The 124,116-nt window shown below is 44.2% G+C and overlaps 1 protein-coding gene across 3 annotated transcripts; it reads right to left on the bottom strand.

The window, feature by feature from the left end:
• Window positions 1–12,375: 12,375 nt before the first annotated feature.
• Window positions 12,376–80,614, bottom strand: LOC149445910 (solute carrier family 2, facilitated glucose transporter member 11-like). Of its 3 annotated transcripts, none has more exons than XM_089653199.1 (13): window positions 80,422–80,597; window positions 63,344–63,436; window positions 59,018–59,066; window positions 58,487–58,647; window positions 56,052–56,176; window positions 50,262–50,391; window positions 47,373–47,521; window positions 47,079–47,266; window positions 43,474–43,584; window positions 43,206–43,307; window positions 31,473–31,548; window positions 14,166–14,293; window positions 12,376–13,031 (listed from the first exon to the last, which is right to left on the bottom strand). In XM_089653199.1, exons 2-13 carry the CDS (start codon window positions 63,355–63,357, stop codon window positions 12,831–12,833), a joined length of 1,434 nt encoding a protein of 477 aa, XP_089509325.1. In that variant the 5' UTR covers window positions 63,358–63,436; window positions 80,422–80,597; the 3' UTR covers window positions 12,376–12,830. The 3 variants fall into 3 exon arrangements, 2 of the variants coding, with proteins under 2 accessions (XP_089509325.1, XP_089509324.1); XR_016306294.1 differs by lacking the exon at window positions 59,018–59,066 and adding an exon at window positions 29,685–29,740 and having other exon boundaries at window positions 12,893–13,031; window positions 80,422–80,614; XM_089653198.1 differs by lacking the exon at window positions 59,018–59,066 and having other exon boundaries at window positions 80,422–80,613.
• Between the last annotated feature and the right edge of the window lie 43,502 nt (window positions 80,615–124,116).

The following is a 124,116-nucleotide window of genomic DNA, read 5'->3' as shown; positions in this document are numbered from 1 at the left end:
TATCATCACCGAGCTCCGACACCCCACTGCCTAATCCGCTGCCATCCGGGTGGCAGCGGACACTACTGGGGCCCCGGAACACCTGCGGCCCCTGGTGAAGCATCCAGGAAGGGTGCAGATCAATTTTGGGCCCCCTCCGAAATCGCAGCCTACTGCGGCCCACGAAGCCGCGGCCTCGATTAATTCGCGGGCCGACTCGTGGCACCGCCGCCGTATCGCGACGCCGCCGCTCTGTCCCTCGGCCCCTGCCCTCTGACACGCAGCGGGGTGGTCCTCCCCAGGCGGCCCCTGGCCCTCTCCACTGTCTCCAGGGGCCACAGCAAGCAGACACAAGGCTCCAAGGACCTAACAAGGACCACCTCACAAAGATCAGCCTCGCAGGGACCAGCAAACAGACAGCAACCTAAGAAGGACTGCAGCCTAACCAGGACCACCTCAAGATACCCGTACGGCAACACAACTACCCGCACGGCCACCACCACCACAACGGGTACGCCGCCACCACCAGAACGGGCCGCGACGAACAGGGACGCCTCCGCTCCAGCCCGTGGGGACGCTACCCCCACCCGTGAGGAGAAGCCACCAGCACGGACATGGTAAGCCACCACCAGAACGGTACCCCTGCTCCTCACCGTGTGCTGCACAGCCGCCCCCCGTGCCCCAACACCACACAGCCCTGTGCCCCGCCACGTGAGCCTGCCACGCGGCCTACAACACCCTACAACACCTACAGGCGCCAGAGCCTGCAGCTCCCACAGACGCCGGGCCCTACAGCACCCACATGCGCTGGCCCACAGCGCCTACAAGCGCTGGTGAGAGAGGGCGAAGCAGCCATCACCCCAGGACGCCGCCGCACCGCCGCTCTTCTGCAGTGTGAGGGGCAAGCAGCCATCACCCCCACCAAAGCTGCCACCACCAACACAGGGGATGCCACCAGCACCTAGAGGGATCCACAGCAGAGCACAAGGCTCCAAGGACCATCACAGGCAGCCTGCATGCCAGCACCACCACCCTGGAACCTCCACCTGGATCCTGAACCCTGCCAAGCAAGCCGCCGCAAGAGCACACGCAAGTTACAGCCACACAACACTCCTGATTTGATCACCCAGACACCATACACGCCGACCCCAACCCAGCTCGACCCAAAGGACAAGTAACAGTCGCACAACGCTCCAGATCCGCCCACCTAGAGACCATTCACACCAACCCCTAGCTCAAATTGACCAAAAGGCTAGAACCCTTGACATAAAACACCACAACGAGAGACCCCACTGCACGCCAGTCTGTCTCCAATCAAGCGCCCCTAGAAACCATCCATCCACACCCGATCCCCTCTCCCTACTCCCCTAAGCTCCAGCTACCAGAAGATACAGCGACGAGATACGCCACTGCACACTGGACTATCAACAGCCAAGCCTCCCACCACTCCTATCCGCCACCCCGAGCACCTCCCTAAAAAGCCTCTCCCACTCCTCCTTCTCATTTTCCTCTCCTCCGTTCCCAAAATCTACTCTCTCTATCCCTCTGCTCCTCCCAAACAACTGTATATAGTGTCCTCACTGCTTCCTTCGCCCATCTACGGCACACACCACATCCTCCTAATACTCCACTCTCCCACTGACCCGAACACCTCCACTGATAGATTTGCACGCTCCTGCACATACCGCTCCCATGCCACCTTTCTCACCCTTCTTCTCCTCTTAACCGCGGGGGACATCTCCACCACCTCGCTCACTCACACAGCACCCTCCTGCTTCCACGTCCTGCCGCAACCCCCTCAACCTAGTATCTGTCCCCCTGCTCCCTAAAACCACCCCCCCGTTTTCGTGTGCACTCCTGAACACCCGATCGGTGTGCAACAAGCTCACTGCCATCCACGACCTGTTTGTTTTCCGCTCCCTCAACCTCCTGCCGATCACGGAAACCTGGATCCAGGCCACTGATTCTACCTCCCCTGCAGCACTCTCCTATGGAGGTCTCACCTGGACCCACTCACCCAGACCCAACGGTCGTAAAGGTGGTGGGGTTGGTCTGCTCCTGTCACCACAGAGCACCTTCCGAGTCCTCCCTAACCCCCCCTCCCTATCCTTCTCCTCCTTCGAAGCCCACTGCATCCAACTATTCTCCCCAACCCCCCTGAAGATTGCCGTAATCTACCAGCCTCCTGGACCCGTATCCCGCTTTCCTGATGACTTTTCCTCCTGGTTACCCTTCTTTCTCTCCTCCGAGCTACCCACCATCATCCTTGGGGACTTCAACATCCCTGTCAACATTGACAACCCGGCCACATCCCTACTCCTCCACTTAACCTCCTCCTTTGCACTTGCACAGTGCATACAATCCACCCCCCATTCCGACGGAAATATCCTGGACCTTATCTTCTCCAACCGCTGCGCTCCCCACAACCTCACAAACATCCCCTTCCCTCTCTCCGACCACAACCTTATTACCTTCTCTATCTCCTCGTCCTCTAACGCCTACCCCTCCAAATGTCATACTACCACCAGACGAAACCTCCGCAACCTGAACCCTGCCCCCCTCCACTCTGTAGCTAATCAACTCCACGACAACATCCTCCCCCTGTCCTGCCCCGACCTGGCTATGACTGCCTATAACAATGCGCTGTCAACAGCCCTTGACTCACTAGCGCCTCTAACCACACGAAACATCAGACCCCAGCCGCTCCAGCCCTGGCAGACTGATCTCAAACGACACAGTCGTGCCCTGGAGCGACTATGGCGCAAAACCAGATCCCAACCAGCCTTCACCCGCTATAAATCTGCCTTCCTCACCTACACCTCCTCCCTTCACGCTGCCAAACAAGCCTACTTCCTGACCCTCATCAAGACCCTCTTCTCCAATCCTCGCTGACTCTTCTCCACTTTTAACTCTCTACTCTCTCCGCCCCCACCTCCACCCAGCACCTCACTCACCGCACTAGAGATTGCCAATCACTTCAAAAACAAGATTGACACAATTCGCAAGGACATCACCGCAGCTCACTCTCCCTCCAGACCCGCCCCCTCTCACACAACTACCCCCTCATCACCTCTCTCCCTCGACACAATACGCAGAGACTTTCCTAAGCTCTCACCTCAACGACAACAACCTCCTCGATCCCCTACAGTCTGGCTTCCGTCCCCTACATTCCACCAAAACCACCTTACTCAAACTCTCCAACGACCTTCTAACCGCCAAAGCTAATGGCCACTACTCAGTGCTCCTACTATTTGACCTCTCCGCAGCCTTCGACACAGTCGACCACCCCCTCCTCCTCAAAAAACTACACTCCCTCGGCCTCCGAGACTCCGCTCTCTCCTGGCTCTCATCCTACCTGTCACAACGCTCTTTCAGCGTTACCTATAACGTTACCACCTCCCCCTCACTCCTCCTCTCTGTTAGGGTCCCTCAAGGCTCCATCCTCGGGCCCCTTCTCTTCTCCATGTACACCTCCTCCCTTAGCCAACTCATACACTCTCACGGCTTCAACTATCACCTCTATGCCGACGACACACAAATCTATCTCTCAACCCCTCGCCTCACCCCCTCAGTCTCCGCCCGAATCACAAACCTACTAAACGACATATCAGACTGGATGTCGCTCCACTTCCTTAAACTGAACCTCTCCAAAACCGAGCTCCTAGTCTTCCCCCCAGCCCGCACACCACCCCCCATTGACTTCTCCATCACGTCCAAAAATGCCACTATCAGGCCCGCCCCGCAGGCCAGAGTACTTGGTGTCATTCTGGACTCCAAACTATCCTTCCAGCCCCAAGTCCAATCATTAACAAACTCATGCAGAGTCCACCTCCGCAACATCGCCAAAATCTGCACGTTCCTAACCCCAGAAACCACTAAACAGCTCATCCACTCCCTCATCATATCACGATTCGATTACTGCAACTCCCTCCTCACTGGCCTGCCTCGCCACAGGCTTTCCCCGCTTCAGTCGATCCTGAATACGGCAGCCAGACTCATTCACCTTACCAACTGCTCCGTTTCCGCCACCCCCCTCTGACAATCCCTCCACTGGCTTCCGATTGCACAACGGATCAAATTCAAAATCCTAACACTGACGTACAAAGCTGTCCAACATACTGCCCCAAACTACATCACCGACCTAATATCCAAGTACCACCCTACACGCACTCTCCGCTCCTCACAAGACCTCCTTCTCTCTATTTCCCTGGTCTCCTCCTCCCATGCCCGCCTCCAGGATTTCTCCAGGGTGTCACCCATCCTCTGGAACTCCCTGTCCCAACCTTTCAGACTATCACCTACTCTCCTCTTCTTCAGGCACACCCTGAAAACCCACCTCTTCAGGGAAGCCTACCCCACCCTCTGCTAATTTCCGACCTCTTCCACTCTTCCTACCACTCCATCCCCCACAGCTATCTCCTCCTGTACCACTCTCCCCTCCCTCCTAGATTGTAAGCTCGAAAGAGCAGGACCCTCAAACCCCTCGTGTATCGCATTGTATTGTATTGTTATTGTACTGTCGCATGTTCTGTCTCCCTTTACAATGTACAGCGCTGAGCGAACTGTTGGCGCTTTATAAATACTGTATAATAATAATAATAATACACTGCAATATTAGCTAAAATAACAAACTCAATACTCAAAGAAGCAAGGTCTTATTTATTTACAAAGTAAGTAAAACCCTAACAGAGAAATCTAAACCAATATTACAGAGTATGTAGGAACAATAGTAAAGATGATACGTTATGTAAGTTCATCCTCAAAGCTGAGTTTCTTTTAGCTGGTCCCACGTCAGTGTGGAAAGAGACCAGAAACATGGCCAACACTATATTTAAAGAGCCCTCTCAAGCACTAACCACACACACACCCTTGACCCGCCTGGAGTAGTTCTCCATCCAATGAGCAAGCGTCCATAACTCATAAGGGACTGCCATCATTCATTAGGAAGTGTAGGATTACTTCCAGAAGTAGGTCATCTCCACAAGGGGCACTGCTGTATTGCCGACAATGCTCCACCAGGGGGCTCTGCTGTATTGCCAACAATACTGGGACCCAGGTCAGTCACTTCTGGCTAGAAGCCATATCCTGTTGTTGGTGAGTCTAGGCTGAGGCTCTCTTATCTCCATGCCCCACCGTTAGGGGGTATGTGTGAACTGCCAGGACAAGGATTTTGGTATGCAGCCTTGTGTTACACCCATCCTGTCATAAATACTTGCTTCTCTTGACACTCAAAGATAACATTCAATAGGCCAAATAGTTCTTTGGCAACCAGGCAGTAAGACTCCATAAATATAAAAACAGGGTAAGTGAGCGCTAAAATAAATATAAGAACTAGCAGCGGCTGTGCACCAAAAAGGCACCATATAAGACCTTCAAAGGAACAAGATAAGAGGGGGTGCAGCGCTATAAAAGAATCCACAGTATTAGTAAAAGATATTACAATAGCAAATATAGTGACAATGTGCAAGTACAAAGGCCACTGAATGGTGGCTATAGAAGTGAAGGAAGTGTAAAATCAATAAATAAGTCCAAAACAGGAGTGCTGGTGAGATCTCAGATGATCCTCAGATGTCCAATATATGGAACCGTAAAGGCGGTGACAAGATATGTAAAGATTGCGCACTTACCAGATACGCAATCTTAATGCGCATAGAAAATAGAAACCCACTTCACATCTGGTGTCATCCAACTGGTCTAGTCAGATCTGGTCAAGTAACTCTCACTGCCTGGTGCTGCCACACTTAGAAGTAGCCTTTTGATAGATGTGGCTGCTCTGTGGACGTATCTGGTTCCCATAGGAACTCAAAAAGACAGAGAGGGCCACATAGTGCAGTATCCTTAGGATGTTTATTCCATATGCAGGCACATATACAACAAAAAAACGTACTGACAGATCAATACTGACCAAACGAATATGTAAGATGGCCACCGGGGCCCCTCGTGGCGCCGGTGGCATAGTGTCACACCTGCTGTAGCTCTCACTGATGCGTTTCGAGCGAGTGCTCGTAGTCATAGGGGTGCAGCTTACAGTGGCGGACACAAATGACACATTTAAATACGGGAGATGGCGAATGCGCCGTTTAACGCGCGCCATCTTCCCAGTGCTGAATGTCTGCGTGATGGGCGCCATCTTAGTGTAGGCAGACAGCACATAACAAGGATCACCAGGGAAAAAATGTGTTTTCGCAGAGACAGTTCTGCAATGCGGGCACACTAAACATGCTGATCTTAATAAAACTACAATTATCACTGTAGCCAACATCAAGTATGGACTTTAATATTCAGGTCCAGAGGTGGTCACAGTTCATATAATTTCCAATGTGGAAATGTAAGATATATATAAATAAAAATAAATACACCTGGTGATCCTATGTATAATGAGGCTGTATGTCAATAAATACAAGGATCAACAATAGATTAACGAATAAAATGAAAATTGATACACATTATATAATCAATCCAAAAATGAATATATGTCCATGAATGGATATTAAAATTACATGAACCTAAAAAACAATCTAAATATTAAATACTAAAATATAATCAAATAAAATGAAAATAAAAAATGTATAATATTAAAATGTATAATACTAAAACATGAATAGCTCATCCATCCAATTTAAAACAACTATAAATATATACATATGTGTAAAAACTCCTTTATATATCTACACACATGTATATATACATATATCAAGACTTCGCCATGACAACCAATAAAAATGGATAATATTAAATAAAATTGAAAATGATGTGCAATTCCAGATAATTCCTTGCGCAAAGTACGCATTACGGCACTAAGTACATCGCACTTTCAACACAGAACTTTAACTAAGGCAAGTAGAAACATTAGTGCTCCACCTCAAGTAGATTGTATGTGCTCTTCCCTCTTACCGTCTGCCTTCCTTTGTTATTTCTCCTCTCTCCAGCATGCTCTTGCTAACTCTCTTTGTTGCTATAATGCCCTCTCTTCTCAAACTCTCTCGTTTTCCTCTCCTCCCCACCACACACTCCCCACCCTCACTTCTGCCCTCTCAATATCACTGCACTTATCTCCTGCTCTCTCTTGGTCCACATAATGTCACCGCTACAAAAGCACTGCGGCATTTGCCCTCATATAAATCTCACTCCCACCTCACCTCCCTCACCCTCCTATTACTACTAACTTCTGGAGACCCTGGCCCTCTACCACCACACTCCAACCCACAGAAGCAACAGACTCCCCTCTCTGGCCGCAGCCGCAACCCTCACTCTCTCATCTCAATTCCCCTGCTTCCACACACCAACCCCTCCCTCCTATGTGCCCTCTGGAATGCCCGCTCAGCCTCTAACAAACTCTCTACTATCAATTACCTCTTTTTCTCACACTCCCTCAACCTTCTTGCTATTACTGAAACCTGGCTCCAGGATTCCTACTCTGTCTCCTCAGCTGCACTCTCCCAAGGCGGCCTCCTCTGGACTCACTCGCCCAGACCCAGCGGACGAAAAGGGGGTGGAGTCAGACTTCTTCTTTCCCCACAAAGCATGTTCCAGGTTTTTCCTACCTCTCCGTCTCTGTCCCTCCGCTCTTTTGAAATGCACTGTATTCATCTCTTTTCTCCTGTTTGTCTGAGGATCGCCCAGTTTCACGCTTTCTTGATGACTTTTCAGCATGGCTACCATACTTTCTCTCCTCTGAGATGCCTGCCATCATCCTTGGTGACTTTAACATCCCAGTCAATGTTCACACCCCTGCCACCTCTCAACTACTCAACCTAACTTCCTCTTTTAACCTAACACAATGGTTACAATCCACCACCCACTCCAATGGCAACACCCTTGACCTTGTATTCACCCACCTATGCACTCCCTGTAACCTCTCTAACACCCCTTTTCCTCTCTCTGATCACAACTTTATCAGCTTCACACTCTCCCTGCCTCCTACCTCCCATGCCTCCAACCAGCAAACCGTTACCTGTAGAAACCTTCATCACCTCAGCCCTGACCTTCTCCACTCAGCTACTGAGCGCCTCTATGATGAATTTGCACCCCTGTCCTGCCCAGAGCTGGCCACATCTGCCTACAACAACTATCTATCATCCTCCCTGGACGCTCCCTCTCCTCTTTCTACACGCAGAACCAGGCCGCGCCTGTCACAACCCTGGCAAACAGATGACACCAGAAGTCTCAAGAGATGCAGCCGCACTCTTGAGCGAGCATGGCGTAAAAATAAATCCCTGAAAAACTTTACCCTCTAGAAATCCGCTCTTCTCAAATACAACTCCGGCCTCCACGCTGCTAAGCAAACCTACTATAACACTCTCATCAAGACCCTCTCATCCAATCCTTGTCAACTCTTCTCTACCCTTAATTCCTTAATCCACCCCCCACTGCCTCCACCCACCAACTTAATTACTGCACAGGAGATTGCCAATCACTTCAAGAAGATCGACAGAATTCGTAATGAGATCTACAGTGTCAAACTTCCTCCTCTAACCAACATACCAGGTCCAACACCAAACTCTACACTCTCCTCCTTCGACCCTGTTACCACCAAGGAAGTTACCGATCTCCTTTCTAAGGCCCACTTCACCACCTGTCCCCTGGATCCTGTCCCCTCACGACTGTTGCAGCCTCCTTCCTGCTCTATCCTAAACTCTCTAACCCACATCTTCAACTTCTCACTCTCCATGGGCCCCCTTCCCTCCCCACTCAAACATGCACTGGTTAGCCCCATCCTCAAAAAACCCTTGCTGGACCCCACCAGTTTGAATAATTTAAGACCCATCTCCCTGCTCCCGTTTGCCTCCAAGCTTCTCGAGTGCCTTGTTCACAACCGTATGAACTGCTACCTCACCGACAACAACCTTCTTGATCCCCTACAGTCTGGCTTCTACCCACAACATTCCACAGAAACTGCCCTCCTAAAACTCACTAATGACCTACTAACTGCTAAAACCAACGGCCATTACTCCATACTCATACTCCTTGACCTTTCCGCTGCCTTTGAGACAGTCGACCACCCACTCCTCCTCAGTAAACTCCACTCCATCGGCCTCCGTGACTCTGCTTTCTCCTGGTTCTCCTCTTACCTTTCTCAGCACATTTTCAGTGTCACATTTAACTCCTCCTCCTCCGCTCCGCTTCCTCTCTCTGTTGGGGTACCCCAAGGTTCTGTTCTTGGGCCCCTCCTTTTCTCTCTCTATACATCCTCCCTGGGCCAACTGATAACCTCCCATGGCTTCCAATACCACCTCTATGCTGATGACACCCAGATCTATCTCTCCACTCCCCAGCTCACCCACTCAATCTCCTCACGTATCACAAATCTACTAAGCGACATATCAGCATGAATGTCACATCACTACCTTAAACTCAATCTTTCAAAAACTGAGCTTGTAATATTTCCTCCCCCCCCGATCCCCCACTTATGACTTTACCATTAAGATCAACAGCACTACCATTGGTCCTTCCCCTCATGCCAAGGTGCTAGGCTTAATCCTAGACTCTGACCTCTCCTTTGGGCCCCACATCCACTTACTGGCTAAGTCCTGCCGCCTCAACCTCCGGAACATTTCCAAAATCCGACCCTTCCTGACCAATGACACCACAAAACAACTTATCCACGCCTTGGTTATATCCCGCCTCGATTACTGCAACTCCCTCCTCACTGGTCTACCGTTACACAGGCTATCCCCCCTTCAGTCTATTATGAATGGTGCTGCTAGACTCATACACCTTACCAACCGATCAGCGACTGCTGCCCCTCTCTGCCAATCCCTCCACTGGCTTCTACTAACCCAACGTATAAAATTCAAAATACTAACCACAGCTTACAAAGCCATCCACAACACTGCCCCTAGCTACATCACCAACCTCATCCACAGATACCGCCCAAATTGCCCACTTTGCTCCTCCCATGATATCCTCCTCTCTAGCTCCCTCATCACCTCCTCCAGGACTTCACCAGAGCCTCTCCCATCCTCTGGAACTCCCTACCACAGCATGTTCGGTCAGCCCCCACCCTGTCTGCCTTTAGGCGATCTTTGAAAACTCAATCATCACCTTTTGTTTCACCTCCCCCTTCCTTTAGATTGTAAGCTCCATGAGCAGGGCCCTCCTATTCCTTCTGTACTGAAATGTATTGTAATTGTACTGTCTCCCTTATATTGTAAAGCGCTGCGCAAACTGTTGGCGCTATATAAGTCCTGTATAATAATAACATTCCTTTAGTGGTTAATCTATAAATGTCTATATTTAAAGTGTATCTCTAGGCAAAACCTTTTTCTTAATTTTAGACAAAGCAGGGAAGGATTAGACCTTCTGTCATATTTTCTCATTGAGTCTCCCTTGTGGAGACTCCCCCTTTATTTGTACTGGTGATCACTGTCACATAAAAAAAAATCCCAAATTTTAGAGCTTGTACCCAGAGCAAGAGGTGAGAGGTTATCTTCAAATGGGGACACCTGTGCGAGGGGCAGGTAATATGGGAATTCCCCTCACTTTGGGAAATTTCCACTTGCGTTCTCTTGCGCCCTTAGGACAGAAAATGAAGAGAAATTGGTAGAAAGATAAAATAAAAATAAAACAAATTGGGCTATACTCCAATTTTAACATAAAAATATGGGAGAGCAAATATGGGAATTCCCCTCACTTTGGGAAATTTCCACTTGCGTTCTCTTGCGCCCTTAGGACAGAAAATGAAGAGAAATTGGTAGAAAGATAAAATAAAAATAAAACAAATTGGGCTATACTCCAATTTTAACATAAAAATATGGGAGAGCGAATGTGTAGAAATATGAAGTCATTTACAAATGACTTTATAGAAAAGGTGCACTATCCTTTATTTTTTCCTTTTGGTAATTTGGTATTTTTTCCTTTTTGCACTATCCTTTATTTTTACTGGTCCTGGCTCGAAAAAGTCAATTGTAAGGGGTATCTATTTTCTGATATAATGTAGGTTTTTGAATCTGAAGGAAATGTGTTTGTATTGGGATAATCCATCTCTTGTCTGCAGTAGGATGAGAAGATATGAACAGACTGCTTCCAGGATGGAGGGCCAGGTGTCCAAAATTCTTGTTTATCAGCAAAATAGGTACACTTTGTAAGTGACTTAACACAGGGCCAGGTAATAGGTTTTGTCAGATTTTCCCTCACTTCTTTCACAGGGACAGGAAGTATAACCCGAATAAGAAATTACTTTTATACAAACATTTAATTTTCTTTTTTCTCAGTTTTTCATATTCAACTTTCTTGGGTTATTAAGAGTCACTAACCCCTATTGTGATGCAATATATAGGTCATTGACATGTAAAATTGGTCTTGACTAACTAAACAATTACTTAAGAAACAATTCAAATAATCGCAAGATTTAAATATCTCAAGTACAGCATTTTATAACACACATTAAAATAAGAAGAACAATAAAAATAGCTGAGAGAATAAAATAATGATATTTACCAATGTTCCAATATTGTGAAATATGTTAAAATCCTCAGATGTCTTCTTTTCCTGTCAAAACTCTCTTAAGAAAAAAATATCTGGCTGCTCAGCTTTCACCTAACATTATATACTAGGTATACACTGCCCCGCCTTTTAGGTGCTTAACACTTTACTTAACTAGAAAAAAAAATCTGCTAAAAGAAATGTAAAAGATGCTATGATCTTTTTACATATTAAGAGGTTCACTTCTAAAGGTGGAGTAAACATAGCAGCTTCTATCATGCAAATGTCAGCAGTGCAAGGCCCCTCTCTGAATTTAAATGAGACCTGTAAATTAGATGCAGGGGATGGAAAGGATGGGGGGAGAGGCTTTTTTTTACAATATAACACCTGTATCTGACTGTCTTATGAATTGCAAATTCCTTAAAACCCTAGACATGCCTGGTGTCACATACTGAGGGCTTTGTTCTGCCCCTACCCCTGCACATTAGTATGTCCAGTTTATTTATCTGCAGTAGAATCATCTATGCATTGGGATAGCCAAATCTAACAAAATTGTTTTGGATAGATAATGGCAGTCTATAGCATTAGTGAAAATAGAAATGGCTGTTCAAAAGCCCATATCAGGCAAAACAGGAAGTAAAGGAACATCTCATCACATCCTGCTATTTGAAGGGTTACTGCACTTTGCTTCTACCGAATAATGATCTGTAAATGAAATTGTCTTTATGCTTCTGTTACATGCTACACCTTACTATTCATTACCACTTCTTCATGAGATGTTATCAGCAACTATGGACCAAATCCAAGGATTTTACTAGCAAAACATTTTTGTGGGTTTGGTGCCACTGCAAAGGCATTTAAATGCAACAACTATCTCTATGTGCCATGGGTGAACTCCTTGCTTATTTTGTTTTCTTTGCAATGGTACATGCTGCACAGGCAGTATATTTTCCAGGAAAAAAACTGAGAAAATCGAAGGGAAATCTTTTATTCATTATAAAGTGGTAAGGAAACATACTTTGCTTATCTCTTACTCTATGATTTTGGAAATATGATACATCATAACTGTAAGGAAGGAAGTGCAAGTATACTATATGTTCACATTTTAATTTGTTCTGGTTTTGATAGAGAGACAACAAGCAGAAACATTAGGAATTTGAAGATGGAGTATAGACCCGAGTGATGTCCTGTTATACTGTCACAAGTCAGGTTCCAAAAAAAAAAAAAACCCAGCGCAGGAAGACTTAAGCCAGCAGAGGACTTTCACCTTCCACTTAAATTCAAGTTCAAGTTTCAGTTTAAATGTAGTCAAAGTTCAAGCTTAATATATCTGCAGAACAAACATAGGTAAATATTCCACATAACTACTCTGTAATTTAAAAATTACATTAGCCTTTGATGCTACCGTGGGAAACACTTTATCTTCATCATAACATGGTGGTTTTGATCTCTGTAGGTGCAATCCAGCCATTTTGCCCTTCATGTAATTTTGACCTGTGCTTTGTAAACTCCTCTGTGATTTCTAGAAGACTTTTTCCTTTGGTCTCTGGGAGGAAGAATCCAACGTACAAAGCTGTGCTGACACAAACAACCATAAACGGGATATAACAGAAGTGACCGAGGCCTTGCTGAAATGGAAAGGTAGCAATCAGTCAGCAGTAAAGTGCCAAATGTACTGAGCGCGATGTGTGAGGGAGGGAGTGTGATGTGTACCAAGAAACTACAAGGATTAGTGCATGAGTACTACATGGATACAAATAAGGTATAAGAGGGAAACTAGCTAGAAAATATACAAAGATGCATAGTAGAAGAGTGAGAGGAAGACTAAGGCAGCCCATAGGTGATCTGATTTTCTTTCCTTTCACTAGGTGTGGAAGGAAAGAAAAATGCTTGATTTCCCCATCAACATAGTCTATGTTGATGGGGGAATCCCTCCCGCAGTGCTATTGTGTTCTGCTAGCGGGGGGGGGGATTGGGGGGGGGGGCGTGAGGAGCCTTCCTGGCCAGCATAATACAACGGTTACTGCTACTGCTGAATCAGCCTAAGTCAATCCATGGATTAATCAGCCTACCCATACATGGATCAAAATGTGGGTATTCTCTACCGAATCAGCTGAATTTTGATCCATGTATGGCTGACTTAAGGATCTCTGCAGAGAAGATACAAAAGATAACCTAGCTGAATATAAAGAAGTATGACCAGACAATACAGAAACAGTGGTAGAGATATGCAACCATAAGATGAACTGTCATAAGTATGCTCAAAGAAAGTCAAAGACAAAAGAAAAATGTTTTTCATTGCTATTCACATGGGGATTTGAGAAAAGATGACTAGTCCTGTTCAGTACAAACAATACAAATAGTAAAATGTGAACCTGCTGGACCCAGTGCTCAGCTAGCACTATACCATGTAACATAATATCATGGTAATGCCAAAATGTAAGCTCACAAATGTATAGTGGTTACCATAATGATCCCTGCCACTCTAGAAAATGTGAAGTTTATATTTTTGAAAATCAACCTTAGTCCTATCAGTAATATAAATCATGATGTTCATATTTCATAAAATGGCAGGGAACACTCTGTGCACCAAAGACTCCCATCATCAACATTGTAAACATCTGGCCTCTGACATACTCTATTAAGTAAAATTATTAAACAAAATGTCTTGATACTGTGTTGTCATTTTATACTGTAAACTGCAAAAGCAGAAAGCAAACTGTAAAAAAAGAAAAGAAAAAAAAAGAATAAATATTGCTCACCACAATGAAGGGAAATGCTAGTCCAACAATAAACAGCATCATCCAGATGAGGGAACCGCAGATCATGTATGCAGCTGGCCGTGCCATTTGATCAAACATCTCTGCTGGCATGATTCCTGTGACCCCAGCTATTGTTCAAATAGAAGTAAGAAAATAGTGATTATTTGCTTCCAAATGATATATTTGTTATATACAACAATACAAGGAAAACAAAGCTATTAAGCTCCATTGACACAGCAAAAAAAAAGTTTACCTCATCATTAGAGATGAGCGAAGTATTCAAAAATTCGATTCGACAGATTCGGCGAATTCGTGGAAAATATTCGATTCGAGTCGAATATATTCGCTGTGAATTTAACTTAAAAAAGGGTGTTTCTAGGCTTCAGAGAGACTTAATATTAGTGCAGAACACTGTACCTTTAATTTAAATGCCCTTGGAGTCTGCTGGGGAAGAGAAATAATACTGTCAGTCAGTATGACATGCAGATGAGTGCCGTCGATCTTAGAATCACCGCACACTTCACTCATTTGGCCAGTCACGGGGCCAAAACCAGTGTTTGGAGCCACAGTGTGGCGGTGGAGGCAGCAGCAATGGGAGGCCATACAGCAACCTATGACAAAATGGAAACCAGCAGGAGTGTGAGGAGACCTGAAAGTGGCACATGGCAGAGTGGGAGCAATGGGAGGCGGTACAGGGACCCAGGTCACACTGTGGGCCCAGCAGCAGCGTGACCAGGCGGTACGGGGGCCCATGGCAGATTTGGGGCCTGGCAGCACCTATGGGAGGCCTGTAATCTGCCAGCAACCTATGACAAAATGGAAAACCGCAGGAGTGTGAGGAGACCTCAAAGTGGCACATGGCAGAGTGGGAGCAATGGGAGGCGGTACAGGGACCCAGGTCACACTGTGGGCCCAGCAGCAGCGTGACCAGGCGGTACGGGGGCCCATGGCAGATTTGGGGCCTGGCAGCACCTATGGGAGGCCTGTAATCTGCCAGCAACCTATGACAAAATGGAAAACCGCAGGAGTGTGAGGAGACCTCAAAGTGGCACATGGCAGAGTGGGAGCAATGGGAGGCGGTACAGGGACCCAGGTCACACTGTGGGCCCAGCAGCAGCGTGACCAGGCGGTACGGGGGCCCATGGCAGATTTGGGGCCTGGCAGCACCTATGGGAGGCCTGTAATCTGCCAGCAACCTATGACAAAATGGAAAACCGCAGGAGTGTGAGGAGACCTCAAAGTGGCACATGGCAGAGTGGGAGCAATGGGAGGCGGTACAGGGACCCAGGTCACACTGTGGGCCCAGCAGCAGCGTGACCAGGCGGTACGGGGGCCCATGGCAGATTTGGGGCCTGGCAGCACCTATGGGAGGCCTGTAATCTGCCAGCAACCTATGACAAAATGGAAAACCGCAGGAGTGTGAGGAGACCTCAAAGTGGCACATGGCAGAGTGGGAGCAATGGGAGGCGGTACAGGGACCCAGGTCACACTGTGGGCTCAGCAGCAGCGTGACCAGGCGGTACGGGGGCCCATGGCAGATTTGGGGCCTGGCAGCACCTATGGGAGGCCTGTAATCTGCCAGCAACCTATGACAAAATGGAAAACCGCAGGAGTGTGAGGAGACCTCAAAGTGGCACATGGCAGAGTGGGAGCAATGGGAGGCGGTACAGGGACCCAGGTCACACTGTGGGCTCAGCAGCAGCGTGACCAGGCGGTACGGGGGCCCATGGCAGATTTGGGGCCTGGCAGCACCTATGGGAGGCCTGTAATCTGCCAGCAAACTATGACAAAATGGAAAACCGCAGGAGTGTGAGGAGACCTCAAAGTGGCACATGGCAGAGTGGGAGCAATGGGAGGCGGTACAGGGACCCAGGTCACACTGTGGGCCCAGCAGCAGCGTGACCAGGCGGTACGGGGGCCCATGGCAGATTTGGGGCCTGGCAGCACCTATGGGAGGCCTGTAATCTGCCAGCAACCTATGACAAAATGGAAAACCGCAGGAGTGTGAGGAGACCTCAAAGTGGCACATGGCAGAGTGGGAGCAATGGGAGGCGGTACAGGGATCCAGGTCACACTGTGGGCCCAGCAGCAGCGTGACCAGGCGGTACGGGGGCCCATGGCAGATTTGGGGACTGGCAGCACCTATGGGAGGCCTGTAATCTGCCAGCAACCTATGACAAAATGGAAAACCGCAGGAGTGTGAGGAGACCTCAAAGTGGCACATGGCAGAGTGGGAGCAATGGGAGGCGGTACAGGGACCCAGGTCACACTGTGGGCTCAGCAGCAGCGTGACCAGGCGGTACGGGGGCCCATGGCAGATTTGGGGCCTGGCAGCACCTATGGGAGGCCTGTAATCTGCCAGCAACCTATGACAAAATGGAAAACCGCAGGAGTGTGAGGAGACCTCAAAGTGGCACATGGCAGAGTGGGAGCAATGGGAGACGGTACAGGGACCCAGGTCACACTGTGGGCTCAGCAGCAGCGTGACCAGGCGGTACGGGGGCCCATGGCAGATTTGGGGCCTGGCAGCACCTATGGGAGGCCTGTAATCTGCCAGCACCCTATGACAAAATGGAACACACCAGCAGTGTGAGGAGACCTGAAAGTGGCACATGTTTGGGGCATGATTCATGGCGGATTTAGTCAGTTGTGTCAGGAACTGGTGGTTTGAAATCCAGACTAATCCACGCCTGATTCATTTTCACAAACGTGAGTCTCTCCACACTTTGGGTGGACAGTCGTGTCCTCCGCGGAGTTACAATACCTCCTGCCGCACTAAACACGTGCTCCGATGCCACGCTACTGGCCGGGCATGACAGCCTTTCAAGGGCAAATTCAGCTAGTTGGGGCCAAAGGTCAAGTTTCGTTGCCCAGTAGTCAAGGGGATTGTCTACCTCGGTTGGCAGGGTGCTGTCCAAGTAGGCCTAAGCCTGTTGTTTGAGGTCCTGCTCCAGGTCCACCTGATGCTGCTGCTGCTGCTGCTGCGGCTGGTTAGTAGTTTCCTCACTGCGCTGGTGAAGAAAGCTACTCATCATCGACTGCAGACTGAGGCAGCCGCTGCTGGTGGAGCTGCCACTGCTCCTACCACCCCACCCCTCCCCTGCTGCCATGCCAGCGGAACGCGAGCGCACAGGGCCCACAGTGTCTGAGGATGGACGTTGGCGCAGAAAGGCAGAGACCAGCTGACTACATAGGTGGTTTTTATAGTACGTTATTTTGGCCTCCCTCTCAGCAGGTGTGAAAAAGGCCACCATTTTTGAACGGTAGCGAGGGTCCAACAAGGTGGACAGCCAAAAGTCATCCCTCTGTCTGATGGTTATTATTCGGCTGTCGCTACGCAAGCAACCGAGCATGCTATGGGCCATTTGTGCCAAGGAATGCGAGGGACTCCCTGCCTCCATCTCCACAGCATACTGCCACGGTGCGTCTGGGTCCTCTGTCTCCTCCTCCTCCTCCTCTCCCAGATGCTCCTGCTCCTCCACTCCTGTCCGCTGAGTGGAAAAACCACCCATTTCACTCAATAATTCCTGAGCACAAATGTCCTCCTCTACCTCCTCCTCTTCTTCCTGTCCTGCCCCCACAGGGGTCATGTGGCGTTGAGATCTGTGCGCCACGTCTACCGCACCCTGACCAGCCATTGTTAACAGCATTTGTTCCAGGACGTGCAACAGAGGAATGACGTCGTTCATCCCATAGTCCTGCCGACTCACGAATAGCGTGGCCTCCTCAAAGGGCCTGAGCAAGCGGCAGGTGTCACGCATGAGCTGCCAATGGCTGACATCTAAGTTACACAGGGGAGTACCTTTATCCGCTTGTAACATCAGGAAATCGGTGATGGCCTTTCGCTGCTCGTAAAGGCGGTCTAACATGTGTAGGGTTGAATTTCACCTTGTTGCAACGTCGCAGATCAGGCGATGCTGTGGAATTCCGTTCTGCCGCTGCAGCTCAAGGAGGGTGTGCTTTGCGGTGTAGGAATGGCTGAAATGCATGCAAAGTTTACGTGACATTTTAAGGATGTCTTGCAGTGGGATGGTGGATTTTAGGAACCGCTTGACAACCAGATTGAACACGTGAGCCATGCATGGCGCATGGCACAACCTTCCTTGACGCAGAGCAGACACCATGTTCTTTCCGTTGTCGGTCAACATGGTTCCGATTTTCAGTTTGCGCGGAGACAGCCATCTGTCGATTTCTCTGTTCATTACACTCAGAAGTTCCTCCCCTGTGTGACTACGTTCGCCAAGGCATACCAGGTGCAGCACAGCGTGACACCGTTGCGCCCTGCACATGTGATATGCCGGTCGGGTAATGGGACTTGGCACGGGGGTGGCGGCTGAGGACACGGCGGAAGAAGAGGTGGTAGAGGCGGACATGTTTGCTGGACCAAGGACGTGCAAACGTGGAGGCAAAAGCGTCGTGACCTGTCCAAGTTGCTGGTGCGGCTGTGCGGGCACCACGTTCACCCAGTGGGCCGTAAATGACATGTACTGTCCCTGACCGTAGTTACAGCTCCACACGTCGGCGCTGCCGTGCACTTTGGCAGAGACCGACATGCTCAAAGACTATCTCTATAACTACCACTTCCTTAAGTGTAATAAGTGACAAATTAGAAAAACCAATATACAACAAAACTTAATTCCCCATAGCACAAAGATAAAACCTTCACCCTTGAAGATTTAAATAACAGTGTAAAAATGTGCCAAAATTACATAAATGAATAAATAATTCACCTCATACAGTAACTATCAGTATTCAAAAAGAGCTTAAAAAATTCTAAAAATTGTTCAAAAAAATATGGAATAATTCAAAAAAGTGAGAAAAAGTCCCAAAAAAATTGTCCAAACAAAATTAATATAAGTTCAAACAAATTCCAAAAAATGTAAATATAAAATTGAAACTGAGAAATCCTTTTCAATCCTTCCTTTCTCACGATAAACCTCAAACAAAAGAAAATATCACATAGTGCATTATCTTTTTAATATAATAAATATTCGTGACAACACTCTGGTGATTATCCAATATAAAATATATTTTAAATTAATTAGTGTAAAAAGTGAACCAAGTGCATCAATTTAATTAAAAAATAAAAATATAAAATTAATTGGTGCAAAACACTGTGTACTGTGAATCACTCTTCCAGTGCTCCAAAAAACAAATCCACACTGTGCCACTTCTATTTATAGTAAGGAATATATACCCTTACCAACACTCCTCCAAAAACCTGCTTTCAATGATTATCCTATGGATAAGATCCTCCTAAAGTGCTCCCCCAGATTCCACTGTATTCAGGGCACTTATTCCAGCAGGATCTTCTATACCTCCATATTGATGGCACCATATAGATAAAGAGGATATGAGGGGCAAATAGTGTAATAACGCCAAAGTAAAGTGCAGAGAAACTTTATTAAAAACTGCTCACATTTCCAAAAGTTTAAAACCGCTTTAAATACCGTAGAAACCGCCAAGCTACCATCCAGGGAACATCCAGGGATCAACACACAGTCTTTATCCTCTTTTCCCTTTTGTAAAATGGCCGCCGGTCGACTTCCGGTTCCGGTATGCATACTTTACTTTGGCGTTATTACACTATTTGCCCCTCATATCCTCTTTATCTATATGGTGCCATCAATATGGAGGTATAGAAGATCCTGCTGGAATAAGTGCCCTGAATACAGTGGAATCTGGGGGAGCACTTTAGGAGGATCTTATCCATAGGATAATCATTGAAAGCAGGTTTTTGGAGGAGTGTTGGTAAGGGTATATATTCCTTACTATAAATAGAAGTGGCACAGTGTGGATTTGTTTTTTGGAGCACTGGAAGAGTGATTCACAGTACACAGTGTTTTGCACCAATTAATTTTATATTTTTATTTTTTAATTAAATTGATGCACTTGGTTCACTTTTTACACTAATTAATTTAAAATATATTTTATATTGGATAATCACCAGAGTGTTGTCACGAATATTTATTATATTAAAAAGATAATGCACTATGTGATATTTTCTTTTGTTTGAGGTTTATCGTGAGAAAGGAAGGATTGAAAAGGATTTCTCAGTTTCAATTTTATATTTACATTTTTTGGAATTTGTTTGAACTTATATTAATTTTGTTTGGACAATTTTTTTGGGACTTTTTCTCACTTTTTTGAATTATTCCATATTTTTTTGAACAATTTTTAGAATTTTTTAAGCTCTTTTTGAATACTGATAGTTACTGTATGAGGTGAATTATTTATTCATTTATGCTCAAAGACTGGCCCACCATCTCTTCTACATGTGAATGCAGGGCTGGCACTGCCTTTTGGGCGAAGAAATGACGGCTTGGCACTCTCCACCGCGGCACGGCACAAGCCATCATTTCTCGGAAAGGTGCTGAGTCCACCAGTTGGAAAGGGAGGGACTGCAGCACCAGCAACTTGGACAGGAGGACGTTCAGCTTTTGCACCGTCGGGTGCGTGCTCGCAAACTGTTGTCTCTTGGAAATGGATTCCAAGAAAGACTGCTGACGGAATCCGAGAAGAGGAGTAGCAGGAGAAGGAGCATCTGAACGAGCGGAAGATGCCAACGAGCGACAACTCCCCTCAGCAGAGGTGTTGGAGCCTTGACTGGCTGATAGAGGGCGATTGACGTCGGGTGACGGAGCAAGTAACGGAGCGGGTGATGGAGCGGGGGCTGGGGCAGGCAGAACCGCCGTATCTTTATCACGGTTTTCCCAGGCCACCGAATGGCGACGCTGCATATGCTGACGCAACGCTGTAGTCCCAACATGGGCCCCCTGGCCACGCTTGACTTTCTGGCCACATAGTCGACATACGGCTACGTTTACTTCCTCGGGCGGCTTGACGAAAAATTGCCACACCACCGAGTAGGAAACTTTGCCCCCGCTACTCCTCACTGGCTGACTGCTACTTCCTCCGTGCGCACCGGCACCACTACTGGCCGTGGTGGTAGGCTGCAGTGGAGCTGGTGCTCTACTCCGTGGCCGTTTGGCTCCACTGACACTGCTGCGACCCTGCTGCCTCCTGGGCAACCCACCGACTGTTTCGCTCGCTGCCAAGCTGGCACCCTCTTCTCCTGATGATGCGGAAGAAATTACCTGATGACGACGAGGCTGCCAAGTGCGATCAACCTCCTCATCATCAAGTAGGGTCTCCGCCTCACTACTAGCCCCCTCGGCTGCGTCTGGGTCAGGAGACAGACCTGTCTCTAGACCGGCTACCGAGCCACTCTCCTCGCCAGTACTTCTTCGCCTGGCTGCTGAAAAGGCGGATGTCTCCCCCCGTTCCTGACCGCCCTCTGTTAGCTCTTCCTCACTGTACAGTGGGGCTGAGCCCACAGCATGCGATACTTCGCTTGGTGAGGGAACAGCAAAGGACAGGGGCAGGTAGAGGACACGTGATTTCAGTGGGCTTGCTCCCGGGCCATGCCAACTAACGGTTGTGTCTGACGTACCCACCGACCGTTGGCTGTAGGTGTCAGAGGTGACCTGGGAAGAGGAAGACGATCGAGCCAACCAATCAATGACGGCAGGGTTGTCGGTGGAGACACGACCGCTGGATGACACCGGGGGCACTGGCCTCTGGCTGCGAATAGTGCTGCCTCGACCCCTTCCTCTGCTGCCACGTCTGCTCGTTCCTAAAACATTGCCTCCTCTGCCACTCCTCTGCATGTTGTCTGACATACTCTTTAATTCAACGATTCTGTGTCCCTGAGTAACAATTCTGTGTCCCTGAGTAACAATTCTGTGTCTGTCCCTGAGTAACAATTCTGTGGCCCTAAGTAACGGTTCTGTGGCCCTCAGTAACAATTCTGTGTCCCTGAGTAACGTTTCTGTGGCCCTAAGTAACGGTTCTGTGGCCCTCAGTAACAATTCTGTGTCCCTGAGTAACAATTCTGTGTCTGTCCCTGAGTAACAATTCTGTGGCCCTAAGTAACGGTTCTGTGGCCCTCAGTAACAATTCTGTGTCCCTGAGTAACAATTCTGTGGCCCTAAGTAACGGTTCTGTGGCCCTCAGTAACAATTCTGTGTCCCTCAGTAACAATTCTGTGTCTGTCCCTGAGTAACAATTCTGTGGCCCTAAGTAACGGTTCTGTGGCCCTCAGTAACAATTCTGTGTCCCTGAGTAACGTTTCTGTGGCCCTAAGTAACGGTTTTGTGGCCCTCAGTAACAATTCTGTGTCCCTGAGTAACAATTCTGTGTCTGTCCCTGAGTAACAATTCTGTGGCCCTAAGTAACGGTTCTGTGGCCCTCAGTAACAATTTGGTGTCCCTGAGTAACAATTCTGTGGCCCTAAGTAACGGTTCTGTGGCCCTCAGTAACAATTCTGTGTCCCTCAGTAACAATTCTGTGTCTGTCCCTGAGTAACAATTCTGTGGCCCTAAGTAACGGTTCTGTGGCCCTCAGTAACAATTCTGTGTCCCTGAGTAACGTTTCTGTGGCCCTAAGTAACGGTTCTGTGGCCCTCAGTAACAATTCTGTGTCCCTGAGTAACGTTTCTGTGGCCCTAAGTAACGGTTCTGTGGCCCTCAGTAACAATTCTGTGTCCCTGAGTAACAATTCTGTGTCCCTGAGTAACAATTCTGTGGCCCTAAGTAACGGTTCTGTGGCCCTCAGTAACAATTCTGTGTCCCTGAGTAACAATTCTGTGGCCCTAAGTAACGGTTCTGTGGCCCTCAGTAACAATTCTGTGTCCCTCAGTAACAATTCTGTGTCTGTCCCTGAGTAACAATTCTGTGGCCCTAAGTAACGGTTCTGTGGCCCTCAGTAACAATTCTGTGTCCCTGAGTAACGTTTCTGTGGCCCTAAGTAATGGTTCTGTGGCCCTCAGTAACAATTCTGTGTCCCTGAGTAACGTTTCTGTGGCCCTAAGTAACGTTTCTGTGGCCCTCAGTAACAATTCTGTGTCCCTGAGTAACAATTCTGTGTCTGTCCCTGAGTAACAATTCTGTGGCCCTAAGTAACGGTTCTGTGGCCCTCAGTAACAATTCTGTGTCCCTGAGTAACGTTTCTGTGGCCCTAAGTAACGGTTCTGTGGCCCTCAGTAACAATTCTGTGGCCCTCAGTAACAATTCTGTGTCCGAGTAACAATTCTGTGTCTGTCCCTGAGTAACAATTCTGTGGCCCTAAGTAACGTTTCTGTGGCCCTCAGTAACAATTCTGTGTCCCTGAGTAACAATTCTGTGGCCCTCAGTAACGGTTCTGTGTCCCTCAGTAACAATTCTGTGTCCCTGAGTAACAATTCTGTGTCTGTCCCTGAGTAACAATTCTGTGGCCCTAAGTAACGGTTCTGTGGCCCTCAGTAACAATTATGTGTCCCTCAGTAACAATTCTGTGGCCCTAAGTAACGGTTCTGTGGCCCTCAGTAACAATTCTGTGTCCCTCAGTAACAATTCTGTGTCTGTCCCTGAGTAACAATTCTGTGGCCCTAACTAACGTTTCTGTGGCCCTAAGTAACAGTTCTGTGGCCCTCAGTAACAATTCTGTGTCCCTGAGTAACGTTTCTGTGGCCCTAAGTAACAATTCTGTGGCCCTCAGTAACAATTCTGTGTCTGTCCCTGAGTAACAATTCTGTGGCCCTAACTAACGTTTCTGTGGCCCTAAGTAACAGTTCTGTGGCCCTCAGTAACAATTCTGTGTCCCTGAGTAACGTTTCTGTGGCCCTAAGTAACAATTCTGTGGCCCTCAGTAACAATTCTGTGTCTGTCCCTGAGTAACAATTCTGTGGCCCTAACTAACGTTTCTGTGGCCCTAAGTAACAGTTCTGTGGCCCTCAGTAACAATTCTGTGGCCCTGAGTAACGTTTCTGTGGCCCTAAGTAACAATTCTGTGGCCCTCAGTAACAATTCTGTGTCTGTCCCTGAGTAACAATTCTGTGGCCCTAAGTAACGGTTCTGTGGCCCTCAGTAACAATTCTGTGTCCCTGAGTAACAATTCTGTGGCCCTAAGTAACGGTTCTGTGGCCTTCAGTAACAATTCTGTGTCCCTCAGTAACAATTCTGTGTCTGTCCCTGAGTAACAATTCTGTGGCCCTAACTAACGTTTCTGTGGCCCTAAGTAACAGTTCTGTGGCCCTCAGTAACAATTCTGTGTCCCTGAGTAACGTTTCTGTGGCCCTAAGTAACAATTCTGTGGCCCTCAGTAACAATTCTGTGTCTGTCCCTGAGTAACAATTCTGTGGCCCTAACTAACGTTTCTGTGGCCCTAAGTAACAGTTCTGTGGCCCTCAGTAACAATTCTGTGTCCCTGAGTAACGTTTCTGTGGCCCTAAGTAACAATTCTGTGGCCCTCAGTAACAATTCTGTGTCTGTCCCTGAGTAATAATTCTGTGGCCCTAAGTAACGGTTCTGTGGCCCTCAGTAACAGTTCTGTGTCCCTGAGTAACAATTCTGTGTCCCTGAGTAACAATTCTGTGGCCCTAAGTAACGGTTCTGTGGCCCTCAGTAACAATTCTGTGTCCCTGAGTAACAATTCTGTGGCCCTAAGTAACGGTTCTGTGGCCCTCAGTAACAATTCTGTGTCCCTCAGTAACAATTCTGTGTCTGTCCCTGAGTAACAATTCTGTGGCCCTAAGTAACGGTTCTGTGGCCCTCAGTAACAATTCTGTGTCCCTGAGTAACGTTTCTGTGGCCCTAAGTAATGGTTCTGTGGCCCTCAGTAACAATTCTGTGTCCCTGAGTAACGTTTCTGTGGCCCTAAGTAACGTTTCTGTGGCCCTCAGTAACAATTCTGTGTCCCTGAGTAACAATTCTGTGTCTGTCCCTGAGTAACAATTCTGTGGCCCTAAGTAACGGTTCTGTGGCCCTCAGTAACAATTCTGTGTCCCTGAGTAACGTTTCTGTGGCCCTAAGTAACGGTTCTGTGGCCCTCAGTAACAATTCTGTGGCCCTCAGTAACAATTCTGTGTCCGAGTAACAATTCTGTGTCTGTCCCTGAGTAACAATTCTGTGGCCCTAAGTAACGTTTCTGTGGCCCTCAGTAACAATTCTGTGTCCCTGAGTAACAATTCTGTGGCCCTCAGTAACGGTTCTGTGTCCCTCAGTAACAATTCTGTGTCCCTGAGTAACAATTCTGTGTCTGTCCCTGAGTAACAATTCTGTGGCCCTAAGTAACGGTTCTGTGGCCCTCAGTAACAATTCTGTGTCCCTCAGTAACAATTCTGTGGCCCTAAGTAACGGTTCTGTGGCCCTCAGTAACAATTCTGTGTCCCTCAGTAACAATTCTGTGTCTGTCCCTGAGTAACAATTCTGTGGCCCTAACTAACGTTTCTGTGGTCCTAAGTAACAGTTCTGTGGCCCTCAGTAACAATTCTGTGTCCCTGAGTAACGTTTCTGTGGCCCTAAGTAACAATTCTGTGGCCCTCAGTAACAATTCTGTGTCTGTCCCTGAGTAACAATTCTGTGGCCCTAACTAACGTTTCTGTGGCCCTAAGTAACAGTTCTGTGGCCCTCAGTAACAATTCTGTGTCCCTGAGTAACGTTTCTGTGGCCCTAAGTAACAATTCTGTGGCCCTCAGTAACAATTCTGTGTCTGTCCCTGAGTAACAATTCTGTGGCCCTAACTAACGTTTCTGTGGCCCTAAGTAACAGTTCTGTGGCCCTCAGTAACAATTCTGTGGCCCTGAGTAACGTTTCTGTGGCCCTAAGTAACAATTCTGTGGCCCTCAGTAACAATTCTGTGTCTGTCCCTGAGTAACAATTCTGTGGCCCTAAGTAACAGTTCTGTGGCCCTCAGTAACAATTCTGTGTCCCTGAGTAACGTTTCTGTGGCCCTAAGTAACAATTCTGTGGCCCTCAGTAACAATTCTGTGTCTGTCCCTGAGTAACAATTCTGTGGCCCTAACTAACGTTTCTGTGGCCCTAAGTAACAGTTCTGTGGCCCTCAGTAACAATTCTGTGTCCCTGAGTAACGTTTCTGTGGCCCTAAGTAACAATTCTGTGGCCCTCAGTAACAATTCTGTGTCTGTCCCTGAGTAACAATTCTGTGGCCCTAACTAACGTTTCTGTGGCCCTAAGTAACAGTTCTGTGGCCCTCAGTAACAATTCTGTGGCCCTGAGTAACGTTTCTGTGGCCCTAAGTAACAATTCTGTGGCCCTCAGTAACAATTCTGTGTCTGTCCCTGAGTAACAATTCTGTGGCCCTAAGTAACGGTTCTGTGGCCCTCAGTAACAATTCTGTGTCCCTGAGTAACAATTCTGTGGCCCTAAGTAACGGTTCTGTGGCCCTCAGTAACAATTCTGTGTCCCTCAGTAACAATTCTGTGTCTGTCCCTGAGTAACAATTCTGTGGCCCTAACTAACGTTTCTGTGGCCCTAAGTAACAGTTCTGTGGCCCTCAGTAACAATTCTGTGTCCCTGAGTAACGTTTCTGTGGCCCTAAGTAACAATTCTGTGGCCCTCAGTAACAATTCTGTGTCTGTCCCTGAGTAACAATTCTGTGGCCCTAACTAACGTTTCTGTGGCCCTAAGTAACAGTTCTGTGGCCCTCAGTAACAATTCTGTGTCCCTGAGTAACGTTTCTGTGGCCCTAAGTAACAATTCTGTGGCCCTCAGTAACAATTCTGTGTCTGTCCCTGAGTAATAATTCTGTGGCCCTAAGTAACGGTTCTGTGGCCCTCAGTAACAATTCTGTGTCCCTGAGTAACAATTCTGTGTCCCTGAGTAACAATTCTGTGGCCCTAAGTAACGGTTCTGTGGCCCTCAGTAACAATTCTGTGTCCCTGAGTAACAATTCTGTGGCCCTAAGTAACGGTTCTGTGGCCCTCAGTAACAATTCTGTGTCCCTCAGTAACAATTCTGTGTCTGTCCCTGAGTAACAATTCTGTGGCCCTAAGTAACGGTTCTGTGGCCCTCAGTAACAATTCTGTGTCCCTGAGTAACGTTTCTGTGGCCCTAAGTAATGGTTCTGTGGCCCTCAGTAACAATTCTGTGTCCCTGAGTAACGTTTCTGTGGCCCTAAGTAACGTTTCTGTGGCCCTCAGTAACAATTCTGTGTCCCTGAGTAACAATTCTGTGTCTGTCCCTGAGTAACAATTCTGTGGCCCTAAGTAACGGTTCTGTGGCCCTCAGTAACAATTCTGTGTCCCTGAGTAACGTTTCTGTGGCCCTAAGTAACGGTTCTGTGGCCCTCAGTAACAATTCTGTGGCCCTCAGTAACAATTCTGTGTCCGAGTAACAATTCTGTGTCTGTCCCTGAGTAACAATTCTGTGGCCCTAAGTAACGTTTCTGTGGCCCTCAGTAACAATTCTGTGTCCCTGAGTAACAATTCTGTGGCCCTCAGTAACGGTTCTGTGTCCCTCAGTAACAATTCTGTGTTCCTGAGTAACAATTCTGTGTCTGTCCCTGAGTAACAATTCTGTGGCCCTAAGTAACGGTTCTGTGGCCCTCAGTAACAATTCTGTGTCCCTCAGTAACAATTCTGTGGCCCTAAGTAACGGTTCTGTGGCCCTCAGTAACAATTCTGTGTCCCTCAGTAACAATTCTGTGTCTGTCCCTGAGTAACAATTCTGTGGCCCTAACTAACGTTTCTGTGGCCCTAAGTAACAGTTCTGTGGCCCTCAGTAACAATTCTGTGTCCCTGAGTAACGTTTCTGTGGCCCTAAGTAACAATTCTGTGGCCCTCAGTAACAATTCTGTGTCTGTCCCTGAGTAACAATTCTGTGGCCCTAACTAACGTTTCTGTGGCCCTAAGTAACAGTTCTGTGGCCCTCAGTAACAATTCTGTGTCCCTGAGTAACGTTTCTGTGGCCCTAAGTAACAATTCTGTGGCCCTCAGTAACAATTCTGTGTCTGTCCCTGAGTAACAATTCTGTGGCCCTAACTAACGTTTCTGTGGCCCTAAGTAACAGTTCTGTGGCCCTCAGTAACAATTCTGTGGCCCTGAGTAACGTTTCTGTGGCCCTAAGTAACAATTCTGTGGCCCTCAGTAACAATTCTGTGTCTGTCCCTGAGTAACAATTCTGTGGCCCTAAGTAACGGTTCTGTGGCCCTCAGTAACAATTCTGTGTCCCTGAGTAACAATTCTGTGGCCCTGAGTAACGTTTCTGTGGCCCTAAGTAACAATTCTGTGGCCCTCAGTAACAATTCTGTGTCTGTCCCTGAGTAACAATTCTGTGGCCCTAACTAACGTTTCTGTGGCCCTAAGTAACAGTTCTGTGGCCCTCAGTAACAATTCTGTGTCCCTGAGTAACGTTTCTGTGGCCCTCAGTAACAATTCTGTGGCCCTCAGTAACAATTCTGTGTCTGTCCCTGAGTAACAATTCTGTGGCCCTAACTAGCGTTTCTGTGGCCCTAAGTAACGATTCTGTGTCCCTGAGTAACAATTCTGTGGCCCTAAGTAACAGTTCTGTGGCCCTCAGTAACAATTCTGTGTCCCTCAGTAACAATTCTGTGTCTGTCCCTGAGTAACAATTCTGTGGCCCTAACTAACGTTTCTGTGGCCCTAAGTAACAGTTCTGTGGCCCTCAGTAACAATTCTGTGTCCCTGAGTAACGTTTCTGTGGCCCTCAGTAACAATTCTGTGGCCCTCAGTAACAATTCTGTGTCTGTCCCTGAGTAACAATTCTGTGGCCCTAACTAGCGTTTCTGTGGCCCTAAGTAACGATTCTGTGGCCCTCAGTAACAATTCTGTGTCCCTGAGTAATGTTTCTCTGTCCCTAAGTAACGTTTCTCTGTCCCTAAGTAACGTTTCTCTGTCCCCAAGTGGCCCTAACTCTGTCCCTAATACAGAGCGGTCTGCCTCTCTTGAATGACTGGAGGCAAATGAAGAATTCTAAAATGGCCGCCATTTATAGCTCGACCATTACACAGTGCTGGCTGGCTGGCTGCTGATTGGCTAATGCGATCACATGTCATTAAGGAATGCATTATGGGTCAGCGCGCCTTGTCTGCGCGCCTTCCCAGACATCCCCGCTCCGTCGCCGCACATGTCGCCGCCATTTTAGGAAAAATTTCGATTCGCGCATCCGAAGTATGCTATTTTTCGGATTCGGCGCGAATCGAAAATTTTCCAATATTCGAAACGAATTCCACTTCGCCTACTTCGATTCGCTCATCTCTACTCATCATAACAATGATGAAGCACAATAAAAATCCATATCACATTCAGAATAAAACATGGAACAGAGAAGCTGAACGTCATATAAACCATATAAAACGAAAATAATATGGATCAGAAATACATGAGAGTAACAAAACAGTATAAACATAAAAGATTTATCAACACCATCCATGGAAAAAGGGTCACAGCAAAGAAGAGTATAATTTGGAAACCCATATATCCCATTTAGTAGGAAAAATTAGCTACTTTGTCATGTAAAGTATAGAAAATTCTTTCCTTTAACATGATAGAGTCTATTTTAGAATAGTTATGGAAAGTGATAACTGAAGATTTACAATGTAAGGCTATGGCCCATAGAGCAGCAACACAAATGGTGTGGATGAGTTTTTCCTTATGGCGCAGAGCCCTTGGGATGGGTGGAAATATGAGGCACATCGAGAGAGTCAACTGTATGGTGTTACCTGAAACAGTGGAGGCAATTTCAGAAATGTTACGCCACACTGGTTGCTTTTTGTCGCTAGAACAGAAAATGTGAACCAGTGAACTCCTGAATGGACAGCCCCTAAAGCATACAGTTGTGCTCAAGAGTTTGCATACCCTGGCAGGAATCATAAAAGGTTGGCATTGATAAAATATGACTGATCATGCCAAAAAACTGTCTTTTATTTAAGATCATATGAATCCATTTATTATCACATAGTTGTTTGGCTCCTTTTTAAGTTATAATGATAACAGAAATCGCCCTGATAAAAAGTTTACAGGCCCTGGATCTGTGAAGTGGTGTCCCTGTGCTTGACAGCAAATGGCTGACAAAATACCAGGGGCCAGGACACAATTTCTAGTTGCCATGGCGACCTAGCACCTGGGATTTGTCAAGTCCTGTGCTATATTATATTTACAAGATGCTCTCTGCTAGCCCAATTAAACTGCTACCAAATTACACCCAAAAAGGGGTTATTTTCTGAGACCTCTGTGACTATAAAGTACTGTGACGTCATAGTGTTCTTTGGAAAATCGCTCTACTTCTGAGCGCCGGGAGGAGGACATTAGAACTGGCCACATGTCACATCTGCACCACTATAGAAAACTATATTTCTCATGATGCTAAGGGAAATATAAAACATGATGGGCGCATGTGCAGGCTGAGATGAGGGCAGAACTGAGGGCTTTGAACAGAGCTGAGGCATGGATGCAGTTAAAGTGAGTGGATCAGACCAGGAGTCTGGGACTCCTGGGTCCTCGGTCTTATGTAATGGAAGTTAAGGGGAAAGACTACCGTAAACCACTAAAGAAAGGATGATTATATCACTACCTGGATAGCAATTAATAGAAAGACAAAAATTTTACTGAAAGGTACGAATGCACCTTTACAACGATGCATTAATATTTCTACCTGGAGTTCTGCATTAAAGTCTAAATAGAGAATTTCATGATAAATGAACAACTGAAGAGCAATATCTTAGATTCTAATAACAAATTCTTGTAAGTCTAAGAGCCCTGGATCACATACGCTCATCCGTAAATTCATATCTCCAGCCTTACTAACTACAAAAGACAGTCAAATATGACAGATTGGGAGCCGAACCCAAGCTCCAGCTACCATTCTTTTCTTGCTCTCTCCCCCTTTATTTCCTTCCCCCCCTTTTCCCTGAAATTTAAAATGCAATACATGGTCATTGTTGCCAATCACTATTAAAGTAATTCGATCGCGATACTTTAGTACTGAAATCTACCAGGGCCTGCACGTGCTTCTCTTTTTTGAAACAGTGAACTAGTACCCTCAAATCAACTGTGCTTTATTATAGAAAGCACTCTTAGTTTTGTTCTTAGGTTGAAACACTCCTAGTCACCCTACAGGCTAGAGGGAATGAAGGGTGGACAAAAGGAGAAGACCATGGCGCAAGCATTAAAGCCGTGGTTCCTGTTTCAGATAATAAAGGACTTCTGATTACTCATGGTACAGAAGCACTAACTAAATCAAACAGAGTTATGAAGTCCTTGAACGTTTCCTGTACACAAGTCATATGGGTGGTTTAAAACCAATGAGAAGGCTAAAGGTACACTTTCAGAAGAACTCATCTTTTAAATCTTCCTTACATTTTTCTGTTATATCCTAACTGTCATGACAGTGAAGTCAGCTGATGTAAAAACAGACTATTTGGAAATAAATCAGGGTCATTGTACTAAAAGAAAAGTTTTCACCAATGAGAGTTAAAACGTAACATCAACATTTATAGCTTTTTATATACCTGGACCAATGCCAAAGCTCAAGATGTAAGCAAAAATGCAGACCATGCTAAGGTATGGCATCCAGCTGACTTTTTCCTGTAAAACAGAAAATTGAATTTACAAATTAACCTTTTAGGGTCACTTTAAACATAAACATTTTTTTTGTTGCAATTTTACAGTCAATCATGCTCTGTTTACCATCCAGTTAAAGCAGAACTAAACCCTTCTATTCTGTTACAGCCAAGGAAGCTACCATCTTAGCATCTGTTATTGTTACCATCATACAGGATTTATATAGCGTCAACAGATTGCGCAGCGCTGTATAATGTGAGGGAAAACAGTACAGTCACAATACAATTCAATACAGGAGGAATCAGAGGGCCTTGCTCGTTAAAGCTTACAACCTAAAAGGGGAGGGTCAAGTGATACAAAAGGTAATAATTATGGGGGATGAGCTGATGGAGAAAATACATGTAGGATAAGCTTCTCTGAAGAGAAAAGATTTAGGAATGGCCTAAAAGTGGACAGAGTAGGAGATAAATGAGACAGATTGGGGTAGGGAATTCCATACGATGGGAGAGGCTTGCGATAAGTCTTGGAGGCAAGCATGGGAGGAGGTGACAAGGGAACTAGAAAGCAGGAAGTCTTGGGAGGAAAAAAGAGAGCAATTTGGTTGTATTTGGAGACTAGGTAAGTGATGTAGCTGGGGGCCGAGTAGTGGATGGCTTTGTAAGTTGTTGTTAGTATTTTGAATTTAATTCATTGGCTTAGTGACAGTCAATACAGGGATTGGCAGAGAGGGGTGGTAAACACTGATCGGTTGGTAAGGTGGGTAAGGTGGGTAAGGTGGATGAGCATGGCAGAGGCATTCATGATGGATTGGAGGGGGGGGATAGCTTATGTAAAGGTTAACCAATGAGGAGGGATTTGCAGTAATCAAGGCGAGAGATAACCTAGGAGTGAATTAGGAGCTTTGTGGTGTCATTGGCTAGGAAGGGGCATATTTTGGAGATGTTTCAGAGCTTGAGACGGCAAGCATTCAAAAGTGATTGGATGTAGGGCCAAAAGGAGAGTTCCCAGTCCAGGATTACACCTAGAACCCTGGCATGCGGGGACAGGTTGATGGTTGTGCCACTGATCTTGACAGAGAGGTCAGAGGAAGGGTCACTTGGGGAATGAAATATTACGAGCTCGGTTTTAGGTAGATTGAGTTTCAGGAAGTGGTGTGACACCCAGGCTGACATGTCGGTTAGTAAGTAACTGATGTGTGAGGAGACTGATGTTGTAAGCTGAGGGGTAGAGAAATAAATTTGGGTGTCGTCAGCATAGAAATGATATTGAAAGCCATGGGAGGCTATCAGTTGACCCAGAGAGGAGGTGTAGATGGAGAATAGGAAAGGTCAAAGAGCAAAACCTTGGGGGACTCCAACAGAGAAAGGAAGAGGAGAGGAAGAAGTAGAACTGTGAGTGACACTGAAGGTGCGGTGGGATAGGTAGGATGAGAACCAATGAACAGAATAGTCATGGAGACCAAAGCAGTAAAGTTATTTGAAGAGGAGGGGGTGGTCAATTGTATCAAAGGCAGCCAATAGGTTCAGAAGTAGGAGTACAGAATAGTGTTGTCAGGGAGCGAGGAGCCAGACACACAAGGAGGTGCGATTAAAGGTAGGTTTATTTACACAGAAACAAGGCAAAAGTCTATGCAAGTCCGACAGCAACAGCGGATGACTTGGTAGGACAGAAGTTCTCCTGCCGAGGTCGTCTTCCAGGATAATCAAGCCAAGAACCAGCGGGAATCGTAGCCAAAGCCGGAGTCAGAAGCCAGGAAGAATGGTCGCCAGAGCCGGGGTCTGAAGCCAGGAAGAATGGTCACCAGAGCCGGGGTCAGAAGCCAGGAAGAATGGTCGCCAGAGCTGGGGTCAGAAGCCGGGAGGAGTCTTAGCCAAAGCCGAGTCGGTATCCAGGAGAGCAAAGAGTTAACCGAACAGGAGCTTGCTGCTGTGCAACAGACAGGACACGAATGCAATGGACAGCTGCAAACAGCAGACTTAAATGTGATAAGCTGCCAACTCCTGGGAGGAGCCGCAGAGGGCTGAAAGCATAAAGGATCCCACAATGCTTTGCAGACCTAAGATGGATGCCAGTACATGGAGCAGCACAAGCCCTGAGGAAAGGTAGGACCTTGATAGTACCTCCTCCTCAAGGGCCCCTCCGTGGCTCAACATAAGGCTTCTGGGGAAAGCGGGCGTGAAAAGCGCGGAGGAGGGTGGGAGCATGAACATCCGCGGAAGGAACCCAGGAACGCTCCTCGGGACCATAACCACGCCAATGGACCAGGAACTGCACCCGACCGTGGACCAACTGAGAGTCCAGGATGCGGCTCACCTCATACTCCTCATGACTGTCAACCCGGATAGGACGGAGCTGAGGCAGTAAAGCGATTGAAGACCAGAGGCTTCAACAGGGATACGTGGAAGACATTGGAGATACGCATCCCAGGAGGAAGAGCAAGGGCATAGGCAAACGGGTTCACCCTGCGGAGGATGCGGAAAGGACCAACAAAACGGGGAGCCAGTTTTGGTGTGGGCACCAGAAGATTGAGGTTACGAGTGGACAACCACACCCGATCTCCGACCTCGTATGAAGGAGTGGGCAACCGTCTACCATCAGCCTGGAGCTTCTGGCGCTGTGCTGAGTCCTTCAAGGACCTCTGGATCTGCCCCCATGAAGAACGCAGGGCAGCAACATGGTTCTCCACAGCCGGAATGTCCTGTGGCGAGAACAACTCAGGCAATACAGCGGGTTGGAACCCATAGTTGGCCATGAAGGGAGACATCCCGGAAGAGGAGTTGGCAGCCGAGTTCCTCGCAAACTCTGCCCATGGCAGGAGATCGACCCAATTGTCTTGATGGTCTGAGATATAGCAGCGAAGGAATTGTTCCAGGGCCTGGTTGGAACGCTCCGCAGCCCCATTGGACTGCGGGTGGTAGGCCGAAGAGAAGGAGAGCTTGATACCCAACTGGGATCAGAAGGCTTGCCAGAACCTGGACACAAACTGGCTCCCACGGTCCGAGACAATCACCTTAGGCAACCCATGCAAGCGAAAGATCTCCCTGGCGAAAACTGTAGCCAGTTCTTGCGCAGTTGGCAATTTCTTGAACGGAACACAATGGCACATCTTGGAGAAACGATCAATGACCATAAGAATGACCTTATGGCCTTGAGACGCAGGGAGGTCCACAATGAAATCCATGCCCAGGTGTGACCAGGGACGCTCCCCATTGGGAATGGGTTGCAGAAGGCCAAATGGAAGATGCTGAGGAGATTTATTCTGGGCACAGACAGAACATGCCGCTACATATCAGGCGATGTCGGAACGGAGAGATGGCCACCAGAACAGACGAGAAACGACCCAGGACAACTGGTTCCTCCACGGATGACCGGCAGTCTTGGAATTATGGTAGGTACGCAGCAGGCGGTGCGCAATCCCTCAGGTACGAAACATCTACCAGCCGGTCTCTCAGAGGGAGCATCAGTTTGAGCCACCAAAATCTGCTCCCCAAGGGGAGAAGTCAGGCTGGTACGAATGGCAGCCAGGATCTGATCCAGAGGTATGACCGAGGTAGGCTCAGAGTATTGCCGCAACAAGGCATCAGCCCTGACATTCTTGGAGCCAGGCAAATAGGAGACCACATAATTAAAACGCGACAAGAACAGAGCCCATCTGGCCTGACGAGGCGTCAACCTCTTAGCCTCCAAGAGATACGTCAGGTTCTTGTGGTCAGTGAGAATGAGAACCGGAACCGCAGAACCCTCGAGCAGGTGCCTCCATTCCTTGAGAGCCTGAATAATGGCCAACAACTCCCTGTCTCCAATCTGGTAGTTGCATTCTGCGGAGGAAAGCTTCCTGGAGTAGAACCCACAGGAAAGTAGGGGTCCATCGGGCGCCTACTCCCGTCTCAGAAGCATCAACCTCAAGGACAAAGGGCAACCCAGGATTGGGATGAGACAGTATCGGAGCCGGATTTCAGAGCTTCGAAAGCTAAGATGGCCTCGGATGACCACTTGTGGGGATTACTGCCCTCCTTGGACAGATCTGAGAGAGGCCTGGCCAGCGTGGAGAAGTTCCTGATAAACTTCTGATAATAGTTGGCGAATCCCAAAAAGCGCTGAATGGAACGAAGACCACTGGGACGAGGCCACTGCAGAACCGCCGAAACCTTTTGAGGGTCCATGGAGAATCCCACAGCGGAAATGATGTAGCCCAAAAAGGCAACCTGGGATCGGTGAAATTCACACTTCTCGAGCTTACAGAAAAGCTCGTTCTCACGTAACCATTGCAGCACCCGCTTGACATCCTGGAAATGAGACTCCATAGACGCAGAGTAAACTAGGATGTCGTCCAAGTAAACCACCACGCACTGCTGCAACAATCACAAAAGACATCATTAATGAACTCCTGAAATACAGCGGCCGCGTTACACAACCCGAAGAGCATAACCAGGGATTCATAGTGGCCGGTTCTGGTGTTGAACGTGGACTTCCACTCGTCACCCTCCTTGATCCGCACGAGATTGTACGCAGCCCTAAAGTCGAGTTTGGTAAAGACCGTTGCTCCCTTGAGGCGGTCGAACAACTCGGTAATCAACGGAATTGGGTAAGCATTCTTAATCGTGATTCGATTGAGACCCCTATAATCAATGCAAGGCCTCAATTCACCGCCCTTCTTTTTCACAAAGAAAAAGCCAGCTCCTGCTGGGGAAGTAGACTTGCGAATGTGCCCCCGGGAAAGTGCATCCGCAAAGTACTCCTATATGGCCTGATTCTCCGCAACTGAAAGAGGATACACCCTGCCACGAGGAGGAGTTGCACCGGGTTGCAAGGCTATGGCACAATCGTATGGACGATTAGGAGGCAGAGAACCGGTGCGCACCTTGTCAAACACGTCCAGGTACTCCCCATAGTCAGTGGGCAACACAAAGTCCGAGGTGGCACACAACACCTTATCAGGTCCACGGATGCAACCGGCCCCACACTGTGGAGACCACGAGAGAATCTCAGCCGACCGCCAATTAAAGATCGGATTGTGCTTCTGAAGCCAGGGATATCCCAAAACCACGGAGTAGTGTGGAGAAGAAATTACCTGGAAACAGGCCAACTCCCTGTGAACAGCCCCAATAGCTACTTCAACCGGCAGGGTCTTGTGGGTAACCTGCGGCGGTTGCAGGGGCCTGCCATCTATCGCCTCAAGAACCAATGGAGTAACTCGAGCCTGCAGAGGAATGGAGTACTGAGCAGCTGTCAGGGCAGGAGCTGTGGAACGGACAGGCAGGCCTAATGGCAGGGTCACGCACCGACTGACGACAACCACCACCCACAGACCGGAGTCCCTCAGGGCACGGAGTCTAAGTCCCAGGCTGCCCTTCACCAGGGCCCCTGATGGTGGGGATGGACTTGACGCAGCCAGGGACCAGGTCGCGGCCCCCGAGACACCCTAGCTGCAGTAATGGCCACCGCCAATGGGGTGTAGCTGGTAGGAACCAGATAAGACAATAGCGTAGTCGGGCAGGCCGGGTCGATAACAACGGGACAGACAGTACAGAACGGTAGACAAGAATAACAGGTCACAAGCCGGGTTCAGCAACGGGAGGTCAGATAAATGGATAACGCAGAGAATAGTCTAGTCAAAAGCTGAGTCAGTTTCCAGGAGAGCCACGAGAGTAGAAACAGAGCTTGTTGCAACACGAACATATGAGACACGAATGCGAAGAGCACGTGCGGACAACAGGCTTATATGTGATCAACCACACCCCTCTGGGGGATTGACCGCAGAGGCCTGAAGGCATAAAAGACTCCCACCATGCTCTGCAGAAACCCAAGATGGATGCCAGCACATGGAGCAGCATAACCTCTGGGAAAAGATCGGACCTTGACAGCAGCAAACGAACTGTCCATAAACAACCCGCCAGCACCAGAGTCTATCAACGCCTGGGCCGTCACTGAGCCTTCCGCCCAAGAGAGGACAATGGTGATTAGCGGTTTATCTTTGCGGGACACCGGGGGACGAGGAAACTCCACCCAAGATCTGCCCCGACAGGATCTTAGGTGCGAGCGTTTCGCGGACGGACCGGACAGGACTGCCGAAAATGCCCATCGAGACCACAGTACAGGCAGCGACCCTCCCGACGCCGAGAGGCCCGCTCCCTCTCGGAAAGGCGAGCAAACCCCAGCTTCATGGGCTCACCGCCAGACAAGCCATCCCCAGGAGGCGTGGGAGGAGAGGTAGGAACAGGTGGGACAGAAAACGTAGGCGCCAATCGGTTAGGAGGCCTCCGCAGATGCTCCTTAAGTGAAGGCCTCTCCCTGAGCCTTGTGTCAATCAGGATTAGGAAGGAAATGAGTGCTTCGAGCTCCACAGGCAGTTCTTTGGCTGCAATCTCGTCCTTCAACGCATCTGAGAGAAATTCTATGGCGTACTCAGAAACGGTCCGTGAACCCTGATGCATGGACATGAGCAGCTTGGCAGCAGAGGCGGAGCGAGCAGGCACATTGAATACCCTACGGAAGGAGGCAACAAAACCGGCAAACTTGTAAATCACAGAGTTATCATTCTCCCATAAGGGATTTGACCAGGCCAAGGCCTTGTCCGAGAGCAGCGAGATTAGGAAGCCCACCTTTGACCTCTCAGTAGGAAAAGCGTGGGGTATCAACTCAAAATATATGCCCACTTGGTTAAGGAAACCCTGACACTGACTCGGCTCACCCCCAAGTGCTGTGGAAGGGGGGCTGAACCAGTCATACCTCTGGGCAACGCAGGTGCAGCAGCAGATGCAGAGGTAGGTGCAACAACCGGAGCAGCAGCGGGAGCGACCACAGGAGTGACAACCAGCCTAATTGCACCAGGAGCAAGGTGCGCTGTGCGTGCAAGCAGCGTCTGCAACGCCTGAGCGAACTGATCCAACAAGAGATCCTGCTGATCAAGTCTGGCAACCAACATAAGGAGCGAGGGCGTACCTGCACCGTCAGGATTCATGGCATTCATGTAGTGTCAGGGAGCGAGGAGCCAGACACACAAGGAGGTGCAATTAAAGGTAGGTTTATTTACACAGAAACAAGGCAAAAGTCTATGCAAGTCCGACAGCAACAGCGGATGACTTGGTAGGACAGAAGTTCTCATGCCGAGGTCATCTTCCAGGATAATCAAGTCGAGAACCAGCGGGAATCGTAGCCAAAGCTGGGGTCAGAAGCCAGGAAGAATGGTCGCCAGAGCCGGGGTCAGAAGACAGGAAGAATGGTTGCCAGAGCCGGGGTCAGAAGCCAGGAGGAGTCTTAGCTAAAGCCGAGTCGGTATCCAGGAGAGCAAAGAGTTAACCGAACAGGAGCTTGCTGCTGTGCAACAGACAGGACATGAATGCAATGGACAACTGCAAACAGCAGACTTAAATGTGATGAGCGGCCAACTCCTGGGAGGAGCCGCAGAGGGCTGAAAGCATAAAGGATCCCACAATGCTTTGCAGACCTAAGATGGATGCCAGCACATGGAGCCGCACAAGCCCTGAGGAAAGGTAGGACCTTGATAAGTGTCCATTGGTTTTAGCTGTTATTAAATCATTTGTCAGTTTTAGGTTTCTGTGAAGTGTTGGGGGGAAAAATCCAGACTGAAGGGGATCAGGAAGGTTATTCTTAATGAGGTGGTCAACAGTTGGTTGTGGACCAGGTGTTCAAGGAGTTTGGAGGAAAAAGGGGAACAAGGAGATGGGCATAGCTTTTTAAGATTGGTGGGGTCCAAGGAAGGCTTTCTAAGTATAGGGGTAACTAGTGTACAGTGCCTTGAAAATGTATACATAACCTTTGAAATTTTCTACATTTTGTCATGTTACAACCAAAAATGTAAATGTATTTTATGTGATAGACCAACAGAAAGTGGCTGATAATTGTGAAGTGGGAGGAAAATGATAAATGATTTTCCAATTTTTTTACAAATAAATATCTGAAAAGTGTGGTGTACATTTTTATTCAGCCACCTTTACTCTGATACCCCTAACTAAAATCTAGAGGAACCAATTGCCTTCAGCAGTCACCTAAATAGTAACTAGAGTCCACCTGTGTGTAATATGATCTCAGTATAAATATAGCTGTCCTGTGAAGCCCTCAGAGGTTTGTTAGAAAACATTAGTGAACAAGCAGCATCATGAAGGCCAAGGAGCACACCAGACAGGTCATGGATAAAGTTGTGGAGAAGTTTAAAGCAGAATTAGGTTATAAAAAAATATCCCAAGCTTTGAACATCCCATGGAGCACTGTTCAACCATCATCCAAAAATGGAAAGAGTATGGCACAACTGCAAACCTACCAAAGCATGTCCATCCACCTAAATTGTCAGGCCAGCAAGGAGAGCATTAATCAGAGAAGCAGCAAAGAGCCCCATGGTAACTCTGGAGGAGCTGCAGAGATCCTCAGCTTAGCTGGGAGAATCTGTCCACAGGACAACTATTAGTCGTGCACTCCACAAATCTGGCCTTTATGGAATAGTGGCAAAAGGAAGCCATTGTTGAAGGAAAGCCATAACAACTCCTGTTTGCAAGAAACCATGTGGGGGACACAGCAAACATGTTGAAGAAGGTGCTCTGGTCAGATGAGACCAAAATTTAACTTTTTGACCTAAAAGCAAACCGCTATGTGTTTCCGCTAGGCAGAAAGCAAACACTGCACATCACCCTGAACACACCATCCCCACCTTGAAAAATGGTGGTGACAGCATCATGTTGTGGGGATGCTTTTCTTCAGTAGGGTCAGGAAAGCTGGTCAGAGTTGATGGTAAGATGGATGGAGCCAAATACAGGGCAACCTTAAAAGAAAACCTGTTAAGAGTCTGCAAAAGACGAGACTGAAGCGGAGGTTCACCTTCCAGCAGGACAACGACCCTAAACATACAGCCAGAGCTACAATGGAATGGTTTAGATCAAAGCATACTCATGTGTTAGAATGGCCCAGTCAAAGTCCAGACCTAAATCCAATTGAGAATCTGTTGCAAGACTTGAAAATTGCTGTTCACAGACGCTCTCCATCCAAGCTGAGAGAGCTTGAGCTATTTTAAAAAAACGAATCGGCAAAATTTCACTCTCTAGATGCAAAGCTGGTAGACACATCCCCAAAACGAATTGCAGCTGTAATTGCAGTGAAAAGTGGTTCTATTGACTCAGGGGGGCTAAATACAAATGCACGACACACTTTTCAGATATTTAATTGTAAAAAATGTTGAAAACCATTTATCATTTTCCTTCCACTTCACAATTATGTGCCACTTTGTGTTGGTCTATCACATAAAATCCCAATAAAATACATTTACGTTTTTGGTTGTAACATGACAAAATGTGGAAAATGTCAAGGGGTATGAATACTTTTTCAAGGCACTGTATGTTTTAGAGTGCTGTGGAAGATAATAGAAGAGAGGGAGAAATTGAAGATGTGAGTTAGAGAGTGTAGGATAAAGCCAAAGGGTGACTGCAGTATTTGAGAGGGAATAGGGTCCAGGGGACAGGTGGATAGGTGGGCATTAGAAAAAAAGTTTAGCAACCTCGTTTATAGTAGCAGAGCTGAATAAGGGAAGTGTTGAGTGTACCGGTGGACATGGGGTGGTAAGTGGGGTGGATATCTGTAGAGCAGAGATTTAATCACAAATTGTATCAATCTTATTTTGAAGTGACTGGCAATTTCCTGGGCAGTGAGTGGGTTAGTGAATAAGGTGGTGGGAGACGAAATAGAGAGTTAAAGGTAGAAAAAAGTTGACGGGGACTGGATGAGAAGGTGTTAATGAGAGTGATAAAATAGGTCTGCTTGGCAGAGTTGAGGCAAAAACTGTATTTTTGGAGGGCAGTTTTATATTGGTTGAAGTCTTTGTGAGATTTAGTCTTATGCCACAGACACTCAAAAGCAGAGCTGTGTGCCGGTGTCGTCTGTTTGCCAGGGTGTGGGGGTCAGGGATTGATTCTGTGTGTAATCAGAGGGGGAGTCTGTCCAGGGTGCAGGACAGAGATCTATTATAGACAGAAGTGACAAAGATTTCTATGGGTAATTGTTAGGTGGTTGGAGGCAGAGGTGGTGGAAGACAGGGAAAGAGTGAAACTAATAAGGTGGTGATTAGAGAGAGGAAAAGGATTGTTGGAGAGGCTGGATGGAGTGCATAGGTAGGAGAATACAGGGTAGAGGATGTTGCTCTTAGAGTAAGTAGAACCATGTACCCATTGCTTCAGGTCAAATGAGGAGGTTAGACTAAGAGGTTTAGAAGTAGCAGGAGTGTTAGTATTAAGAGGGATGTTGAAGTCGCCAAGAATTATTGTTGGAATTTCAGAAGAGAAAAAGTAGGGTAGCCAAGCAGAGAAGTCATCAAGGAAAGTTGTTTGATCTGCAGTTAATATGCTGCACATGTTATCAGTTATGACACCAGCCATTTGATGGCTTGACAGTTCAGTTGAATGCACATGCAACTGACAATACAGTATCTTCCATGGCATGCCTTACTGTTTTGGGAAACAGTTAAATTAATGAATTTAGTGCTTCTTTAAAGGGTAACTCAACTTTTGTAAAAGAAAATGGCAAACAAAAACAATTTAGCACTCAAGTACAATTGCTACACAAGCCAACTTGTAATTTAATATTAATAAAAATTAGCTCTCCTTTTCAATCTGTAGCTGTTGTTACGTTATGTAAAATTCAATACATTATGGAAACCTGGAGGTCTTCTATACACAATTAGCGCACAGAACTTCCCCAGAAATGTAATTTCCTGCTTGTGTGATTGACTCACTGATTTTCCCAGAAGTCTGCACGAAGATACAAGTCAAATCCTCTGCAAAAGGAATTATGCTTTTGGAAAGATACTCCCTAAGGGTTAATTACTTAAAGGAATGCAAAAACTGCTATTTTCCCTAGAACAGCGCAAGTGCATCAGCTGATTTGAAAGAATACAAACAGTCCCATTGGGTAATGAGCCTTTCAAGAACATAGTGGAACATACAGCTTTTTTCTTAGGAACAGAAACAGATAGGACTTTGCTACGAAGTTTGTTAAAATCCTTGCAATGTACATAGACCACCCAGAGGGGATTGTTTTTTTTTCACAACAAAAGTAGAGTTACTCTTTAAGTCAGTGCCCAGTTCAACAAGCTGCAAGCTAAAGTTGGGCATACTTAAAGTGGAACTTCACTCTCTCTATCATTGGCTGTTGCTAATTCTTATGCTGCTAGCATTAGTAAATGGACAGGAAAGTATATCATATATACTTGTTTTAAACTTTTGTTTTACATTTCTTCAGTTACTTCCTGGTTTCCATGCCAAGGCAAATTATGTGATACATCCCATGAGTCTTCAGGAGGGGAAGGTTCTCAGCTCAGCCAATGCCTGAGTTAAGGGCAGATGGATTCCAGGAAGTAAATACAACATGAATCATCTGCCCTTACTCAAGACGGCCACTGCCAGAAATGCCAGGGGTGTTTTTCAAAATGATCTCTCAGCAAAATAAAGCATGGAGACATGGATGGATGGGGGAGTTTGTTTTGAATATTAACAATTAATTAATTAGTATTTTTGGTTTGTGGTGCTCAGATGCAGTGCAGTGCAGATCCACTTTAATTATCCTATAAAAGGCTCCTACAGCTCACAACAATGGATGCACTGTTTGTTTAGATATTGAAATTGTATCCATGATTATGAATGGTGAAAAACCTGCTAAAAGAACATGTGCAGTGCTGGTACCTGCTGAGATAAAGCAACCATAAAAACCACAGCCCACACCGACATCAAACTGTATCCTCCCATCACTAGAGCCCGACGGCCAACACGGTCAATAAATAAAGTCTGAAAAATAATTTACAGACAAAAATAAGCAAATACAAATAAAATGGCACAAACACTAGATAAATATTTTCATAGGTACACCATAAGTTATTATAACATGCCATAGACCTGAATAGCATAAAAATTATTTATTGGTAAAATCCAATTATTTTCTAAGAATACTTACACAAGTGAATGAAGTAATGAGCTCACAGCTACCTGTGCCAATAACAACATAAGGGATTTTCTCCGGAGGTATCCCAGCTTCATTAAATATGTAGGATGCATAAAAATACATCTGGGAAGAAAAAACAAGGACATGACAACTAACTTGGGAGAAAGGATAAATTGTTTTTTTTTTTGTTTTTTTTTAAATGAAGATAGGAAAGGAGGGATAAAGTTAATTCTGGCAAATAACATAAACATAGCTAATAGTAGTTATTCACATTCAAAATGACATGTTCTGGAATTTTAAAGAGGTTTTGTTACCCATCTAAGCAGCTTCTTCAAATCCAAACACTACAAGCTATTCCATCACCTTGATAAACAGGAACATTTACAGACAACATACACATAAGGCCTGATTTACTAAACCTTATGTGCGTACACCTGCAAATTGTATTATCAAAGTATTTACGTAACCTACTATGCGTGCACACACACATGCCTAGCATATATATGAACTATCTGGCAAGTGCAGTGTGCTATGTATGTTCTAGTGCCAGAGTAAATAGCAGCTAATGCAGGCCATAGATGGGTCGAAAATCGGCCGATTTTTCTTTTAAAAAAACGAACAATCGGTCGTTCAAGTGGCTGACGTTACCACCAATGGTAAAAAAAATCGGCCGATTTTCATCCCGTCTACAGCCGGCAAAAAGTGTCCCTGCAGAGAGCTCTGCTATTTCTGACAGTTCTCTGACAGTTCCTTGACATTTACAGCGGTTGCAACATTGTATCTATTTGTTTCCATTTAGGATACAGATGTTTTTATTCGGAAACAAATAGATACAATGTTGCAACCACTGTAAATGTCAAGGAACTGTCAGAGAACTGTCAAAGAAATAGCGGAGCTCTCTGCAGAGACACTTTTTGCTGGACTGGAATTCCTCTTATTTTCATCCTACTTCTTCTTCTTTTTCATCCTCAGCCTCTTCTTCTTCATCCTCATCCTCTTCTTCTTATTCTTCTTCATCCTCATCCTCTTCTTCTTCATCATCATCCTCATCCTCTTCTTCCTCATCCTCTTCTTCTTCTTCATCCTCTTCTTCTTCATCATCCTCATCCTCTTCTTCTTCTTCTTCTTCTTCTTCCTCTTCTTCTTCTTCATCCTCTTCTTCTTCATCCTCATCCTCTTCTTCTTCATCATCCTCATCCTCTTCTTCTTCATCCTCATCCTCTTCTTCATCCTCATCCTCCTCCTTCTTCTTCATCCTCATCCTCTTCTTCTTCTTCATCCTCTTCATCCTCATCTTCTTCTTCATCCTCATCCTCTTCTTCCTCATCCTCTTCTTCTTCTTCTTCTTCCTCATCCTCTTCTTCATCCTCATCCTCTTCTTCTTCATCATCATCATCCTCATCCTCTTCTTCTTCATCCTCATCCTCTTCTTCTTCTTCTTCATCCTCTTCTTCTTATTATTCATCCTCATCCTCTTCTTCTTCTTCTTCCTCATCTTCTTCTTCATCCTCATCCTCTTCTTCTTCTTCTTCATCCTCTTCTTCTTCATCCTCATCCTCTTCTTCTTCCTCCTCATCTTCTTCATCCTCTTCTTCATCCTCTTCTTCTTCATCATCATCCTCATCCTCTTCTTCATCATCATCCTCTTCTTCTTCATCCGCATCCTCTTCTTCTTCTTCTTCCTCATCCTCTTCTTCTTCCTCATCCTCTTCTTCATCCTCATCTTCTTCCTCATCCTCTTCTTCATCCTCTTCTTCTTCCTCTTCATCCTCTTCTTCATCCTCTTCCTCTTCTTCTTTTTCTTCTTTTTGTCTTCCTCTTGCAGGTCACTGCTCATGCGCAGATTTTTTATCGGTAACAAATCGGCCGATTAGCCCATTAATGCCGCGAAAATCGGCCGATTTTTTTTCAACTTTACCGAAAAAAAAAACGGCCAAAATCCCGAAAAACGGCCGACCAAATAGCCCACTAACGATCCGAAAATCGGCCGATTTTATTTTCGGCCGAAAAATCGGCCGATTTTCGACCCATCTATGGCCTGCATAAGTCACTATGGGGGTTATTTACTAAAACCGGAGAGTGCAAAATCTGGTGCAGCTCTGCACAGACACCAATCAGCTTCCAGGTTTTATTGCCAAAGCTAAATTGAACAAGCTGAAGTTAGAAGATGACTGGATACCATGCACAGCTGATACTGAGTGTACTCGTTTTACTAAATCCCCCCCTATGTGCCTAACATGTAAAAGTGATTTTCTCTAATGTTTTCGAGCCCTGCAACTGTTAGTATTTTTAAATGAGCATACCATGGGGAATTAAAACTGCAACAAGTGTGCAGAGCTGCCATGAAAAAGACAGTAAAAATCTGTTTTTAAAAAAGTCAAATGACCTAGGGGTAAATGGGGGTGCTGTACTGCTTATGCATGTATCTTTGTGCGTATTTGCATTAAAGCACCGTCCGATGTATAAAATTCCATATGCTGATATTTGGAATAGAGATTCCAGTGATAAGTACCTGTACATAAGCTATATTTTTCTGATGACAGCATAGCGTTCGGCTCTTTTGTACTTGCCAGATAGCCTGACGAATGCACATTTTATTACTTAGTGAGTTGGTCACATTTTTTTAAATTTCAATTCAATTAATTGTAGGTAAAATATTGAAGAATACATTCTATACTACACTTTTTAGGAATAGAATGCATAATTTGGATGTCGATGGCAAATTAGGACCACATCATACACTGTGAACATCAGCTAGATAGGATCAGGAATCACAAATGCTATGTGTGTACATCCGCACGTTTGTAGGTCTGCACTGAAAGTACCATAACAATTTATGCCTGTTCTTCTGTAAACGGTACCAAGGAGCATTCTTCATTGGCAGCGCCATCACCTCAATATTTTTGAGCCAGTCATTGAATCTTTAGGAAATTAAAGTCCATACTGTCTGATAGAGGCTGTGTACATAATAACACTATAATACTAAAATCCTGTGCTCAGTAGAAAACTAATAAAACTGGGGAAAAAAAGTGGGAAACTGCCTGCAGACAATATCCTCATACAAGATATAAGAATACTGCTCTCAGAAAAATGCTTTCTGTCCTTTAAAATAATGCTATCATTAAAAAATCCAACAGGTCCCATATACAGAAAAGGTGAATCAACATGGAACTTAAGCCTTGCCAATATTCACTCAATAACTTCTCCCATTACTTCCATTCCACCGCCATGAGAAATGAATACTTTACTGTTTATGGGATGTTTTGAGCTTTTTTATGAAATTAAATTTTCATTGAACTTATTGGATTTGCACCCTAATTACGTGTATGCATGGAATATGTTTTTTTGCACATGTAAAAATATCTAAAAGGACAGCATAGCATTTTGATCTTTTGCTCATCATAACCCAAATACAGTAGGCAACATATTCACCTTAGGTATGTTTTCAGATACTGTATAGCAATTATGAACACATACAGATATTCTTACAGTGTATGTAGTTCATACACTGCATGTTTCAGTTTACACATACATAGTGAATAGAATGGTGTCAAAAAGACTAAAAGATGGCACGTGATCACGTAAACCAGGAGATTTAATCACACATTTTGACTTACTGAATCATTTCCACACAGTTGCATAGCACTGCTGAGCACTACTATAGTAAGAACCTGCCGTCGTAGTAATGGATCCTGGACTAGATTAAAAAGATTCTTTGGTTTTTGACCTTTGATGGCTGCCTGCTCTGCCAGCATCTCCTCCATCTCACTGCTAAGATTGCAGTGCCCACGTAGCCGCTGTAATGCTGTAAAGAAATAAAATTCAATAAGCAGTACCTCAAATATGTGGCAGAAGTTTATTTTCTGAAGATCCTAGCAGTTAATGAAGAGTGTCCACTCTTCCATACTCACCAGAGACACAGGAATCCCTGTCCTCCAAATCTATTAACAAGTATCGAGGACTCTCTGGAAGCCATGGAAGAACTAGAACTTGAAGAATACCAGGAATTGCATTGCTTGCTAATAGGAGAGGCCAAGTCTCTTCACTGCCAAGTATCTCACTAAGAAATGAAACACAAGACAATTATATCTTAGGGATGCCAGGGGTGATATCACTCTCACCAAGATCTAGCTTTTCTTCTGCCCAATTAGAAGTTCCCAGAATAATATCAAAGAATAAAAGAATTCAACAAGGAGAGTAAGTCTGCAACATAAAAGTGGTGCTGTTATGCAGACCTAAACACACAAATGAAAAGCTTGAGCCACTGTGGTCCTCAAAAGAAAATACAATTAGATTAAGATTTAGTTTCAGCTAAAATATCATTTTTGGGTGCACTGAACCATTAATTATTGTTTACCTGCCTCCCGCCCGCCATATAAGGAAATGACGGGCGCAAGGTGGTTCTCTCGTTCTGGCAGGATGTCATATGACGTCCTCCCACTCTAACCGCGCATGTGCGACTCAGGGGGCGTGCAACACGCTGATCGGTGGTGTGCTGTGTCCCTCGGACACAGCAGATCACTGATCAATGGAAAGAGCCGAAGACGTCGGCTCGGTCATGTGATCAGCTGTGTCCAATCACAGGTGATCGCATGTAAATAAGGAAATGCCGCTTATCGACATTTCTCTCCTCACGAGCTGTCACACTGACAGCTTGAGAGGAGAGCCGGTAATTGGCATTCCTCAGAGGGACATGTACACTGATCATCAGGGCACTGATGATCAGTGTGCCCTGATGATCAGTGTAGCCCCCGCAGTGCCACCTGTCAGTGTCCATCAATGCCAACTGTCAGTGCTCATCAATACCACCTGCCAGTGCCCATCAGTGCCACATCAATGCCAAATATCTGTGCCTACCAGTGCATATCAATGCCACATATCAGTGCCCATCTGAGCTGCCTTTCAGTGCCACCTATCAGTGCCACCTATCAATGCCAGTCAGTGCCACCTATCAGTGCTGCCAGTCAGTGCCGCTTATCAGTGCCAGTCAGTGCCGCCTATCAGCGCACGTCAGTGCCACCTATCAGTGCCGATCAGTGCTGCCTATCAGTGCCACCTAACAGTGCCAGTCAGTGCCACCAAACAGTGCCAGTCAGTGCCGCCTATCAGTGCCAGTCAGTGCCGCCTATCAGTGCCACCTATCAGTGCTGCCTATCAGTGCCATATATGAGTGCTGCCTTTCAATGCCCATCAGTGCTATCTACCAGTGCCTCCTCATCAGTGCCCATCAGTGCAGTCTATCAGTGCCCATCACTGCAGCCTCATTAGCGCACATCTGTGAAGGAGAAAAATCACTTATTTACAAAATTTTATAACAAAAACTAAGAAAAAACTTTTTTTTTTCAAAATTTTCAGTTGTTTTTGGTTTGTTTAGCAAAAAATAAAAAACCCAGAGGTGATTAAATACTACCAAAGGAAAGCTCTATCTGTCTCAAAAAAATGATAAAAATGTCATATGGGTACAGTGTTGCATGACCGCGCAACTGTCATTCAAAGTGTGACAGCTCTGAAAGCTGAAAATAGGCCTGGGCAGGAAGGGGGTAGAAGTGCCCTGTAGGCAAGTGGTTAAAAGCCTAGGTCGGGATAGATGTAGTAACTTCACAACTGTTTTGTAAAAACCAACACAAAAAAACACAGTATAAGTATCTGAATGTATTCTTATATTAAAGAATAGGAGAGGATGGAAGTGCACTGTGAGTCAATCAGAGCTCTATTGCATTATTCAGTGCTGTCAGTCTAACACTGACAGCTTGCTGACAGGGACAGGATCACTGTTACTTTAAAGCCAGGAGCTGGCTGAAGAAAACAGGTTCATGATCTCCTGTGAACTTGTTTTAAACACTTCAGTCTCTGGACATGCAATGTATGTCCATAGAGCCAAAAGGTTAACTTGTTTATTCATTTACTGGCTTTGAAATTAAAGCAATATTTTAGGTATTTGACAGTGATCACAGTTTTACCACTGTATTACCTGATTCCCACCATTTGCCCCATCACTAGTCCAAAGGTAATAAAAACAGCAGAGGACTGCTGCACTGTGAGCCAATCAGAGCTCTACTGCATTAATCAGTGCTGTCAGTCTAACACTGATAGCTTGCTGACAGGAACAGGATCACTTTTACATTAAAGCCAGGAGCGGGCTGAAGAAAACAGGTTCAAGCTCTCCCGTGAACTTGTTTTAAACACTTCAGTCTCTGGACATACAACGTATGTCCATAGAGCCAAAAGGTTAAAGTGATACTAAATCCAAGACCCTGCATTCACTATACCTGATCTCCCACAGTACACACAACATGGAAATGCAATTATTTTAGTAATATAAACTGCTAAATACTTTTTCTCATCAGCAGTTAGAGCAGTCTTGTGACTTCAGCAGAGCACTAGTTAAAGCTTGTTGGATGAGCTTTCTGCTCTAGGAGGATGTGAAAGCTCTGACCCTCTGTCTAGACAGTGCTGATTGGCCCTGTGCTGATCACATGCACCCTCCCAAGAAAAAAACCTCTCTAGCAATACACACCAAACTGAGCATATGCATGTGACCACGGGTTCATTCTGTATCAGGCGGTGATTTCAACAAGAGGGTCAGAGAAGAAAGGATCAAACAGCCTTTTTACACAATGCAGAGGATTAACCCCTTAGGTTCCACAGTGAGTATAACAAGCATTCTTTACTGCATATACAGACTGAGTTTACTGTTGTGGGTTTAGTAACACTTTAACATGTGTATTCGTTTACTAGCTTTGAAATTAAAGCAATATTTTAGGTATTTCACAGTGATCACAGTTTTACCACTGTATTACCTGATTCCCACCACTTGCCCCATCACTAGTCCAAAGGCAGTAAAAACAGCAGAGGACAGAGCTACTGTACCACGGAGCTTCTTAGGGGCACTTTCTCCAAGGTACATAGGCTGGACATTCATGCTGACACCTGAAAAGGAGATGATAAAAAAAGTTTTTTTTTTAATTTTTAGAAACAAAACCTGTATATATACAGTGGGGCAAAAAAGTATTTAGTCAGCCACCAATTGTGCAAGTTCTCCCACTTAAAAAGATGAGAGAGGCCTGTAATTGGCATCATAGGTAGACCTCAACTATGAGAGACAAAATGAGAAAACAAATCCAGACAATCACATTGGCTGATTTGGAAAGAATTTATTTGCAAATTATGGTGGAAAATAAGTATTTGGTCACTATCAAAAGTTCATCTCAATACTTTGTTATTTATCCTTTGTTGGCAATGACAGAGGTCAAACGTTTCCTGTAAGTCTTCACAAGGTTGGCACACACTGTTGCTGGTATGTTGGCCCATTTTTCCATGCAGATCTCCTCTAGAGCAGTGATGTTTTGGGGCTGTCGCTGGGCAACACGAACTTTCAACTCCCTCCAAAGGTTTTCTTACGTAGCCACTCCTTTATTGCCCGGGCGGTATGTTTGGGATTATTGTCATGTTGCAAGACCCAGCCACGTTTCATCTTCAATGCCCTTGCTGATGGAAGGAGGTTTGTACTCAAAATCTCACGATACATGGCCCCATTCATTCTGTCCTGTACATGGATCAGTCGTCCTGGTCCCTTTGCGGAGAAACAGCCCCAAAGCATGATGTTGCCACCCCCATGCTTCACAGTAGGTATGGTGTTCTTTGGATGCAACTCAGCATTCTCTCTCCTCCAAACACGACGAGTTGTGTTTCTACCAAACAGTTCTATTTTGGTTTCATCTGACCATATGACATTCTCCCAATCCTCTTCTGGATCATTCAAATGCTCTATAGCAAACTTCAGGCGGGCCCGGACATGTACTGGCTTAAGCAGGGGGACACATCTGGCACTGCAGGATCTGAGTCCCTGGCGGCGTAGTGTGTTACTGATGGTAGCCTTTGTTACGTTGGTCCCAGGTCTCTGCAGGTCATTCACTAGGTCCCCTCATGTGGTCCTGGGATTTTTGCTCACCGTTCTTGTGATCATTTTGACCCCACGGGGTGAGATCTTGCGTGGAGCCCCAGATCGAGGGAGATTATCAGTGGTCTTGTATGTCTTCCATTTTCTAATTATTGCTCCCACAGTTGATTTGTTCACACCAAGCTGCTTGCCTATTGCAGATTCAGTCTTCCCAGCCTGATGCAGGTCTACAATTTTGTTTCTGGTGTCCTTCGACAGCTCTTTGGTCTTCACCATAGTGGAGTTTGGAGTGTGACTGTTTGAGGTTGTGGACAGGTGTCTTTTATACTGATAACAAGTTCAAACAGGTGCCATTGATACAGGTAATGAGTGCAGGACAGAGGAGCCTCTTAAAGAAGAAGGTACAGGTCTGTGAGAGCCAGAAATCTTGCTTGTTTGTAGGTGACCAAATACTTATTTTCCACCATAATTTGCTAATAAATTCTTTCCAAATCAGCCAATGTGATTGTCTGGATTTGTTTTCTCATTTTGTCTCTCATAGTTGAGGTCTACCTATAATACCAATTACAGGCCTCTCTCATCTTTTTAAGTGGGAGAACTTGCACAATTGGTGGCTGACTAAATACTTTTTTGCCCCACTGTACATATTAGGAGTTGTATTACATATGACAGTTTTTGCACCTAAATCAAATCGTGCAGCTTACATATAAATGTATTACATAGTAAAAGAACAGTACATATCATACACTATGAAGATAATAAAAGAGAAAGCAGAATTAAAAATAAGCTTTATGCCATCTGTAAAATGTGCTCTGCTTGGGGTGTCTTGATTCCAAGAAGGACGACTAATTCTTACAAGGGTTAGGTTTATTTACAAACAGGGATAAAACTACATAATATTTACAAATAAGGAATTGGGGTAATATACAATAGGTAGGGAGAAGGACTGGGGAAAGGAAAGAGATCTATAAGCTCCTATACACACATCTTCCCACATTCTCTTCTATTCTCTCATGCCAGGGCCCTTTTTGTCCAGACTTGAGACTCACACCCCCAGCTAGGGGTTGGTAATTGCAGTCAGTGATATCTTGAACAAAAGGTCAAAAAGCTCCTTCCTGTCCCAAGCTTATAATTACATTCCTGTTCAGATGTCCACATGGTCTTCCAGCCCAGGAAGTAAACTGTCATTGTAGCCAGATCTGCAGGGGGTCATAGCAGTCAGAATGTCCACTCCACTCTTCCTCCTTCAGTAACTACACTGTCCTGGTGTGGGGGCTGGGGTCTTACTAGTCAAATGTTAATTAACTTGTGTATTTACCTAGCCCCTGTTGAAGTTGGCTAGCTGTGCAAATGTCCATATTTTAGTTCATGTCCAAACTGCAATTATATCAATTTGTATCGAATATTACACCATCACAAAACATTTGCTATTTAAAGTCACCAATGCCATTCCTCTAACCCATCTAAGAGGACCTGGAAAATCAAACATTTGAAGGTAAATTCAATTCTTACACAGTCTCTATATACATTGACATCTTCATTCATCTCCAGCCAATTGCAATAGACTTTAGCTTCAAAAAGCAAAATTATTGCCTGCAGTGCAAGTGCCACAACAATGTATCCCTGTTCGTTTGCTTTAGTTAATCAGGTCCATTCTAAGAATGTCTAAATGCAATAGGCAAGTGATTCACCTTTAACACTATCTTTTTAGCAGCCTTTCTCAACCAGGGTGCCCAGGCACCCTGGGGTGCCTTGAGGTTTCTTCAGGGGTGCCTTGGCAAAATGTCTAAAAATTGCCCAGAACTTGTATATAAGCCAGCAGGTAAAACAAGCCTGCCTTTTAGTTACACAAAGTCACAGGTTTTCATTGTGCACCATTACAACCATCTAGCCACTAGCATCCTGACAACCAATGATGTCATCAGTTGATAAGGAGAATGTCAGTTGCCTTGCACAGCCTCCTATTTGGACCCTCCCCCCGCCCTTCTCCATCAATGCTGGGGTCACATTAGCTCAGTGTTGGATAAAAACTGAGAGAGAAGAGAAACACTGGAATACTGATCAGTACCAGTGTGCAAAAGTGTATTTGCTTTAGAAGAATAAATCACCTCTAATTTTGGGTGTCCTACATGTGTGGATGTTATATAAAACTATTAGAATAGTTTTTCACATTTCAGAATGGGGTGCCTCAAGACTGTCCATAATTTTAAAGGGGGCCTCAAGACTGTCCATAATTTTAACCACTTCCCGACTGGCCGTTGCATATAAACGGCCGGACGGTGGCACTGCAGGGTCGGGTGGCCGTTTATGAACGGCCTCCCCACACCCTGCTTGTGCGCACTCCCTGGGAGCGCGCAGCACCGCGATCCACTGATTGGCCAATCAGTGATCACAAGCAAAGTAGTAAGCAAGATGTCACTTCTGACATCACTGCTTACTACGTGTGAAATCTGTGAATGATCACAGAGGTCACATGGTACAAGGCTATTCACAACAGCCTTGTACCATGTGACAAGCTGTGACCAATCACAGCTCACTCAGTACTTCTCAATGAGTGCAGGAATGCACACAGAGAGAAAGAGAAATGATTGCTTTTACATCCTATATAGGTGTAAAAGCAATCAGTGTAAAAAAAAAAAAAAAAATCTTCATCACCCCCCACAAGTAGTACAGTGTCACCATGGTGACACTGTACTGCTAGGGTGACAGTATGAAAAAAATAAAAATAAATAAAAAATAATAATATAAAAAAATTAAATAAAAATGTAAAAAAAAATGTTTAAAAATTATAATTTTTGGTTATAAACTAATTTTTTTTTTTTTTTTACTAAAAAGATAACGGAATAAATTTTGGCAAAGATTTATGATGAAATATTATTTATTTGCAAAATTTTGTAAAAAAAACACTTTTGTTCAAAATTTTTGGACATTTTCATTTACATAGCAAAAAAAATAAAAATCCCAGCGGTGAATAAATACCACCAAAATAAAGCTTTATCTGTCTCAAAAAAATGGTAAAAAATTAATTTAGGTACAGTGTTGCATGACTGCGCAATTGTCATTCAAAGTGTGATAGCGCTGAAAGCTGAAAATTGCCCTTGTCAGGAAGGGGGTAAAAGTGTCCGGTCTGGAAGTGGTTAAAGGGGGCCTCAAGACTGTCCATAATTTTAAAGGGTGCCTCGGGACGGTCCATAATTTTAAAGGGTGCCTTGACTGAAAAAAAGGTTGAGCAACACTGTTTTAGAGTATTGTGACAGACATTATGAACACACACTGATAGCTTTACAAACACTGCTTGCAACTCAGAGGAGGAAATTAGCAAATCTGGAGCAGACAAAATCTGGAGAAACTGTGCATGGCAATCAGTCAGCTTCTACCTTCAGATTGGTCCATTAAGCTTTGAAGATGAAAAATAGAAGCTGATTGGTTACTATTCACAGCTGTTCCAGATTCTGTCTCCTCCAGTTTTGAAAAATTGCCCACTGCATGGTTTGTGTTATACATAGCTAGAAAATGGAATGGTTAATATTCTATGCAAATTAAAAGAAAATTGTCTTTACATACACTTCAATGCAATGGCTGAGGGTTGACATGGGAGTCGCACAAGTTGTAAATGTTTTTTATTTTTCTGCTTTTTTAACATTTACAATGCATGCCGAGCACACATTCAAATGGTAATATGTTGTTGTAATACATTGTTTATAGGCTGTTTTAGTAACGAGTGGAATGTGTCAGGGCCATCCTTTCCAGCTCTATTATATCACAGACAAAAAACATAATTTTTCTCAAGAATATGGATTTATGCCTAGTGCACTGTGCAGGTACAAGCAAACCACAGACAAATACAGAGAAGGAGAGGGTAGTGACTATTACTATGTCCCAGCAATCGCATAATAATGTCGAACGTCTGTTGCTGGAATACAACATATGACAAATATTGTAATTGAAATAAAGTGATTGTTAACCCATATTTTATAATAACAAACATGTTATACTTACCTGTACTGTGCAAATGTTTGGACAGAGCAGCCCCGTTCATCCTCTTCTAGGGTCTCCCACTAGTGATCCTGGATTTTTTCCCCCTGCAGAATGCCCACCGTAGTAAGCCACTTGCTCTGGGGTCACTCAAGTGGGCTCACTCCCAAGCCAACTCTGTGTGTCTGCAGCCCTGCCCAACTCCATCCACACTGGCTGTGATTGACAACAGTGGGAGCCAATGGCTCCTGCTCCTGTCTCTAGGCATATGAGGAGTCAGAGAGCAGAGAGAGCCACAACTCTCGTGCACAGCGCTGGAATGCGATCGGGCTCATGTAAGTAAAAGGGGGACTAAAGGAGAACTGCACTCAGATTTTTTACCTTAATGAATTATCTTCATTAAAGTAAAAAAAACACTTTAAGTAACCTAGTAACAAGAATTCAACAAAAAAAACACCACATGATCATATTATTAGATGCTGGTGAGAGCAGACAAAGAATAGCTTCTCAAGTTTGGTCCTCTTTTACATACAAATATATATTGTTTCAGAGGATTGTTACCTAAACAATTTAGTGGGTAGCTGCTTAGGAACGCAGTAAAGAGGTTTATGTACTTCATATTTAGGCCATCATGGACTGAACCTTTCCAGTCATGTTCTGACATACCAATATTGCTTTTTCTCCACCTTTGCATGTCATGTCATAAAATATTCACCTGAATTCACACCAGCTAATATTCTTCCCAGTATGATCATCTCAAAAGACTTTGCAAGCTGACTGAAACCACAGAGGACTGCTGACAGGACAATGAAAATGTTATTGAAGAGGAGAGACTTCTTTCTGTGGAGAGAATATACAGTTGTGTTCAAAATAATAGCAGTGTGTTGAAAAAAGTGAATAAAGCTCAAAATCCTTCTAATAGCTTTTATTTCCATACACACAAATGCATTGGGAACACTACACATTCTATTCCAAATCAAAACATGAAGAAAAATGTATCAAATTTGTGTTGTTCCTCTAAAAAAAATTGAAGAAAAGTGATTAGACTGTTCAAAAAAATAGCAGTGTTTGTATTCTTCTTTACAAACTCAAACATTCACTATATAAACTGAAAAATGTTTGAAGATTTTGCTTTCCTTTGAATCACTTAATTATTATTTAGTTGTATAAGCACTGTTTCTGAGAACTGCTGTACATCTGTGTTGCATGGAGTCAACCAACTTCTGGCACCTGTGAACAGGTATTCCAGCCCGGGATGATTGGACTACATTCCACAGTTCTTCTTTATTTCTTGGTTTTGCCTCAGAAACTACATTTTTGATGTCACCCCACAAGTTTTCTATTGGATTAAGATCCGGGGATTGGGCTGGCCACTCCATAACGTCAATCTTGTTGGTCTGGAACCAATATGTTGCATGTTTACTGGTGTGTTTGGGGTTGTTGTCTTGTTGGAACACCCATTTCAAGGGCATTTCCTCTTCAGCATAAGGCAGCATGACCTCTTCAAGTATTCTGATGTATTCAAACTGATCCATGATCCCTGGTATGCGATAAATAGGCCCAACACCGTAGTATGAGAAACATCCCCATATCATGATGCTTGCACAACCATGCTTCACTGTCTTCACAGTGTACTGTGGCTTGAATTCAGTGTTTGGGGGTCGTCTGACAAACTGTCTCCAGCCACTAGACCCAAAAAGAACAATCTTACTTTCATCAGTCCACAAAATGTTGCGCCATTTCTCTTTAGGCCAGTCAATGTGCTCTTTGGCAAATTGTAACCTCTTCAGCACGTCTTTTTTTCAACAGTGGGACTTTGCGGGGGCTTCTTGCAGATAGCTTGGCTTCACATAGGCGTCTTCTAATTGTAACAGTACTCACAGGTAACTTTAGACCTTCCTGGAGCTGATTGTTGGCTGAGTCCTTGTCATTTTGGCTATTCTTCTATCCATTCGAATGGTAGTTTTTCACTTTCTTCTACATCTTTCAGGTTTTGGTTGCCATTTTAAAGCATTTGCGATCATTTTAGCTGAGCAGTCTATCATTTTCTGCACTTCTTTATCTGTTTTCCCCTCTCCAATCAACTTTTTAATCAAGGTACGCTGCTCTTCTGAACAACGTCTGGAACGACCCATTTTCCTCAGAATTTCAGAGAGAAATGCACTGTAACCAGCATATACAACATTTGCTGCCTTCCTTCCTTAAATAAGGGCAATAATTGCCACCTGTTTTTCAAAGAATGAATGACCTCACTAATAGAACTCCACACTGCTATTATTTTGAATATCAAATCCCTAATATGAAATTTGTATAATGTTACGGTTTTAACTGTATTTGTAATATTGTTTATCCACTGTTGTGATCTCAACACACCTCTGCTACATTGCAGATACAGGAAAATCACTCTGCGACTCCCTGATTAAGATTTCTGGAGGTGTAGAGGAGAAGTGGAAAGCTGCATTGCTGAACCAAGAAAGAAGTGTCACCTGTCATTTTGTGCAGGAGAGACTGGCTACGCAGAACTACATTTTTTAATAGTATGTGAAATGTTTATGCATTTCAGTTATCGGTTTCCTGGTGTTTGACTAAGGGCCCATTTACACTAGGAACTACATGTGACATGCAGTTCTGTGCAGTTCAATTTCAGCCCTATTCATTCTGAATGGGCTGAAATCGCACCACACCAAAAGTAGTGAATGCACTACTTTTTTAAATGAATGGCAACCATACTTTTGTACCATGTGATCTGGTGAGGGCTGGTATGGGCAAAAGCACTGCATGTGTGACCTGTGTTTGGGGTGTCATTAACTTTGAACTGACCCTTGTCCACATTCTAGAGTGAGCAGGCCCTTAAAGTATAGCACAGACTGTAATCTAACAAGTCGGATGTAAAATTTAAAGGCCCCAAATTCTGGCTACTAAATCCGAATTGTAAGCAACACCCAGCTTGACAAAAGTTGATTTAAAAATTGACTGAGCCTAATGAAAAATGATTGACTCAAACAGAAACTGGATCAAACAGATGCAGTCACTACTCAACAGCAACAGTCATGCATGGCAGCTATAAGCTCTGCATAACGAAAGCAAGTCCTCATTATTAAGATGCAATCTCAGATTTTAAAAGCAATGCTACTTAAAATGCTACATTACCGTCCTAGCTTGATAGCCATTGGACCGGCAAGCAGTGCTCCTAGGAATCCACCCAGTGGGTACACAGACACTATTATGGACCAGACCAGGGTGATGATCCAACTGTCCAATTTTGATCCGCTGCGTTCCAGCCATGTTTCATTCACAAATTTCTGAATATACTGTATTAGACGTGAGAAGAACATATTAGGTATCAAGACATTTGCATTTTACAGACTACAAAAATAAAGCTGTAACTTCAAAAAAACTAGCTGTACTTTGCACTCTTGCAAGTGGGTGCTATTTTCCCAATAAGCTAAAGCTCTCACTCGTTACATACAGCAGCCCAAGCTTCTTCATTTTTCTATTCTTCCCCACCTGAAACCTTAAAGTCTAAGTCCAGCAAAACTTTTTTTTGTTTGTTTTTGGATAGAATGGGGAAGGATTAGAGTCCCTGTGAGGTTCAATTGTTTTCTGGGGCTCCATTAGAGAGATTTCACCCCCCCCCCCCCCCCCACCACCACCACCACCACAACTACCACCACCACTAACCTTACTGCTACGGTGACAACGGTTCGCCAGACAGGAAGTGAGGGAGAATCTGCAACAGGGACACAGCAAAAAAAAAAAAAAAGAAGCTGACAGGGATTCTAGCCTATCCCCACTTATTAAAATTAATGAATTCTAAATGTAATTTAGAAAACAAAAGGTGTGCCAAAACAATTAACAAATCCAGAGAGATAGCATGTTCAAGTATTATTATTACAGTGGGAAAAATAATTATTTGATCCCCTGCAGATTTTGTAAGTTTGCCCACTTACAAAGAAATGAAGGGTCTATAATTGTTATCATAGGTGTATATTAAATGGTAGAGACAGAATATAAACAAAAAATCCAGAAAAACACATGATATGTTTTAAACTGAATTGCAGTTCAGCGAGTAAAATAAGTATTTGATCCCCTACCAACCAACAATAATTCTGGCTCCCACAGACTGGCTATGTGCTCATGTGGTACACAGATTAGTCCTGTCAATTTAAGAAGGTGCTCCTAACAACAACTCGTTATGTGTATAAAAGACACCTGTCCACAGAATCTCTTTCTTCCATTCAAAACTCACTACCATGGGCAAGACCAAAAAGATGTCAAAGGACATCAGGGACAAAATTGTAGACCTGCACAAGGCTGGAATGGGCAAAACGACCATCAGCAGGAAGCTTGGTGAGAAGGAGACAATTGTGGGAGCGATTATTTGCAAATGGAAGAAATACAAAGTAACCATCAATTGCCGTCAGTCTGGAGCTCCATGCAAGATTTCACCTCATGGGGTAAAGATGATCATGAGAAAAGTGAACAATCAGCCCAAAACTAAACAACAGGAGCTTGTGAATGATCTCAAGGCAGTTGGAACCACAGTCACTAAACAAATCATTGTAACACCAGGGATGTTGAATTTACATCGCGGACAAGCAGCAGGGCTCACCTGTCAGGTGGAAGCATTCAGGTCGCCAATTGCTTCCACACAGTGCCAGCCTCTCTCCCTGTGTGTTCTCCCCCCACACGTTTTCTCCCCACCGCTTGAGGTTTCCCAGGCTTCCCTTGCCCATTTGCGGGCCCGGGACTGGCTCACTGGCGTCGACTAGAGAGGAGGGAGGAGAGCGGACCCATCAGCTCCTCTCCCCTTTGTGTCCTGACCTGGAAGTGACGTTATGATGTCACTTTAAGGTCCACGTTGACAGATTCATGGAGGCCGGGAAAGAATGTGATGCAGTGCGATGTGCACTGCATTACATTCAGTGAAGCAGAGGGAAGACATGCAGGGTCTTTTAGACCCTGGATATCTTAATAAAGAGAACCTGTCAGAAAAAAAAAGATAAAAAACATTTTTTGTTGTAAAAATTGAAAGTTACACCCAAGTACATAACATCCCCCCCCCCCAAAAAAAAATTGAGACGCCCCCCCCACCCCCACATATACACACGTGCAAATGTAAAAACAAACTCTAGGGCGCCTACATATGAAACCGTCAATTGCGATGTACATGTTACATATCACCGCACATGCTAGGATGGGAGCAGTAATTCTAGCACCAGACCTCCTCTGTAACACTATACTAATGACCTATAAGGGGCTTTAAAAGTGTCGCCTATAGAAAATATAGGGTACTGAAGTTTGTCGCCATTTCACGAGCGCACACAAATTTAAGGTTTGATATCTACTGGTGCAACCTCGTCTTTTATATTTTACAAAAAAAAATGTATTGCTTTTTTTGTGCCCTAAAATGAACTTACTTGTATTATTTACAGAAATTTAGCAGTAATATTATGCCACATAAAAAATTGGAACTACCACTATTTTATTCTCTAGGGTCTCTGCTTTCAGAAAATATATCATATTTGCCGGTTTTATGTAATCTTCAGGCCTAAAATTATTTTTTAAATGTGCAAGAAGTGCAAAAACAGCTCTGGCAGCGAAAGGGATAAAGGATACGCCCAACTCTCCCCACCTGATGAGCAGCCAATCGATGCTCAATACTCTCTGCAAGGTCTCTCCTCTCCCTGCTAGTCCCCGGGTGCAGTGCTGGAGACAGGCAGGGAGGGGAGAAGGAGATAAACAGTGCAATGTTAAAATTATTACACGTTTAAGTCGCCATAGAGCTGCTTTTGTTTTTAAAAGCCCCAGACATTCTAAAAATCCCCTTGGATTTAAATACGGTTTTGGTTAAAATGTATTTTTTTTATCTGGACAAGTAGATTGTCATGAGGGATTGGGACACCGATTTAGTCCCTGCACAAGTAATTCTTTCAAAAATTTCCACACCCCTGAACACAATACGCCACCATTGAAATCCTTCAGTGCCCGCAAGGTCCCCCTTCTCAAGAATTGATTTTTGGTTGATATTCTGTCTTTATTATTTAAAATACACCTATGATAGAAATTTTAGACCTTTAATTTCTTTGTAAAGTGGGAAAACCTACAAAATCTGCAGGGGATGAAATTGAGGGGATGAGCTATAATACAAATCAAGATGAGGTCTAGGAGGGCTCTGCTCGTGAGAGCTTACAATCTAAAAGAGAGGGGCAAATTATACAAAAAGGTAGTAACTGCAAAAATTCAGTAGTTAGGTTAAAGCAGTATTAAACCTAAAAGCAAACATTTACTATATTGCAGCTTACCAATTCTGAGGTGTGATGGCTGCATTAGTGCCCTTTTTTAGGCTTTCTTTCTTCTATTTTCATCTTTCATTCAGCCAGCAAGTCTGCTGTTTTTCAGAAGCTCAAGCTCTCCAGAAGAATGCATTAGTTTACATGAATGAGACAATCCATTTACCACTGGCAGGGGTGATTAATATGATCAGCTTTTATTTATTCATGTAAAACCTTTATCTCAAGAGGAAAAAACTGTTTGCTGTAACGGATTACAAAGAGTTAGCTGGAGTTTCACTTCTCTTTGTTAGTGTTTCTAAATCTACTAAAACATTTAACACTCCCACCAAGACTAACAATGCTGCTGTCTGCTGTGTCCTGTGCTCATTTCTCCAGAGTGGTGTCTCACTAATACAGGAGGTGTGTTATTGGCCAGACCATCAGGTGAAAAAAGAGGTAAAAAAGCCAAAAGAAAAGAAAACTGATACAGCAACCACATCTAATGACTGGTAAGCTGCAATATAATATATTTTTGGTTTTGGGTTTAATACCGGTTTAAGGCAGGATAGGCTTCCCCAAAGAGATAAGTGTTCAGGGATCTCTAAAGGTAGACAGAGTAGGCTATAGACAGGCGGAGGTAGGGTATTCCAGAGGATCAGAGAGGCTTTGGAGATGTCCTTGATTGCATGGTGTGCATTGGGAAAAAAAGCAGTGCCAAAAGCAATACATCACATTGCTCACTTTTTTTTCTTTTTAAACAAACTTTAGTGAAATGTCACATGGTGACATTTCATGAAGTTCTTTTGGCCACAAGGCAATGCGAGACAGGGGGTGTGCACCAGCCAGGTAGCAGACAGGGCAAGTTGTCACTTCTCCATACCTTGTACAAATACATACTCCACTGTGGCGTCTGCTGCACTTTTTGCCTCTGGCATAAGGAGACCAGCTAAGGCAGAGAACACAGCAGGGAAGTACAACAACATCACTGCATACTTCCAGGTCCATGCAAAACCTGACTGACAGATGAGGAGCTGCACAGTAATTTTGGAAAGGGGATGACTTCTGGGGGTAAGATCCCTTCAGCACAGAATGAATAGGGGAGGGGGCGCAGCCTGACAACATTGTCATGAGTGCTGGATGACCTTTTCCCAGCACTGCCTGAAGGTGATCATGAGATCTAGAGAGCAGGAGGTCTTGAGAGCAATGAGGAGGACTATATGGGTGATCTAGTCTTGAGATAAGATTAGTGATGTAGATCAGGACAGTGCTTTTTATGTTGTTATTGTTTTGAATTTTATTTGTTGAAGCCAGTGGAAGGATAGGAAAAGCGGGAGGGCATAAACTAATCAGCTGGAAAGTTGGAGGAGTCTGGTAGCAACATTCATGACAGACTGAAGAGGGGAAAGCCTGAGTAGAGGTAGGCCAATGAGGAGGGAGATGTAATAGTCGATGCAAACAGAACTCAATGTTTCTGTAAAAGCAATATCCCATTCTGACCCTTGCTAAGGTTTTTTTAACGTGGGTAACTTTATGACCAATAAGTGGAAGAGGACAGTGACAAGCTCAATATTTACAGGAAAAGTGAAGGCCACCTATAGCCACGTGGTTTTCAGTAAAGGTACCCTCTGCTTTATATTTTCTTATCATATGCTCAGTTTAAGTTGTCCAAGTTTGTGACAAATTTAGTTTAAAAGAAAATATGAAAGTAACTTTTTAGTAACTGCATACTCACAGTTGTGGGGGCATTGATTATTGTAAGATTATATCCATATTGAAAGGTTCCCCCAATGCCGGCAGCACACATAGTAAGAAGCAGCACCCATCCCTGAAACACAGAAGTAAAAGCAAGGTGACTTAATACGTTGGGTATTGCAGAAATGCAGCATACAGTCAGTTATCTGAAATATCCACTTAAATACACTTGAGCAGTAGAGCCCGAACCAGCATCTGCTTGCTTGGGGTGTACCTTAAGTCACTTCTAATGGAGAGCTCTGAAAATTTTTGCTATATGTTCTATGGCTCTGGTCACCTAAGCCGAAAATCTAGTTAGATCTGGATACTGACCAAATCATCGGCACCTGAGCAATCAACGCTGGCTAAGGCTTCACTGCCCAATTGTTTTTACTCAGATATGTCTAATAAATTGCTAACAACATAAAATAAGACATTTTAAAGTTATTGCAAACCTTAAAGTGTATCTCTAAGCAAAACTCATTTTTTTTCGTTTTGGAAAGAATCGGGACAAGTTAGACCCTCTAAGAAGTTTTTATTCCTGTCTGTGCACACAGTAGGGGCATTCACCTCAACTCTGATCATCATTTTCTTTGAGAAAGAAAGCGAGGAAATATCCAAAATTCCCAGAACAAGAGGTGTGAGGAAATCTAGAAACCTGTCCCAGGTCCAACTCTCTAAGTCAGGAATTTCCCTCACTTCAGGATATTTCCTCTATCTTCGTGTTGTGTCTCTGAGACAAGAAATTAAAGGGAAATTTTCCCAGTGGTAAGCAGACAGTAAAAAAAAAAAAAACTAGGCAGGTGTTGTATTAATTCCCTGCTCTATCCAAAACTACAAAAACCTGTTTGAATCAAACAGAAGTCCCTCAACACGGACCCTTATTTTACGTAATCTCCTTGCTGGGCATATTTGAATACTACATTCTTAGATAAATGCCAATAACTCTACCATATATTTCTATAGACATGCCCAGAGCTGGTATCAGAGAAGGTCTGAATATCCACCTGGCAAAACATGGAGAATGTGTGAACAGAAGACCAGGTAGCAGCCTTGGAAATCTGTACTGAGAGATTCAATAGATATCTACAAAGGGTGGCTGCCTCCCCATTCTTGAGACCATAAGCTTGGACCATGGTCTGTTTGCGCCACTGAGAAGTAAGTTCCTCTTTAGGAGGACAATCAGAAATAACAAAGAGAAAGTTAGTGTTTCTAATGGAAGAAGTGGTTGCAAGACAGACTTAGTATGTCTTCCCTTAGTATGTGCACTACATCCAGGCAAAGGAGGGAGATCTCCTTCTAATGAACTGTGGCCAGACAGAGGGATGGAAGAACTGAAATGTACTAACTATCTTTACGGGATAAGGCAATCAGCTCAGATAGTGGAAAGGGGAATACCCCCAAATGGTTCAAAGGGTGGTTTTTGAAGCGCTGAGAGTCCCAGACCACATGGAAAAACCCTGCACAAAGGCCTTAAAGAATGGGAGGCTAGTGGTCTCTGGAACAAGCTCTCAGGTGAATCTGAAATCTGTCCCTTGATGACAATCAAGGACAACTGTTGATCCAGGCCCATTTACAGAAGAGCAAAGACTCATAGAAAATGTCCTGTCACTTGCTTCTCAGAAAGTAAAGAATGCCTTCTATGTGCAATGTTAAACCTTACAAGAAATATACTTCCTAGTCTTTAGTATCATAGGGATCACTGATTCAGAGAAGTCTCTGTCCATCAGGACCTGAGCTTCAACATCCATTTCATTATAAGTCCTCAACTGTGAAGCAGGATGGTAAACTGAGACAGAAGTTCTAGATAAGGGATAAAGGAAGAGCCAAAAGTCTGATGAGATCAGAGTATTACATCTGTCTGGGCCAGTCCAAAACTATTAGGATCACCAGAAAGCCCGTCATTTCGATTCTGTGGAAAAGAGGAAGGGGTTTCAAGGAAGGGAAGGCATACATCAGGCTGTAGTGGTCCCAGAGAGCCACCAGACAGCATGCACTACTTCTGCCTGAGGATCCCTGTATCTGGAGAAAAAAACCTGTCCAGTTTGTTGTTGAACCTCAAGACCAGAAGGTACATATATGGTGCCCCCCACATTTGACACAGGTTCTGTAACACCTACGGGTGTAGGGACCCCTACCTTTGGTCCAGGTGTTGCTAGCTGAGGTACTCTGCCTTACAATTGTTCATGCCTGGGATGTAAATGTCAAACCATGCTGGAACATAAAGTTCTGTCCAGGTCAGGATCCTTTCCACCTTTTGCCGCGCAAAACGTCTGGTTCCTTTCTGATATTTGATGTCTGCCATGCCAACTGGCATCCAACTGAATCCTGATCAACTGACCCACCAATTGGGGTGTCCAGTGTTGCAGGGACCAATAAAATTGTCATAAATTCCAGAATATTAACCAGGAGATAAGATTCTTCTTACATCCAAGCTCCTTGCGTCAACATGGTATCCAGGACTCCACCCTTGCCCAACAGGCTGGCATCCACCGTGAAGACCTTCCATGAGACAGGAAGAAAGGACTTACCCAGCTCCAGTTAGATCCCGGGATCAACCTGGTCTTTGCTATCAGGTGAATCAGCCTGTCCAAGGAATGGACTGATTTGTTCCACAATGGCAGGATAATGTGCTGAAGGAGTCTGGAGCAGCACACATTATTAACCATAATCTGAGCTGATTGCTCCCTCATTTGGAGTTTGTCCAGATATCCCACAATAGGCATGACTTGGGAGTGCAGCAAAGCTATCACAGTGTTCAGCACCTTGGTGAATACCTGAGATGCAGAAGCTGGGCCAAATGGCAGGGCTACAAACTGGAAGTGCTAAAGACCCACAGAACAGAGACGGAATTGTTGATGGTCTAGAAAAATGTGAACATGCAAGTATGCTTTCTTGATGTTCACAGAGGCTAAAATGTCACCCTGATGGAGGGAGGCTATGACAGGCCTGGTGGTTTCCATGGGTCTTCTTGGACTGAACCCTAGGCTTCTCGCCCCTGGTTTCTAGGAGAACTCTGAAGGGATACAGTCAGAGGCGTAACTAGAACCTTTAGGGCACGGTGCAAGAAACCATGATCCAGGGCCTTTTACTCCTGTTGCAAGACCCTTTACTACGGTCCCACAGTGGGACCCTTTCACATGTTCTACAGCGGGTCCTTTCTGTCTTCTTGGAGCCCCAAGGTGGCCTAGTCGCAAGTGCAACCTTTGCAACCCTGGTAGTTCCGCCTCTGGTCTCAGTTGTTTTTCAATTTTGTTATTTTTTCATTTTTGTTTTTTACCATTTCATTTTCTTTATTTAATTTTTTTACAATTTTTTTTAGGAGCCCTAATCGGGAGCTTTGGTGAAATATCAGGGGTCTAAACTGACCTCTGATGTTTCACCTTTTATAACAGACAAAGGAGATTGAGGACACAGCCCTCTCTGCAGCCTCTGCATTAACTGCACTGAAAGAATAGTTGAGAATACCTCTGTACAGAGCTTCCCATTCATTCACAAACTGAAGCTTAGTAAACACTGTTAACTATGAAATATAGAAAGTGCGGCTCTAAAAAAATTGTGAATGATATTATAGTGAAATAATAAAGTGCAAAGTCAATCTGACATACAGCAAAAAATGATCGGCGGAACAGTCATGTGCAACATATAAAGATCAATACATTATGCAATAAATCATTCAATAAATGTGGAACAGTAAAGTGTAGCATATAAAGTGGGAATATATAAAGTCCATATAACAGTGGAGTAAAAACTAAAAATGTCTGCTAGGATATAGATACGGCAATCACGGTGGAATACTGTGAAGTGATCCAATAGGGAATCCACCACCTCTGTCAGATGTACACTCACCAGACATCTACTGGTAAACAGCATGTAAGCACATCTCATCTGGACACAAATAGCAATGAAGCCTCTGCATAGAATGCTCAGTCAAGGGCAAAACGCATAGGGACCCTCTCCTATAAGGCATAGCTCACCACAGGAGCCAGAAATTGTATATAGTCTAGTATTTTATTAAATAATGAATATAAGACAATCCACGTTGAAGAGCAAGTAAAATGAAGGTAAATGGAGTACCAAGATGGCCGCCATTCCGACCTTCGGCAACGGCAGTGCAACATCAGCAATTGCAGCTCCACTGCACTGTTTACTATGCCTCAGTTATAAATGAACAGAGTCATTAATTGGTAGTGATCACTGTACATGACATATTTACCAGCCCCTTTCCCCTGACAACCCCTGACACATTCCCGGCAGCGGCCAGGAGAGCACACAAAGGCCTGGGGTGAGTGGAACCTGGATAGTAGAGGAACTGATCCCCTCCATTTTGCTCCTGCTGAATGCCTGCAGGAGGGAGAGAAGGAGAAGCATGCTTTCAATGGCTGCAGGAGCAAAATAAAGAGTTTGACAAACATGGGTCAGACCACTGCCCTTTTCACATGTGACAAAAGATTGGTCAACCTCACCGCACTGTCACTGATGCAGGACAATATTACTGTCAGCCTTGCCCTGCACAAAGATTTTCCAGCTTGTGAAACCACAATCTAAGTGCCAACAGACTGAGAGCAATTAACCCTTCAAACCCCAAACTGCCGCCAGATTGCTTTGGGCCTATCAACCCAACAACGGCAATGACAATTATGACTTTAAAAAAATGTCTGCAACACACAGGTATGTCCAGAGATTTACACAACTTTAGTTCTGCATTAGTTCATTAGAGACAATCGTAACACTTTTCAAAATATGGTTTAATAATGAAAAGGTAAAAAAAGGTGCAAATAAAGTATTTACGGAAAAAAATGTAGTACAAAAGAAACAAAAAGACATTAACGCAACAGCAAGAAAAACTGAAATTACCTGCAAGTCCTGGTTGGCAGAGTCCAATGAATAAGCAAGACGGTACAGTGGCTCTCAAGTCTTGTTAGGTGCTCCTTGGTTTGGTGTTAACCGAGAGCCCCTAACTGTGGTCGCAGTCTCCTTTTTTCTGGACCTTCGAGGAGGTGTTAATAGAAATGACTTGACCAATCAGGAGGCTGAGGGGTGGCCCATGGTATGTCTCTGTGTTTATGATCACGTCACAACCCAGATTTCTATAGGTATTAATATCTTTCAATACCTATATGTTACAGTCTGCTAACATGCATATTATTGTCCAGTATTACCTTTGATATATATATATATATATATATATATATATATATATATATATATATATATATAATTATGCTCCTCCTAGGGTAGCAGCGTTTGGCATTTACGATGGGGGTGATCTGGTAAGATCTCTGTTTGTTTTTCGGGTTGCTCAAGCATGCAAATTTGACAGTTTTATGAAGGTACCAAGATTGAATTGTGTATTGGTTGATGAAGAGAGTCTGTGTGTGTCCAATGAATGGACTGATAAGGTCCTGGCATTAGTTTGTGTATTGTACCAGATGGCTTTCTGAAGGGATGTAAAAGGGGATCACTCATCGCTTGTGTTACAAACTGTCATGGCTGAATTCTGACAACATGGTGTCCTTGCCCTTTCACACACCTTTGAAGGGCCCAGTATGTGCTACAATTACAGATGGCATCGGTTCCTCCTTATGTCGCTGCCCCTCCTATCCAGGTGTACAGGGAAGCCACATGAGCATTCTGGAGCATTGGGCTGGGTCGCAAATGTGACCCCTGTAAGTACGCCCCTGGATGCTGTCCTTGGCATGAAAAGAAGGCACTTTTAGCATTCCTGTTCTACAGGGAACTTTTCTATTTCAATATTTTTATTAAAGACGTTTTTTGGAATAAAACAGACTTATGATACGCCCACGCAGGGGAAGAGCGGAACAAAAGCATACATCAGCATATACAAATCAGCAGGGTGTATTAGCCAAATAACGGAACATCCAATGGCACCAAGGGGGAATGGCAAAAAGCCAAACCAAACAGTAGCAGCAGCATTCCATCATCTTACCAAAACAAAACCAAGATTAAAAACCCCTACGGAGAAGTGTCAGCACAGAACAAATGGGAGAGAAGCCCAAACTAATGAAAGTAAGAAAGTATAGGAAAGTAGAAAGAAATAAGGAAGGGAGAAAAGATTCAGGGAGAAAGCAAAGGAAGAAGGGAAGAATGGAATAATCACGGATCCAGGGCCAGCACAGGCAACAACTACAAGAGGCCATAGCTAGTAGGAGGCAAGGACAGCAGGGAATAATGTATCCAAGGTTCCCAAACATTAAGGAATCTTGGATGTGAATCCTAAAGAATGCTAGACATCTGTTCATTGATCATCATAGCATTCAGCAGGGTCTTCACACCCTGGAAGCCAACCGAAGGGGTTCTCCAGGCTTGAGCTATACCACGTTTGACCGAAATTAATAGGTAGGATGCCAATTTCTGCTGAGACCTGGACAGACCCAAAATTGGACAATGCAGGAGGGCCACTCTTGCATCCTTATGGACCGTAATATGAAATAACGTTTGCAACAAACCAAAAACCCTAGACCAGAAGCCTATCAAACACAGGCACGACCACCAGATATGCAGGATGTCCCCACGTAGACCACAGTTCCGGAAACACCTATCTCCATCAATCAGATTAAAGTGAGCAGTCTGAGCTGGGACCCAGTACCACCGCAGGAGAACTTTGTAGGCTGCTTCAAGAGTGACGGTATTAAAAGAACATTTTGCCACCATCTTCCAGGCCTTGTGCCAATCCTCCGCCACAATCAAGGAACCTAGATCTCACTCCCATTGAGAGACATAGGACAGGGATGGTGCGGAGGACCTATTGTTAAGGGAGGCATAAATTACAAAATGAGACCAGGGGACCCTCGGGAATGTTGACAAATGTGTTCAAAGGGTGTTTTGCGGAAAGGATATGTGGAAGTATGACGTAGGGACATAAGTCAGTGATGTAATTGCAAATGACAATAATATTCCCGTGGCGGAACCCCCCGTGATTCTCGAAGAGACTCTAGAGATGGAAACAAAGGAGTGTTCAGGAAGTCATGTACAGTAACAAAGCCATGGGAGATCCACCAAGAGAAAGAAGGGGGATGTTCTAAGCTTGGTGGAAATAGAGGATTATGCGTACTCGGCAAAAGAGGTAGAAAAGATGAAATTAAATTACCCGAATATTTAACAGAATCCCAGGTTCATAGACTGTGAAGCATGATGGGGCTCAGGTCCAGGGGGTGCAACTTATGCGGGAGCCAAAGCAATGTAGTTAAGGAAAGTGGAGCACAGTTGGGTAATTTCAAGAGTACCCATAACGGGATACCTGTCGTGGCATGAAGTATGGACAACTGGGAAGCATGTGGGACTCCCAGACCTCCCTGCAGTCTATGGGTATACAGAGTGAATCTAGACACTCTGGGACACTTATAAGACTAAATAAAACAGAGACTCCTGCTTTGCAATAGACGAAGAAAGAAAGCAGGGACCTAAACAGGGAGAGTGCAAAAAAAGTATAGGAACTTCGGCAAGATAGTCATCTTGACAGCATGTATCCAGCCAATCCATGACAAAGAAGGAAACAGCCAGGAATGAAGCAGGGAAGCCATGGATCACAATAATGGGTAATAATAATTAGCCAAAAATAAGGCAGAGTAGGAGGTAGTAAGTGTAACGCCAAGATAAGCCAGGGAGTGGGATGCCCAACGGTAAGGAAATTGTGTTTGTAACCATTCAACCAGGTCGGCAGGGAGCGTAATATTCAACGCTGTGGTTTCTGCAGGGATCTATTAACCAGAGACCTCCTCATGTTCACCAACAGAAGAATAACATGGGAAATGAGATGGGAGGTCATTAGCAATCCATCCATGCAGTAGCTTAAGGCTGTTGGCATGAGGTCTAAATATTCAGTTAGTAAGATATCATCCTTCATCCCTTCTTATGGCCTTAGTCTAGTCAGCTCTGACAGAGAGCTATTACAGTCAGGGCAGGTTGCAACACAGCGTCAACCAGAACAATGTTTTTAAAAGGACCTCCAATTGTTGTTGAAAGCCTTAAACACAGGCACATTCTCCACAAAGGTCATGAAAGCTTTATTAAGTAGGAGTCAGCATACTCCTAGATCCACACTAGATCCACAGTGGAGGCATTACACTTTTTAACAAAGTCCCCCTCAAATGGGTACAAGGCTGCCAGCCATTTGGGAGGAGTAAACAGCTTGTAGGGGTTCTTCCAGTCTCCTTAAACAGCAGGCGCACAAGAAAGGTCTTGGAAGCCTTAGGGACTTTAAAGGAGACTAGATTGGGGAAAACACTGGTAAACGTTGCACGCTTCATTTTAATCCATAAAGTGGTACTAACTGCATCAATGAGAGCTGAGACAGTCTCTTTAACCTCTTGCCGACCGCGCATAGCCGAATGACGGCTTCACCGCGGCCGGCCAGTTCTGAGTGGAACGCACTTCCCAGAACGCACTCTCCTGCGCGCCCCAGGGGGCGCGCACCCGGCGATCTCCGTGATCGCTGTGTCCTACGGACACAGCTGATCACGTGATGTGGTGAAAGGCCGATCCCACCGGCCTTTTACCATGTGATGAGCGGTGTCCAATGACACGCTGATCACAGGGAAATGCAAGTGCCGGTTCTCGGCTGCACTTTCCTCACGCTGTCAGATCGTGAGGAAAGTACTGGCAGCTGTCAGAGCGGGGATCGGCACCGATCATCAGGTCACTGATGTTGATTGAGAGAGTCTAGTTCTGCTTTAAGGCTTAAAACGGAGTCTTGGCTGCTGAAGGCTGAAAACCTCTAATGCCATGGGAAGAAACGATAAGAATTCTGGAGTAGAAAGCATGGAAGCATGCTTATGACCTCTGCGTTTAGAGCAAAAATCAGGGTTGCAGTTTGACCCATAAAATCTTGCATAACTGAAGTGAAATCCTCCTGAGATAAAACTGAGGAAGGAGCTATGCCTAACAGAGCTAGTAAAGACTCAGTAGATGGCACACACTCAAGCAGAGGGCAAAATTTCAGGCCCTTAAGCGGGTGCACTGCAGCCAGCACTGAAGCGGATCATGAACTGGGACATCCAGTACAGTGGGACTCTTTCCTATAAGTCTAGGATTCAAAAAGTTGCACCACAAGCCAGGGGCAATGCAGCTCAGGGTACAAGGCAAGGCCTTAAATATTAAATGTTAAAACCAGGTACCCACTCCCCCCTTCCCCCCAAAAGGTGTCAAATGTAGCAATGGAGGGGGGGAGGAGGCAAGTAAGCAGAGCTTTCACTTTTGGGTGGAACTCAGCTTTAAAGGATAAGTTCACCTATAGGAACATGTTACATGTTCCGTGTTCAAAATAAAGTGCAGTGCTTAAAACATTTCAAACAAAAATCATATTAAAATGTGAAAAAAAAATTATTTCAAAAATAATTATTAGTTCATCTCAAAATGTTCATAAGTGAAATATCATATGGTGAGATCAACGCAGAACAGTCCCCAAATGCCGTGATGAGATAAAAAGACTTCCAAGGATAGCCAATGTGACACCAACAACTTGCATGCAAGGCTTACCAGAAGATATGTGACCTTCTGCTAAGAGTGGTCAATCTACGCTTTTACAGGATGCTATTGGTGACATCAAAGGAAATGGATGGTTAGAATCATCCTCTGGACACCCAAGAAAAGCACTAGTAATACTCCCAAGCCGATCTCCCTGTATATGATGGCTCCAACCACTCCAAACGAGTTATATGAGACCAGAGCTCGTGGCGTTAAACATGTATTAAAGAATTTCTCCACATGTGTAAAACCCTCAAATATCCAAAATTTATTGAAATAGAAAATGTACTCACATGATAAAAGACACAAATCGCGTGTACAAGCACTAAAATAGGTCTTTCCAGCATCCAAGATGGCCGCCGACTGGTCGCGCAGGCGTGGTAGCGTGTGTGCGTGTCTCTGCCCCCTTTTTTGGGTGGAACATTTAACATGTTACCACTGCTTGAGTCGTTGCCTGCTCCGCTGCACAGAGTGGCAGCTAGCAGGGATCTTCCCCCCCGCTAGCTGTCACTATTTTTAAAAAAACGTGGCCGTGTGGGGATCCATCTGCTTGACTGTGTCATTCATTCACAGAATTTGTAAATGAGAAACTACAAGTTCCAGCAGCCTTCAGCTGTCAGCTTGTAGTTCTCAATGAACTACCACGGCGCTGTTGGACACTAGCAAAGAACAAGGGAATGCTGGGAGTAGGAGAGATTATATTGGGTCCGGCACAATTTTTTATTTGCCAGTCTACAAATTCTCCTGTAAGCAGCAGAATAACCCAAAAGTCTGAATTTCCATGTCCCTCAACAAATGTTAAAGTAACTATATAACTATATCTGCAATAAAATGGTACTCTATTCATTCTGTCCTCAAATGACTGGACTACCCACAATGTGGTCAAAAAACAAAAAATGAGCCAAGTTTTAAAAAGTCATGTCACTATAAAAACAAAGTAAAATTATGAAATATTTATGTTTACATTTAAGCATATTTTATGTTATATATATTATGACAGCTATTTTTTAACAAGAAACAGATACAAATGTGAAGTGTACACAATCACTTTATTACTAAGACTATGAAAAAGTATTTCCCATGACCCTGGTAATAGGTTTAACCATAATAGAAGCTGACTAGGAAAAATTGAAATGGAGCCACTGTAGTTATGTAAAAAGATTAACAGACTATAATAACCCCGATGGGAGAACAGATTTCCATTGTTCACAGCTAAAAGTGAAATTCAGATGTCAGGCTAGACTTAATAGTACATATGCAGTAGTAGCTTCCAAATGATAAAAAAAAAGAATTTGAATGATAGTGTTAATTTACGTATCAGGAGGTAGGTTTGAGATACAGTATATTAATCTTGACAAGGAGCTACAAAATCACTGGAATCATGATGACGTAACTCTGGAAACATTCCAATAGTCAATGCCGCATGACGCAGCACTTCAAAGAAAACTCATTAGAGGAATACAGATAATGTCACTGTTTTTGCTGATGTAATGATTTTAATACCGAAAGTAGTATTAAAGCGGTATTAAACTAAAAAACAAATATGTATTATATTGCAGCTTACCAACTATTAGATGTGGTGGCTGCATTAGTTTTTAGGTTTTATTTTCACCTGGTGATCCAGCCATGGGAGTCTGTTATTTTCAACTTCCTCTAATAGATCAAGCTGTGCAGCAAAAGTGGCAGTTACAAGTTTGAGACAATTCAACACTACATACAAAAAAAAGGGTTTTTTTCCCCAAAAGGAAAAAAAATTTGCTGTAACTGCCTAAAAAGTATCAGCCGGAGCTTAGCTGTAGTTGACAATGCTGATGTCCCATGATGGCTCAGTTGCTCCTCCATCCAGAGTGGATACATCCTAAAGCCCTGTGTGTGTCCAGCTGTCTGTTCTATGGAAGTCAGTCTCACGACCAGCTTCTGTCGAATGGGCATGCTGGAAAACCAGCATCGAACCCGCATCTAATTAGTGCTGGCAGCCAATGGGTGTCAGCACTGATCAGTGCGTTATGGCGGGCAAGGGGGGGGGGGGGGGAGTCCCTAGGTCAGAACACAAAGACACAGCAGGAGAGAAAGCCACACTAACATTGCTTGTGTTAGTATGCCTCTTTGTTTTTTCGTTGTTCAGCCCGCTGAGTTGAACAAAAAAGACTTCTAGTATGTACCAAGTTTAAGACAGGAAGTGGCTGTATCATCAGGTAAAAAAAAATAAAAAAAATAAAAAGCCTACAAAAAGAACACTAATGCAGATACCACATTTAAAGAATAATTCCAGGCATCGTCATTTTTTACATTGGACATGGACTCCAACTTAGTCCATTGAACTATGTATGTACCATACCTGGTTGATGCCCCTGGAAGCTGGAAATCATTGAAGTAGACACCACTACTCCAGTGACCCTGACTTGCTTCTAGGTCCCAAGCAGAGAAGCCGGCCTGATGGATTGTGAATACAGGAGGGTCTACCAGTTGGCACGGACACCATTCAGAGAATGCTTTGCATTTTCTGATCAAGTGTAAAGTGTTTCCCAGACTGGACAAGGTGGAGAATGTGACTTCACCAACCCACCTCTCCACCTCGTCAAATCAGAGAATGTTTTGCATTCACTCACATATTGCAAAGTATTCTCTGAATGGCACCCGTGCTGAGCTGACCCCGTGTTCACAATGCAGGCTAGTCGCTCAGCATGGGACCCGGAAGCACTGGAGTAGCGGTGTCTACTTCAATGATTTCCTGCTTCCAGGGACATGGGCCAGGTATAGTAGTATACACAAATAAAAATATATCCTGCCCAGAATTCTTTAAAAAATGGCAGTCTGCAAAATGTTACATTTTTATTTTTGGGTTTAAATGCTCATCAAAATATTTTCCAAACTATGTCCCCAATTATTTACATTTTGTAATAATAGCAGCATATCTGTCTGTATTTTTCAGCATTGCTTCCCCAAACTTCCATTTGGGAAGCATAAAATCACATGACCAACAAAGCACTCTATTACCTTGTTTATGATAAAGCGCTGTCTCGAGAACTGCTGTCAATCAACTCTCTTGGGGGAGGAGTGGGGGAACGACTTGAAGTCCTGGAATATGCAGCTGGCCGTTTCTTGCGCTGTGATATGCGGTTTTCCCTATGGGTGGGGCGAAGCGCATCAGAAGGCGTGGCTGCAGTAACGGCTGAGGTCATCCACATCATAGTGTATTTACTGGACTCTTTGGGACGGGTATGAGGGGCATCCATTCTTTCCCTGCACTCTGTTTCGTTTCTGGTATGCCGGTGGGGTGATCGTGCTTTGTCCAGCTTTGAGTGGCGCAATATGTTTGCAACATCACACTATTACCTTGTTTATGATTTGCAGCAGCCCATTTCATGCGCTATGATATGCGTTTCTCCAGCTCATGGTAACACGCCCTCCAATAACAGCCTCAACTTTACTCAACATTTCATTGGCCTAAATGCTTCTAGCAAAGTATGAACAAGTGTGCATCAAAAACGTAAATCAGATGCACAGCAACAAACATGGAAAGGTGTGAACCCAGAACCCAACCCCCCATGTTACAGTTCTTCGGTCCTCAAATTGGCTCTAAGCATGTTGTAATTGGCACAAAAATTCCATTTGGGAAGTACCAAATTTATGTCATATAATGTCACAAGACCAGAAAATCACTCTATCTTATTTGTGATAAGGAAACAGGACTGTCCTAGGAATCGCTGTCAATCGATTGATCAACTTGGGTACAAACCAGCCTGTCGGGTTTCACATGCGATTATTGCTAGTGGTTATTATAGCTATTAGCAGTAATCACTGTGTTCTCCCTAATCACTGTGTCCTGTCCCTGCTGGGAGATCCCAATGGCTTCGGGGGAGGGATTCCTCATCAACATTGACTGAGTCAATCGGGGAACCAACAATTTGCTTTCCTGCAACCTGTGGTTGGAGGAAAAAAAATTGCTCCGTCAATGGCCAGCCTAACACTGCACTTGGAAAGCCTAAAGTCGGCCATAGATGGTTTGAATTTTGGCAGGTTCAGCAGGGACAGGCCAACAGTCAATCTATCTTTGGGGCAAGCTGATTGTACACAAGTTGATCCATTGATCAACATGGGTACAACCAGCATGTTGGATTCCTAGCCTGCCATTATTGCTTGTGGCTATTAGGAATAACCATTGTATTCTCCTGGCAGGGATGCTCCCCGCACCCACCCGCTGGGAGAACACAATAGTCCCGTGATCAGTGTTGATGGGGGAATTAAGGGATTCTCAAAATGCATCATCTATAGCATAAACATACAACGGGTCAGAACAAGCACAGTTCTTACCCCTCTACAGTGCAGTGCTCAGGCCTTGAAGGTAGGTATGCAACCTCATTCCTTTAAAACCGAACACATATTAAAGTGTTACTAAACCCACAACAGTAAAATCAGTCTGTATATGCAGTAAAGCATGCTTGTTACATTCACTGTGGAACCTAAGGGGTTAATCCTCTGCATTGTGTAAAAAGGACATTTCAACCTGACTTCTCTGATCCTCCTCTTGTACAAATGTCCACTTCTTATCTCCTGGTAAGAGAGACTGAACCGTAGCCATTCTGCACATGCTCAGTTTAGTGTGGAGTGCTAGAGAGGTTTTTTTTTTTCTTTCATGGAAGAGTGCATGTGATCAGCACAGGCCAATCAGCACTGTCCAGACAGAGGTCAGGGTTTCTGCATCCTCCTACAGCAGAAAGAAAACCCCTCCTACAAGCTTTAACTAGTGCTCAGCTGGACACTGATAGAAGTCACAAGACTGCTCTAACTACTGATGAGAAAAGATATTTAGCAGTTTGTATTTAAAAAAAATAATTGCATTTCCATGTTGTGTGTACTGTGGGAGACCAGATATAGTGAATGCAGGGTCCTGGGTTTAGTAACACTTTAAAGTGGAGCTCCACCTAAAAGGGGAAGTTCCGTTTTAAGCCTTTGTCCCCTGCTCCCCATTAAGGATTGGCACCTTTGGGGAGTGGGGGGGTCCCAGAAGACTACGGAGCCATTCACATGCGCAGTGGGCACCTGGCTGTGAAGCTGCAAGCTGTCACAGCCAGGTGCCCACACTGAAGATGCCTGCACCAGGGAGAGAAGACGGCCGGTGAAACCAGCGGTGGTGAAGACATTGGTGGACTGAGGGACAGGTAAGTGACTGTATTTTAAAATTAGGCAGCCACAGTTTTTGTAGCTTCTGACTTTTATTTTTTATTTTTTGCAGGTGGAACTCCGCTTTAATTACATAGGTTCTGAGGCTAATTTAAAGCGGAGTTGCACTCACCGGTCAAAAAACAAGTCATCAGCTACAAAAACTGTAGCTGCTGAATTTTAAAAAACAGCCACTTACCTGTCCCTCGATCCCGTAGTGTGTCCTCCACAGCTCGTTTCAGCGGCCGTACTGTATTCCAGGAGGCCGGCATCTTCAGTGTGGGCACCCGGCTGTGATAGCTTGCGGCTTCACAGCCAGGTACCCACTGTGCATGTGTGAGTAGCGCTGTGCTTCATGAACAGTCCTGTAGTCTTCTGGGATCTGTCACGTGTCCCAAAAGACTACAGGGAGGGAGGACACCTTCCGCTTGCGATCGGACCAGAAGTGGGAGCCGGTACATGTCAAATTTGAGTACCCGCTCCCTCCCCCCACCCCCCAAAGGTGCCAATCCTTAATGGGGAGTGGGGGAGCAGTCCTTAAAGCGAAACTTCCCATTTTGGGTGGAGTGCTGCTTTAATATGGGCAGCACAGTGGCTAAATGGTTAGCACTTCCGCCTGGCACCTCTAGGTTCCTTGGTTCAAATCCCAGCCACAGCACCACCTGCCTGGAGTTTGCATGTTCTCCCTGTGCCTGCATGGGTTTCCTCTGGATACTTCAGTTTCCTCCCACACTCCAAAGACATGCTGGTAGGTTAATTGGATCCTGTCTAAATTGTCCCTAGTATGTGTATGTATGAATGTGAGTTAGGGACCTTAGATTGTACACCCCTTGAGGGTTAGGGACTGATGTGAATGTACAATATATATGTAAAGCTCTGCGTAAATTGACGGCGCTATATAAGTACCTGAAATAAATAAATAAATATGTGTAATTATTATGTTTTTAACCACCTCCCGCCCACCATATAGTAATATGATGGACGCAAGGTGGTTCTCTCGTTCTGGGAGGACATCATATGATGTCCTCCCATTCTCACCGCGCATGCGCGGCTCAGGGAGCGTGCAGCGTGGTGATCGGCGGTGCGCTGCGTCCCTCGGACACAGCGGATCACCGATCACGGAAAGAGCAGAAGATGTCGGCTCGGTCATGTGATCAGCTGTGTCCAATCACAGCTGATCACATGTAAACAGGGAAATGCCGGTTATCTGCATTTCTCTCCTCTCCCTGATGATCAGTGTAGCTCCAGCAGCGCCACCTGTTAGTGTCCATCAGTGCCATTGTCAGTGCTCATCGGTGCCTCGTGCCAGTGCCCATCAGTGCCACATATCAGTGCCTACCAGTGCACATCAATGCCACAAATCAGTGCCTATCTGATCAGCCTTTCAGTGTCATCCATCAGTGCCAGTCAGTGCCACTTATCAATGCCAATCAGTGCCACCTATCAGTGCACATCAGTGCCGCCTATCAGTGCCTGTCAGTGCCGCCTAACAGTGCCAGTCAGTGCCGCCTATCAGTGCCAGTCAGTGTCGTCTATCAGTGCCACCTATCAGTGCCGCCTATCAGTGCATGTCAGTGCCGCCTAACAGTGCCAGTCAGTGTCGCCTAACAGTGCCAGTCAGTGCCGCCTATCAGTGCCTCCTCATCAGTGCCCATCAGTGCCACCTATCAGTGTCCACCAGTACAGCCTATCAGTGCCCATCACTGCAGCCTCATTAGCGCACATCAGTGAAGGAGAAAAATCACTTATTTACAAAATTGTATAACAAAAACTAAGAAAAAAAAATTTTCAGTGGTTTTTGGTTTGTTTAAGAAAAAATAAAAAACCCAGAGGTGATTAAATACCACCAAAATAAAGCTCTGTCACACAAAAATGATACAAATTTCATATGGGTAGTGTTGCATGACCGCGCAATTGCCAAAGTGTGACAGCGCTAAAAGCTGGAAATTGGCCTGGGCAGGAAGGGGGTATAAGTGCCCAGTAGGCTAGTGGTTAAAGGGATGAGGTGGCAGCCCTACTTGTAGGCCTTGTGGGAGACTGCTGATCCCCCATAGTCATAGCTGGAAGTACTAGGTTGGTCTCATGGCCTCATTGAGTAAAAAGTAGCGGAGGAATTATCTGTGAGGTAAGTACATGCTCCTTACTGTTCTTCACAGGTACAGCACAGGTCAGCATATAAATCAGCAGACCCCTAGCCAGTACAGGGTTAGGGAATGGTCCCCACTAACTATTGTCACAACCTGGACAATTATTTCGGGTTGTAGAAATGGAATATGTGGTTGTGCACAGTGCTTTATATAGGCGAGGATAAAGCCCCAGCACACACTGACACGGCAGATTCCATTCCTACCGCGTGTGCGTCCAAATTCAGCACCACGACGTCAGGACGTACAGACGTCTGCGGTGCCCTTACCGGCGGGTCATTCTCACCTGGCAGTGCTCCTGTGTTCGGGGCTCGTCCTCGCTCTCGTCATCCTCCATCAGTACCGGAGAGTGAGGGGAAGGAAGGAGGGCGGGCGCTGGTGTCACTCACCGAGGCTGCAAAGTCAGTGTGTGCCCGGCAGTGTCTGCAGTCCGCACTGTGTGCTCCTCTACATGGTGCAGACAGTGTGGAACTCCTTCTAGGAGACCAGCCCCTTCCCTCCTTGTGTGCCAGTGTTATGTAACGAGGTGCTGCAGGTGAATTGTCCTCCCTCATACTTCACCTCACAAGCTGACTACAAAGGACGGTGTCTATAATGACAATATGTACAGAGAAGTGTGCTTCTAGAAGATTCACCCCAGCCAAGAACCAACACCTTCACCCTGTCAAGGATCACTCACACTACACCTGTAAGGGGGTGACTATTCCCATCACCCTCCCAGGGGCACTTGGGCAATGCCCGAAGGCCCGGGGTCAGTAGGGGGCTCCATGAGATGCCCCTGGTTCCTTTCATAGGCTTTTTTGAGTGTGGGTGAGGACGTAGGGGCCCCATGATCCCTCATTGCCCAGGGGCCCCATAAGTTGTCAGTCTGCCCCTGCACCCTCCATACCTAGTCACCCCTTCCTAAGAGGTCATTACAGCCCGGCAGCAACCCCAGCAAGTGCAATTGTGTTCAGCTAAAGCTGGCCTTATGACCCATACACACAATAGGAAAATTGTACGGAAATGTTCATACATGGACCGATAGTCCGATAATCTTATCGTTAGTACACAGCTTTCGAGAGCCAATCACAACAATTCGTGCGACAATATCTGAAGGGACAAGCACAAAAAGTTTTCTTGTGCGATTTTCATTTAGTTCGCAACCGCGCTATAGCCGAAGGATGGCTACAGTGCGGTTGTCTAGTTCTGGGACGTCTATGGACGTAATTCCAGTTCGTGCCCCCAGCGCCACCGGTGATCACTGTGTCCTACGGACACAGCTGATCATGTGATACAGTAAACGGCGAATTACTGTGTCCTTTTACCACGTGATCAGCTGTGTCCAATGACACAGCAGATCACCAGTAAATATAGTTGCCGGTTATCGGCTGCACCTTCCTCACGCTGTCGCAGCGTGAGGAAAGTACTGCCGAAAACCAGCAATTGTCAGCGAACGGATCGGCACTGATGATCAGTGCCGCCCAGCAGTGCCACCCACCTGTGCCCAGCAGTGCCACTTATCAGTGCTGCCCAGCAGTGCCACCCATCAGTGCTTAAGAAATAGTGGTGTGAACCTCCTGCTCTAATAATCCTAAATTTAGATATTAAATCCTAAATTTATTATATTAAAGAAAAAATGGAACCTTTCAAAGATTCCCCAGAAATGGGTAATCTTGCAAAAATATTAACCACTTGCCGTCCGCCTGCTGTTTATAAAAAGGCAGGACGGTGGCACTCCAGGGGCGGGTTGCTGTTCATAAACGGCACCCGCCATTTCTAGCTGTGCGCACTCCCTGGGAGCTCGCAGAACCGCGATCCGGTGTCCGCTGTGTCCAGTGACACAGTGAAACACCGATCGTCAGACGGGACCTCTGTACGAGGTCCTGATCATGTGATCACTGATTGGCCAATCAGTGATCATATGCAGAGTAGTAAGCAAGATGTCACTTGTGACATCATTGCTTACTACGTGTGAAATCTGTGAATGATCACAGAGGTCACATGGTACAAGGCTATTCACAACAGCCTTGTACCATGTGACAAGCTGTGACCAATCACAGCTCACTCAGTAGTTCTCAATGGCTGCAAGAATTCAGACAGAGAGAAAGAGAAATGATTGCTTTTACATCCTATATGGGTGTAAAAGCAATCACTGTAAAAAAAAAAAAAAATCTTCATCACCCCCCACAAGTAGTGCAGTGTCACCATGGTGACACTGTACTGCTAGGGTGACAGTATGTAAAAGAAAAAAAAATATATAAAAAAATCAAATAGAAATGTAAACAAAATGTTTAAAAATTATAATTTTTGGTTATAAACTAATTTGACTTATTTTTTTTTTACTAAAAATATAGCGGAAAACATTTCAGCCAAGATTTATGATGAAAGATTATTTGCTAAATTTTACAAGAAAAACACTTTTTTCAAAATATTTGGACTTTTTCATTTACATAGCAAAAAAAATAAAACTCCCAGCGGTGAATAAATACCACCAAAATAAAGCTTTATCTGTCTCAAAAAAAGGTAAAAAATTCATATGGGTACAGTGTTGCATTCAAAGTGTGATAGCGCTGAAAGCTGAAAATTGCCCTGGTCAGGAAGGGGGTAAAAGTGTCCGGACAGGCAGTTGTTAAATAAAGATCTAGAGAAGATAGATCAAGAAGTGAAGAATAAAAAGATGAAAAAATATCAACGAGATGTGAATGATTTTAAAAAAGATCAAGTTTTTAAGTGGCAATCGTCCAATGGGGAAATAGATTTAAATTCAGCTAACACTACACCTATTAAGTAAGTAGGAATAGAATCCACTAAAGGACCGGTAAATGATCATTCAGAACCTTATAGAAGCCACTTGAAAGGGAATCCCCAAGTGAATCACCCGCAAGGAGAAAGAGTATATCACACACCACATAATGGATGGAGGCCTAAAAATGGGGGCTCTATTCATAAGAAACCACAAGGTAGAAATAATGTGAATGGGAAGCCATTTCACCCTCCATTTAGAGCCTATTATTCTAAACCAAATCATTATTATCCACCTTATAGACCACCCTATCCTCCAAAACATGATAATTGGTCCTTTTATCCAAGAAGCCCTAGACAATATTATCAAGGGTGGCAGGGACCCAGGTTTGAAGGAAGGAGCCCTGTACCTGTATTTAACAGATGTGAACCACTAGAATACGAATACCAACAGAAAAGTTTTTTAGGGAAGGAATATATGGAAAGGTCCAAGTGAAAAAGAATAGTAGGAGAAGGTATTTTTAACAAAAAAAAAATTATTAGAAAAGTGAATATTAAAAAGCATTTCATGGGTGTAACAGGTGCAAAGAATGTTTTAGGTAGTGCTCCTAGTAGTGAGATTCGTCACACTACCCTGCGGAACAAATCTCTATTTAATCCCAAAATGACTGGGAATAGTCACAATGAGGCATTTAAAAGGATGGTTAGTCAGGATCTAGAGACTCTCAAATTACCCAAAATACGGCCAAATGTGGCTATGCAGACTGGAATAAAAACCCTTAAGAGTAGAAAAGACATCGTTATAAGGCCGGCAGATAAAGGAGGCGGCATAGTTGTTATGTCAAAGGAATACTACCTGGAAGAATTAGGTATACAATTAGAGGATAATAGCACCTTTCAAGTATTAAGGAAGGACCCTACTTTGAAATATAAAAAGGAATTAGATAAACTTATTAAAAAAGGAATAGAGAAAAAAAGTTTAAATAAAAAAGAAGCGAGGTATTTAGTACCGGACTTATGTAGAATCCCCATCATATAGACCATTCCTAAGATACATAAGAATAAAAAAAACCCCAGGATGTCCTATAGTAAATGGGATTGGGTCTTTACTGGCCTGATTAGGACAATACGTTGATTTTTTTCTACAACCTTTAGTCAAGGAAACCAGGTCCTTTTTGAGGGACACTAAGCATCTTATACAATTGCTTGATGAATTAGAGGAGGATTGTAACAACATTATTATGGCAACTGCAGATGTATCATCCCTATAAACAATTATAGGCCATAAAGAAGGCATGGAAGCCACTGCTTGGGGAATGAGGGTGTCAGGAATGGATTCACCACTGGTGGTGGGACTTACCTGCCGTGTGGGCTGCAGTACCATGGCTGGCCAGCGGGTGCTCTCAGCAGCCAGAAGCTCACTCCTGCAATCAAGCCATCACCTGAGGCTGATTGCAGGAGGTGTATTTAAGGAATGGCCAGGCCTGCAGTCAGTGCCTTGGTGTATTGTTCCCATGAGCCCCTGTACCTGCATCCTGTCTGCTTCCTGCCTTATCCTGACTCTGCTTGATCCTGACTCTGCTTGAACTCTGCCTGCACCGACCTCGGCTACTCCTGACCAATCTTCTGCCTACTCCTTGTACCTTGTCTGCCCGTTAGCTACCGACCCGGCCCGACTGACTACATTGTTCTCCATATTTATATATATATATATATCAGTTTAGGTTTGGGTTTGTTTCACCTTGTTGTATGTATTTGTGTTAGCTTTGGGTTTGGTTTCTTGCACTGCGTTTATGTTTGTGTTGTCCTTAATAAATTATCTTGTTTACACGCTATACCTGAAGTCTGTGTTTCCCTGTCCACACACCTCTGGTCATTCCCGGAGCCCTGACAGAGGGAATATGGGAATTTGACAAGAGCGCAGAGAAAGTATATTATTGAGTGCCTAGAATTTTGCTTGACACACAATTATTTTTGGCACAATAATTCCTTTTATAACCAGATTAAAGGTGTGGCGATGGGGGCTCGTTTCGCCCCGAGTGTGGCCAATTTGTTCATGGCACATTGGGAGAAAGAAGCTATTTATTCGAATCCCCCGCGGGAACTAATAATGTATTAAAGATACATAGATGACGTTATTATATTATGGAGCGGGAAAGAAGAGGCCTTACTGAACTTTTTAAATCACCTAAATGATAATAACAAGAACATTCGTTTTACCTGGGAACATGATCAGTAACAAATTCGTTTTTTAGATTTGAACATTAAGAAAGAAAAGGACAGAATCACCAACAGTACTTTTTTTAAAAGTGTTGATAGAAACGGATATATTCCGAGTGATAGTTGCCATTATCCATCGTGGCTACTTAACGTACCGAAAGGTCAAGCAATTAGACTCAGGAGGAATTGCTCTACACTGGAAGAGTTTAATCACCAAGTAAAGGTTTTAGGCCAGAGATTTGTGGACAAAGGATATTCTCGACCTAAGATTAAGGAGGTGATCCAGGAAATAGGGAATGTAGATAGAAACATATTTCTGAAAGATAAAGAGAAAAAGGATGATCATGTAGATAAATTAGCCATATGTTTGGATTTTAGTATTCACTATAAAAAGGTGGAAACTATTTTTAAGAGACACTGGCCGCTATTAAAAGCTGATCCTGTTTTAAAAGACTTTATATTGGAGTTCCCAATTTTTAGATAAAGAAAGGTTCTTGATCCTCCATTAAGAGATAAAAAAGTAAAGTTTTTAGGTCAGAAAGGCTTCTTCCCTTGTAAGACATGCTAGGCCTGCAAAGCCACAAAGGGAAAGAATCACAAAAGAAACAACTTTGTTTCGCATGCTAATGGTAAAGAATTCAGTATTGATGAATTTATTTCATGTAGGTCCCAGGGAGTAGTTTATGCATTACAATGCAGTTGCTGTTTACAATACCTGGGGAGAACAAAAAGACCTTTTTGGGTTAGATTGCGAGAACATGTGCAAAACATTAAATAGGGGTTTCCCAAACATAGTGTTTCTAAGCACTTTGCGAAATATCACAACAAGGATCCTACAGAATTAAAATTCTGGGGAATTACCAAGTATAATAAGCATTAGAGGGGAAGCCATAAGGTGCAAACCCTTAGCAAAACAGAGTCGAAGTGGATTTACATTATGCAGACACAGATTCCCAAAGGATTAAATATTGAATTTGATTTAAACTGCTTCATCTCAGACTACTAAGTATGGTGAGGTAGGGGGTTCTATAGGAGTATATTATCTGGTAATATTAAGTATGAGTGTTTATTATGTAAAGTTGGGGTTTTTTAGTCTCGGAGATAATTTGGGGTTCATTTTTATATACCGTATTTGCCGGCGTATAAGACGACTTTTTACCCCTTGAAAATCTTCTCAAAAGTCGGGGGTCGTCTTATACGCCAGTATACGGCATACTGACACTTTTTAGGGGGGCGGCGCGTTGCCGCCGCCGCCCCCACCCCTTCCCCCAATGGAAGGGACACTAAGTACAGGGGTGGGCAGCGGCTGTTTCTTACCTGGTTCCGGTCCCACGACGATCCGGTCCAGGAAGCGCGGCTGCGCCTTCAGTTCGGCCACTGGATGTTCGTGCGGCTGCTCGGCTCCGCCTCCTCACCAGTGATTGGCCGCCAGAACTGTAGCTCAGGAAAGACACACAGGCGGCCAATCACCGGCGAGGGGGTGGAGCCGAGCGGCCCCGCGAAAATCGAGTGCAGGACCAGCAGGTAAGTGGTCAGTGTAGAGGTGCTGCTGCAACCACATATGCTGGCTGCAGCAGCACCATACGAGAACAGGGTCAGCAAGTGTCAGTGGGAGGAATAGTGTCCCATCATTGGTGTCACTGATACCAATGATGGAGCACTATTCCTCCCACTGATACCAATGATGGGGCACTATTCCTCCCACTGACACCAACGATGGGGCACTATTCCTCCCCCCCACTGACACCAACGATGGGGCACTATTCCTCCCCCCCACTGACACCAACGATGGGGCACTATTCCTCCCCCCCACTGACATCAACGATGGGGCACTATTCCCCCCCCCCACTGACACCAATGATGGGGCACTATTCCACCCCCCACTGACACCAATGATGGGACACCATTCCTCCCACTGACACCAATGTTGGGACACCATTCCTCCCACTGACACCAATGATGGGGCACTATTCCCCCCACTGATACCAATGATGGGGCACTATTCCCCCCACTGATACTAATGATGGGGCACTATTCCTGCCACTGATACCAATGATGGGGCACTATTCCCCCCACTGATACTAATGATGGGGCACTATTCCTCCCACTGACACCAATGATGGGGCACTATTCCTGCCACTGATACTAATGATGGGGCACTATTCCTGCCACTAATGCCAATGATGGGGCACTATTCCTGCCACTGATACCAATGATGGGGCACTATTCCTGCCACTGATACCAATGATGGGGCACTATTCCTCCCACTGATACCAATGATGGGGCACTATTCCTGCCACTAATGCCAATGATGGGGCACTATTCCTGCCACTGATACCAATGATTGGGCACTATTCCTGCCACTGATACCAATGATGGGGCACTATTCCTCCCACTGATACCAATGATGGGGCACTATTCCTGCCACTGATACCAATGATGGGGCACTATTCCTGCCACTGATACCAATGATGGGGCACTATTCCTGCCACTGGTGTGCATTGGAAGAGGGGTAGTCTTATACGGCGAGTATAGATCAAACACTAAATTTTAGCAGGAAAAGTAGGGGGGTCGTCTTATACGCCCAGTCGTCTTATACGCCGGCAAATACGGTATATGTTTTTTATATGTTTTATATATGTATTAAAATATGAGATTGATTATGTATTCATGTGTATTTGTACACCCTTGCTTTTGGATGTAATTTGTATGTTTTTTATGACCTTTTCATACAGGCCAATTAGGGGTGGGGTGGAATTGCAATATAGGTAATATTCATTGTTTATTATATGTAATAGGCTCATACATTCTCCCTATTTTTGATTAAATATTTTTGGAGATTTTTTATATTTTTATATATATATTTAGTATACATGAAAATGTATTATATATATTTTTTAGATCATTATTTTTTCCTCTGTAGAGTAGTTTCACCTCAGGGCTCGATATTGGTATTCTTGTTTTTCATTTTTTATTTTTTGTTTTAGCATTTTTATTTTAGGAATTTTTAGTTTAAATATTTTTTATTTATTTATTTTTTAGTCAAGATATTTATTATTTGGGTGTAGGGTCTCCCTCTCTATATATATATCTATTAATAAAAGGTTTTAGGGTAATGTTTTATGAGATCCCATGGATTTACTTTGTTTTGTATAGTATATGGAATTAGATTAGTTAATTGGGGTCTTTATCCACTTATTTATATCATTATATGTAGGTGATATTTTAATTTTTGGCTTCTAATATATGGCCCCATTATATATGCATTAATATGGCAAGACAATGGATAGCCGGTTAGTGTAGAAGCTCCCTGTGGTCTTCGATAATATGGCCGCGGGAAACGAGGGTGGTACCATCGTGGAGCGAAGGATCTGCCTCCGGGGGAGTTTTTCTAATTAGGCCTCGTATTTAAGGGAGGTCCGTCACTATGATTGCCAGCCCTGAGGAAGTCACATGGGATTGTGACACAACGTGAAGGCCTGACGTAGTGACGCACTTCCGGCGTGGCCGCCATCTTGGCACACCAGATTCCTATACCCATGCATGCAAAGTATACCCAAAAGCATGAAGTTTTATGCTGATATTTACTGAAGATCCATGTGAGTGCGCATTTGTTATATTTTGTACTATCTGTTACAATAAACATATTACACTATGGAAGGATGTGTTTTATGTTTTTGAATGAGATATTGGCGCTTAACCCTGCCTTATCTGGAGAGGAGCCACTACCAGAGTGCTGACCCCTGTGAGGGAGATTTGTTTGCGGTGAGAGCAGACCAGTGGAGAGGCTGCATACTTGAAGGATCTGAGGGTGTGATCCCACAAAATGCTTTAACCCTTACGGGTCTAAGTTTTATGGTGAGAGGCTTATCTAGCCAGTGGTCGGATTGTTTTGTGTCAGCAGTTACCCACTGTCACATATTATCAGCACGAGTGTCATCTTCAATTGGATAAAGTGATAATATCCACATCATATTGGACTATTTAAGCACAGATCAGACGTTGCAGTTTGATCGAATTTGTGTGTTGCACTGCATTTGCATGAATATTGTACACTGATTATTTTGTTGTTTTATTTATTTTTTATTTTTATTGCACTGATTGAAATATTTTTATGTATTGTACCTTATGTGGGGTACATGTTCTCTGTTATGTTCTGTGGCACTTTGGATATTTATTGCATTTATATACAATAGGTCTTTGCATGTTTATGCTTTGTATTGAGTTTGCAGTGGTTGAGACATACTTTTTTGACTATTATTCACCATCACTTCTTGGTCCAGCTGAAAATCACATTATTTGTGGTATTATGTGTCACATTTCATGATTGTGTATTATTTCACAGATATTTTTTATATATACAGTGAGGAACAGAAGTTTATTGAACACCCTGCGATTTTGCAAGTTCTCCCACTTGGAAATCATGGAGGGGTCTGAAATTCACATTGTAGGTGCATTCCCACCCTGAGAGACAGAATTAAAAAAAAAATTCAGGAAATCACATTGTATGATTTTTAAAGAATTTATTTGTCTTGCACTGCTGAACATAGGTATTTGAACACCTGAGAAAATCAGTGTTAATATTTGGTACAGAAGCCTTTGTTTGCAATTACAGAGGTCAAACGTTTCCTGTAGTTCTTGACCAGGTTTGCACATACTGCAACAGGGATTTTGGCCCACTCCTCCACACAGATCTCCTCTAGATCTGTCAGCTTTCGGGGCTGTCGCTGAGCAACACAGAGTTTCAGCTCCCTCGAAAGATGTTCTATTGGATTTAGGTCTGGAGACTGGCTAGGCCACTCCAGAACCTTGATATGCTTCTTATGGAGCCACTCCTTGGTTATCTTGGCTGTGTGCTTGGGTCATTGTCATGGTGGAAGACCCAGCCACGACCCATCTTCAATGCTCTGACTGAGGGAAGGAGGTTGTTGCTCAAAATCTCACAATAAATGGTCCCATTCATCCTCTCCTTAATACAGTGCAGTCCTCCTGTCCCATTCGCAGAAAACCACCCCCAAAGCATGATGTTACCACCCTCATGCTTCACAGTAGGGATGGTGTTCTTGGGATGCAACTCATCCTTCTTTTTCCTCCAAACACGACGAGTGAAGTTTAGACCAAAAAGTTCTACTTTGGTCTCATCTGACCACATGACTTTCTCCCATGCCTCCTCTGGATCATCCAGATGGTCATTGGCAAACTTCAGACAGGCCTGGACATGTGATGACTTGAGCAGGGGAACCTTCCATGCAATGCATGATTTGAAACCATGACGGCGTAGTGTTCTCCCGACAGTGACCTTTGAAACTGTGGTCCCAGCTCTCTTCATGTCATTGACCAGCTCCTCCCTTGTAGTTCTGGGCTGATTCCTCGCCTTTCTTATCATCAGTAATACCCCACGAGGTGAGATTTTGCATGGAGCCTCAGTACGAGGGAGACTGACAGTCGTCTTTAGCCTCTTCCATTCTCTAACAATTGCTCCAACAGTTGATCTATTTTCACCAAGCTGCTTGGCAATTGCCCCGTAGCCCTTTCCAGCCTTGTGGAGGTCCACAATTTTGTCTCTGGTGTCTTTTGACAGCTCTTTGGTCTTGCCCATGGTAGTAGTTGGTGTCTGACTGACTGTGGATGTGGACAGGTGTCTTTAAAGAGCTCAGACAGGTGCTACTAAGTTAGATTAATGAGTGGAGTAGAGGTGGTCTTTTTAAAGGCACAGTAACAGGTCTTTGAGAGCCAGAATTCTTGCTGTTTCTTAGGTGTTCAAATACTTATGTTCAGCAGTGCAAGACAAATAAATTCTTTAAAAATCATACAATGTGATTTCCTGAATTTTTTTTAAATTCTGTCTCTCAGAGTGGGAATGCACCTACAATGTGAATTTCAGACCCCTCCATGATTTCTAAGTGGGAGAACTTGCAAATTCGCAGGGTGTTCAAATACTTCTGTTCCTCACTGTATGTTGTGGCACTGAGTGAGCATTTTTTGGTTTATTCCACTTTGTGTTATTTTATTTTACACAGTGTGTCACCATTCACATGTGTATTTTATTTATCTATCTATATGAGTAGCGCTACATTTCATTTATTTATTTACAAAAATAATAGAAACAAAAACTTTTTTTGTCAAATTTTTTGCTCTTTTTTGTTACTAGCGCAAAAAATAAAACACCCAGCAGCGAATAAATACCACCAAAAGAAAACTCTATTTGTGTGAAAAATATTATAAAAATTTCAAATGGGTGCAGTATTGCATGACCGCACAATTGTCACTAAAAGTGCGACAGCATTGAAAGCTGAAAATTGGCCTGGGCAGAAAGGAGGTAGAAGTGCCTGGTAGGCAAGTGGTTAAAGTGGAGTTCTACTCACCGGTCAAAAAATAAAAGTCAGCAGCTACAAAAACTGTGCTTGTTGACTTTTAAACAACAGCTGCTCACCTGTCCCTTGGTCCTGTGGTGTGTTCTCTGCAGCCTGTTTCACTGGCCATCCTGTGTTCCAGGCGCTGGCATCTTCAGTGTGGGTACCCGGCTGTGACAGCTTGTGGCTTCACAGCCAGGTACCCACTGCACATGTGCGAGCAGCGCTGTGCTTCATGAATGGTCCTGTAGTCTTCTGGGACCTGTCACGTGTCCCAAAAGACTACAGGGAGGGAGGACACCTTCCACTTCCGGTCGCCTAGGCGATCGGACCAGAAGTGGGAGCGAGTACCTGTCAAATTCTGGAACCCGCTCACCCCCGCCCCCCAAAGATGCCAATCCTTAATAAGGAGCGGGGGAGCAGTCCTTAAAGCGGAACTTCCCCTTTTGGGTGGAGCTGCGCTTTAAGCTGTTGAAGTATCGCCTATAGATAGTTTAATATAATGTAGCTTATCGCCATTCCTCGAGCATGCGCACTTTTTTTTAATTATATTTTTTTTTTGAGGAAGCAATTGCCATACAATATATTTACAAAAGTAGCATCTAAAAATAGAACAATATTGACACTTCAGGTGTTACACGGCTTTCATCTATACTATGTACATGAGACTACATACGTTTGGTAGACAGAAAAGGAGGCATGGGGCCAGCATGACATCAGGCCCTCTGAGTTATTAGCATACACAGCAACAGCACAACAGAGAGGTGGGTAAACATCAATCAACTGGGAGATGGGCTATGTGACCTAGGTATGCACCAGTTTGTATGACAATGGTGAATGAACCGTACGACCATCCTTCATTGGGACATTATTAGGGGAAACCCCCTCCCCCGCAGGCACAGGGCCATGCCGGACTGTTGATTGGGGGGGCGCATATGCTGGAGAAGCCCGAGGCCCCAAGGTGCCTGAGCTATAGTGGATCCATGTGGCCCAGATGGAAGAGAACCTGTCATATTTGCCTTTACATGTAGCCATCTCTCCGCCTCCATAATATTCATCACCAGCTGTACCCAGTCCGAACGACTAGGAACCTTTTCCTTCTTCCAGTAAATTGGAATTAGGTGTCATGCGAGAAGGTGTGATAAATTCCTTTTCTTGTAATGACTAAGAGGAATCAACAGCACATGCAGCAAGAAGTGCAGCGGAGAGTCTGGAACATTGATATCCAAAATGAGCTCTGTCTATCCAGAAGGGATGTAATTTAGGGCATTGCCACCATGTAGGAAGGTGCCTCGCTGACCACATGCCCTTTCAAAAGGTATCAGGCAGGGAGGGAAATCACTGCTAACCTAGAAGAGACTTTGTACCAATGTGTGAGCAATTTATAGCTATTTTCCTGCATCTGCATATCAACAGAACTGGCGTGAGTTCAAGCTGCATTTCAGAGAAATGATGATAGTTTCTCTCTCATTCACTTATGTACATGGGCTTCCTAAGATTCACTGGTTCCATATGGAGCAATTAATAAAGCACCAAGATGGATTGCAGGACCAGGGCATTCATAGCATTTGAAATCCCAGCACTTCTCCCTCTTCTTTCTGCAGCATTTCTGGGATGGATCAGAGCAATTCTCTGCTGGCCAGTCAGAATTGCTCTGATCTGTTCTGGAAGTGCTGCAGAAAGAAGGGGGAGAAGAGCCACAACACCGGCTGTGTAGGCACTGATAGCTCATTACTCATGGAGGTAAATACAGTGGCGACTGAGGGGGTGGGAAGGGTGTACAGTGTTAGTTCACCTTTTAACTTTTTCTGTAGCGGTGAATGAACCCTTTAAAGGTTTCTGTAAAAAAATTGCATGGCCACAAAGGGCTGTACAGAATACAAAAAGTGTGATTTCTGCGCCCCGGGGTACTGCACAGTCAGCAATACAGTGCAGTCGATAACTGTTGGTAAAAATTAAAGTGTTGCTAAACCCACAACAGTAAAATCAGTCTGTATATGCAGTAAAGCATGCTTGTGGAACTTAAGGGGTTAATCCTCCACAGTATGTAAATAGGCTGTTTGATCCTGTCTTCTCTGATCCTCCCCTTCTTTTACTGTCCTCAATCCATCTGCTGATAGTACAGAGCCCTAGGAGACATTCTGCACATGATCAGTTTGGTGTGTATTGCTAGAGAGGTTTTTTTGGGGGGTGGGGGGTGCATGTGATCAGCACAGGGCCAATCAGCACTGTCCAAACAGGGGGTCAGAGGTTAGGCAGCCTCATAGGACAGTCAGAGGAGAATCAAAATGCCTCCCGCAAGATTAGCCAGTGGTCAGCCGGACACTAATAAAAGTCACAAGACTGCTATATACTGCTGGTGAGAAAAGGTATTTAGCAGTTTATATTTACTAAACTAATTGCATTTCCATGTTCTGTGTACTGTGGGAGACCAGATATGGTGAATGCAAGGTGGGTTTAGTAACACTTTAAGTTTTTATAGGTGTTACCTTTACATCAAGTACAGTAGCACATGTTTCTAGAAGCTATTATGTACAAACAGTGCATTTGTTAAAAATATTAAACAGCTCTAAAATACTTTGTACATACCACACTCAGAAAGGTCTTACCATTTTCTGATCTTGGTCCATTCTTAAACAGATGGATTAAGTCTTCTCTTGCACAGCAAAGGTTTCAGAAGTGTATATATAAACCTTTTCCTTCAAAGATTGTCAGGATAGTTATCCATTATTTTCTAAGCAGTTTTCCCAAGATGATCATGCAGAGAAGAGGAGGGAATCCTTATACCAGCTCTTTATACCAGGATATAGCATTATAGACACATTTATTGGAGATACAATGCAACATGTAAACATGCAAGCTCCACCCAAGCCTAAAGATAGTAGGTCATTGTAGTTGCAAGGTGTGGTATCTAAAAAGAAGCATAGCAGTAATTGCCTGCATTTTGTCTCACTTTGTCAGACTAAAACTTTGGAGCTGTCCAAAAATGGATAAATAACTGTGATGGTTCAGCCAAGTGTAAATTTCAGCTTTAGCTATTGAGGCCTGTAAGCAGGGTTTTTAAATGAAAGAAGTTAGGCGGTTTTTGTTTTTTTTTACCACATTTGCAGTGCTTTTTGTACAGGACATGTGACTCAAAAAACGCACCAAAATACAACACGGGTGCATTTTTGCCACGTTTTCTACTGATTTCACTGGGGAAATTCGTTTTTGCTGCTTTTTTTTACTGCACCAAACCTGCACCAAAAATGCAGCAAGCAGGATTTTAAAGAACACACTGGACTCGAATGAATCAGTGTGAACAGTTCCATATGAAGTCATGGTCACAAGTTTTTATCCTTTTTTTTAATGCGAAAGCAGAAGCAAAATGAATCAATGTGAAAGCAGCTTTAGGAAAGCCTGTAAACATTTCAAAATAAGTAGAGAGCTCCACCAGCTGGCTTAAAAACCTAGAAAATATAAGTATTTCATGTTTACTCTACTAATAAAAAAATTAATAAATAAAAACAATTTTATATTTTGGTCCTAACAAATGGAGAAATATTGTATGTACAAAACCACAAGAGCTTTAAAGCACACCTGTAGCTAAACATTAAGCGCAAAACAACATTTGCACCAAATAATAACCATCATATGTGGCTTATGTGGTTAGGTCACACTGTTGCTTTTAGCTTCCATTGCACTCTCAAAGCCCCTGAACTAGCTCTCTGAGCAGTGACTCCCTGGCTAGGGCCCATTCACTCCATTGTGTTGTGGTAGGTGTTGTGGAAGTGCACATGTGTTGCAGTGCATCTAAATGCACTACCATGTGCTATGTTGTGCATAAGAAAAAAAATACCTTTTTTCTGTCTAGTTTGGTGGGTTGACAGCTCATTCATTAATAAGATGTCTTAATACAATGCATGTGCTTTAATGCAATACACCAAATGGACAGATGTGAAGATGCCCTTGAGATAGGTAAACCTCCCAACCTGCATCCAATACTTGAATGCTTGGCTATTAGGCAACTAAGGCTAGCCATATATTATCCATATTTCTATTCTTCAACCGCAGATCGAAGGAAAGAAAATTGCTTGATTCCCTCCCACAGTGCTATTGTATTCTGCAAGTGGGGAGCCTTCCCACATTCCCTGATGAAGCCACGTGACCTGTGGTGCAACGCGTAGGGGAGGGGCTCTGACATCACCACGCACTCGAGATCACAGTGGTGAGTATAGTCTGTGTGTTGCACACACACAGAAAGGAAACTGTTTAAGGCTTTATATTTTTGATGACATTGTGAGTGTATTTTAATAGCAACTGAATAAAGGTTGATAAAGGATAAGGCACTATATGCTTCTTCTTTTCATATGCCTCACACTGAGGAAAATTAGGGGAAACGTAGAACTAGTAAGGTTTATCCTTATCCCACACCTTCAAGAGGGAGATATCATTTTAATACCCGGTGGATAAAATGGAGAAGTACATCTGTTAATTCAGCATATCATTAACCCTTTGATGACCAAGGGACGTATTTGTCCCATGTTTTTAATTGCGTGTATCATCTGATTAAGAACTTAAAACTCTTCTTTTTTTTTTTGGTTTGAGTCAAAATATTAGATTAGTTCTTATCAACAAACAAATGGATCTAGCTTTTTGCCAATTATTTCATGAAATGGCTTAGTTACAGCAACTGAAGTGTACGAACTTTAAAAACAAAAAAATTGATTCTTTTGGCGTTCTAAAACCTTACGGTCCTCAAAGGGTTAATCAAGAGGCGATGGATCACCCTGTCTTTTAAATTAAAAGCGATGGTCGCCTAATTGTCGGTTAGGCTTCCTTTGAGGTGAGCGCATAATAAGATCTCTATTTGAAGAGCACTTTATTACAAGAAAAGCACTTTGTTTTAGGAGAAGCACTTTCACCCAAGAGAAATATATTTATATTTTTTTTTTAAATATTTTTTATGCAATTGATTTTTTCAATAATGGACTTTGGAAATATTGCTATATGAACTGATTCTTATTTTTATATTTTATTTAATTTTTGTTTAATCACAGCGCAGCGGCATTTGCGAAGGGCAGCATTTTGCAGGGAGGGCAGTGACACACTGATAGTGGCCTATGCATTGGTACTGTTTGTGTAGGCAATTTGTGGTGCGTTGTAATGCTCTGAGTCTCTAGGGGTTTTGGTCCGTTATTAGGCACTGGCAGCATTCAGAATAAATGGGCTGCCTAAACGCAATGTATACTAACATGCACTAATGCACTTGTGTTCACCCAGCACAAGGATGGACAGGTCTGAATGGGCCTAGGTAGCAGAGTTTTGTGACACCATATGGTGTCTTACTTTTATGCACAAACCAAATTCTGTGCTTTTCTTGGGAAAACTACCTAGAATATGTTATGAGTGATTCCTGAAATGGTTATCTTAAATAATTTGCTGTGCCTTTCCTGTTTTTCCATGCTTTCTGTACTATATTCCCATGATTATACTACATTTACAGATTTGAAGATTATCCCCTGGTGACATAATTTCATTGCAATCTCTCATCAGCTAGAAACTGCTGTGCTAAAGAACCTGTTTACTAGGCAAGTGTACTTCATTTATCCAATCATGTGAAAAGCAAATTCATGTTCACTTTGAATACCTAGTCACGTACAGGTGAAATAAGTAAACAGGAATTTGCTTTCCACATGGTTGGATAACTAAATTAATTATTCATTCAATTTATTTAGACAAGATTCTTAACTGTATATCAGCCATACAGTCTCAGCTGTATGAAAGGTGTGTGTAGGCAGACCACTGAAAGATGATTTCTGGTTTGTTCTTATGATTTACTTAGCTTGCAAAGCTTTGAGTGTTGTCAAACAGCTCCTTTGGACTTGCTGTGTCCTGCGGTGTGCTCCAAAGAGCGATCTGTGCTCGGATCGGTGTTCAGAGGGTATTTGACAGGCAGTGAAGAGGCATTATAACACCTCCTCAGTTCCTGATTTAACTCTATAAAGCCGCACTGCCAAACCACAGTTGCATGCATTGCACGCAGTTTCGACATGGCCCCATTAAACTCAATGGAGGAATTTGACAGGCGGCATTACCTGACAAACTCTGCACGCTGAGTTAAACACGCTGTGTCCATGAAGCAAAGCATCTTGGCCACAGCAACTGTACAGTCATGTGTGGCTTTCTTGGGACAGTTTTGGTGGGCAGCTAGGGGGCAGTAAAACTGCAGTTCAGCTGCCCATTATCCCCCCCCCCCCCCATTGCTACCTGTCTAGAAAAGCACAAATAGTATTGACGTTCACCAATATGCAATTTTTATCTATTGCAGTTAATGAGGACAACTATTGTTCTGAAGTGAATAACAAGATGACAAGAAAATGATGGGATAATGGTGTTATTCTGACTGGCATTCCAATGTTTCTTCTGTATTTGTGTTTCACATACCTTGTTATATGCCAACATGATGAGAGGGTTCCCCTTACACCTCTCGTCCAGGCACCCCCACAATGGAGCATAGGGAGTGGGTGAGCACAGAATGGCAAGGGTGCCAAGAGTCCAGTCCATGAGAGCCTCCTTCTAGAGGTAGCTGTGAGATGTTTGGGTTGATTGACTGGAAGGCCAGAGAGAGTGCAGGCCAGAAGGCAGCTGGCCAGGACACTAGAACACACAAGACTGGAATCAAGGTCTGGACATGGGTGGTTGGTGGCCAAGGAGACACAGTAAGCAGGCTACAAGGTAGAGTCATGGTCAGGAGGCAAGCCAAGGTAATTCTGGCAGATCAACAGAGATAAGCCATAGTCAGGAGTTAACCAATGTCAAAACCAAGAATCAGCAGAGATGAGCAATGATTGGGAAGCCAAAGCCAGGAACTGACTGAAGTCAAACTGGGAAAAAGGCAGAGACAGACAGAAGAAAAAGAGAGAAGACAAGTCCAAGGGTAGGCCAGGTCAGCAACAGGAAAGCAGATCTCAGGAACAGGTTTAGGGTTCAAGCCCAGGATAACAGCTGAAGACCGTCCAGCAAATTCCTGGCTCTTGGCCGTGTGATGGCAAAACTGGAATTAGGAGTGCATTCCTGTGTGCCTGCAGGCATGTATGCCTGTGCAATGTGCCCACATTAATTAGTATGCTCAAGTAAGCATGCTAAAGCATTCACATAAACATGTGCACACACAACTTGCTGGAAATGACTCTTGTTTTGTACATGACACATGTGCACATCATCTCCTGATAAGGTCCTGACACTGTGAAGGCTGGATTTATACTTTTGTCTTTTCTAGGCTTGCTACCTTGTAGCCCTATCCCAGCAACTATTTTGATGCTGTATCAGTACTATACTAACCAGAAACACATCACAAGACAAAATCAGTGCTATACTGATAAAGCAAGGAGCATGCCCACAGACCATCAGTATCATATGGATGCAGCCAACAATCTGATTTATAGACAAGCATATCCACAGAGACACAATCACTGCCAGACTGACATAGCCACAAACATGTCCACAGAGACACAATCACTGCCAGACTGACACAGCCAGAAACATGTCCACAGAGACACAATCACTGCCAGAACGATACAGCCACGAACATGTCCACAGAGACACAATCACTGCCAGACTGGCACAGCCACAAACATGTCCACAGAGGCACAATCACTGCCAGACTGACATAGCCACAAACATGTCCACAGAGACACAATCACTGCCAGACTGACATAGCCAGAAATATGTCCACAGAGACACAATCACTTCCTGACTGGCACAGCCACAAACATGTCCACAGAGACACAATCACTGCCAGAATGACACAGACACAGACATGTCCACAGAGACACAATCACTGCCAGACTGACAAAGACATGTCCACAGAGACACAATCACTGCCAAACTGATACAGCCAGAAATGTCTACAGACACAAAATCAGTACTGTCCTGTTACAGACAGGAACATATCTGCAGACATAATCACTGTTAAACCAGTGAAGTGTACTTTCACAATTTAATATATCATAAACAGAACAGTTAACAGAGCATATTACTAGAATATTTTTAAAATGTGAAATTTTATGTGTAGGGTCTATCTTGCATTAGCAATCATGTTGCTAAAGGCAACTTGCCAGCAACATCGTTGTTAAATCAAGCATTCGCCTGTTCCGAAAGTATTGTTCCCAGAACCAGGGAGACGCTGCTTCCATCTGCCATTCAGCCAGGGCCACATTTAGAAATCTTTGGACCCCATCCAGCCTAAGTGACGGGGCCCTCTTTGACCCCTCCCCTGACCCTCCTGGAAACATGATAGTTTGGTCCATGACAGGTCCTCTTTAGGGAGAGATCTTGGGTCTTTTAGACCCTATATTTTTCCTCTGGCCTCCAACGCATCTAATCAAATAGAGGTTGGTTTGATCTGATGCTTGCGTAGCTGGTAACAGCTTGTTTACATGAGACAGAAATCAGAAATTACATCATCCTCGTTGCTTCCATTTTCAGACGTCACACAGTGGGAGGAACAACATAAGTTTCTCTCACTGTGGTCCAGGAACCCGATGCCCCTGGTCGCGTCTTTACCAGGCTCCCCAATTGCACAGAAAAGCATGGTAAAGGCAGTGGCAGGAGGGGATCCCCTTTCGCCTCATGTAAAAGTGATCAAACGGCTTCTTGGCCACTAGGATTTCTTTTACTTTGCGCAGAATAGCTGGGGCTCAAAAAATGATATCTCAATCATTGCTGCAGCGATGACCAAGATATCACTCTTTCGATGCAGCTACGTACCAGTACATCGCTGGACAGGAAACGATTAAAGTGGAGAGGAGCAAGGGTGGTAAAAACCTAGCTCATCTGCACGTGTTTAGTGCCCCAAACCAAATGCAAGTGTAAAAAAGCAAAACAGCAAATCAGCACCCAACAGCCATGTGACACTCTGTGACAGAGGCATGACAGAGCACATGCTTACTGTACTGCCTGTGTGGTTATCATAATGCTAATGATCATAACCTGTTTTGCTGTGTGTTATATAACAGGACACAGTGAGGAATCTATCCAAATATTCACAACTGGGTGCAGGGCAGTCTTCCATACAGTCTTCCACATAGTCCTCCTGGTGCTCCCTGTCAGTCATTTTCCCCCTCACATCACTCTCGGCACCTGAGGACGGGAACTTGGTGGAACATCATCAGATTACTCCACCATGGAAAGGCAGTGGGCAGTGGCAGCTGTCTGGGACTAATTAAGCAGCACAGCAACATGCGGGGCAGAATTATGTATGTAAGGAGGGGTCCAGGGCAGGGCTGGTGTTACTTTACTCCATGTTCTCCCAGTTAACTCATTGGGCACAAAGTATGGGTCACATAAGAAGACTGCACTGGGGCGTGGGTTCTTCTGGGCTACGCTAGGCACCTGCAACAGGATCGCTCTCCTACACATGAGGTACGGTCGTGGACAAAAATATTGGCACCCCTGCATTTCTGTCAGATAATGCACCACTTCGCCCAGAAAATTGTTGCAATTACAAATGTTTAGGCATTCTCATGTTCATTCCTTTTGTTTGTATTGGTATGACACAAAAAAGTGGAGAACCAAAAAGCCAAATCTGACACATTTCACACAAAACCCCAGAAATGGACTGGGCAAAATTATTGGCACCCTCAATTTAATATTTAGTAGCACACCCCTTGGAAAAGATAACTGAAATCCATTGCTTTTTGTAACCATCAATGAGTTTCTTACACCTCTCTACTGGAATTTTGGACCACTCTTCTTTTGCCAACTGCTCCACATCCCAGTGTTAAGTGCTAAGCATGGACATGTGTTGGCTGTACAAATTCATCCACAAAACTAATCCTGACAGGTCACAGGGACTGGTGTTCGGACCCTGACATACAGGTCTGTGGACATGTACCTGCGTACCTATCAAACTTGGCTGTGTGAGTCCATACAGCTATTGTCCATTCTCCTATAAAGGCAAAGCATGCTACCAATACCCTTTGGTGCTTTAAGGCAGCAACCAAACTATAAACATCTTTAAAAGAATATAATTTTATTTGTGCATGGTTAAAAGCAATTAACATGAGATACCGTAAAAAATGCAGTACCAGTGTGATTTATTCACTGTACAATATACATAAATCCTTATAAAATATTGTTGATTATAGCTTCAAAATTAATTCTCATACAATATCCAGGTGGTAGCCCTAATGTGTTTCAATCAAAAGAGTCTAGATCTCCTTCAGGGGGCATAGTCGGATATCGTAATCCACAAATAACGAATGAACATGACCGGAACACCTAAAAGAACAGACACTCCTTCCAGACCATCGAGAGCCAAAGTGGACAGAATATTCAATAGGGAACCCTCAAGGAGTCATGCAGACCCAAGATGCTAATGGGAGAAGAACAAAAAGGGCCACTATCCCCACGCAAAAAAGAAATACAGTAGGCAAGCACAGTGAAGGCATCGGGTAGTTAAACCTCTATGTTGAAAGGATTTAGTAATCTTGGAAATCCCCAATACAGTTGTCCAAAAGTGTCTGTATGAGCATAGGTAGTGTGGATCCCATGGATCTCTCTCTCAAAGTCCCAAGGGGTATTGGTAGTGTAGCAGCCTCTAGTGTGCTACTAGAATAGTGCAGTCTATCATAGGTAAAATTATTGTGTAAGACTCATGGTAGTTATGAGTCTGTGATTGAGGTCAGGTTATTGCAGGTCAGCTGGATGACTCAACAGGTTGTGGCTCTTTGCCTCCTCCTGACTTTGGAGGACCATAGAACCTTCTAGAAGTCGGTAAGCAGGAAGGCATACCTCCCAACCATCTCAGATCTTGCGGAACTGTACAGGAAATTGAACAGAGTCCCTGCAACCTGCAGATCTAAGCTATGTCCTGACAGCAGACCTCTTCAGCTCTCATCTCTGGACTTTCTTAACCTCTCAGCAACACTGTGTTGTTGTTCTATCTGGCCTCTTATGAAAGGTAAGCCCCGATCTGCACACACTAGTTGTAGTAAGGAGCTGTGGGCTGTAGCCACTACCCTCTTCTCCCCTTGCTGTGCTCCTGTTCAGGATCGTCCTGTGTGTAGAGGATTTCTCTGTGCTGCTTGTGTTCAGAGCTTGGACTGTAGATTCCTAGCCCCTCTCCCAGCCATCAGTGAGAAGTGCTGCCACTGCTGCTGGAAGCCATGGAAGAGGTAACTGCTACATCTGTGCTTTTCTCATGTAATCCCCTGGTCTGCTAGTACAGCTGTTTGTAAAAACTGCATCTCCATTCTATACAGTAAGCCTTTTGCCTAAGTCTACCTTAAAAAAAAAACAGCACCTCTAATACTAGCTCCACTTACCTCTTTCAGCATCCAGCCCCCTTTAGAGCTCCCACTCCCTCCACAGGGCATCAGTGCCCCACTCTACCTCCACAGAGTGCCAGCACGTCCTCTACCTCCACAGAGTGCCAGTGCCCCCGCTCCCTCCAAAGAACGCCAGTGCCCCCAATCCCTCCACAGAACGCCAGTGCCACCCTCCCTCTCCATTGAGAGCCTGTGCCCAATCTACCTCTGCAGAGTGCCAGTGCCCCCACTCCCTCTACTCTACTCTACCACCCTTCCTCTACTCTGAGCACTTGTGACCCCTCTACCTCCACAGAGCGCAACAGTGACACCACTCCCCCCCCCCCCCCACAGAACACCAGTGCCACCCTCCCTCACCTCTGAGTGCCTGTGCCCCCTCTACTTCCGCACGCCAGTGTCCAATACCTCCACGGAGCACCAGTGCCTCCTCTCCCTCTACAGAGCATCAGTGCCCCTCTTTCATGCAGGGCATCAATGCCCCCTTCGCCCTCCTCAGAGCGCCAGGGCCCTCTCTACCTCCTCAGAATGCCAGTGCCCTCTCTACCTTCACAGAGCACCAGTGCCCTCTCTACCTTCACAGAACGCCAGTGCCCCCCCTCTCCCTCTGCAGAGTGCCAGTGCCCCCCCCCCCATTGTCAGAGCACCAGTGCCCCCTCTTCATCCTCAGAACACCAGTGCTCTCTCTCCCTCTGCAGAGCGCCAGCGCCCTCTCTCCCACTGCAGAGCGCCAGTGCCTTCTCTCCCTCTGCAGAGCGCCAGCGCCCTCTATACCTCTGCAGAGCGCCAATTACCCTCTCTCCCTCCGCAGAGCGCCAGTGCTCCCCCCCATCGTCAGAGCACCAGTGCCCCCTCTCCATCCTCAGAACACCAATGCCCTCTCTTCCTCTGCAGAGCGCCAGCACCCTCTATACCTCTGCAGAGCGCTATTACCCTCTCTACCTTCGTAGAGCGCCAGAGCCGTCTCTCTCTCCACAGAGCTCCAGTTCCCCCCCTCCCTTCGCAGAGCACCAGTTCCCCCCTCTCCCTCTGCAGAGAGCCATTGCCCCCCCCCCCCTGCAGAGCACCAGTGCCCCCCTCTCCATCCTCAGAGCGCTAGTGCCCTCTCTACCTTCAGAGAGTGCCAGTGCCAACCCTCTCCCTCTGCATAGTGCCATCCCATCATCAGAGCACCAGTGCACCATCATCAGAGCACCAGATTTAGGCTATGCCCAATATCTGGCGTGACTTAGCCACACCCACTTTTTGTCACAGTGCTGCATCTTTTTGCCTTTCAAGTTGTCCCTCACTGTCCATTTCAACTGTTGAGAGGTATGGGAAGGAGTGGAGGCCTACAAATAAAAGTGAATACTTGTGAGCTACTATGACTGAGGTGTTCAATATATTATTATTCGTGATTATAAACAACCTAGATATTATACTGGGTGCGCTGACACTTTCACAAACTCACTTGGTTGTGTGTCTAATAATCAATTTATATATACTTATAATGCCGCGCTCCTACTATAAGTACTTAATCACATATTATGTGTCACTCATCTAAATAAATATATAAATAAACTAAATAATGATAATTAATAATAAGTGATAAATGTGACATATAGATCAATATGTTTAAATTAAACCAATATAGTGCTTAATAATACCATTTGTGCTCAATCAATAATATCAATACAATAAATTGTGCCAATATAGTACATATAGTGCATGAATAAATTAAAAAGTCTTTGTTATAAATTAGTGCAATGTGCAATGTGCAGGTGAACTCCTTAATCCCTCTTTCCAGGTGCCGTGTGGTCTCAATATGCGCTCACCTTAATATTTGCCCAAATAAATTTAGGCAAATAAACTTTTTGTCCTTCCAGGACTGGTGGGATGATGCTCCTATATATGGTAATCCAAATGGAAGTGAAGGTCTGCTCAGATCCTCTTTTTATCTCCTCTCACTCCATACACATAGCCACTCATGGATGGACCTTTGGATCATATGTGAAAATCTCCTATTTCCCCTCCTGGGGACACCTCCTCCTCTTGTCCACCTTTCCTCAGTGTTGGATATATAAATCAAGTGGAGAAAAGAAAGACCATGGTGCCTTATCCTTTTATATAAAAGTAGTTTATTGTAGCCAGAAGCGGTGATATAGCAGTTTATGGCACTTATCTGGTACAGATATGCAAAAGCTGGTGGTGCTCTCTGCCTCTCTGTCTGCCTCTGCTGGAATCGCCGAGCCTCTCCGATGCAACATCGTGACGTCAGAGCCCCTCCCCTACGCGTTGCGTCACAGGGTCACGTGACTTCGTCAGGGGGAATATGATTGGACATCACAACTCGCCTGTATTAGTATATATACACAGCGGCCGCCATTTTGTTGAAGACCGCATGTGCGCGGCCATTTTCTAAGTGATTTTCCCTATGTGTAATTTAGCCCAGTATTTACCCAGCTGTATGTAAATTTTCTGTCTGTCAGACGTTGCTGGTCAGATCAGCTGCATTCCATCTCCTATACGTCAGATTGAATATCCATATAAAGTACAACAGATCTGTGCCTCATATACTACTCTATATATATCTAACATATCACAATCAATTATATAATCTTTAATATGCTATTTGATCATTAAAAATAAACCTAAAACATCCATTTAAAAAATATATATAAAACAATACATATGAAAACATGTAAATATACATACAAAATAATTACATTAATTCTAAACTCCATTAGATTTGGGCCCAATATGTCTATTTCCTTATAATCTTGATCTTTATGTATACTATCCCCTTATTACAATAATAATTCATCTTTAGTTTAAATAATAAATATTTAAAAATGGATATTTATTTAAAAAAAATTTTTTAAAAATTTCCAACATATATTAGGCATGTAAAAACCAAAAATAAAACTTATTTTTAAAATATTATAAAATATTAGCAGTTAATTATTAATCAAGCTCAAGGTCTCTTATTAATATTTATTTCTTTTTGGGCATTTATTTGTTACTGATAAAGGTCTCTTATATTTACCTGTTTTCATATGTATTGTTTTATATATATTTTTTAAATGGATGTTTTAGGTTTATTTTTAATGATCAAATAGCATATTAAAGATTATATAATTGATTGTGATATGTTAGATATATATAGAGTAGTATATGAGGCACAGATCTGTTGTACTTTATATGGATATTCAATCTGACGTATAGGAGATGGAATGCAGCTGATCTGACCAGCAACGTCTGACAGACAGAAAATTTACATACAGCTGGGTAAATACTGGGCTAAATTACACATAGGGAAAATCACTTAGAAAATGGCCGCGCACATGCGGTCTTCAACAAAATGGCGGCCGCTGTGTATATATACTAATACAGGCGAGTTGTGATGTCCAATCATATTCCCCCTGACGAAGTCACGTGACCCTGTGACGCAACGCGTAGGGGAGGGGCTCTGACGTCACGATGTTGCATCGGAGAGGCTCGGCGATTCCAGCAGAGGCAGACAGAGAGGCAGAGAGCACCACCAGCTTTTGCATATCTGTACCAGATAAGTGCCATAAACTGCTATATCACCGCTTCTGGCTACAATAAACTACTTTTATATAAAAGGATAAGGCACCATGGTCTTTCTTTTCTCCACTTGATTTATATATCCAACACTGAGGAAAGGTGGACAAGAGGAGGAGGTGTCCCCAGGAGGGGAAATAGGAGATTTTCACATATGATCCAAAGGTCCATCCATGAGTGGCTATGTGTATGGAGTGAGAGGAGATAAAAAGAGGATCTGAGCAGACCTTCACTTCCATTTGGATTACCATATATAGGAGCATCATCCCACCAGTCCTGGAAGGACAAAAAGTTTATTTGCCTAAATTTATTTGGGCAAATATTAAGGTGAGCGCATATTGAGACCACACGGCACCTGGAAAGAGGGATTAAGGAGTTCACCTGCACATTGCACATTGCACTAATTTATAACAAAGACTTTTTAATTTATTCATGCACTATATGTACTATATTGGCACAATTTATTGTATTGATATTATTGATTGAGCACAAATGGTATTATTAAGCACTATATTGGTTTAATTTAAACATATTGATCTATATGTCACATTTATCACTTATTATTAATTATCATTATTTAGTTTATTTATATATTTATTTAGATGAGTGACACATAATATGTGATTAAGTACTTATAGTAGGAGCGCGGCATTATAAGTATATATAAAAGGAGTGGAGGCCTAATCTGCATATTCATGGAGATCCGGCCAATCCCAGGTTTGGAGGCCCTGGAAGAGTGGTGGACTGGCCTACAAATAATTGAGAGTCAGGCAGGCCATAGATGGGTCGAAAATCGGCCGATTTTTCTTTAAAAAACCGAAAAATCGGTCGTTCAAGCGGCCGAAGTTACCAGCAACGGTTAAAAAAAAAAAAAAAAAAAAAAAAAATCGGCCGATTTTCATCCCATCTACAGCCGGCAAAAAGTGTCCCTACAGAGAGCTCCGCTATTTCTTTGACAGTTCCTTGACATTTATAGCGGTTGCAACAATGTATCTATTTGTATCCATTTAGGATACAGATGTTTTTATTCGAAAACAAATAGATACATTGTTGCAACCGCTATAAATGTCAAGGAACTGTGAAAGAAATAGCGGAGCTCTCTGCAGGGACACTTTTTGCTGAACTAGAATTTCTCTTCTTCTTCATCCTCTTCTTCTTCATCCTCTTCTTCTTCTTCATCCTCTTCTTCTTCCTCTTCCTCTTATTCTTCCTCTTCTTCATCCTCTTCTTCTTCCTCTTCTTCCTCTTCTTCATCCTCTTCTTCTGCCTCCTCTTCATCTTCTTCATCCTCTTCTTCTTCATCCTATTCTTCCTCTTCTTCCTCTTCTGCATCCTCTTCTTCTTCCTCTTCTTCATCCTCTACTTCATCCTCTTCTTCATCCTCTTCTTCTTCTTCATCCTCTTCTTCTTCTTCATCCTCTTCTTCTTCATTTTCATCCTCTTCTTCTTCATCCTCTTCTTCTTCTTCCTCTTCTTCATCCTCTTCTTCTTCTTCATCCTCTTCTTCATCTTCCTCTTCTTCTCCTTCTTCATCCTCTTCTTTTTTCTTCTTCTTTTTGTCTTCCTCTTGCAGGTCACTGCTCATGCGCAGATTTTTTTTAATCAGTAAAAGATCGGCCGATTTGCCCATCATTGCCGCGAAAATCGGCCAATCGGCCGATTTTTTTTCCAACTTTACCGATAAAAAAAATCTGCCAAAATACCGAAAAACGGCAGAACATTTAGCCCACTAACGATCCGAAAATTGGCCGATTTTATTTTCAGCCGAAAAATCGGCCGATTTTCGACCCATCTATGGCCTGCATAACAGGGGAGTTGAGTGTAAGATGGAGTTCTGAGGAGACTTTTGGTGCCTAGAAGGGGTCCCTTAGTTTTAGGGAAAGGGGGGCTGGTAACCGGGCTGGCTCAGGAGGATACATTCAGTGGATAGGTGCGAATGGGATCAAGGCCTGGAGCAGCAGGGATAAAAAGGATAGTGTGAGTAGAGCAGCACACTCTGGGATCTACAAGGGGAAAGACTGCCACATGTAGGAAGCTTTCTAAGGGCAGCACTAGGCTCTATTCTTTATCCTTGTCCTGGGAGAACTTCCGATAGGCCAGGAGGACTGGTAGTGCTTGCAGGATGTGGAGCTGGGAGCAGCTCTATAGGGGGAGAGAAGATGTCTCTGCATGTAGCTACGAGAAGTAAAGTGATTTTGAGGGGCTACTAGTTCCTCCCCGTAAAAAGCAGCTGCTACTGCTCTGCAAAGACTGACAGATTTCAGGAGAAGAACAATCCAGGATATGCCTTGGTACACAGGAAGGAAGTGTCCCCCTTCCGTTGATTCAAGCTGAATTGGGCATCCCATAATCCCTATTCCCCATCCAAGTTGATTTCTCTTAATAAAAAAACCAAACCCATGGAGTGGTCATTGTCTCTGTATGCAAGTTGCTGTGAAAAATACCTGTTGCATGGCAGAGAGAGGCTTAAGGAAACCCACAACTGTCAGGGATGCGGGTGTAACCAGAAGTGTGTGGACTGACACAGGGAAACGTAGGCTTCAGATATAGTAAATAATATAATTTATTAAGACTAACAATACAAACGCAGTGCAAAACTAAACATAACACAGTGCAAACAAACTGAACCAAACCTCGAACAGATAACAAACATACTATACAAGAGTAGTCAGGCAGGCCGGGTCGGTTGCAAACGGGCAAACGGAGTACCAGGAGCAGGCGGGAGAGTGGTCAGGACTAGCCGAGGTCAGTACAGGCAGAGTTCAGGCAGCGTCAGGACAGCAGAAACAGGATCAGGAAACCAGGGCCAAGCAAACAGTACAACAAGGCACAGACTGCAGGTCTGGCCATCCCTTAAATACACCACCTGCAATCAGCCCCAGGTGATGGCTAATTGCCGAAGTCAGCCTCTGGTTGTTGAGAGCACCCGCTGGCCAGCCCTGGTACTGCAGCCCACAAGGCAGGTGAGTCCCACCACTATTGGCAAGTCCATTCCTGACAACAACACAGCGGCTTCCACGAGGATAGCACTATATTTGGGGTTCTCGTCCGGGATATCCCTATAGTAACCTGCACAACCATTGCCCCTAGCAACCATCGAGCTGAAAAAGTGATATATGCTGCCGAGATATCACAGGAACCAAGAGGGAAAGTGGAAACGTGCTGTACTGATGGGACTGTGCCATGCAAATGTCTTTTAATATGCTGTTGCCGTACCAACCATGTTGGGTTTGTACAAGTGTTTTCCCGCTGCCCAACAGGTGGCTGGAGATAAAAACTTTGCTAATTATTTATCTGCCCTATGTCACTGAAGTCGGCATTACTGTCCTGCATGTTGTTACCCGTAGCAGTCATGATGAGCTACCGCATGCATATCCCTCTTCTCAACAGGTGGCGAAATGAGGGACTGTGCTATCATCCTCCAAGTCGTTGCCTATAGCAACCAGAACGAGTCAGCGCCTCAATGTGGATTACAAGCACCCAGAGGAAGGCAAGAGGTGTGTGGTGTTCGATCCTACAGTCGGTCAGGTATCCGCCACTACTCTTGCAGGAGAGGCCGCATGATAGTCGTGGTCCAGAGCCTGGAGAAGGAAGAGTCACAACCAGAGGCAAGTGTGGTCGGTTCTATTCAAGTTGTTCCCCAGGAGAGGCTGGCTGCTGAAGTTCGCCCTGTCACCCCCACTCAGAAGGAGCCAAGTTTAGGTGTCTGCATATCCTCAGGTGAGCCGGTGGGGAGTGATGACCAGGGCACGATTGACGGTTGATTTGGGTGTCGGTGTCCCAGACTGGAAGCTGAGTTTAGGCCCCTAGAGATAGAGACTGAGTATTCACCGGAGAGTCATTCGAATGAGGAATGGCACTGGGGGGGGGGGGGGGTGCTCGGGACATCGTTGATCTGCATGAGGGACTATCTAGAGCGGAAGCAGGATGGAGCGAGAGGACCGTTACCCCTGACCAGGCAGGATGGGTGGCCAGAGCAAAGTCACCATTGACCCTGCTTCTAATCTCAGCTTGTTACCTGTATGAAAGACACCTGGTAGCCAGAAATCCTGCTGAATGATAGGGAGTCTAATACTTATTTCCCTCATGAACATGCAAATCAGTGCACAGGGGTGGACTGACAACTCATGGGGCCCCCGGGCAATAGGGGATCATGGGGCCCCTGTGTCCTTGCCCAAACTCAAAAAAACCTATGAAAAAGGTACCAGGGGCATCTCATGGGGCCCCGTACTGACCCCGGGCCCTCGGCCAGTCCCCGAGTTTCCAAATGGTCAGTCCGCCCCTGTCAGTGCATAATTTGTTAGACATGCATTTCTTCAGAATTTTTTGTTGCTATTCTGTCTCTCAGTGTTACAATACACCTACCATTTGATTTTCAGATTGATCATTTCTTTGTGAGTGGGCAAAAATTCAAAATCAGCAGGGGATCAAATACTTATTTCCTTCACTGTATATATATATATATATATATATATATATATATATACTCACTGGCCTCTTTATTAGATACACCTGTTCAATTGCTTGGTAACCCAAATGCTAATTATTCAATTACAAGGCAGCAGCAACTCAGTGCATTTGGGCATCTAGATGTGGTGAAGATAACTTGCTGAAGTTCATACCGAGCATCAGAATGGGGAAGAAAGGGGATTTAAGTGACTTTGAATGTGGCATGGTTGTTCGTGCCAGACGGGCCGGTCTGAGTATTTAAAAAACTGCTGATCTACTGGGATTTTACCACACTACCATCTCTAGGGTTGAGAATGGTCCGAAAAAGAGAAAATATCCAGTGAGTGGCAGTCATATGGTTGAAAATGCCTTGTTGATGTCAGTGGTCAGAGGAGAATGGGCAGACTGGTTTGAGATGATAGAAAGGCATGCCATCATGTCAATATGGACCAAAATCTCTGAGGAATGTTTCCAACACCTTGTTGAATCTCTGCCACGAAGAATTAAGGCAGTTCTGAAGGCAAAAGGGGGTCCAACCCAGTACTAGCAAGGTGCACACTACAGTAGCATGCTTTGTTATTAGTGTAGGGATGTTGCAGCTCCATGTTCTTCCAGGGGGTTATTTTTCTAGTTATTTCCACTATGTAGGCTGCTTGCATACAACTCTGTACTAGTACAGAAAATTAAACAAATGGCTCTTCATGCTGTACAAGGCTGAGCATAGATGTGAATGAGCCCTTGAAGTTATGCAACACATTTGACATTTTATATGCCATGAGTAATCTTTGAGGAACTCTTTACACCTGTCTTTGTCACATAAAAAAAACAAGAGATGCATGGAGAGCATGAGCCTGTTGTCCTAAAATGACCTTAAATTGTAAAGATATGATTATCACATCTGATAGCGGTTTGTCCTCATGTACTTTGGACCACTGAAAGCTCAGCCAAATTCTCTTCCAATAGGCCTAATGCATATGAATTCTAATTTCGTAATCCTCATTTCCACACATTAACTGAAGCTCAAATGGAGTGATTTTTTTCCCACACAATGCTGCAGACTTTGTATTTTATTTAGTACTGTGGTGCAAAATGCAATGATGAGCATCAGTCAAGAACAACTGGTTAGAAGTTCTCTTTCATCAGTCATATTACACTAGAACTATAAAAGCTGATTTCTCATTGGTTGCTGTGGGTTACTATGTGTTATCTTAGATTAATAATACAACAGTTCTTTTGCTAGAGATGGATTTAAATCTGTTGTCTTAAGTTATGATGGAGGAGGAGGAATGGCGATGTGTATATTTATAAAATGTACTTTACAACAGCAATTAGATCACCAGTCCACCAGAGAGATGCATTTATTCGGATAAAGATATTTGTTACAGATTACAGAAATCCAGCTGAATACTTGTAAATATCACAATGAACAACAGCCCTCAGAGTCCCATTTAACCACTTCCTGTCCGGACACTTTTACCCCCTTCCTGTCCAGGCCAATTTTCAGCTTTCAGTGCTATCACACTCTGAATGACAATTGCGCGGTCATGCAACGCTGCACCCATATGAATTTTTTAGCATTTTATTGAGACAGATAAAGCTTTATTTTGGTGGTATTTATTCACCACTGGGATTTTTATTTTTTTTTGCTATATAAATTAAAAAGTCAAAAAATTTTGAAAAAAAGTGTTTTTCTTATAAAATTTTGCAAATAAATAATATTTCATCATAAATATTGGCCAAAATTTATTCAGTTATCTTTTTAGTAAAAAGAAATAACTCAAAATTAGTTTATAACCAAAAATTATAATTTAAATTTTTTTTTTATATTTTTATTTTATTTTTTTATATTATTATTTATGGGTTTTTTTTTTACATACTATCACCCTAGCAGTTCAGGGTCACCATGGTGACACTGTACTACTTGTGGGGGGTGATATAGGTTTTTTTTTTTTTTTACACCCATAAAGGCTATAAAGCAATAATTTCTCCTTTTCTCTTGCTGCATTCTTGCAGCCATTGAGAACTACTGTGTGAGTTGTGATTGGTCACAGCTTGTCACATGGTACAAGGCTGTTGTGAATAGCCTTGTACCATGTGACCTCTGTGATCATTCACAGATTTCACACGTAGTAAGCAATTATGTCAGAAGTGACATCTTGCTTCCTACTCTGCATGTGATCACGGATTGGCCAATCAGTGATCACATGATCGGGACCTCGCACCTAGGTAGCTTCCATGCATGCAGTAATGCGAGTTATGACCTATACCTGTGCTTCCATATTAATGAAAGGAAGAAGCTCCTCTCTCAGCCAAAATAACTTCCCTTGAAATACAGTGTACTGGAGGGGTTCCTGATTGGCTGACAAAGCACTCCTTTCATCCTTTCACCATATCCCGAATTACCATCAATAAATACTTCTTGTATGGTCAAATCACATTCTTTATCATCCTTAAGCCCTTTGAAGATAAATAGACTATTTCCCAAACACCAAGGTGACCTTGCATAAAATTAACATAGCAAAGAGTTACTTTGATGTATAAAGTGCTCTTGTCACGGATTGAACAACAGTATGTGTTTCAATATATTCAATATATATATATATATATATATATACACATATAATATCACACAATATACTATACTATGCATCAAAATATTTTGGCATGGGTCATTCGATAAATGGGCTTCCTTACTTTCATCCTTGTTGTCAGACACAACAGTCTTTCCTTTTCAGATTTAATGGAAAAAAAATTCATAGATTTATGATTATTTTTTTTTCAAGAATACATTCTCATACATAGAATCTTTTTATTCAGATATCCTGAGAGAATTAACATTTAAATCAATGACACCTAGGGCTTCATGACCAAAATTCCTCTGAGAAAGTCACTGAGTAACTCAGTCTAATAGAAGGGCATGACAAGCACATTGCAGAAAGCAAAACTGGGCTATTTGTATTTAAACTGTGTTTTTTTTTTAGTTTCCGGGGCACCTAAATAAGTCAATAAATAAAACATGTAGGAGTTGTTTGTGGTGAAACATAATTTTTTGTTTGCGGTTGGATCCCTGATGTCTGCTGGGCATCTGTTATTGCAGTAGATGCCATGTTTGATACAAGCAGTGCCAGTAAGTTTGTGGGATATCATTTATATTTCAAGTCTGCTTGTGACAATAGTGCTGTGATGCACTTCTCAATTGTAAGTGTGATTTTATGCATTTGCTGAACAAAATAAAAAGTAATATTACATTTTTAGTTCTTGTTCTTACATGCTTTCTGAATCAAACTGGTATCATACTGAATACTTCTGGAGCGGTGGAGAGATTATTATTATACAAGATTTATAAAGCACCAACAGCGCTTTACAATATAACGGGAGACAATACAGTTCAATACATGAGGGTTAGGAGGGCCCTGCTCCTTGGAGCTTACAATCTAAGAGGGAGAGGCTAGTGGTACAAAAGGTAGTAACTGTGGGGGATGGACTAGTAGGAGGAGTAGAAGATTCCAGTATTAGCTGAGGGCAGGATAGGCTTCCCTGAAGAGATAGGTTTTCAGAGATTGCCTAAAAGTGAGCAGAGTAGGTGATAGTCTGATAAATTGGGGTAGAGAGTTCCAGAGGATGGGGGAAGCCCTGGAGACGAGCATGGGAGGAGGATACAAGGGAGCTAGAGAGCAGGAGGTTGTGCGAGGAGCAGAGAGTATGGTTTGGGTGATATTTGGAGATAAGATTGGTGATATAACTTGGGGCAGAGTTATAAATGGCTTTATATGTTATTGTTAGTGTTTTGAATTTTATCCGTTGGGCAACGGGAAGCCAGTGGAGGGATTGGCAGAGAGGGATGGCAGACATGGAACGGTTAGTAAGGTGGATGAGTCTGGCAGCAGCATTCATGAAAGACTGAAGAGGGCATAGCCTGCGATGAGGTCCGCCAATGAGGAGGGAGTTACAATAGTCAAGGCGAGATATAACAAGGGAGTGAATAAGTTGCTTAGTGGTTTCCGAGGTTAGGAACAGGCGTATCTTGGAGATGTTGTGGAGGTGAAGTCTACAAGATTTGGACAGCGATTGGATTTGGGGCTGAAAGGACACTTGGGAGTCTAGGATTACACCTAGTACCCTGGCATGAGGGGAGGGACTGATGGTAGTATTATGGAGAGATGGAGACTACAGAGAAAATGCATTTCTGGATCAAAGATAATTCTGTACTTTGACCTGTAACAAAGGGTTTAACCAAAAACATTATTTTCCCCAAACTTGGGACTTTAAAGTCACTTCATTACAAGTATTAAGTAAAAAACTTTAACATATTTTATTGTACAAAAGATGCATAAAACAGAAAACGTTCATCACAAATTGTAACCGATAAATTAAAAGGAATTCTCGATATTTGATACTAGCTTGTGATGTGTTTCCATTCATCCAATGCATTTCAGAGATATAACACTCTTTCCTCAGGGGTTTGAAGGATATCACATCTAGTTAAGAGAACAGTTATTACAAAAGAAGCCATATGAATTGAAATCATGTGTGATCATTGCCATCCTGCCTATCGATCTCAATGTCCATGAATCCTCCCGCTTACTCCCAGATTCCCAGACAGCTTCAAGGGAATATATGTATTAATAAAGTGATATTAAAAGCTTACCCTTTTTTCTAAAAATAACAAACACATCATAGAAGATTAAAATCTTACTTTTCAAAAGGGGTGTCCCTTTTAAAAAGTAAGATTTTAATCAATATCTCAATGAACACAAGGACAATTTCCAACATTTTGACAAAACTGAGTTTTATAGAACATTTGTTTAGCGCATTACATGAAAGCAAGATTAATAATATAACTTGGATTATAAAATCTTCAGTTTTACTCAAATTAGTTGATGCAAAAATGAATACACCCCACAACAAAAATGACTACATCTAGTATTTTGAATGACCTCCATGATTTAGAAGGACAGCACCAAGTCTTCTAGGCATGGAATGAACAGGTTGGTGACATATTGCAATATCTCTCTTTCTCCATTCTTCAAGAATAACCTCTTTTAGAGTCTGGATGCTGGATGGAGAGTGAAACTCAACTTGTCGCTTCAGAATTCTCCATAAGTGTTCGATTGGGTCCAGATCAGGGGACATGCTTGGTCACTGAATCACTTTCACCCTGTTCTTCTTCAGATATGCAACAGTGGCCTTAGATGTGTGTTTTGGATCATTGCCATGTTGAAAAAGTGCACAACAACCAAGAGCACGGAGTGATGGTAGCATCTTCTCTTTCAATATAGATTAGTACATCTGTGAATTCATGATACCATCAATGAAATGCAGCTCCCGACACCAGCAGCACTCATGCAGCCCCACAGAAGGACACTGCTACCACCATGTTTCACTGTAGGTACCATGCATTTTTCTTTGTACTCCTCACCTTTGCAACAACATACAGTTTTGAAGCCATTGGTTTCAAAAATATTTATCTTGGCCTCATCACTCCCCTATAGTCTTTTTCTTTTTCTGCATGGGCCCTGGCCAATTCTAGGCAGGATATTTTGTGCATGGGCTTTAGGAGAGGTGTTTACTTCCGTGGACAGCCTGGATGTCTCTTGTGACATGGTTGCAGCTCCATCTTTGTTATATTTGTGTATCACTTTTGCTACAGTATTCTGACTGATAAGTTTTGCTGATCTTCTTGTAGCCTTCACCTTTCTTGTGTAAAGAAATAATTTTCTTTCTCAGACCTTGTGATATTTTTCTTCCATGTGGTGCCATTGCTGACAACATGAAATAGGAAGGTGTTTTCTTTGTTAAGTAATGTCCTTTTATAGTCAATTGTCTGCTGGACACCTGTTTAATGAATAATTAGACTCACCTTTGGTTGAATTTTTGTTAATTTGGATTTTGTTGTCTAAAATTTAGCTTTGTGCCTAAGACTTTCACTGAGGTGTATTCATTGTTGCAACATGGTCTTGAATGAATTTGTTAGAAAAAATACTTTTTCTGTGTGTGCAAATTAACAAATCTTGTTTGCAAATAATGGCCCGCATTTGTGGGAGTATTTTGTAGTATAGTGTCCCATAGAAAATGTTGATTCTGAAAGGAAAGTAAAGGTATCCTGAAAAGTCTATTGGAGTGTACTCATTTATGCTGAGCACTGTACCTACTCTCTGTGGTGGTTTTGCACAGAGTAGCCCAGATCCTCCTCTTCTCGGGTCCCCCGCTTTCCTCCTGTCGAGTGCACCCACAGCAAGCAGCTTGCTATGAGGGCACCCACTGTTCTATGTGTCCATTCACACACGGATCTGCAATTTGGCCCTACCCCCTCTCTCTTCTCATTGGTTCACTAGCTGTGATTGACAGCAGTAGGAGCCAATAGCTCCCACTGCTGTCTCAGCCAATGAGGAGAGGGAGTCCTGAATGCATGATTGTTAAAAAACCTTAAGCCTTTACAACCACTTTAAGATGGCTCCATATGACGGATTGCTGACATCTTCCCATCTTGATAATTCTGTTGTCTGTGTCCCTGTTTCAGAGACTCACCTCTCTATCCTGGAAATCACTGCCAAGACAGAAAATAATATGACATCCAACAACTTAATCTTGTAAAAGTCGAGAGTAAATCCAACGAGGACATACAGTATGTTCCAGTGACAACAGCCTAAGATGGGAATTCCCTTAAATTTTGGGGATTTCTTATTACTTCCTGTTGTATCTCTAAGACAGGAAGTGAAGGTAAATATCCCTAGCAGGACCCAGACAGCAAAAAAATAACCTGATAGGTGTTGTAATCTGCCTCTTCTCTATCTAAAGTTAAGTAAGAAAAGTTCTCAATTCCCAGGGAATTCACAGGCCCCATCTATCATTCCCAAGCAGAAGACACGTGTGACTTTGACCAAGGATGATTATTTCTGCTGTACAAAATCGCACACAAATAGCATGTATATCATTCAGGTGCAACTTTCAGGTGACTTTGGAGGTTTGAAAGTTGGACCAAAGTAGTGCAGGAACTACTTTCAAGTCGCTGTTACTTAAAGTCGCACAGATATGAATGGTAGTCATTGGGAACTATGGGGTGCGACCTGTCATGCGACTTTGGACCTCAAGTCACACAAGTGTGAATGGGCTCTTACTCTCAGGACTAGCATATACACACTAAGATTAAACAATACCCGTGCATGCTAGATCCAAGACTTATTTCCCTTTATCAAACTTTTCATTTTCTCAAACATTTCAATTCATGTAGATCTGAGCTTAAAACAATGCCTTTATATAAAGTGGACAATAGCAGCATCTCATGGTCTTACAAAATAATTACATGTCAGATTAGCAGGAAAAGAAAAACTTCACTTTCCCTTCAAAAATGGCATAACATATACAATTGCTATGAATGTAATTTCGTAATTTAAAACAGAACAATGAATCCCCCGTCAAGTAAATATTTTATTGCTCAAAGCACTGGTAATCTACCCAGTAAAATCAGACAAAAAAGTCTGTATTTCTTCTCCTTTCAAGGTATACAGTTCATTTATTTTAGTAAACCAAACTCTGATAGATGGAACTATCTTTTTTTTCCAAATGCAAACATTCTGAAATTTCAACTTTGTGCATGCATGTGTACTTGAAAATGATGCATTATTTTTTGCATTTTCTATATATTATTATTATTATTATTATACAGTATTTATATAGCGCCAAAAGGTTTGCTCAGCGCTGTACATTATAGTGGGGGACAGAACATGAGACAATACAATAACAATACAATACACGAGGGGTTCGAGGGCCCTGCTCTTTTGAGCTTACAATCTAGGAGGGAGGGGGCAGAGGTACAGGAGGAAGTGGCTGTGGGGGATGGAGTGGTAGGGGGAGTGGAGGAGATTGGCTGTTAAGTGAGGGTGGGGTAGGCTTCCCTGAAGAGATGGGTTTTCAGGGTGCGCCTAAAGGTGAGGAGGGTAGGTGACAGTCTGATGGATTGGGGTAGTGAGTTCCAGAGGATGGGGGAAGTCCTGGAGAAGTCCTGCAGTCGGGTGTGGGAGGAGGAGACCAGGGAGCTAAAAAGTAGGAGGTCTTGTGAGGAGCGAAGAGGGCGGTATTTGAGTATCAGGTCGGTGAGGTAGTTTGGGGCAGCGTTATGAATGGCTTTGTATGTCAGTGTTAGTATTTTGAATTTAAATCGTTGGGCAATCAGAAACCAGTGGAGGGAATGACAGAGGGGGGTGGCAGAAGCGGAGCGGTTGGTAAGTGGATGAGTCTGGTCACTGTGTTCAGGATAGACTGAAGTGGGGATAGCCTGTGTTGGGGTAGGCCGGTGAGAAGGGAGTGAACGAGTTGTTTAGTAGTGTCTGGGGTTAGGAACGCATATTATCCATTTGCCATCTTACCTAGACTGTTCATCAGTATTAGTGGCAGGTGATGAAGAGGTGCTACTATCTGAAAGGAGTGAGGAAGGTGTGGAAAGTCTATGATCTGGGGCTGCTAAGGCAGCAGAGCTGAATCCCAGGTCCTACACTGTGCCAGCAGACCTGGAAAAGTCACAGAACAAGTAATTCTACAAGCATAGATAAATGCATTATTTTTAGCTTTAATTCCTTAAAGCTATTAAAGAAGGTCTGTACAATTCAATCTTCTAAAATGATGAAAAATTAAATATTTTAACATTTTGGCGAGGTGCTGTATAAATATCATACATGTCTAAAGACACTAAAGCTTTTCTTATTTCAACAGTTTATTTGTTCAAGTGATGCAACGTATTTAGTTTACCTGGAGGGGATTGTTTTTATTAAACTAAACTGAAGTTGCACTTTAAAGTGCATGTGTGCCCAGACTATGGCCATTAAAGAAGAATTATTGTAAAAATTGTGTCTCCCTTACTTCCTCTTCTGCAGACACTGTCAGCTCCTTCTTACGTGTGCTCCCCCCAGTGGTGTGGGTGCACTTCAGAGTCGGGCTGTGTGCGTCCATAGAAATACACACAGTGCGTTCAGAAATGTCGCGCGCCATTTTAGCCTATGGATGCTCCCTGGGAACACCAATCGCTGTATGGTACCTGTGTGAGGTCCCAATCATGTGATCACTAATTGGTCAATCAGTGATCACATGAATAGCAGTAAGCAAGATGTCACTTCCTGACATCATTGCTTACTACGTGTGAAATCTTTGAATGATCACAGAGGTCACATGGTACAAGGCTATTCACAACAGCCTTGTACCATGTGACAAGCTGTGACCAATCACAGCTCTCACAGTATTTCTCAATGGCTGCAAGAATGCAGCCAGAGAGAAAGAGAAATTATTGTTTTTACAGCCTTTACGGGTTTTCATCACCCCCAACAAGTAGTACAGTGTCACTATTGACACTGTACTGTTAGGGTGACAGTATGTTGAGAAAAAAACATAAATAATAATATTAAAAAAAATTAAAATGTAAAAACAGTTTGAAAAATTATAATTTTTGGTTATAAACTAATTTGGGTTATTTTTTTTTTTACAAAAAAAGATAACTGAATAAATTTTGGTCAAGATTTATGAAGAAAGATTATTTAGTTGCAAAATTTTATAAGAAAAACTTTTTTTAAAAAAGTTTTGGACTTTTTCATTTATATAGCAAAAAAAATAAAAATCCCAGTGGTGAATAAATAACACCAAAATAAAGGACAGGAAGGGGGTAAAAGTGTCCGGACTTGAAGTGGTTAAATAGCTGTTATATCTGCGGCTAAAGGAGATAGCAGTCAGGAGGTGGTAAAATTGCAAAAATGTTACTGTCACCAACCTCACGTGTGAACAAGCACTATTAGTGCAGCCAATCACAGGGTCTCCAGACCAGTGCAGCCAGCAACACTGTTCTTGAATTCTGCAACACTAGTCCCTGGTGTCGCCAGACCAGTGTAAGCCATCAACAGTGCTCCTGATCACTGCCACACCATTATCAGGGTTTCCAGACCAGTGTAAGCCATCAACGATGCTCCTGATCGCCGCCACACCAGTATCAGGGTTTCCAGACCAGTGTAAGCCAAAAACAGTGTTCCTGATCACTGCCACACCAGTGACAATGTCACCAAACCAGTGCAGCAAGCAACAATATTCTTCATCGCTAGCTGCAGCAATCCCCATTTCACCAGACCAGTGTCATCCAGCAAAAATGTTCAAGATTGCTGCCGCACTAGTCCCCAGTTTCACCAGACCAGTGTTTGCCACCAACAGTGTTCCTGATTACCACTATATCAGTACAGGTTGATCAGAGCCAATGCAGCCAGCAACAGTGTGATCACCGACACACCAGAGCAGTGTTGCCTCTGCTTGCCACCTACACTGACCCTGGCCTGTCTGTTGACCATGTTTCTGCCTGCTGTCTAGACCAGCAATGGGCAAACTACGGCCCGCGGGCCGTATACGGCCCGGCGGACCTTTTAATCCGGCCCGCGGAGCTAGGCTCCCGCTAGGCTCCTCTCACAGTCCGCCCTGAAGACTGGTGTAGCATGAAAATCTGTCTCCTATGAGGATCTCTCCCCCTCGACGTATCTGCGCATGTGCCGGAGATCGCCGATCAGCTGCTAATGCCTGAAACTGGCACATGCGCAGATAAGTCGAGGAGGACAGATCCTCATAGGAGACAGATTTTCATGATACACCGGAACGGCGCGGGAACACGGCGAGAGGAACGCGCGGAGCAAAGGTAAGTGAATTGACACAGGGGGGACTTAATATGGGGAATGAATTACTATAGGGGGGATGAATTACTATATGGGGGATGAATTACTATGGGGGATGAATTACTATGGGGGATGAATTACTGTCAGGCTCTGCCCAACGGGATCTCTAGTGGTCCACGGCACGGGGTTTCCCAGGACGCGGAGTCTAAGTCCCAGTCTGCCTTTTCACCAGAGCCCCTGATGGTGGGGATGGACTTGGTGCAAGACTGGAACCAGGTCGCGTCCCTGGGCACCCCCGGCGGTGGCAGAGGGGTCCCGCTGAGGGTATGTGCCCGGGATGAGTCTGCTGTGAAGGGGATGACAGACCCTGATCCGAGCGGGATGGATGGGATGACAGATCCCGATCCGAGCGGGATGGATGGACGACTGCTAGGAGTGAGCGAGGTCAGACTAGCCGGGTCGGTATCGTGCGGGCAGCGTGGTACAGAGGGAGCAAGCGGAGAATGGTTGGGGTCACAAGCCAGGTTCAGCAGGTAGCGGGCAGCGTGGTACAGAGGGTCAGGCAGAGGGATGGTCAGGAACGAGCTGGGGTCAGAGCAGGAGAGGGTCAGCGTAATCAGAACAGGCAGAGTTTGGCAACAAGGAAACGTACTAGCAGGAACACAGGAACAGGAACAAGACCTTGCGGCACTTTGGAAATGCACAGGGCAGATTTAAATAGGGCGCCCTGAGTTTCCATTGGTGCGGCCGCGATTGCTACTGCGCATGCGCGGCTGCGATCTCTGTATTCGCCGGCCAGGAAGAGTCGGCGATCTGCGCATGCGCGCGACGCTGAGCGGCCGGGATCCCTGACATTGCCCCCCTCCGGATGCCCAACCGACCCCTTCCTAATGCCTGGTTCCGAAAAAAAAAGTCTTGTGGCGTGCACATTTTGGGCCGGCTCCCACGAATTTTCTTCCGCCCCATACCCTTTCCATTTCACCAGAAACTGAGTCTGGCCTCCCCTTTTCCTACAATCCAGGATAGCCTCAACTTCAAATTCCTCCTCCCCATCCACGTTTACTGCCTCCGGTGGTTTAGACCTTCGATCCGGGAAGGGGTCTGGAGTTGCTGGTTTCAGTAGGGATACGTGGAAGACGGATGAATCTTCATAGATTCAGGCAGAGCGAGCTCGTATGCTACCTCATTGATCCTGCGTTTGACCCGAAATGGACCCAGGAATTTGGGAGCCAATTTCTTCGATGGGCAGGACATCTTTAAATTTGTGGTGGACAACCAAACCTGGTCCTCCGGCCGCAAACTCAACTCCCCTCTTCTCTTTTTATCAAAAGCCCTCTTATTGCTCTCCTGGGCCTTTGCCATCGCCTCTTGGAGCAATTTGCTATTAGAGGATAAAAAGCCCAGCATGTCCTGCGTGGCCGGGACCGTGACTTCCGGAATCAAATCCGGTAAAAAAGTGGGGTGGAACCCATAATTTGCGAAAAAAGGAGCCTGGCCTGTAGCAGAATGACTCGCGTTATTATAGGCGAACTCCGCTAGCGGCAGGAGGGTCACCCAGTCGTCTTGGAGGAAGGTAGTGTAGCATCTGAGGTACTGTTCAAGTGTCTGATTCGTTCGTTCTGTCTGGCCGTTTGTTTGTGGGTGATATGCAGAGGAAAATGACAGTTTAATCCCAAGCGTCTCACATAGAGCTTTCCAAAATCTAGATGTAAACTGAACCCCCCTATCTGACACAATATCCTTGGGGATTCCGTGGAGTCTTACCACCTCCCTGATAAAAACCTGTGCGGTCTCATGGGCTGTCGGTGTGTCCTTTAAGGGTACAAAATGAGCCATCTTGGATAACCGGTCTACAATCACAAAGATTGCTGTGCGTTCCTGGGAGGGTGGAAGCTCTACAATAAAGTCAACGGAGATCATGCTCCAAGGTCTGTCAGGTATTAGTAGTGGGCGTAATAGGCCCCAGACCTTGTTTCTGGTAGTTTTATTCCTCTGGCACACGGTGCAAGTCTTAACATATTTCTCGCAATCCCTGGCCATAGTGGGCCACCAAAAGGTGCGTTGCAATAGTTCCAGGGTCTTGCGTATTCCAAAATGTCCCGCTAACGGGTGGTCGTGGCAGTATCCAAGTACCAAAGTACGGGTCTCCTCGGGAACTACAATCTGGCCTTCTTTCCAAAGAAGCCCCTCCCAATTCACTAAGGAAATACCGGGTGTGCCTGTCATGCCTATGGATGCGGTCTACAGTCTGGAGCGGAGCTCAGATTGTAGGATCAAAAAGTTCCCTGAGGACAAGATTGTGTCAGGTCGGGGCGTCTCTTCAGGGTCCCCAAACAGCGCGTCGGGCTTAGTATTCTTTGATCCTGGTCTATAGGTAATGTGAAAAGCAAATCGCGAAAAAAAAAGTGCCCACCTAGCCTGACGTGGTCTCAAGCGCTTTGCTGTCCTCAAATATTCCAGGTTTTTGTGATCTGTGAATATCAATATTGGGTGTACCGCCCCTTCTAATAAATACCTCCATTCCTCTAGTGCCACCTTGATTGCTAGAAGCTCCCGGTCCCCAATATCGTAATTCCTTTCTGCGGAAGTCAGTTTTCTAGAGAAAAAGGCCACTGGGTGCATGAGCTCTTTAATGCCCTTCCTCTGCGACAAGATCGCCCCCACTGCGTTTTCAGACGCATCCACCTCCAGGATATAGGGCATAGATGAGTCAGGATGGCTCAGGATA

This window comes from Staurois parvus, unplaced genomic scaffold, assembly GCF_062004578.1.
Source record: "Staurois parvus isolate SC_StPar_1 unplaced genomic scaffold, SC_StPar_1.0 ptg000704l, whole genome shotgun sequence".
NCBI lineage: Eukaryota > Metazoa > Chordata > Amphibia > Anura > Ranidae > Staurois > Staurois parvus.
Note: the sequence above shows the minus strand (reverse complement) of the source record. Positions and strands in the feature narration are given on the sequence as shown.

What these genes read in the sequence shown, in the direction of transcription:
- LOC149445910 (XM_089653198.1), bottom strand. Translation starts at nt 80,472, where the DNA reads ATGGAGGATGACGAGAGCGAGGACGAGCCCCGAACACAGGAGCACTGC. An exon ending in GAACACAGGAGCACTGCCAG is followed by an intron (nt 63,437 to 80,421) that starts GTGAGAATGACC and finishes TCTGTGTTTCAG; the next exon opens with GGATGGGTGCTGCTTCTTAC. An exon ending in ATTAGCTGGTGTGAATTCAG is followed by an intron (nt 50,392 to 56,051) that starts GTGAATATTTTA and finishes TCTCCTTTTCAG; the next exon opens with GTGTCAGCATGAATGTCCAG.